The 144,179-nt window shown below is 33.5% G+C and overlaps 6 protein-coding genes, 1 long non-coding RNA gene and 1 other non-coding gene across 22 annotated transcripts; 3 read left to right on the forward strand and 5 right to left on the reverse strand.

Moving 5' to 3' along the window:
* Positions 1 to 343: 343 nt before the first annotated feature.
* On the reverse strand, positions 344 to 2,970 carry LOC7490983 (palmitoyl-acyl carrier protein thioesterase, chloroplastic). Its single transcript, XM_024583088.2, has 6 exons — positions 2,436 to 2,970; positions 1,867 to 2,000; positions 1,588 to 1,701; positions 1,289 to 1,463; positions 1,138 to 1,206; positions 344 to 823 (listed from the first exon to the last, which is right to left on the reverse strand). The coding sequence occupies exons 1-6, from the start codon at positions 2,904 to 2,906 to the stop codon at positions 566 to 568; spliced, it is 1,221 nt and encodes a 406-aa protein (XP_024438856.1). The 5' UTR covers positions 2,907 to 2,970; the 3' UTR covers positions 344 to 565.
* An 11,092-nt stretch (positions 2,971 to 14,062) lies between these two features.
* Positions 14,063 to 95,756, reverse strand: LOC7490986 (N-terminal acetyltransferase A complex auxiliary subunit NAA15). 11 transcript variants are annotated; one of them, XM_052450105.1, is made up of 26 exons: positions 95,473 to 95,756; positions 94,519 to 94,597; positions 93,589 to 93,671; positions 93,331 to 93,480; positions 91,985 to 92,100; positions 91,614 to 91,719; positions 90,209 to 90,280; positions 90,007 to 90,122; positions 88,746 to 88,875; positions 88,028 to 88,105; positions 87,884 to 87,937; positions 87,704 to 87,774; positions 86,967 to 87,021; positions 86,787 to 86,882; positions 86,179 to 86,307; positions 30,726 to 30,808; positions 30,407 to 30,637; positions 17,253 to 17,385; positions 17,062 to 17,169; positions 16,789 to 16,920; positions 16,337 to 16,393; positions 16,069 to 16,166; positions 15,906 to 15,964; positions 15,713 to 15,824; positions 15,469 to 15,569; positions 14,063 to 14,826 (listed from the first exon to the last, which is right to left on the reverse strand). In XM_052450105.1, the coding sequence occupies exons 1-26, from the start codon at positions 95,521 to 95,523 to the stop codon at positions 14,618 to 14,620; spliced, it is 2,709 nt and encodes a 902-aa protein (XP_052306065.1). In that variant the 5' UTR covers positions 95,524 to 95,756; the 3' UTR covers positions 14,063 to 14,617. The 11 variants fall into 11 exon arrangements, with proteins under 11 accessions (XP_052306065.1, XP_052306066.1, XP_052306064.1 ...); XM_052450106.1 differs by lacking the exon at positions 30,726 to 30,808 and adding an exon at positions 85,984 to 86,066; XM_052450104.1 differs by lacking the exons at positions 30,407 to 30,637; positions 30,726 to 30,808 and adding exons at positions 85,665 to 85,895; positions 85,984 to 86,066 and having other exon boundaries at positions 95,473 to 95,754.
* Positions 17,653 to 85,277, forward strand: LOC127904924 (uncharacterized). Its single transcript, XR_008058355.1, has 2 exons — positions 17,653 to 17,799; positions 85,174 to 85,277. It is a non-coding gene; the product is annotated as an uncharacterized LOC127904924 (long non-coding RNA).
* On the reverse strand, positions 54,671 to 57,441 carry LOC7490985 (palmitoyl-acyl carrier protein thioesterase, chloroplastic). Of its 2 annotated transcripts, XM_024592154.2 has the most exons (7): positions 56,893 to 57,441; positions 56,326 to 56,459; positions 56,013 to 56,126; positions 55,714 to 55,888; positions 55,563 to 55,631; positions 54,997 to 55,248; positions 54,671 to 54,740 (listed from the first exon to the last, which is right to left on the reverse strand). In XM_024592154.2, exons 1-6 carry the CDS (start codon positions 57,358 to 57,360, stop codon positions 55,009 to 55,011), a joined length of 1,200 nt encoding a protein of 399 aa, XP_024447922.1. In that variant the 5' UTR covers positions 57,361 to 57,441; the 3' UTR covers positions 54,671 to 54,740; positions 54,997 to 55,008. The 2 variants fall into 2 exon arrangements, with proteins under 2 accessions (XP_024447922.1, XP_052306067.1); XM_052450107.1 differs by having other exon boundaries at positions 54,671 to 55,248.
* A 21,579-nt stretch (positions 95,757 to 117,335) lies between the features above and the next one.
* LOC7490987 (DNA-repair protein XRCC1) lies at positions 117,336 to 120,775 on the reverse strand. Of its 3 annotated transcripts, none has more exons than XM_024607207.2 (8): positions 120,675 to 120,775; positions 120,232 to 120,420; positions 119,940 to 120,128; positions 119,689 to 119,800; positions 119,236 to 119,321; positions 118,951 to 119,061; positions 118,610 to 118,696; positions 117,336 to 117,939 (listed from the first exon to the last, which is right to left on the reverse strand). In XM_024607207.2, exons 2-8 carry the CDS (start codon positions 120,376 to 120,378, stop codon positions 117,598 to 117,600), a joined length of 1,074 nt encoding a protein of 357 aa, XP_024462975.1. In that variant the 5' UTR covers positions 120,379 to 120,420; positions 120,675 to 120,775; the 3' UTR covers positions 117,336 to 117,597. The 3 variants fall into 3 exon arrangements, with proteins under 3 accessions (XP_024462975.1, XP_024462965.1, XP_024462980.1); XM_024607197.2 differs by having other exon boundaries at positions 120,655 to 120,769; XM_024607212.2 differs by lacking the exon at positions 120,675 to 120,775 and adding an exon at positions 120,543 to 120,567.
* Positions 120,776 to 120,850: 75 nt separating this feature from the next.
* TRNAS-AGA (transfer RNA serine (anticodon AGA)) lies at positions 120,851 to 120,932 on the forward strand. Its single transcript has one exon. It is a non-coding gene; the product is annotated as a tRNA-Ser (tRNA).
* A 97-nt stretch (positions 120,933 to 121,029) lies between these two features.
* LOC7490988 (centromere protein C) lies at positions 121,030 to 126,465 on the forward strand. 2 transcript variants are annotated; one of them, XM_024602410.2, is made up of 12 exons: positions 121,035 to 121,269; positions 121,743 to 121,948; positions 122,317 to 122,405; positions 122,495 to 122,597; positions 122,721 to 122,899; positions 123,042 to 123,685; positions 123,777 to 123,989; positions 124,085 to 124,130; positions 125,042 to 125,151; positions 125,312 to 125,420; positions 125,526 to 125,633; positions 126,233 to 126,465. In XM_024602410.2, the coding sequence occupies exons 1-12, from the start codon at positions 121,126 to 121,128 to the stop codon at positions 126,358 to 126,360; spliced, it is 2,079 nt and encodes a 692-aa protein (XP_024458178.1). In that variant the 5' UTR covers positions 121,035 to 121,125; the 3' UTR covers positions 126,361 to 126,465. The 2 variants fall into 2 exon arrangements, 1 of the variants encoding a protein (XP_024458178.1); XR_002982084.2 differs by lacking the exons at positions 125,526 to 125,633; positions 126,233 to 126,465 and having other exon boundaries at positions 121,030 to 121,269; positions 124,085 to 124,207; positions 125,312 to 125,348.
* Positions 126,466 to 134,266: 7,801 nt separating this feature from the next.
* LOC7486637 (F-box/kelch-repeat protein At1g80440) lies at positions 134,267 to 135,334 on the reverse strand. The gene has a single exon (XM_002299596.3). The coding sequence runs from the start codon at positions 135,332 to 135,334 to the stop codon at positions 134,267 to 134,269; it is 1,068 nt and encodes a 355-aa protein (XP_002299632.1).
* Between the last annotated feature and the right edge of the window lie 8,845 nt (positions 135,335 to 144,179).

The following is a 144,179-nucleotide window of genomic DNA, read 5'->3' on the forward strand; positions in this document are numbered from 1 at the left end:
TAAAATTTTTAATAGAGGTGATTAAATATATTAATATTTCAATATTAAAATAAAAAAATATGTTGTACTCTAATGTTTTTCAAAAGCCAACCCACATTTTTATATAATTATTGTCATGCCTAGTGACAAGTGACGTACAAAACCAATATCTAGCTTTCGAAGTTAGAAGAGTTTTTAGGAAGTGCATATCTGATATATTTTCATTCAGAAAAACTTGGTGTTGTGCTCAATTATTTTCCAGCAATCGAACAAATCATCAGCAGCAAGTTCTGAACAATCTGTCAATCAAGAGACACCAACTATTTAATGAAATGTGTACATCCCCATGAAAGAAAGAAGAAAATTCTTTAACAGTCTTGAATCCATTACTAAAATAAAATTATTAAGATTATAAGAGAATCAAAATAAATAATAATAATAATAATAATAGGAGTACTCTCATTGTGTGTGTGTGTGTATTGTAACATAGGAGAGCTACAGTAGCATCAATTGAACTGGAGCTTGCGCATATATGTATTAATTCGCACGTACTGTGCAGTATTTTCAGCTGGAATTAATCTGCACTTCAATATATATAATTATTGACGCAGCTGTTCGTGTCTTTAAGCTTCCACACGGTCCTTCCTCTCAGGATCTCGCGTCCATTCTCGAGACGAAGCATGTGATCATACTCCATCACCTTATTCGCGTTGAAGGAATCGCTATTGCCTCCACCAACCATTTTGGAGAGAGACTGCAACACACTGTCCATGTCACACTCCTTCTTGTATTCCAGAGTCATTGCGTTGAGGTAGTAACGCTCCATAAATGAACGGGGAACGCTCTGGGAAATGACAAGCCACATTTCTCATTTAGATGTGCATGAGTAATTTTCATGCATTAATTAAGCAGCACTCCAAATAAGAGATTTTCTACAACACATTTGCCAGATTGGTCATTGATTTGATGATGGCATTTTAGATTGGTACTCTACGTGATTGATTTTAACATGATTCCAAATGGCTGATAATTGGAGTTTCATAGAATTAATGATGATGCGTTTTAAGATTGGTTTACATAATTTTGTAAAATATTTTTGATGATTCGAGTTTCTGTAGCACTTTTTGAGCAATCGATTACACAAAAAATGTTGCCCACCTCAAGAATCCAGTCAATATACTTTACATTGCTCACATGCTGATTGATATCCATGTCGTTCCATCCAGGCTGTGTTCAGGAAAATTGTTTGATGATCAAGAACAGCAAATTAATTCTGAGTGGAAACTCGTAATTCATTAAAGAGACTTACTGATAAACCTGTGCATATTTTATCTGCTGTGCTAACATCAAGTTTCAGTATTTTTCTGCTATCCTTATTGATGATGGGACACTCACAATCCATTAAATAAGGCTCAATTTCATCCCTCATTTCCTTGGCAAACTTGGACAATCTCCTCGTTTTCTTATTCATCATCACGTATACGCTGCATTCATGTACAATAAACCTCTTAAAAATGTAATCTCAGACAAGACACCAGACTTTTTGGAGAAAAAACGAAATGACTAGTTGCTGGTAATTAATTTACAGGACAATGATATAAAAAGAACCTGGTTGCGGTAGCAAGAGTTTCACCAGTCTTGCTGTCACGAAATATCCAGTCACGACCCAGACCATTCTTTCCCGACGCATACATCCAAGTGTCTACTTCAACAACATCAGTCCTTTGATTGTTATTGACAGAAGAGCATCACAATATATCATTACTTTGAAACCTCAAGCTTTGTACGATTGTTAATGTTAAAGCATCATGCATTTAAATCCAAACAGAATCCCAAAACTCTTGAAGATAAGAAAACAGATGTGTATGTGTGTGTGTGTTGCCTTACCAGGTAGGATAGCGATCCACTACTATATGCAGAGTTGAAACTACCCATATAAGGTTATTTCTACTCATCTCTCGTGTTGAACCAAAACCATCCGCTATTAGCCCTGTAATTCTACTTTGGTTAAGTGCAGTATCCTGCACAAATATATATATGCGGGGAGACAATTAATATGAGTAGTCAAATTAAGGTTTATAAATTAATTATCGAGGATGACATATATATATGCGGGTGCTTTTTCTTGATAAGCCAGCAAATATATACATATAACAGGCAGAGGCTAACGCCAGAACAGTACAACAAAATCCCAACTCGATCGCAAAGGCTAAATTTATGAAACAAAAAAAAAAAAAAAAACAGGGAGGCGAATACAGACCTTCTCCCGTTGCCAAAAAACATGCAAATCAAGACAATTTACCCTAAGAGCAATCAGAAGAACAATAAAACGCGTCTGAAGGCACTAGCAAACTACTTGGCTTTGTAACAATCAACCTAAGATAAAACCTCACACATGCTAGGGAAATGGAAGGAATGCTAGTGCTAGGTGTTCGGAAATGAAATAGAAACAAAACCTGTAAGTGATTCAGCAAGGCACCAAAGGACATTTTTCTGTCACCGCCTATTTCAAAAGATCTAACCGAAATGTTTTGCCTGTAAACAAGGCCATCTTGAAGCAACCTTCCACCGGTTATCAAATCAAGCTTCTTTGATTCCCAATCTTCAGTGAGTTTCTGATATTTCCCATTGACTGCAGGAGTACTGTCCGCAACAAAAGAATGCGTGTTTGAAGCACGCATGAATTGTTTTACCAGCTTTCTCTCTGGTGCGGAAGTTATATCCATCTCATGCTTCATGCTATTTGCGGGTGATTGTAGACTGCTAGATGTTTTCCTGAGAAGGGTTTGGACGTGTACCTTCACTGGAAAGCCACTAGCAATTGTGCTAAAATCGGCCCTTCTTCCGCCAACAGTCGAGCTATAATTAGGCGTCCCCGACAAACTCATTGTTTTGCTGGAGGAAGGCAATATCAGTGAAAACATCATCCTGAAAGGAGGTAGAAGAAGAAGTTGATGATCTTTATGAATGAAATTCCGAAATACTCTACATATATATATTATATAAGTGGCTTTTGATACGATCGAATACAGACAGATGTAAATTAATAGGTGGGTGGATCACTATCAGCCAAACATCGAAGCAGTTATTAAGTTGGTTGGTGTATTTTCCACAACAGGTGCACAAATAGCTAGCTAGCTAGGATGAGATAGAACTGGTTTGGTACTGTAGTTTGGCTGACTCATTAGACCTCCTCGTGGAATTTGTACGAAAGAAAGAGTAACAAAGTTGTAGTAATATTAAGAAATTTGTGAAAAACTTGAAAATTTACGACAAATATATACGAGACTTTTCACCAGCTGGTTTTGAACTTGCGGTAGAAATGCAATATCAGCAACCAAGAATAGTAGTACGTTCGTGCTTGATACTTGTGTTTGGGTCGCGAATTTTTCCTCTTCTAATGTTATTTCTTCCTCTGAACTATTTGACCAAGCTTCGGAAGCATTTAGTGCATGGTTTGTGTGCGTGTGCTTGTATATAAATTGTCCCAGATGAAGAATTTGCAATTTGTGACTGCCATGTATTCCGTATTTAGCTGTCACAGGTTTTCTTTCATTTTCTTAACTGTCTTTGAAGCTCCTTCTTAACTAAATTTATAGTCGTGACTTTCATAGGTTTAGTAAATAACAATTAGGGAAAATTTTCTTGTATATATATATATATTAGTCCTGAAGTCCTCAATAGAAAATGATTCATATTTAAGACTTACTTAATTAATAGAATATATCAAGTAATATTAGAATTTCTAAATAGTAAAATATTAAGTAAATTAAAAGTTCTAAACTATATAAAAGATTAATACTTAAAATTCAAAATTATCTAGAAAAATAATAAAAACAGAAAAGAGTAATTTCAAGCTTCATGCAAGATGCTTTCGGGTTATTTGTGAATTTCTCTTTAGGCTTGATCTTATCAATTTAATTTATAAACTCTTGGAATAATTATTAAATGTAACAACAGTTAAATCCAATTCCTTGTTAGAATCAAGTAATATCAAAGAAAATATTATTTATTGATCAATAATTTCCTTCCAGTCTGGGATGAATTTAAATAATTTAGTAAAGCAGGAAGTGGGGGGGGGGGTGATTTTGGGAGGCTTCAAACTTTGAAGGGCCACCCCCGAGCTCCTCAATTCATCCCTCAACGTGCCATTTTTCTACAGAGACTGATTGATTGCTTTTACGAAATAATGTTAAAATTGCCCACTAACATGAAAAAAAATATGGGATTTGGGTCATAGACCGACTAAATTGAATAAGTTAATTTTAATTTAATTAGATGAAAAAAGAAAAAAATTGACAGTAGATCAATAAAAGTGATTAGGATATCATGAGAAAACAATTTTGAAAAGGGAATAAATAATGTATCTCAATACACGGCCCATTAAATATGAAAAAATAAAAAAGGTAAAAAAAGACATAAAAAAATTAATTCTGGTTAACCCGAGTTAGTATGACAAATCTATAACCTCGGTAATTAGGGTTGAGCCAACCAGAAATATCCTGCCAAACCTGAGATTATTTTTCAAAATAAAACAAATGATGTATCTAAATCGCATCCCATTAAATATGGGAGAATGAAACAAGGTAAAAAAAGAACATAAAAATAATTGGTCCTAGTTAACCCGAGTTAGTATGATAGATCTGTAACCATGGTAATCAGGATCAAGCCAACCAAGGATATATTGCTAAACGCGTGGCCTAAATCATGAAATTAGAATAATCCAATAAAAAAAGTGAAGAGACTTATATATAAAGATCTTTTTTAAAAAATCGTGTTAACTTTTTAAATCCATGACCCTTTTCATTAAACCCAGAGACCCCTATTTAGAAAAACCATAAATACAATTTTCAATCAATCAAATATTGAAGGATGAAATAGAAAAAATAATTTTAATTATACAAAATGATTTAAAAAATAGCAATTAAAACAATAAGGATCAAAATTCAAATACCAAATAGATTTTATATTTGATTGAAGGGTGAAATTAAAAGAAAAATCAATTTAGCAAAAGGACAAAAAAAAAAGAATGAGAAACAAAATTAACATAAAAAAACTTATGATTGAAGGGTGAATGGTGAAATTGAAAAGAATAATAGCTTTTCTAAAAAGGCCAAGAAAAAAAATTAGAAATCAAAACAATGTGGACCAAATTGAAAAATATAATATCATCAATTTAGATTGAATAATGAAATTAAAAACAAATAAAACTTTTACAAAAGAGTCAAGAAAAAAATTAGAAATCAAAACAATAATGATCAAATTGAAAAATATTATATTTGTAAATTGGAATTGAATGAGGAAATTGAAAACAAATAAAACTTATATAAAATGACCAAGAACAAAAATTAGAAATTAAAAGAAGAAGCACTGAAGTTGAAATATAAACAACAAAGAGGGTCAAGCAGTAATTTTCAAATGAGTAGAGAGAAAAGAAAGGGGGGAAAGAAAGGTCCACCGGTAACAAACCGAACAAGCAATGCCAACATGCGCTGCTCCATAGGAAAAAGAACATGGTGGCACTTTCAATGACACGATGGAAGGGCATTTTGGATGCCAGAAAGTGCCCCACACACTGTCCGAAGTGCGTGCACACCTCTCACGCACCTGTAATTTTTTTTGGTCAAATACCAAATTTCCCCTTAACTAAATTAATAATAATGAAAAAAAACATTGTGAAAAGATGAAAAATCCCCTTGACTCTGGTTTTAAAATCTTTTCCTTTGAGGGTATTTTAGTCGTTTCACTATGCTTTTTAATTGTTTATTATTTTCTTATATTTAATCAAATACCAAATTGCCCCTCAGCTAACATTATAATGAAGAAAACAAATCATTATGAAAATAACAAAAATGCCCATTGATGCTAGTTTTAATTATTATTATTTTTGCTTCCAAATGTATTTTAATCGTTTCACTGTGCAATTAAAATGAAAAAAATACTTATTTGTCCCTAGTCAATTTGGTAATGACTACTATGTTTTGTGAAAATATTTCAATGCCCTTATAGCTGAAGTTAAGTTTTTTGGGTGGAGGAGCAAAACCATCATTATTCTATTCAAGTGAACAATTTTTTTTTGGTGTGGAGCTACAATGTTTTTTCAAAGGTTTTAGTGTTTGGTATTGTGGTAGTTTTTGTGGTTGTTGTTTGAAAAAAGTTGTTTTATAAAAAATACTTTTGGTTGAGGTTGGTTTGGTATTTATATATGTTTGGTTAAAACTGTTATTGAAATTGAGGTTGAATAAAAAGTAGTTTAATGTGTTTGGTTAAACATACTTTTCAAATTGAGGTTATAAAATAATTAAAAAAGATATATATTAATATTGATGGTTTTTAATTTAAATATTGTAGATTTAACTACCATTATTACATCATTAAATAAATAATACTTTATATCAAATATTTTTTATTATTCTATTAACTTATCTATAATTTCATCACGTATGAAATTCATCTGATAAGGACTATAGTTTTCAAGGTTTTTTGAGCGTGCAACAAAATCAAGTAAAATATCATCAGAAACAAAATTGAAATTGCGATTAAATTCCACAAATGCAACATCATCATGCGATGTTCTTCTATTTTATGTAGTGTTAATAAATAATATTAAACACTAGTTTTTCGAGTAAAATACAATTTAAAAAAAAATAATTTTTTTTACCGGGTCAGACGCGGTCCAGTGGAGACACTGTTCACGTGAACAGTGCCCAGATAATTCACCTAGGCACTGTTCACGTGAACAGTGCCCAGGTGAAAGTGAACAGTGCCCAGGTGAATTATTCACCTGGCACGCGAGAAGAAGCAGGTGAATTATTCACCTGGCAGACGCAAGAAGAAGCAGCTCTCAGTTGCTTTGGGGAACCGGCAGTTTCAACTCAAAAAACATGGGTCCCACACAAATAGTTGAGTGTTTTTTTTTTTACCAAACATGATGTTTACGCAGTTGGCTTTAAAAGCTAAAGCTACTGCATAAACAAACACCTTCTAATAACTAGATAGGTGGTCATCACTTTGCTATGAGCCGGGTCAAATTTTTGTTAATATAAAAAAAAGGATGCCTAAATGATTATAGTGTTTTTAAAGGAGCAAGAAAAATGGGAGACCTGGATCATTGATTCCAATTGACTTAATAAATTTGGTTAATTTAATAATATGATTATAAAAAAAAAATCCAACAAAACAAAATGACAATGACTAATAAAAAAATGGATACTTGTCAATATTATAAGAAGATACTTTCTAAATATTTTTAAAATACATAAGCAATCTTATTCAATAACAAAGCAAAAAATCAAATCAGAACAGGATAACATCATCAAGAGGAAAGTAAAAACAAATTGAAGCTCAATTACTAGCAAATCAAATATAGGATGAACTGCAAAAAAAAAGATAAAAAAAACTCAATTTGAGTTAGCTTGCCAAATTTATGACACAGTCATGAGACTAGGATAACCTCGTACAATATAAATTTAATAAAAAAATAGAGGTTATCTCTCAAGCAAACTAAATAATGAAAGGTGAAACTAAAAAAGCAATCATTAAAACAACATAAAAAAAACCCGACTTAACTCGGGTAACTCTACTAACCCACGACTCAAGACATGAGATTGGGATAAGTTCGTAGAAAAAAAAACAGAAAAACTCAAGAAGCTCAAAACCCAATAACCTAATGTCGAAGGATAAAATTGAAACAAAAATAAACTTAAAAAAATAACCTAAAAAAAATCAAAGTCAAATCGAGCTAATCTTCAAAACTCGTGACCTAGGTCATGAAACTAGGATTACCCCTTAGAAGGCAAACACGAAAATGTTAAGAAGCAAAATTCTCAATCATCCAAATAATGAGGGATAAAATTGAAAAAAAATAATCAATCAAGAAAAGAATTTTTAAAAAAATATAGAAATTAAAAGAATAAGGATCAAATTTGGTATAAAAATCAAATAAAATAAAATAATGAGGGATGAAATTGAAAAAAAAATCAAAAACAAATTGCAATAAAAACATGAGGACCAAATTGGATATAAAAATTAAATGAAATCAAATGTTCAAGGACGAAAATTGAAAAACAAAATCTACTACAAAAATCATTTAAAGCAAAACAAATAATAATCAAAATAATAATGATCAAAATCGATACAAACTGACATAACACATTTAATTTTTGGAATGGTAGGCGCAAAACACGAGGTGAGAAGAGAGAAAATAGGGAGAAGAAGAAAAATAGTATGTCGAAGCCACCTCATCGATTGTGTTGTTCTCAACACCACAGTTGAAGTCAAAGTTTAGCCTCCGAGAGAAGTCTCACGCATTGCTCGAAGGGCATGGGCATATCCCTTGCGATGGCGCATGCGTTGGACGCGCCAGCCATTTTTGGTTTGTAAATAATGTTTTATACTTGTAAAATGCTAAATATCCCTTTAGTCAACTTAATTATAACTAAAAGACCAGCGTGAAAATACAAAAAAGCCCCTAGATGCATGTTCAAAAAATCTTGTTTTAAAGGTAATTTAGTCATTTTATTATGCTTTAAAAAGCAAAAATCTAAAGATCTCCTAAATAATAATTTATCTTTAAAGGGTAATTTAGTCATATTTTTTAATTTGAATTTATTTGAAAAAATATCAACTAGTGCATTATTTAAAAAAATCAAAATAAAAAAAAAGAATGAGGCCAAACGTTGCAGAAGATTTTTTAATGATATTGGGTGTGTTTAGCTTTTAAAGAGATAGGTATGATTTATTTATGATTTTTTTTAATTTTATATAGATTAAATTTGTTTTTTTTTTAATATTGATTTTTTTATAAGATTTTTTATATGTGTAGCCTTGTATTTTGTTTTTGTTTTTATTCAATAAATCTTATGTATATGTTGGTTTCTATTATAAATTTTATGTGTTTTTCTATTATAAATTTATTTTGATAGAGAAATTCATTAAAAACAACAAGGTTAATTACTCGTATTGCGAAGTTTAATATTTTGAACTTCATTTGTTGCTTATTTTCTTACAGCATCTTTGTATTACGTTGGTGTTTTATTTCGCAATCGTATATGTTTTTATCATGTAGTTAAATAAAATATAGTTTTGGAAAAAAAATTATAATCCTACTAGAGTTCATAACTCGGTTCACAGGTTTGGCGTGCTAGCCCAGGTTACCCGGTTCATAGGTTTGACGAGTTTACCTACTGACCGGATATGCTTTATGGTTTTTGGTTCGTTAATTATATATAATAGTTTTTTTTAATTTTATCCTTTAATATTGAGTTGGTTGGGAAGTAAACTGCATGGTTTATTTGTTTTTGCTTTCTTTAGGGTTATTACTATCTCAAATAAGTTTTTATTTTTAGGTTAGCGTTTAACTTTGTAACCATATATTTTTATCATATAATTAAAAAAATATTTTATAAAAAACAAATTATTAAACTCATTGGAGTCCATGACATGGTTTGCTTGGGGACTAAGATGGATCTAATCTGTCATTGTCTCAATAGTTTTTTGTGAAAAAAGTTATCATCTTGAAATTTTGTTAAAAGTCAATCCATGTTTTTACCAGTTATCAAGATTGTATTTTGAACCATGAAATCAATCAATTTAATTTGGTCCAACTCCTACGCGATAGCTTGAAACTCGAATTAGGTTGCAAAATTTCAAAATTGATCCATTAAGCAAAGTGTAATAATATAGTAAAAAACATTCATCACACTCTTAATATTTTTTTCTATTTTAAAAAAATGTATCCAGCCTTGCCACATAAACATTGTAACATATACTGATGATTTAGTTTTTTTTTTTTGCTGAGCTTTTTTTTTATTGTTAATGTCTTTCGGGTTTTTATTTTTGCTTTTTTCTTTGTTTTTTTTCTTTTAGTGAATTTTTTTTGTTTAATTTAGTTTGTTAATGTTAATTTTGTTTTTATTTAGTTATTAGACTTTCATGACACGGATCCCGAGTTTAACGGGTTAATCTGATTTGACAAGTTAACCTGAATTGTTTTTTTACTTTTTTTCGTTTTAATTAATTTTTTTCGTTTAGTTTAGTTTGTTAATGTTGAATTTCTTTCTATTTAACTATCGACTTTCATGACAAGTATCCCGGATTTAATGGGTTGACCTGGACTGCACAGTGCAGGCTGCAGTCCAAAAGCCTGAGCTATCTTTTTTTTTTCCTGTTTTTATTTTTTTTCATTTTTTATGGCTTTTGAGTTTTTTTTTTGTTTTTGCTTTTTTCTTTGTTTTTTTTCTTTTAATGAATTTTTTTTTGTTTAATTTTGTTTGTTAATGTTAATTTTTTTATTTAGTTATCAGACTTTCATGACACAGATCCCGGGTTTGACGGGTTAACATGGTTTGACGAGTTAACCCAAAATTTTTTTTTTTGCTTTTTTTCATTTTAATTAATTTTTTTCGTTTAGTTTAGTTTGTTAATGTTAAATTTCTTTTTATTTAATTATCAGACTTTCATGACACGTATCCCGGGTTTGACGGGTTAACCCGAATTTTTTTTTCTTTTTTTTCATTTTAATTAATTTTTTTCATTTATTATAGTTTGTTAATGTTAAATTTCTTTTTATTTAATTATCAGACCTTCATGACACGTATCACTGGTTTGACGGGTTAACCCAGTTAATTATGGGTTAACCCATCAATTATTTTTTTATTTAGTTATCAAACTTTTATGACTCGAATCCCAGGTTTGACAGGTTAACCTGATTTGAAGGGTTAACCCAGTTAATTCAGATTTTTTTTCTTTTTGTTCACAGTGCAGTCCACAGTGGAAAGGCTAATGCCTTTTTTTTTTCCTTTTTAATTAATTTTTTTCATTTAATTAAGTTTGTTAATGTTAATTTTTTTTTCTATTTAGTTATCAAACATTCATTACACGGATCCCGAGTTTGACGGGTTAACCTGGTTTGACGGGTTAGCCCAGTTAATTCTAGGTTAACCCCTCAATTTTTTTTTTCCTATTTAGTTATCAAACTTTCACGACACGAATCTAAGGTTTGACGGGTTAACCTGATTTAAAAGGTTAACCCAGTTAATTCAGATTTTTTTTCTTTTTCTTCATTAGTTTTTTTCTTCCTATTGGTTTTTTTCTTTGTTTTTTTTAATTAATCTATTTAATTATCATACTTTTATGACATGACCTTGCAGCCAGACTCACATCCAAGGCTATTGAGTTTGGTATTGCAGCCAAACCCACTTAAACTTGGGTTATGCAAGTTTAATGTTATTATTAATATTATAAATATTACTCTTGGGTCAGGCGTTGCAGCCAAACTCAAGATTCTTGGGTATAACTTTGTATAAAGACCTGACACTTTTAGATCTTAACATTTTTTGATATTTTTTATGCAAAAAAAATTGACCAGCGGCCGGCATCGCGCGGGTCATGCAACTAGTATTTAAGGAGAGTAGATCATACAATAAAAGCTGATTACATTTATATCCTATAATCTCGTTCAATCAATAAGAGAGATTTGTTTTTGTCCTGTAAAAGATTTGCTTTCATTTAACAAGAAGCATATGTATTGATTGATGTAGTTAGGCCGGTATATATCAATAGTTATATAGCATCAGCCTGCAGGATGGTCGCTAAAGACTTTAATTAATCATAGAGTTAGTTAAAGATAATACTACAAGGACGTAGTCTATAGACTATTAATTAAACTATTAAAGTGCTTCTAATTGGGCTCCGTTGCTCCAAGCTGCCATGAAAACACGATACCTCCTCTCTACCTGCCACGCGGTCTGCAAAAGTCAAGCTTCTGAAAGTCAGTTTTATAAATACCAAATTAATAAATTCCAAATTATTATTTGTCCCATTTTATTTGATTATTTTGAAAGCCAGCTTTATAAAAACCAAATTTACTACTATGTCCTATAATAACCTTTAAATTTACAACTCAAGAATGCACAGAAGTTTAGATCACTCGGGATAGAAAATGAATATAACCTTCTAAAGTCAACACACTAATTAATATATTAAAAAGGAAATAGAGAAAGAATAGTTAAGTTAAGAAAATGTTTTTTAAAAAATGAATAAAATTAAATAGTGAAATTAATATTGTTCATGCACTAAAAACAATCATGTCAAAATGTGGAAGAAATATTTTAAAAAGGAATAGAGAAAGAATATTGAGAAGAAAATTCAAAAAATGAATGAAATTAAACAGTGAAATCAATATTGTTCATGCACTAAAAAAATCATGCACCATTTTTTTTTATTTCTCTAATTCTCTTAGGATCTTAATTTAACTATCTTTTTTTAATAGTAATTAATGGCATTTGGGGGTATAAAAGGAGGTTTTTGTGATATTTTGTAAGACTTGGAGGAGTTCTTGTTAAATCTTTAAACTTTTGGCTGGTTTTTGTAATTTCATGATGCCTCAAAGGATCTATATATATATAGTTAAATATAGTTAAATTTGGGTAAAAGATTGATGATTGGATTGATTAAGCAATTCGATAATTATTTGTTTCTTGAGAGAGAAGCTCAATTCAATACCAAGAAAGAAGCTCAATTAAAACCTGTAGCTACGTGTAAAAAAAGGAGAGAGAAGTAGAGGAGCACAAGGATAAATTCTCAGCATCATTCTCTTTGTGACTTTTTGGTATGTAGCCTTGTTCTTCTTCTTCTTTAGACAACACAATATTGTATAAATATTATTAACTTATATGGAAATAATTCATATGATATGATAGAAGGGAACATTTACATGAAAGAATATTACTTTTAACAATATTTTATTTATCTTTTTTTTTTTAGATTTATCGTGGGTGTCCGGGCCAGTTTGCACGCACCTCGACTAATCTCACGGATTTTGAAGTTAACAACCATGTAAATCTCTAGTGGTCCTGAGATTTATAGAACTCGAATTGGTGATATCTATAAAGTAAATTTAAAATCTAACCAGTTGAGATATACCCCCAAAGTTATGATTTTATTTATAGCCATGTTTTTAAATGTGGATTGGTACCACACCTCTGAGATCCTTCCAATGACAAGAATAACAGAAGGGATGGCCATAGCAGCTACAGTTGATGATAAGTTAGGTTAGTATGGTGATGTCTATTGTCTTTTTGTGACTCTACAAAAGTCTCTGCTCTAGTTGCCTTTCTCTCTGAGTCCAGTTTGCGACTCTACGAAAGGCCACAAGGATTTTTTTAGAGGAGTTTAAATTTTTAATAAGATAATATCAGCTATAAGCATATAGTCCTAAATCTAAAAGTAAGGAATAAGCGTGAATTATATATCAGACGTTAGATTTGTGGTCATTATAGGCATCAATTCACTTTTAAAATCATCAGGGTCTTCTTTTTTCCTTTTTTAAAGAGGTTTGCTCGTCAATGGTGGTATGGTAGCATGCTAGGATACTTGTCTAGTTATGAATTCTTAAATGTTATTCTCCCGTTATGTCGTGCTCCGTTTTGTAATTTATTCTTACAAATCTCTAGTTATTCATGAAAGAACAATTCTTGAAAATAAAAAATCTTGATTTGGGTCTTTTATTTCTTTCATAAATCCTCACAAACACAAAGACTGCATACACTTTCAATGTATTTTTACTCTACACCTATTAAAGTTGTAAGGGATTTCAACATGCATTATGAGTATGGAAATTAGAGTCTCCTAAAACGCTTATTTTGAAGATTGAAGTGATTAATTATATGGCGTCTAACGATAGAATTAACATGTTTGAAATGATTAATTATGTTTTTTAACGTAGAAAGTACTAATATTATGTAGAATTAACATGTTTGAAATGATTATATTATGTTTTTATAGTAAAACTCAAACCCATAAAACCCACAATAGCCAGCTATATTGATAGTCTGCTACACCATGACAACCACGATTGCATCAGTACTTTCCTTCCACACAAAAGATACCATAATATGCCGAAAGGGAACGCCTTGATTTCCCTTCCGCTCGTTTCCTCCTTAAGTGAGAATTTGTTTGTGCTTCGCCAGAAACCACGGCGAAGATCAGTAATTTGGGCATGCATTCTCAACTTAAAGGGTCCGGTTAAACTTTAAAAAAAAAGAAAAAAAAAGAAGGTAATATCAATTTTGAACGCCCAGTATCAGCCAAATTGATAAAAACTATGGTTATTGATGAATCTTGTAGCAAAATTTTTAACAATATGTAGCATTTACAAATCAAATAACGGTTGACAGAAAGGGTACAGCATGCTCTAGAGATCAGCTCTATGAGAAATTGTTCCATGCTAATCAGATGTAAAACCAGTGCTCTGAAACTCCCTGACCTAGAGATAAAAATAACTTCAAATGCTGTCAGGCCCACAGAGCCACCACCCTTGTCTAATATCTCACCAAGTGGTGAGTTGAATTAAAAGAAATCAACCCTAAAAAAAAAACACAATAGAAGTATGTTATACACATTTGCAAAGAAATGCATCTCAGAATAAGGCGAGGTAGAACCGGTGAAAATCAAAAAATTTGATCTCAAAGCAACAATCGAGGAATGACATGACTAGCACAAAACCTCACAAGAATGCTCCCCAATGAGCAGCAAACTAAAAATCCTCCGGAGTATAATTTTCTGCTGCCACCTGGTGATCTGATCTACCCACTAACACAAACTGCAGTTGCATGTTAGCTGATACGTTCATTTGGCCTCATGTTCTGATGGTAAGATCCTTGAAAGTTTCCAGCTTTCCATTTGATTCAACAAAATCTGCAATTTCACCACCATCAGAATGGTTTGAGCCTCCATTCTCAGGGCTCTTGGCAATCTGACCGTACACTGAATTGGATGCAGCTGAGCTGCACTTGCCTTCAAAGTATGTTGAGCAAGGGAAGTATTGGGCACAACGCAATTTCCACCCTGCAAAGGAACAAATTCAACATCGAGCAGGAAAATAAATTTTAGCATCTATATTGCTATTTGCATGTTTCAAACATCTCCCTGGTTCTAAAGCTTATTACATTCTTAGCAATAAAGTTTCAGGAGGTAAAATCAATCTTGAGCTGGTCTGACAGCCAAATACAAATGTCACAAAACAGAGAATTTGAAAAGACACTCATGCATATTTGGATTCCCAAAGATTCAAAAGTGCATTTTTCCTTTTAATCAAGGACACAGCTCACAACATGGCAAAAGAAACTGATAAATTAGAAGGGAGCGAGACATGTAGATAGAGAATCTAAGTCGAACAAGTTATCCATGAGAAAAGTAGACAAGCACATAGCAACTTAGCAGACAGAAGGGAGAAGCAAGAAAGATGACCTAGAGACCGAACCTCTCTCGATAGTTAAAATTAAAGAGGAAATGGAAAAAAAGTTTTCATAAAATATTAACACCACCGCCAAAGATACACCATGTGTCTAAGACTTTTGTACTGCCAATAAGAAAAACATTAACGAAAATAAAATGAAAAGAATGACTAATTCTGTCACTGTTTGCACAGCTTATAGACTAGATAATAAGCATATTCAAATTCTGGCCTGACTGGAAAATTTTACTTACTCAATGCAGCATCTGGGTCATTAAGAACTTCTACTAGGAGCTTGTGGACTGCAATACAGTCTTTGAGTTTCCATTCATTGACTGGTCCAAGTGCTCCATTTCTGTTGGTAAGAAAAAAAACAGGGAAATATAGATACAGATTCAGTTTTGCGTCAGCAACAAAGATGTGCAAGTCCAGGTCCAAACAAGAAAGTAGTACAAACAAATTAATGGAAAGAAAAGAACTCAGATTACTGAGGATTACGTTGGTGCAGGGTCGTTGGTTGAATCTTCAATTAATTTAACAGCCTCTAGTTTCTTGTTAGGTTCCAAGACAGATAGCATTTCAGCCACTGCAGCTCTATGCATTAAAGAATCTGCAGGAACAAAAAAAAATCAACATGTCAATTCTATACAGATATAGTTGCACAAATGTGCCACATGAGGTGAAAGATTACCTTCATGTTTTTCAAAGAAAATCATATTTGCTTCAGTGAGAGATTTCTCATGCAATTGACTACAAGAATAAACAGAGCAAACCTTAGTATGTAATTTAAAACTAATAGAAGGGAGCAGAAAACATTATATTATGAAAAAGAAAAAGGAAAGTTGCAAGAGAACCTAATCAATGGACGCTCTGCTTCCAAGACACTCCAAACAAGTTTCTCAGTATCTGTCACGGGAGCAGTCATTGTGCCCACTGTATGGAAGAATCTAACCTGCAGCACATTACGTTCACAATCAGTACAGACAAAAACAAAGGGCGTCCTCTAACCAGCAGTACATGCATATTACTAACAGGTAATACCAGTTCTGGACACATAAAATACAGTATTTCAAAAACACAGTCAAGGTTAATAGGACTATTGCATGATAGAGGGTCCTATACCAAGCAGCGATGGGAATCAGCACTTTCAGCATCCAACCTTAGCAATTGCTTTACAGCCTACAGGGAAGAAAGAAAAAATAAAATAAAATTAACACACCAAATTACCAGTGGTAAATGCAATTGTACGAAAGTGCCATCCAATAGAAAGCATCATTAAATTCATACTGAAAACCTCACTAAATGACTTAACCAACCTAACTATAGGAGTTGAGTCTCACATATAACTTGTTCTCTTCAGAAAGTTAAAAATCACCATAGCTTTAAGTAGTATTATTAACTTGGTTATTTATTATTGATGGATAATTTGCTCTATGCCATTTGGACTCAATAACATCAGTATTTTCTGCCAATATTACCTCCACAGTCCCACTTAAGTAGACATTAAGTGGTCAACACAGGAAAATGGAAAGGGTTGAAAATAGTGACCAAGTAAAGTTTCAGAAGAGAAATACCTGAAGAGCGAGTAGAATTTTTTTCTTTCTCATATTTACATTGAAAGAAAGCAAGTGTGTCTCCAAAGAGTCAGGTGAATGTTTCTGAAGCAGCTTCAAGTACTTTGTAGCTTCCAACAATGGATCTTCAACCTGAAAAAAAAAATGTCCCCATCAAACTGTTATTCATCCAGGATGAATGATGTGTACTTTGTACTTTGAAGCCTAAGAAGCCTTGAAGCATTAAAAAATAAAAACCTATGAGAAAACAAACTACTAGGAAATAGAAGCAACCTGCAATAATTTTTCCCCATTTGGATCTTGATCTACAGGTTTAACGTGCCGCTTACCCAACTTAGAAACACCACTGGCACTTGATTCTTCATTTCTCACCTCAGCCTCCTAGAATGGAATATAAGACCATAGAATGAAAATTATAATAACAGAAAGGAGCCCAGACTCACAGAGGCTGATTATTAACATACTTTCTTAGCTCGGGCTTCTGCCTTTTTCTGTTTTTGCCTCATCTTCTTTCTCTGAGAAGGAGGCAACTTTGACATTTCATCATCTTCTTCAGCTGTTGACTTTGAAGTAGAGTCAAACAATTTTATGTAACATCTGCATTTGAAAACCCATAATCCACACCAGTGAATATAACAACAAAAAATAATAATTCAAAGAGGTTTACAAGTATGAGATGGCATTCAATCAACTAAAGAAAATACAACTGACATAGACACATCCACAAGACAAATGCATGAGGCACAGCTCCTGTGAAATGACATGCAAGCCACACTGAAAACCATATGAGCGTGGTGTTCCAATAATTTAACTGCAAAACCAAGGCCACACTGAAGAATACCCCGCACAAAGGCAGTGAACGGGATTTGATTGTTCCATATTCAGTTAACTTAGCCCATGTTTCCAAAGCCCAAAAGCAAGACATGAAGGATATGACTTAAAGAGGCCAACTGACACAATCAAGTTGTCATCGCAACAGTTCTGACCATTGCATCCAGCAGCCTAGGCAAGGTATTCATGATTGTATTATTTATGCTAGCACTCCAAGTTTTCAAGGGTAAACACACTATTAAAAACATGGGCTATTAGCATCAGAATTTAACAACGGATAATTCCGTTGCTAAATTCAGTAACAGATTTGCAACGGATTACACATATATTATTTTTTTAATATTAGCAACAGACTTTAGCAATGGAAAATTTATTGCTAAAGGCAACGTAAAGTTTGCAATGGATTATCTGTTGCTAATTGAAAAAATAATTATTTAAATATTAATATAAAACCAAAATTATATAGATCGTTGATTACTTTTGATATGATAAAATCTCAACCGTTTAATTTTGCTGCCGTTACTAATTCAACACCTGCAGTACTCTCCCCTGCACCCTTAGAAACCTAAACAGAGAAAACAAAACCAACAGCTGAAAATTTATTAACTTCCAGTCTTCTTCGCCCTAATAACATCCATAACTGTAGAAAAATCACCCTCTCTTCATCGATTTGATTTTCCTTTGTCCCAAACTTTTCATCTTCTTCTTATTCATCTTTAGCATCGCTAATTTGTTTTTCTTCATCTTCTTCTCCTTCATCTTAACAGTTTCAATCTTTCTCTGTAAACCACCAAAAACACAGACCCATGGCAACATCGCACCAGACCCATCATTATCACCATCAAACATCCTGATTTACCCCTTCTCTTTGTAAATGGGTCGGGTTTTGCACTCTCTTCTTCAATAAATCAGGTAATTAATTTAGGATTTATGTTTTTCTCCGTTGTAATTTAACTTACACTAACAAGTTTTAACGTAACTTTTCCAATCTCAGGTGTTGTTTCTGTTGTGTAGATTCATCTCGCTCACCTATAACTCAAGAACACAGGTAACAATTTTTTTTTTATCGATACTTTGAATAATGGTTTTAGGCTATTAATTCGATAATATAAGGTTTATGAAATGTTTTTACCATGATCTATAACCTAATTATGCATGTTTAATTAAAAATTTATCAAAACTCCCAATTTAATTTTTAGGGTTACGGTTCATAAATTGAATGATTTTAGGCAACTGGACCAATGTTGGTAATTCATGTGCTTGGAAGAGAGTGATTGATGGAAATTATGCATGTTTAATTGAAAATTTATCAAAACCCCCAATTTAATTTTTAACAAGTAGTCTTATTGATGATGAGAGTTCTTTAGGAGCAAGGTGGCTGGTTGAATTGAGTGTTGTTAATGTACTTTAGAAACCATGATCTTCAAGCTTCAAGTGTTCTCAGACGACCTGTTTTTAACAATGAATTATTTGAATACGTTTTATCTATCACAGCTAACAACATCTTTCTGTCTAAGAACTGATGTTTTTCTTACTCATTGATTTCTTGATCCAGTCATTGTTAAATTTGTCTCTGTGCTTGATGTTTCAAGGTAAAAATCATTTAGAATCCACAGTTTATAAACATGGAATCTTATAGCAGCTGCTGTTTTGATTGGCTTTTTTACAGAGGGTCTTATATTCACGAGAACCATTTGGGTTATGTTTTCATATTGCTTCATGGATCACATGTCAGCCAAGGTTTTACATGGTATGAACTGTGTATCACTTCACGTAAAAATTAACTTCTTCAATCAGGTGTCAGCTCTGCAGTTTTTTTGTGTAATTTATTTTTCATGCCTTGAGAGATCCTTCGCCAGTTTGGGCTTGTATGTATTCCTTTGAGTATTTAATGTTAGAAAATTATTTTATTTTTATGCATTTTTTGCAAGTAGGATAGACTCTGATTACTTTTTGAGAATTGCATTAATCAAGTTTAGAATTCTTTATGGTGGTGGATGGTCGATTTAGGAGCTACCAGTGCTGATATTATTTCAGTTTTTCATAGTTTAACTTGGATTTGTTTTAAAGACTAGCAATGGTTATAGCTGGATGGGTTTAACATGATGTTTATGTTTTTTTATTTTTCCAGCAATATGAATAGCTTATTGGATCACAATATAAACCATAGAGTTGGCTAAGTCTGATTGGGTTGCAATAAGAAAACCTCCACCTTGGGCCATTGATTCTTGGGGCTTAGGTAAGTCTATTTTGCTCCATTTTTAAATGGTTGCTTCATTATATCATGCTTAATTTGTCTGTTGGTCATGCCTATCCTAATCTTTTGAATTAATTGGAACTCTGCCTTTCATTGGGACAAGATAATGCATATTTAAATTTATTTTCCTTATAGATCCTAGTTTTGGAGGTTCATGTGAACACGATGCTAGTTATATTCAATTAAATTTTTCGGGCATAGGACTGTCTTTTTTCTTTCCTTATTCAATGACAGTTTGTATAAAAAAATTAATTGAATGATTTTCTTTCATTAAATCTGATATTGAGTTTCTTTTTGGATGAAAATTATAAGACCAAAATGAAACCTGGAGGTGACTGAATAATATATCAATTAACTGAAAATTTATTCTGATTGTTGTTGGGAAGTCAATAGTTCCTTGCTGTGAATTCTTGGTCCTGTATTGCCTTTCTATTGATCTAACTTTTGGTTAGCTAGGTTTATTTACAACTAAGTTATTTCTGCTATGCTTTTTGTACCTTGTTGTTTTGCTCTTTGAACTAAAAGCATCTCCTCCATTATCTGCATTTTTTTGGGTAAAATAATTGGTTTAACACACAACATGTGAACAAAAAATAAGGGGAAACAACACTATTTTATAGTAAGTAGATGGGTAAAATATAGTTTTAGAAGACACACTACAGAACAACTGTCAGGATTTCATGAAAATAGAAAAAAGCACCTGTAAGCATCATCAATTATTTTCACTACGGAGCAAACTGCACAAAGTTTTCACCCATGCATAGCAACATTTATCAAGTTGAGTTAAACTCTGTCAAGGCATGCAAACAAAGAGTTATGACTTTGATTCTAAACAAGAGAGAACCCATTCTTGACAATAGAAGGGAATATTCAATTTCCTACAAGGGCACAAAAAACACATCTGGAGAAAAAAAAAAGACAAAACCTACAGGTTGATTCCCCTGTTGATGGACACCAGTCTTGACTAACAGTACCAAAGGTGAACAATAACATTCTATTGAAGACAACAAAATTCTATGGTAACTCACTTTCATTGTCCGAGAGCAAACCTATAACTCTGTCCATTAGATCCTGCACAAAAAGAAAAATAAATACTAGAGAAAACAATCGTGATTAAAAATGCAGGAAAAAAAAAGACCATGCATAATTATTGAGCCAACAAGTTAGAGATAAAATTAAATTTTCATAGAATAAAAAACCTGCAAATCTTTGCACAAACAGTTACAGAATAAAGGAAAAAAAAAAAGGACCAGAGAAAGGCAGAATACCTGCTTCTTCCCTTGCTTTGAAAAACCCAACAGAGATAAAATATCCTTAAGCTCTTATAATTCTAAAATATGCCAACTTTTCCTACAAGTTAAGCATATAAACATCATTAGCACACTTACATACATGCATGCATACATTCACACATACACATACACACACGCATGTATAAAATAACAAAATAAAATTCATTTCCATCACAAATATTTGTCAGCTCAGAATTAACATTCAAACAAACCACACTTAATCCAAGCTAAAAACAAAAGCAAACACAGTGATGATCCTAGTAAATTACCAATTACCTTGCAGCTAGCCATCGAATCCATCTCTATTAGCACAAAAAACTCTTAAATTATTAAATCATGTAATTGAATTCAATTTTAATGCTTAAAATATATGTGAAAATGAATTCAATTAGAAAGCTTTACAAGATTTATGTGCTGAAGCTTGTTAATTAGTATCACCTCATTTTTTAACTCATGTAATCCTTGTCTAGAACTCCTTGACAGCCTCTTCACAACAATTTCTTGTCCATCTTCTAGCTTACCATAAAAGAAAATGTTTATAAAATACCAATTACATATAGCACAAAAAGTTTCCCTCCCGTACATGAAGCATAACTCTATTGTTTCAGTAGACTGCCAACAAAATCTGTCAAGATCTAATGTCTCATGTTAGAATTGTTGTAGAGTTTTAAGGTTATTAAATAAATTTGCCAACTGAAACAGCAGTGGCCTTAAATAGCAGCCCAGTAAATCTTAAGAACATGACCCATGAACTCTAAAAATACTAATTTCTTAGCTATATATATGTGTGAGCTGGACAAATAATTAAAGTTTGTTTATGTGGTACATATTTTATTTTAAAGGATTGTTAAAGTACTAGTAGTTAAAGAAGTATGCTTATTTCTAAAAATGCTTATTGGTGTTATCATGTTAATTAGATTAACATGGATGATCGATCGTGGATGTATCGTCGTCTTATGGATGGTCACCTTCATCCTGAATACATTACAGGTGTTAGAAGATTTATCAATTTTGCATTTTCAATTGATAAAAATATATATGGGGGAAAAATTAGATGTCCTTGTGTGAGGTGCAAAAATCAAAAGTTTTTGAAGGAAGATGATGTTTGTAAACATCTATTGACAAAAGGTTTTTTACCTTGTTATGAAAATTAAACTGTACATGGGGAGCCTTATGTCGCAGAACCAATATTGGCTGGAGATCGTGGATGTATCGTCGTCTTATGGATGGTCACCTTCATCCTGAATACATTACAGGTGTTAGAAGATTTATCAATTTTGCATTTTCAATTGATAAAAATATATATGGGGGAAAAATTAGATGTCCTTGTGTGAGGTGCAAAAATCAAAAGTTTTTGAAGGAAGATGATGTTTGTAAACATCTATTGACAAAAGGTTTTTTACCTTGTTATGAAAATTAAACTGTACATGGGGAGCCTTATGTCGCAGAACCAATATTGGCTGGACCTTCATCAGTTGGAATTAGTCATGTTGTGAATGATGTTTGTCTAGAAAATCCATATAGGAATCTGGTTATGGATGCAATGGGGGTTGGTGATGCATACTATAATGATAATGTGTCTAGTCCTGTGGTAGCAGAGGAACTTCCAAATCCAGAGGCAACTAATTTTTTTAAGCTTTTGAAAGCTGCGGAGGAGCCTTTGTGGGATGGGTGTACCAAGGAATCCAAATTATCTGCTTGTGTACAATTGCTTAATATGAAGTCAACTTTAAATTTGACTCAGACTGCCTTCAACAAGTTTATTGATTTTACAAAAAGTTGTATGCCTAATGATGAAAATTTGGTTTCAAATTTTTATGATGCCAAGAAATTTATGCGGCCACTTGGACTTGGTTATGAGAAATATGATGTGTGTCCTAATTACTGTATGTTGTACTATGGGGCAGATGCAATGAAAATAAATTGTGATTTTTATGGAAGTTCATGATACAAACCTAGAAATCCAACTAGTAAAGGTTTCAATAAGGCGGAGAAGCAACTCCGATACTTTCCCTTGACACCAAGGCTTCAGAGACTATTCATGTCTCCATATCATGCCAAAGATATGACGTGACATCATTTTCATAAGTCAGATAATGGGGTTATGGTGCACCCATCTGATGGGGAGGCATGGAAGGAGTTTAATCATGTCCACTTAAGCTTTGCATCAGATCCAAGAAATATTCGGTTAGGGTTATGCACTGATGGGTTCTGTCCATTTGACATGTCTTCAAATACATACTCTTATTGGCCAGTAATTGTGATTGTTTATAATTTGCCTCCATGGAAGTGCATGACTAGACCATTCATGTTTTTGACAATGATGATTCTTGGGCCAAAGAATCCGGGGAAAAAGCTTGATGTTTTTCTAAGACCTTTGATTGATGAGTTAAAGAATTTGTGGTCTGTTGGTGTTGAAATATATGATGTATACAAAAAGGAAAATTTTCAATTAAGGGCAGCTTTGATGTGAACCATTAGTGACTTTCCAGCATATGGCATGTTATCAGGGTGGAGTACTCATGGAAATTTGTCTTGTCCTTATTGTATGGAGCATAACAAGGCTTTTAGATTAAAAAATGGAGGGAAAACTACATTTTTTGATTGTCATCGACGATTCCTACCCATGAACCACCCATATAGATGTCAATCTGATAAGTTTTTAAAAGGAGTAATTGAAAGGCTCCCTCCTTTACCTCGTCCATCTGGTTTGGAAATGTTAAACGAAGTGTCCAAGTATACTGAGGGACATAATGGAAGTTCATCATATAATGATAAAATTCCTGGCTTTGGTGTTAAACATAATTGGGTGAAAAAGAGCATTTTCTGGGAGCTTCCATATTGGCATACAAATTTGATTCGTCATAATCTTGATGTCATGCATATTGAGAAAAATATCTTTGACAATATTTTTTATACAGTAATGGATTGTCCTAATAAAAGCAAGGACAATTTAAAGGCTAGGTTGGATATTCAATTGTATTGTAAGAAGCTAAATTTATATTTCCAACAAGATACGAGTGGTCGGGTTTACAAACCTAAATGCACTTATTGTCTACACAAGAAACAACAACAAGAAGTTTTTTCATGGATGAAGGAATTATCATTTCCTGATGGTTATGCTTCAAGCATTTCCCGATGTGTGAAAGAGGCACAATATAAGGTTTCGGGGATGAAGAGTCATAATTGTCATATCTTCATTCAAAGACTTCTTCTAACCGCTTTCTGACCTTACTTACCTAGGTCATTGTAGGAGGCATTAACTGAACTGTCTGTATTTTTTTGAGATATTTGTACAACAAATTTAAATGCCCAACACATGGAGTTAATGTAGATGAATATAATTGAAATAATTTGCAAACTTGAAAGGATTTTTCCTCCATCCTTCTTTGACTCCATGGAAGACTTGAAGATACATCTACCTTACGAGGCAAAAGTTGGTGGACCTGTTCAATATCGATGGATGTATCCATTTGAACGGTATGTTTTCATACTATGTTAATTTTATTCCCTTTTTATTTTAAAAAATAAACTAATTGACATAAATGATATAGGTATATGTTTTATTTGAACAAAAAAGTGACCAATACAGCTAAAGTTGAGGGTTCCATATGTGAAGCATACTTTATTGATGAAATTACCAATTTTGCATCTCATTATTTTGGTGATGACGTGCAAACAATTTGGAATCGAGTTCCACGGAATGATGATGGTGGCCTTAAAAGTCTAGATGGATGTCTCTCTATTTTTTCCTATCCAGGGAAAAAATTATCCAAAAGATTTTATAGAAGACAATTGTCACATACTGAAATGCAAATTGCGCATAATTATGTCATATTCAATTGTCAAGAACTGAAGCCTTATTTAGAGTAAGTATGAAATATTATTTTGTACTTAATTTATAATAATTTATTATTAACTTTAACATTTTAAAATTTTAGGCAATGTCATCAAGAGCTAAAGTCACAACAACCACATGCGAGTGATGTTGAAATTGAAAAATTATGCGAAGAGATCTTTCCAAATTGGTTAAAAAATAATGTAAGTATTTTAATAAATTAATTTATATTTTATGTCAATTAGTTACTTTAAAAAAATTACTAATCTCTTTTAAATCACTATTTCTTATGGAGTTAACTATTATGCTAGGTGGAGTACCAATCTAACGGAATTGAAAATCAACTCTTTGGACTTGTTATGGGCCCTTCAACTTCAGTGAAATGTTATAATGGGTATTATATGAATGGTTTTAAATGTCATACTCGAAATTATGGTCGTTTTAAAAAGACAATGAATAATGGAGTTTGTGTGAAAGGAAGTTGTTATGATGATAATGAACGTGATTATTATGGAATGCTTAAAGAAGTTGTTTGGCTAAAATACTTGGGGAGTAAGTGCAAGTTATTTATGTTTAAATGTAATTGGTATGATACAAAACGAGGGATTAGAGTGCATCATTCTAATGGTTTGGTTGAAATCAAGCATACATCTCGACTACATGGAAATGAAGATTTTGTGTTAGCACAACAATGTCAACAAGTCTACTATACATATCCACCTGGTAATAAATCCTCTGAATGATGGACGGTTATTAAGACAACTGCTAGAAGTCGTTATAATGTTGACATAGGTGAATTTATTGAAGATGCCAATAATGTGAGATCATTTGATGTTGATCAATCAGATGAGATTTCTCAACCATGTCGTGTCCTTCCTACTCAAACACTTGATGATCCAAATATACTTGTTGAATCATCTTATTATGAAGAAATCGGTCAACATAAATTGCTTCAACTTGACATAAATTAGGGAAACGAAGATGAAAAAGGTTGCGGAAGAAGAAGAAGAAGATGATGGTGATGGTGATGGTGATGGTGATGGTGATGAGGATTACGAGGATGATTGTTGTGGTGGTGGTGGTGGTGGCGGCAACGACAACATGGTTTTGTGTGATGATGATGACATTGTTAGGAGTGATGATAATAATGAGTAGCACAAGTTAATTATATTTTGTAGCATATATAATGAATTATCTTTATTATATGTATGGATGTTTTCATATTATTTCCTCATATTACTTGACAAGTTTAGGATTTCAATGCTATTTTTTTATTATTTTATTCAAGTGTGTGTTATGGATCACATTACATATATCATTTTCATTGACCTTTGAAACCATTTCTAACCTTTCAAGTATCAATCTTTAAATTGTGATTCAAATGTTATAATTTATTTTGTGATTCGTTTTCTTGCTGATAGATGCTGAGGCATGCATGAAAGGGTTCTTCCTACTCAATGTTTTTATTTATAGGAACAAACATTAAGGTAAACATACTCATAATTTTGATTTCTGCTTAATTAATTATTTAGATTTTTATTATTATTGTTGTTTGTGATAATTGGCTATTGACAATTTAAACTTCATGGCTGATTTTTATTATTGCAAGGACTACTTTGAGTTCCAATTTAATCTTTTGTTAACATCTTGTGAAAATACCATTGCTATTATGTATAATTTCCTCCACACTATGTAAGTTTTTATTTCAACCTGGTGAATCAAATAAACTGTTTAAGGTCTTGATGTTATTTATATATTTGTTTTTGTTACAGTAATAACTTTATTAGAAGTATAATATTTTTGGAAGTGATGGCTATTAAGTGGACAATCCATACTGATTTTAAACATCATAAACTGGATATTGTTTGTAATGAAGCTGCACTTACAAAAATACATCTCAGAATTAGACTTGGGGATGTTTTTGATAAAGTTAGTTTAAAAAAATTGATCACCAGTAATTGAAAGACATGTATTTGAATTGGAAAAAAAATGAGATTTAACAGTTTGTTTTTATTCTAGTTATGACACTCTTGGGAAAATATCTGTGAATTTTTTGTTCCTGATACTTTAACTATGAGCTAATTTATTGTTATGTTGTATATATTCATATGATAATGTATATATTTTTTCTGGTTTTTAGCATGCCTCAACGAGGGTCCATATTAGATTCTAGGAGTGACAGGTCCACTTCATCAAAATCATTTCAAACTCCATCAAGGCATAATAACAAAGGATCCACATTTCATTAACCTGTGTATCAGAACGCAAATGAGTATTATATACCTACTTTGGGGAGTACACATCCTCCTCAACATGATTATGGGAGGGTTGAAGCATATCAATATTGTGAGGGCTTTCGCTTCCAAGATTTGCTTCAAACTCAAGGAGGTTTCTCTCGAGATAACCAACTTGTTTATGGAGGACATAATTCATATAGGAGTTATGAGAGAGTTGATGGTGATGATGTGAACATTAGAGATAAAGATGAGGGAGACGGTAGTAATGAGAGAGGTGTATGTGATGAAAGAGCTGGTAGTAATGAGAGAGGTGTATGTGATGAGGATCAAGATGGCGTTCCATCAAACCACGGTTCAACATCTTCTCCATACAATTATGATCAAAGTGTTAAAAGGAAGGGTTTTGACACACCAATAGATCCAATTACAAGAAAAAAAGAGCTTTGTTTGTATGGAACAACAGAGTAAGTTGAAACTTTTAAAAACTAACTTATTAAGGTTATATTTTCAGGTATGAAAAAAATTACTTATTATTGTGTAATTATTTGTTTAATAAAAGTTTGTTATTATATATTTTCAGGTTCAATAACGCATCGTGTGGACGTGCAATCAGAGATATTTTGAGGTCTAATTTTAAGGGAGCATGACACTCTTGGGAAAAAGTAGATTCAATGTGCAGGGATGAACTCTTTAAAAATTTTAAGGTAAGAACCAACACTAATTGCCATATTCTTTTCAATTTGATCACTTTAATGTAGCATTATGAAAATTATCAATTGAATAGCTATAGAAGTGTGCTGGTAATTGCCTTGTTATTTGTAACCATAAATTATCAACTGAATAGCAGGGATTGATTTGTGTTATAATTTGTTCTTATTTCTTGTTTACTCTTTAATATCATTTAATTTCTTTAGTTATTACATCATCTTGCAAATTCTGAACAAGATAACACAATATGATTAATCATTTCTATACTTTGAAATTTTGTGCACTCTTTTTACTTGGTATATATATTATTTGGTAGAAAAAATATTCCTTTCCTGAGGAAGATGAGTCGATTGTTCATAATATTTAGGAAGATAAGGCTAGGATAGCTTTGAATCAACAATTGACATGAGCTCGCAAGAAAGCCATGTCAAAAGAAAACACTACACATATTATAGATTGTCTTGATAAAGGTCCTACTTGGATAAACAATGACGACTGAAATCAAATGATCAAAGATGTTTGGTCCACCCCTGAATTTCAAAGGAGGTCTGAATCTGCTAGGAGGAATCGATTAACCAAAACGGATGGCAAAATAAGCACTCATTCTGGAGGAACAGTGTTATCTGCATCATACCAAGCTAACATGGTAGGGATTATTTTTTTTATGCTTAAGATAATGAATTAAGATTTTTATATTTATCTTTTATAATATTTATTAATCTTGAAAGCAAGAGGAAGCTGGTGGAAAAGAACCTCCATGGGATGATGTCTTTTCAGCTTTGCATCAAGGTACTAAGCAGTCTGGTAGCTTGGTTGACAACAAGTCTAAAAAAGTGGTTGTATGTATTTATTTGATTATTTATTTATATAACTTAAGTATTATTTAACATTCAAATGAATTTATTATTGCATGTATTTTATTTGTAGGAAAATTATAAAATGGAGATGATTTCAAAGTATGGAACTAATCGGGAAAATCATCTTTCATTTGATGGAGCAGCTTCGTGTGTGGCTTCAGGAGGAGTTACAAAGGGTAGGGTATATGGCGCACCTCGTACGTATGCCAAAATCTATAGTTAGTACAAGCTCTTCATCACATTCCTACTCGGTGGAGTCATCATATCCCAATTCATCGTATCGAGCATTGCAAAAGGAGATAAAGAATAAAGAAGAGGAGATAAAGAAAAAAGATGATTTTATTCTTGAAATGAAACGGCAAATGGATTCCATGAAAGAATATCTTATGAACAATCTTGGATACCATGGTGGGACGTCAAATATTGGCCAAGGTATGCCACCACCTTTGACCCCATCAATGCCGCCACCTATGGCTCCCTAGATAATGACACCTATGGGTCCCACTTCTCAACCAATTTATCGACCTACACCTCGATCATTATATCCTGATTCATTTTGTGTCGATCCACAATATCATGGTTTGTCTCCGCAACCAGCACCATGATTGTATCTTTTGTTGTTTCTTTTTATTGTATTTCGACTTATTTGTATTAATGCAAGTTTAACTAAATTTTTATAATATGAATATTATTTTTATTCTATTTTTTCTTAGTGATACAGTTATTTTTAATATTAATTCATGTTGGTTATATATATTCCACAATTTTTAAAATATCCATAAATAATTAATTAAACAAATTAAAAGTCATTTTAATAAATAAATAAAAAATTTAATTTAATAAAAATAATATAGTCAGCAACGGATTATCCGTTGCTGATTGTAAATAATTCATCAATCAGCAACGGACAATCCGTTGCTAAAATTAGCAACGGAAAATCCGTTGCTAATCTATGCAACGGAAAATCCGTTGCTGATTGTAAGCAACGGAATTTCCGTTGCTGCGAAATCAATAATGGACAAATCCGTTGCTAAAAAATCAGCAACGGCAAATCTGCATCCGATATTTGCCGTTGCTGATTCCATTGCTAAATTGTTTTAGCAACGGATTTTAATGTTATTTGCAACGGAGTAGTTAGTTGCTACATTTTTTTGGTAGTGACAATGAACAACCGAATGCAAACACCTTCATTTAATTCTCTAAAGGAACAACTTGGAGAAAAACAAAAGTCAGTAGAAAAGGCATACGTTGTCTAGTTTGATATCCAGTAAAAGCCATACCATCCCAAAGACAAAAATCTAAACCAATACAAATCTAGAGTGACAACTCAATTTGGAGAATTGGATAAATGGTTAATCATTATTCATAACCTACAGTTTATCCTTCCCAGAGAACCCTTCCCCCCTCCATAATTCTCAAGGAAACCAACACAAACCATTTCAGACAATGGAAAAAGTCTGTGCAGCACGTGCATAAGAGAAGGAAAGCATGTAAAGCTGCATTCTGACTCAAGCTGAAGCAAGAGGGAAAAAATAAGGACAAGTAGGCTAATTAAAAAATCAAAAATCTCTATCTAGGTTCCAGCAAAAATATTTCACCTGATAGCTCCAGCTGCTGCTTTGTGGAAATATGCATGTGAATGCAAACGATCTTGAAATTTGAGCATTGCCACATAGGCTCGTAGAGTCATTTTCCTTAAACAATAGGAATGGAAGTCAAATTGATCTTCAGTTATATCTGCATAGTGCTTCTCCACTGCTAAAAACTTCTTCAAAGCCCGCCCAAGATCACCTTGACGGAAGTAACTCTCACCAGATGCAAGTTCATACCTTACCAATTATTATACAACACTCAGAATGGAACCAAAACATCCTACTTATAGAAAAATTTTGTGACAAAAATTAAACATAGACTGACCACATGCACTGCATGTCATGAAGGTTATTGTGCTGATCCCCATCTTTTGTAAACAAAACAGCAGTTTTTTCTGCCAAAGCCACCTTCAAGAAAAGATTTCCATATAAAGCACAGCATGCACAAACAAGCTGAAAAAGCACCATAAACCAACAATAACAGGAAGATCCAGAATTAAGACAAATGCAGCTTCCACACCTGATCAGCCTGCAGCATACGTTTAACACATTCACTGTTTATATATCGATCTGCAAGATCCATATTAGATCTAGCAATGGTTATGCTCTATCACCACAAGCACATTATAGCAGCTCCAAAAGACTTGGAGAAAGAAAAACACATTCTCATTTAGAAAACTTCACAAAAATGCAAATGCAGAAAAAAGAGCATTCAAAGATTATGAACGTAGGAATCCACAAGAGCTCCTCAAAACCCTAACTTGAGTGATTGAAATTAACTTCAACTCAATGATTTGGCTCAAATATTCAAGTTTATATCATAAATGGTTGGTTTTACTTCCGCTAACTTCTTCGGCATTACAAGTAACTGAATTTAAGAAGGAAAGGCCACAAGGCTTCATGGACAGCAATTAAGGAAGCATAGGCATGCATTGCATTTTATGTGAAAAGGCATAAAGAAAAAGAAATATATTAATAATTAGCCACAATCAGTCTTACACTTGATTGAGAAACAATAGATGTTAAATTTCAGCTTCAAAGAAAAGCTTCCAACAGATACTGATTTAGTTGCACTGGTCTGATAAATCTTGAAGCACAACAACCCAAAGTCCAAAGTCACTGTAAATACTATTCAAGCCAACATAAACTAGTAACTGTGTTATTGCATATTCAGTTTTGCATATACAAGGGAGAGGATACACATGGAAAGAAGCAAAACATTAAGGAGTTAGCAACTGAAAAGATCTAAAAGACAGAATAGATATGTATGAAGTCAATAGTGTTACCTTATACAAAAGCATTTCCCCAAGCTCACATCGTTCATTATCTGGAGGATAATCATCTTCCAGTGTCCCTTCATATGCTTCAAGAATTTCAACTGCTTTTGAACCACTGGTAAAGAACAAAATAAAACACAAGGGGAAGACTTAAATTAGAAAGGCAGATCATACAAGATTACTTTAACTTACTACTTTCAATTCAGGAGAGGAAGGGCCAAGCAGAAATTCAAAGACAATTTTATGTGATTTAAAAATTGGACTGTGAAAATTTTATTTGTAATATTCCACATTCATAAAGATCCCTAATAATCTCTTATAATGAAAAAACAGTACTTGAGTTCAAAACAAACTTCGAGTGTCACGATCAAGTCCATACTTTGAGTTCAAATGATGGGAGTTGAGAATAATTGGGAGGCTTGACCTAATGGTTAGCCAAGCCTTTCTATATATATATGTAAGGCAATATACAATAGTAATGGTGGAGGTTACCACACAAGAGTATGTCTATAATATTTCCTATATACAATATTTCCTATATAAGTACATTCTATAATATGCCCCCTCAAGCTGAGGGTGGAGGATCAACCCGAAGCTTGAAACAAAAAGCAATAAACGAAGAAGTAGGAAGTGGCTTAGTGAAGACATCGACAAGTTGATTCTGGGAGGAAATAAAACGAATCTGAATCTCCTTCTTTACAACTCTATCTCAGACAAAATGATAATCGACCTCAACATGTTTTGTGCGAGCATGAAAAACAGGATTCGCAGACAAATAAGTGGCACCAAGGTTGTCACACCAGATAATAGGAGCAGAAGCAGACGAAATCTGGAGATCTGGTAATAAGTACTAAAGCCAGATAACCTCAGCAGTGCCATCAACTAAGGCTTTGTACTTAGCTTCAGTAGAAGAGCGAGCAATTGTGCGTTGCTTACCGGATTTCCACGAAATCGGCGTCTGACCAAAAAACACAAGGTAACCACCCGTAGATTTTCTGTCCTCAACACTGCCTGTCCAATCTGCATCTGTAAAACCATGTAAGGCAAAAGAAGAACTGCGAGTAATATGTAAGTCATGTGATGTCGTACCCCGAAGATAACGCAAGATGCGTTTCACGGTAGCCCAATGAGAATCTGTAGGAGCATGCATAAACTGACAGACTCTGTTAACAGCAAAGCAAATATTTGGGCGCGTAAAAGTGAGATACTGAAGAGCACCCATAATTTGACGAAAGCAGGTAGCATTAGAAAACAACAGATCGGGCAGAATGGTAGCTTTGGATGTAGAGATAGGAGTATCAACAGGTTTGCAAGATAACATACCAGCCCGAGTGAGGATGTCAAGTATATATTTATGCTGGCGGAGCATAAGACCCATACTAGTAGACTAAACCTCAATACCCAAAAAATAATGAACAAAACCCAAGTCGTGAAGCTTAAATTCTGAGCTCAGTAGTTGAATAAGGCGTTGGAGCAAAAGAGAGTTACTACCCGTAAGCAGAATATCATCAACGTAGACCAGAAGATAACAAATATCAACACCAACAGAGAAGATAAACAAAGAGGTATCCACCTTAGAGGCACGAAAACCAATAGATAACAGGAAATCATTCAGACGAGTGTACCAAGCCCGCGAAGCCTGTTTTAAACCATATAGAGATTTATGCAATCGGCACACATGAGAAGGGAGAGTAGAATCAACAAAACCTGGAGGTTGTTTCATGTAGACCTCCTTGTCAAGAACACCATTGAGGAAGGCATTATGGATGTCAAGCTGATGAATTTTCCAACCACACGAAACTGCAATGGAGAAGACTAATCTGACGGTCACCTGTTTGATGACTGGACTAAAGGTTTCAGAGTAATCAATACCTTCTTGCTGAGTGAAACCTCTAGCAACCAGACGCGCCTTATACCTCTCGATGCTTCCATCAGATCTGCATTTAATCTTGTATACCCACCGACTACCAAAAACATTCATGGAGGGGTGAAACGGCACTAAGGTCCAAGTTCTGTTTGCGTGTAAGGCCTGAATTTCCTCACGCATAGCACTATGCCACGCCTCATATCTGTTAGCATCATTAAAAACAAGTGGCTCATGAGAGGGAGGAGAAACTACCCGGCTGAAGGAGACAACAGAGGTTGCGGCAGTGGCTGTGGACAGCGCTGTCTTGGGCTGCCTTGGACGAAGAACCATGGGATGTTGACGAGCAGTTGGGCATGGAGAAGTGTGACCTGTACCTAGAAGATGCTGAAGAGGATATGAGGAGAGGTCTACGCAGAGCTGCAGACCAGCTGGAGAAGCAGTGGAGGGACTGGTCTGCACTGCAGACACTGGTGAGGCTGCTGCAGAACTGGGATGATCTACTGCAGAACTGAGCTACTCTGTTGCAGCAGACCTGAGAACATACGCATCCGGTGAAGGAGAACCTGTTCCTGCACAATGATCATTGGAAAGACAAGCATATGGTGATAGTATGGCAGTGTGGGATGGTGATGAAGGGGTGGCAGAATCTATGGGCAAAAGGGTAGGCTGGTGGGGTGCGACAGAGGGCAGAATTGGGTTGTGGTTGGGGCCGGTTTGGTAAGTAGTAGGCTGAAAGGATGGAGGAGGGTTCAGGGATGGAAGATAGGTTGGTGAGGTGGGAGGTACCCGGGAGGATGTTACCTGTTCAGACTTCACAAAAGGAAAGACATTTTCATGAAAACGAACATGACGGGAGACATAAATACGATCAGACTCTAAGTCAAGACAACAATAACCAAGATGGGATGAGCTATAACCTAAAAACACATAAGGAGAAGACCGGAAATCTAATTTATGAGCATGATATGGACGCAAAAAGGGAAAACAAAGACACCCAAAAGTACGTAGGAAGTTATAATCACGAGTGCGTCGAAACAGACACTCAAATGGAGATGTATTTTGGAGGACAAGAGTAGGCATGCGATTAATAAGGTAGACCGATGATTCAAAAGCATAGTTCCAAAATCGCAATGGGGCACTACACTGGCCTAAAAGGGTTAGGCCAATTTCAACAATATGTCGATGACGACGTTCAACAGTGCCATTTTGTTCATGAGTATAAGGACAAATTAACCGATGATGATTACCAATGGTCTGAAAAAATTAATTTAATTTACGATATTCACCGCCCGAATCAGTTTGAACAGATTTAATTTTAAGAGAAAACTGACGCTCAACAAGTGTTTGAAAACGTTGAAAAGTGGAAAAAACATCAGATTTCGCAACAAGCGGATAAATACCATATATGTTTGGTATGCGCATCGAAAAAAATAACAAAATAGCGGAAGCCATCAGAAGAAAACATAGGGGCAGAAGTTTTGTGTAGGTCGTAATGACAAACGGGACAGCTTTCCTAAAGGACAAGCTTGACACTGAGTAAGAGAACGTCTAGAAGTACATACAATTTTATTGCCGGAAACTAACAAATTGAAAATGCGAGGGGTTGGATGACCCAAACGACGATGCCACAGGTCGGCAGTCGCGGAGATGCAAGGAGACCAAAAAGCTTGAGGAACTGACGTGGCAGAAGACTCGGAGAGGACATAAAGGCCATCATGACTCTGACCGGAAAGGAGAACTTCCTTGGTGACGAGATCCTTCACATAAAACATAGAAGCGTGAAATTCAAAATAAACATGATTATCACGACAAAATTTTTTAACAAATAACAACGGTTTGGTAATGTGAGGCACATGGAGAACATTAGACAATGTAAACATGCGTTTTGGGGAATGTAATTTAGTATGTCCAATATGGGTTATGTCAAGGCCCTTACCGTCACCAACATGCAAATAATCATTACCAAGATAAGGTGCAGAATCGGTCAGAGTTTCAAGATCAGGTGTGACGGGTTGATTTGCGCCGGTGTCGGGGAACCAAGTTGCAGCAAAGATATTCCCAACAGCAAGATGAGCAGAGGGCTACGGAGAGCTGCTACGAAATTGGGAACAATGGGGAGCTGTGTGCCCAACTCCAGAGCACAATTGGCAGCGTACATGCTGCTGTCCAGACCACTGCCCAGCACTGGAATGGCGTTTGGTTTGCTGCCAGTGGTTTGGCCGCCAATCTGCAGCAGAGTGGCCCCTGTTCTAGGGAGTAGAACGGTTGCTGTGGGGATGCCAATTACCTCTAGAGCGACCCCTGTTGCGGCTGAAGTTGGGGCTGTGATGAGACATAGCATGGTGTGCAGAAAACTGGGGTGTTGGCAGCAGAGGTAGCTGCTGCGGCAGAGAAGAAAAAGACAGCAGAGAGGGAGCAGCAGCCATGGAATGGAAAGAGTTCTTGTGTAGAAATTCATGGGTAAGAAGGTAGCTGTGAAGATCAGCATAGGATAACGGTTATGCCTTGGTTATGAGACTCGTTACCAAGTCTTTGAACTCACCACGAAGGCCACGAAACACATAAAGGTTGAAATCTTCAAGAGACATGGGGCGACCAGCAGCAGCCAATTCGTCAAATAACGATTTGGCTTGCTGCATGTATAGACTAACCGATGAGTCACCTTGCCAAAGGTCTTGAAAGGAGCCATGGAGTTGCATGATGTGAGAATTAGACGGAGAGGCAAGCGCTTTCTCAAGAGTGCGCCAAACACAATGCAAAGTAGAACAATCTACCACGAGATGCAACACATCCACAGAGAAAGAGGAGAGCAAAGCACTCAAAATAAGTTGATCCTGTTGCTTCCAACAAACAAAAGAAGGGCTAATGATAGAGGAAGAACCAGCAGAGTTGTCAAAAATATGAGATGGAGGACACGGCACCGAGCCGTCAATAAAGTGAAAAACACTTTGACCAAGGAGATATGGCTTCATCTGCATTCTCCAATAGAGATAATTTGTGTTTGTAAGTTTTAGCGAAACAACTTGGTGAGTGTTCGCTAAAGGAACAATAGTTGTAATGTGGGTTCCCATGAGAGGTAAAGGAACGGCAGGGACTTGGGAGGAAGAATTAGAGACAAGCTCTGCAAGTGAAGGCTGCTGTGGGGAAGAAAAAGCACCGGCAACAGCAGCTTGGGGATGGTTGGCCGGCTGTGCTGCACCACCTGTGGAGAGGGAGAAGTCAGCGGCAGCAGTAGAATCCATGTAGAGAAAATAAAGAGAGGGTCGGCTGCAAAGGGAGGAAGGGAGAAAAGAGTTCTGACGGCAGAAGGCTCTGATACCAAGTTGAGAATAATTGGGAGGCTTGACCTAATGGTTAGCCAACCCTTTCTATATATATATGTAGGGAAATATACAATAGTAATGGTGGAGGTTACCACACAAGAGTATGTCTACAATATTTTCTATATACAATATTTCCTATATAAGTACATTTTATAATAATCGGCAACAGCAAAGCCAATCCAATTCATGCGATGATTTGGTTTCAGGGATAGAAGTTGTTGTCTTGTCTCAACGAAACCAAATTAATTCTTGAAAGTGAAGTTGTAAATCTATAATATCTCACTTATACAGTTTGTTTAGACATTAGATTAATTATACTACTATATTTATAATATTTTTGAATTTTTTTTCATTGAATGAGTTCGTGCATGCATCTGACTCGGTATATAAAGTGTTATCAATTACATAAATAGTAGGGGTGTTTAAAAAACCGAACAACCGAGAAAACCAAAGAAAATTTAACCGAGAAAACCGAACCGAGATGAAAAACCGATTAAACCGATTTTTAAAACCATAAAATCTTGCTGGTTCGGTTCGGTTTTGGTTTTAAAACTAAAACCAATGAACCAAACCGACCCAACCAAAAAATCAAAAGGGATATAAATACTGCAATTAACCTAACCCTAACAAATCGCCCCGCCCTCCACTCTCCATCTCAAAACTGATAACACAAAAAGTCGTCGCCCTCCACTTTCCATCTCAAAACTCAAAAGCTAAGTCATCCACCCACATCTCCATCTCCTTGGCTTCTCGTTTTATTTCTGTGCAACATCTCCATCTCTTTTGTGCAAGCCGAACAAAAACCCACATCTCTATCTCCTTGGCTTCTCTTTTTATTTCTGTGCATCATCTCCATCTCTTCTTCACAACCCATATCTCCATCTCTTCTGCGCAAGCCAAACAAAAATCAACATCTCCATCTCTTTGGCTTCTCTCTTTATTTCAACGCAAGCTGTTGGGAAGATCTGGTTCGTCTTCTCGTTAAATGGGTAAAGGAGAATAGAGACAGTCAAAGTGCTTTTGGTTTTTAGTGTTGTTTGCATTGGCCTGTTGAGCATGCTAAAAAAAAACTTCCATAGCAAAAACTAATGATAATTTTAAATGTGCAACTTTAGATTGGTGGGTGAAAAGTGTGATTACAACCAGTGCCCATGGGAGAAGGCTAGCCTCCTCAATCTAGTTTGTCCTTTTCTTTTGTTTCGTAAATTTCTTTATCAACAAATATTGTTATTAATCGAGATGCTAAAACTTTTGGGGCTTTGCCATATTTGCAAAATTTGAACAACAAGATTCTGGCTAAACCGAAAAAAAACCCATATATGATAGGATTGGATTTCTTGGTTTTATGGCCAAAAAAACTGAATTTCACAGAACCAAACCGGTTCGGTTTGAACCGGTTTTCGATCCGGTTCGGTTTAAATTTTTCAAAATTTAAGTTACTCGGTTCGGTTGGTTTTTATAGTCTAAACCGAACCAAACTGAACCGTGAACAGCCCTAATAAATAGTAGGATGTAAAATGTTATTTTTAAAAATATAAAGATAAATATCATGCTTAAATGTTAGGAGAGTTAGAGTAGTTTTCCCTTAAATTAATAACTTTGAATTTCAATATTTTTTTCGAAGTACCATTTTTCTTTATGAGCAATAAATTTCATTACAAATTCAAAAAGAGAGGCGAGAAAGTGACAATAACAAATCTATAAATCTATATAGGTAAGTAGTTATTCTGAACCAATGGAAAATGCATAATAAAAAACACAATAACAAAGGATGCAGTTGCTATAAATTTTTCTATACTAATAGTTATTATCAAGGAAACCAACAACCTAAACAACATCAATCAGAACAACTCAAAATGAGAAGAGAGGAATTGATTATGGAGGAAATAAACTTGAAAAATCTATCTCACACATTCATAACTTCTAGTCACATCTTATTTTTCAAAACGATCAGCCATATGGTTTGCATCGTGCAAAACATGAGAGAAAGACACAACCTAAATGTGAAGAAAATCTAAATGCAATGATGAAAAGTTTGTGAAATATTCATGGCCTATTAGATGGCTAATCTATCCAGTTAACCATAATATTCGAGTCAAATTCAAAGATGAACATGACTCTAATAAAATCATCTCATGGAGAAGATAGTTCAAAAACTTTAATCACATCTACAAGCTCAGCTTCATTTTAATCTTTAATCCCAATAAGAGATATGCATTAGATTCAATGTGTTTTTAATACATTACAAGTCTATATATATTTGCTACCTCTAGTACAGACAATAAAAATACAAAACATAAAAAATATATTTCAAATTAGAACTATAAAAATAAAAAATAAGAAAAGCATATCTCTTTGTATGATTAGGAAGTCTACTAGGCCTCCTCATCAGTATTGGGCTCTATGATAAAGGAGTTGGTAGGCATGGTTTTGATCCATCAATAAAGTCATACAAGCCTTGTCCAATAAGTACACACTTGATTTGAGCCTTTTAGAACAAATAGATTTCATCCATTAGTTTTAGAGAAATATAATGGTTAGCATTTTGAAGTGACAACAATGAGAATGTTATTGTAGTTTGCTGGTAGGTTGATAGGGAGAGGTAGGGTTTTGTTCTTGATTACTAAAAGGTGCAAGAGAGATCATATGAGGAAGTCATGAATGTTGTTAAGAAAAGGCTCTAAGACCATATAAGATCAAGGAAATTGAAAGAAGAATAAGAGGAAAAAAAAGAAGGATAATTCGATAGAAAATATTTTGTCTATTTGCTATGAGTATTTAAATTAGAATTGATGTGTTTTTGATACATTACAAGTGTATGTGTGCATGCTTGCTAACTGATTAGTACTTAAAAGTGCATTATTATCAAGGTTTTATATCATCATTTTGCACTTGAAGTATCAAATAACTCCTTAACTAAAGCATGTTTTATAATAACAAGTCTAATACTATAAGATACCTTTAATTTATGGTAAATGTTTATCTTAAATGCAGGCCTATCACATAAATCAAAAGATTGATTGATGAGTTTAACTATTGAAATTGAGAAGACAAAGAGAGGGGCAAGCTTAGAAAAGAGATGTTGGTTCAGTCCAAACTGAAACATCATTCAGTTATTGGATCATAACTAGAGCTATAGAACTTGGATTTAGGTCTGGTGTATATGTATGGAAAGCTAACACATAGGCCTAAAACTTTCATGAAGAGTCCAAGATTTAAAAGTGTCATTTTCGAGTTCAAATGGTAGCAACAACGGAGAAGTCGGAATCTGTCCTACAGCCCAGACATTGTTCAGTGTTCAGCCCATATCTTGAGTTCTAGAGGTCCAAATGCACCGATTCTTATTTTGTTGGAAAGACGAGACAATTTCCCAGAACTTTGATGGAACTATCTGCTCAAATTCGGATGTTAGCAATGATAATTTCTACAGACAAGAAGATAAGGATTGTTACCAAATCAAGAGGTGGCCACCCACTTAACAATTAGTCATCAAATCAATAGTTCTGAATTTTGGCCTATAAAAGAAGGCATTTGCCATTCATTTAGGCAGCTTGGTTTTCAAATCAAGATCATGTTCTTACTCTCTTTCTTTATATTTTTTTTAATGCTTAAGTTTTGCTTTCATTAATCTCTTATTTATGCCTTTCATTTCCTTTACTATACTTATATAATCATGTTATCCTCTTGTTTATTTATGTTTCTCTCTTTCATTATGTTTATGTTTAGTTAAGTTTATTATGTTTAGTTAAGTTTATTATGTCAAGGTGAAAAGGTTACACTAATGGTGTAAGAATAAGTATAGTGTAAACTCAACATGGACTTTAATGTTTGATACTAACATGTTTTGTATTTGTTATCTTATTCACTCTTAATACTTTGCTTGTTAAATGGTTAATCTAGATTTATGTTGTATAACCCTTGGTACAATAAATACTTGATCCTTTCATAACTAACTATATGGTATAACCGACACATGTGTTATGAAAGGAACTTGATTTGTAGTTAACATAAATTAACATCATGAATACCTGACAACATTTACAAGTATTAACATTATTCGAATAAGATAATTAATGTAATCATGTTAACAATTTATAATCTGATTGGAACCTTCTTTATGTGTAGTTTCCAGTTGAGTAATAAAAAGAGTTTACACTATACTTGACAATTATTTTATCCTTGTTTAATCCTTATATCAATATTACATCTCAAAGCTCTCTTCAACTCCTTTTCTGTTATTATCTATTTTTTTATTTGTAGTTTATACAGTTAACCACCATGTGATTCGACCCCGGTCTTGCCGGGTTATTTATTACTTCGACACTCCTACACTTGGGAGAAGACATCAACTCTTTGGTCGTGTCAAGTTTTTGACGCCATTGCCGGAAAGGTAAATTCCTGTATAAATTATAATATTTATTTTATTTTGTCGTTTCACTTTTCTTGTATCTAACTTTTGTTTCTTTTGTTTTGTTTCGTTTTCTTTTGTTTTCTTCTTCCTTTTATTCTCTTCCTACACGTGCATGAAAGTTTGGTCACGTACATTAAGTGGTAGACTTTGTAGGGTATCCTCATCATTTTCAGAAAATATGACCGAAGAAGATAACCAGTCGCTTCATAATGAGAATAACCGTGTTAGAACACTTAGAGACCACATGAATCCCATAAGAACAAGTGCACCCTCATGCATAGTTTTCTCCCCTGATGCATCTCATTTTAATTTTAAGTCAGGCATTATTCAACTTTACCTTCTTTTCATGGCTTAGATCTAGAAAATCCACACTTGCATTTGAGAGAATTTGAGGAGGTCTGTACCACCTATAATGACTTAATTGTAGCATGAACACCATCAGATTAAAGCTTTTTCCTTTTTCATTAAAAGATAAAGCTAAAACATTGCTACAAAATCTTAGGTCAGGATTCATTCGTGTTTGGGATGAAATGCAACAACAATTTTTAAAGAAGTTTTTTCCGTATCACATAACAAACTCTTTTAAAAGACAAGTCACCACTTTCACTCAAAAACCAGGATAAACATTCTACCAATGTTGGGATAGGTATCGAGACTTGCTTAATACTTGCCCTCATCATGATTTTGAAACATGAAGATTGGTTTCATATTTTTATGAAGGGTTAACACCTAAAGATAGACAAATGGTGGAATTGATGTGCAATGGAACTTTTGAAGATAAAGACCCTAATGAAGCAATGGAGTACCTACACTTGCTAGTTGAAAATGCTGAAAATTGGGACACTACAGGCACTTATGAGGCACCAAGTAAAACTCAACCTTAAACATCTAGTGGAGGAATGTACAACCTTAGAGAAGATCATGACCTTCTAGCCAAATTTGCATCTTTAGCTAGAAAAGTCGAGGCACTAGAATTGAAAATGAGTGGTCAATTAAAATTTTTTCAAGAAATTGTATATCAAATCTGTGAAACCAATGAACACTCAACAAATGATTGTCCAACTTTGCCTTCTTTTAGGGAATGCCTCCATGAACAAGCTCATGCTTTAAACAGTTTTCAAAGGTCCAATCATAACCCATACTCACAAACGTATAACCCTGGTTGGAGAAATCGCCCAAATTTTAGTTGGAAGAGTGATAACAATAATGCACAAACTTCACAGCCACCGTTTCAAGCACACCATAATTTCCAAAATTCTCATGGATATGCACCTCCTTATGCTCCACCTCTTAGAAGAAATCTTGAGGAAACATTGCATGCATTCATTGAAAAGCAAGAGACAATCAACACTCAACTTGCTCAAAGCATGACAGATTTTAAAGATACTCTTGCAAAATTCACATCTGCTCTCAGTTTTCAAGAGAAAGGTAAGTTTCCATCTCAACCACAGCAAAATCCAAAAGGGTAATACAATGCAAATGCAAGTAGTTCCGGAAGCCAACACATGGATCAAGTCCAATCAGTCATTACTCTCCACAGTTGTAAGGTTATTGAAAAACCCATTTTTAAACCTTGTGAGAAAGATGATGAGTCCATCTCTGAGGGTAAGGAAGGGGTTGAATTTGAACATTGCAAAGAAAAGACTGATTCCCCGCCAGCACTTCCATTTTCTCATGCCATGACCAAACAGGAAAGTCAATCACAACTCTGAAATCTTTGAAACTTTCAAGCAGGTAAGGATCAATATACCTTTGTTGGATGCTATTAAACAGGTACCTTGTTATGCTAAATTTTTGAAAGATCTGCGCGCTGTGAAGAGAAAACTGAATGTGAAAAAGAAAGCCTTTTTAGCCGAACAAGTAAGTGTCATTCTTCAAAACAATGATACTTTGAAATATAAAGACCCTGGTTGTCCTACAATTTCATGCTTTATTGGAGAACATAAAATTGAAAAAGCTTTACTTTATTTTAGAGCTAGTGTGAATTTCCTTCCATATTCGGTTTTTCAAAGTCTCAATCTAGGTGAGTTAAAACCAACTTCTGTAACTCTTTTACTTGTTGATAGATCTGTAAAAGTTCCTAGAGGAATAGTTGAAGATGTGTTAGTACAAGTTGATAAATTCATTTATCCTATGGATTTTATTGTCTTGGATACACAACCTACTGAAGCATGTAATTTAATTCATGTTATTTTAGGACGTCCATTTCTTGCAACTTCTAATGCATTTATTAATTGTAGGAATGGAGTGATGAAGTTATCTTTTGGAAACATGACATTGGAGATGAATATTTTCAACATTTGCAAGCAACTTGGAGATGATGATGATTTACAGGAAGTGGACTTTATTGAAAAATTAGTTCATGATCAATTTCAAACCACTTCCAGTGAAACTGAGATTGATGAATCTGACGATTTGCAAATGGTCAATTTTCAGGAAGAATCAAAGGCAAGTAATTGGAGACCAAAAATTGAGGAATTGCCACCACGATCAATTGAGTCCGTACCTTCAAGTGTTCAACCACCAAAACCTGATTTGAAGTCGTTACCATTCAATCTCAAATACTTATTTTTAGGAGAAAATGAAACTTTTCTGGTAATAATCTCTTCCAAACATAATGCACGTCAAGAAGGTAAGTTATTACAGACTCTGAATGTAAGATCCCACATCGGAAGCGAGCGTCCAGAGCCAGGGCCTTATAAGTGCATTCTCACCTTGACTAGTAAGACGTGTTTTGGGGTCATGCTTGGCTACCAAGAACAAAACCGTGAGGGGGACCTGGGTGGAAGCCCTGGATTTGGGTGGACTAGGAGGCCCAAAGCGGACAATATCTTGCTAGTGAGGTGGGGTGTTACACTGAAAATGAATTAGGATTTGCACACACAGAATTTACTTGGAGGAAAATGTTAAACCCTCTAGAGAAATCTAACGAAGGCTTAATCCTAATATGAAAGAAGTAGTGAAAAATAAAGTCATTAAGCTTCTAGATAATGGAATCATTTATCCTATTTCTGACAGCAAATGGGTAAGTCTTACCCAAGTTGTACCCAAGAAGTTTGGAGTCACTATGATAACAAATGAGAAAAATGAGTTAATTCCAACTAGGACGATTACTGGTTGGCACATGTGCATTGACTATAGGAAACTTAATTCAATTCAATGACTAGAAAGATCATTTTCCTTTACCTTTCATGGATCAAATCCTAGAAAGAGTTGCAGGTCATGAATTTTATTGTTTCCTAGATGGCTATTCAGGTTACAACCAAATTGAAATTGCATTGGAAGATCAAGAGAAGACTACTTTCACATGTCCATTTGGTACTTTTGCATATCGAAGGATGCCTTTTGGATTATGTAATGCACCAGCCACGTTTCAAAGATGCATGCTTAGCATATTCAGTGATATGGTTGAACGTTTTCTTGAGATTTTTATGAATGATTTTTCTGTTTTTTGGTGATTCATTTGATGATTGTTTAACTAACTTGGAAAAAGTTTTGAACAGGTGTGAAGAGAAGAATCTTGTGTTGAATTGGGAAAAATGTCATTCTATGGTAACAAACAGCATTGTACTTGGTCACATTGTTTCATAGAAAGGAATTGAGGTTGACAAATCTAAAATTGAGTTAATTGCTAACTTGCCAACACCAAAATCTATTAAAGATGTTAGATAATTCTTAGGACATGCTGGTTTTTATAGAAGGTTCATCAAAGATTTTAGTGTAATATCTAAGCCCTTGAGTAATCTTCTAACAAAGGATAATATTTTTGAATGGATTGAACATTGTGAAGAAGCCTTTGTTAAACTTAAAAACTTGCTTACTTCTGCCTCTGTCATTCAACCTCCTGATTGGTCATTACCTTTTGAAATAATGTGTGACGCTAGTGATTATGTCGTGGGTGCTGTCTTGGGACAAAGAAAAGATAAGAAACCTTATCTGATTTACTATGCAAGTAAAACATTAAATAGTGCTCAAATGAATTACACTACCACTGAAAAAGAATTACTTGCAGTAGTATTTGCATGTGAAAAATCCAGGTCTTATCTTGTTGGCTCACCTGTTTTTGTTTTTAGTGATCATACAGCATTGAAATATCTTCTTTCTAAGAAAGATTCTAATGCTAGATTGGTAAAATGGATTTTGTTACTTCAAGAATTTGATATCACAATCAAAGACAAGAAAGGCACCGAAAATGTTGTCGCAGATCATTTGTCAAGATTGACAACAGATTCGAGATCTAACATCACACCAATCAATGACTACTTTCCTGATGAATCTTTATTTTCCATCTCTACAATGCCTTGGTTTGCTAATATTGTTAATTTTCTTGTTTCAGGACATTTGCCAGCTCATTGGAGTACCCAAGACAAAAGAAAGTTCTTGAACGAAGTGAAGAACTTTTATTGGGATGACCCTTATTTATTCAAATATTGTCCTGATCAAATATTTCAAAGATGCATTCCTGATAATGAGATAAGCAGTGTCATTAAATTTTTTCATTCTAAAGCATGTGGGGGTCATTTCTCATCAAGAAAGACAACTGCAAAAATCTTACAAAGTGGATTTTACTGGCCCACAATGTTCAAGGACTCACATGCATTCTGCAAGACATGTGAAAATTGTCAAAAGTTGGGATCTATTTCAAAACGTCACATGATGCCTTCAAATCCTATTCTTGTCATTGAGATCTTTGACTGTTGGGGTATAGATTTCATGGGTCCATTTCCTCCATCATTTGGTTTCTTGTACATATTAGTCGCAGTAGATTATGTTTTAAAATGGATAGAGGCAATTCCAAGTCAAAACAATGATCACAAAATAGTGATAAAGTTTTTGAAAGAAAATATTTTTAGTCGATTTGGAACCCCTCGAGCCATGATAAGTGATGGTGGAACACATTTCTGCAACAAGTCATTTAAGTCTTTAATGAAGAAATATGGAATCACACAAAAAGTTGCCACCCCTTATCACCCTCAGACAAATGGACAAGTAGAACTTGCTAATAGGGAGATCAAACAGATCTTGGAGAAAACAGTGAACCCTAATAGGAAAGACTGGTCTTTAAGACTTAATGATGCACTTTGGGCTTATCGAACTGCTTATAAAACATCATTAGGTATGTCACCTTATAGACTAGTCTATGGAAAACCTTGTCACTTGCCTGTGGAACTTGAACATAAAGCTTATTGGGCTATTAAAGCTTTCAATTCAAACCTTGATGATACTAGTCACCTGCAAAAATTACAAATAAATGAGCTTGAGGAAATAAGAAATGATGCATATGAAAATTCAAGAATTCATAAAGCAAGAATCAAAGAGTTTCATGACAAGAAAATACTAAGAAAAACATTCAATGTTGGTAAAAAAAGTCTTGCTTTATAATTCTCGACTCCATTTATTTCCTGGAAAACTAAGATCAAGATGGAGCGATTCTTTTATTGTGAAACATGTGTATTCATATGGGGCCTGTGATATTGAGAATCCAAAGAATGGCAATTTTTTCAAGGTAAATGGACATCGTTTGAAAGTTTACTTTAACAATTTTTTAGTTGAAAATGTCTCTATGGAATTGGGTGATCCTGTATATAAAGATTGATTCTTTTTTTCACATTGTTTCTTTTTTGTGTGACTTTTTTTTTGCTAGTCTTTCTCACCCGGGTCAAATGGCGGATAACGGTACTCCATGACTCTTAAGTCGGTTCTTTCAGTTTCCCATAATAACTTATATTTATGTATATATTTGTGCAATTATTTGCTCTTTCTCCTTTCTTTGCATCTCTTCTCCAATTCTCATTTGAAAATGGACACCACTCTTGAAAAATTAAAAAAGTATTTTCCTGCTTTGCCTTCAATGCGATTGCAAAAATTTACCGTGCTCGGTGTGCAAGATTGAGGTTGTTAATGAATCATGGAATTCCTGAAGATATTCGCTGGTAATTGAAGCAAAGGTTCAATTATCAGGTGAGTCCTCCAATTCTTTCATTTCATACATGTTGGGAACAGGTAAAAGCACTTATGCAAAGAAACATCGAGCAAAACGACTGAAAGTCTGTCACCGATGTGCCAGATGGACTTGTAATGCACAATGTCGTTCTTTAGGAATGGTATCTATAAACCGTGAAGATAAAATACAATTCATTAAGGATGGCCTGAGTAAGGAGTCTTTAGATAATCTTCTATTGACTCTTGAGACGCACCCTAGTGGAGATGTGCATCATGCAATTCATGATTTATGACCACAATTCCATAAAGAACATGCTCGATATAGTCTTAGGAATCTGACTAAAAAAGACCATGTTTGCCAGTTTTTAAGAAAACTGGATGGGAAGCCTATCCTCGACCTATAGAGGGTGTTTAAGTCGTTCTTAGACGTAAAACAAGGGAAGATGTGAACCACAATCACAACTACCTGTACATACACATGCTTTTTTTTCAAAAAAATAAAATAAATTAGAGAGAGAGAGAGACAGAGTGAGACTCCAGCTGGCCTACATATAGTGGTATGATTGCATTCTCAATTTCTCATCTATAAAATCTTCTCTTCTTTCCTTTTATTTCTACTCAACCCATACATTCAACAGATATAGAAGTGTGTAGAAATGGCAGGTTCCTTAAGTCATCACATAAGAAATATTTGTGTTTTCGGTGGATCCAATCCTGGGAAAGAAAAGGAGTTTTTAGAATCAGCAAATCATCTTGGTTAGGTACTAGCTGAGAGAAAGATTCATTTAGTGTATGGGGGAGGCAACCTTGGGTTAATGGGGGGTGTCAATAGCTGCATTTTTAGGAGGCAGTCAAGTTTTGGGGGTCGTCCCCAAAGCTTTAGCAAAAGGGGATATCATTGGAAAAACAATTGGAGAGGAACTACAGGTCTCCACAATGTCTGATCGAATGAATGCAATGTTTAACCATGTTGATGCCTTCATTGCCTTACCAGGTGGTCTGGGCACATTGGAAGAGATCTTTCATATTTCCTCTTGGGCCCAACTGCACATTCACCATAAACCTAAAGGTTTGTTAAATGTTAATGGTTTTTATGATAATTTGCTGTCTTTTCTTGATCAAGCTGTGGAACAGAAATTTCTAACATCTTCGGCACTGATGCAACCATATTATTCGATAGTTTCACCCACATTTAACTAGTATTTTGCCTATTTTTTATATGAAAAATGCCTTGATATTCTTTGTTTTATGTTTTGAAGGCACTTTTGGATGAAAGATGCAAAAATGAGTAAATTGGAGATAATTGACAGATTTGACCTTTAGTCGATGTTTTGTGCAAAGCGTGAGCTCTAGAGGTTGAAATGAAATGATTCCAGTGGAATTAAAAAGCTAACATCCATACCTTTCTGGACATCTAAGGCAAGAAAATAAAATAAGGAAGAGCATGAAAATCGCAGCCTTCAAAGTCAAATCTCGCAATCTGCCAGTATTGACCTTCGACCATTCCAACTTGAATATCTGGAGCTACAGAAGTCCAATTGATGCAAAATCAATTTTGTTGGATTCATGCTCAAAGGTCTATAAACGCTCTAAATTTAAGCCAAAACCGATGTCATATGAGGGAGATATGATTTTTCAAAGATGACATCTGAATTCTGCCAGCAAACAGGTTTCGTGAAGAAACGAGTCCAAATTATGTTTCGAAGCATCTAAACCAATATCCAAGTTTTTATTTCAGCAATTTAGCTCCTCTAACTTAAAGCTTGAAGATTTCATTCAAGGCTATTTCTCCTTTTTTAGAAAAATAGTTATTGAAGTACATAAATGTAAACAGTCTACTTAATGGAGGACTATTTTGTAAAATAGAGACCTAGGGTTTCCTAAGATATAAAAAGAATGAGAGAAGAGAAGGGGGGCAGCCAGCCAAGAAGAGAAAAACGCTCCCTTCCTCTAAGAAACATGAAATTATGTATTCTTCCTTCTTTTTGATTAGTTGTTCAACAAACATGCAAGGCTTAACACTTTTTCTTGGTTGCAAGGACACGGAAACCTTCGGATTTCAAGAACTGTGAGATGTATTTTACCTTTTCTTTTCAGTTTATATGATGAATATGTTTGTTCTCATATGCTTATTTTCCTATGATTGTTTATTTTAATTGCTAGAGCGGAATCTAAGTTATTATTGTAGACAATCTATTGCTAAGTTTGATATCAAAACCGGAGTTGTGGTATATGAACTTGTGAAGCAACTGAGTTTAATAATTGTGGCGGATCTACGTTATTAATCTTAGGGAGAACATTCAATCAAATCAAACATAGACTGCGGACAGTTATGTTTTCTTGATTAATCAACTTATCTAGTTCTTAAGGCTGCCATTGAATTAAATTATTAGTGCGGACACTGTGGTTGTTTGATGGTTAGGGTTAGTTATACGGCGGATCCGTTAACTAACCAATGTTAAGAAGAGATAAATATTCAGAATATAAATTGATGTTTCGTTTCCATGATCAGTTCTGATTTCTGTAGGTGGATGTGTGCTTGTGACGAAGGTTTGTTCTCTTGATAATTTTCTGATTTTATTAAATTTCGTTTGATAGTTTTCTGTTTTCTTTTGCTTTAGCCTAGATAACATCCAAAACCCCCCCAAAATTGCATATCATCTAGCATAAAAATCTGACTTGAATCTTCCCCGTGGGATCGACCCCTTGCTTGCTCTATACTATTTTGTGTGTTGTGTTTGAAGCTAGGGTAATTAATTTGTGCGACCGCGACATCGCAACAGGCACGACAAATCATAATCTCTACTGCTACTGGTGAACAATTGATTGACCAACTACAATCTTTCATCCCTGTAATTGATCCCTCCATGAGTCGCATAAATTGGTCAACTAAGGAAAGTCGTAAAAAGCTTAGATTGGATTTAAGCCTCCGTTTGTGAAACCTTATGTCTTTTGGTTTTATTAATAGCATATTATTTTGTTTTGTTATTTTTTATATTTTTTTAAGTGTGTTTCAGGTTTGTCAGTGTTCGCTGTTTCAAGTGATGTCTTCTATACTCTATCTTTCTACCTTATGATATTGAGGACAATGTCTCGTTTTGGTTGGGGGGTGGGTAGTAGTTGACACAAAAAAAAAAGCTAACTAACAAACTAACTGCTTTTGCTTTTAATAAAACCATTTGACAAAACTATTATTACTAGGATGGCAGAGTAAGGGAGAATTTTATTGACTCTTGAAACACATCTTAGTAAACATTTTCCAATGGTTATTTGCAATATTCATAACAAGGTCTATCACATACTTCTCTTGAAATATTCAGGTTTACAAACTCTCGCATTGTTTATCACTTGATTTTGCTCTTATACTCATTTAACAAGTATTCTTAAACCTTCATTTTCACACACACACTTTAACATATGATTGTGGGTTGCACATTGAATTATTACTTTATTTATGTTCTTTTGTTAAAGGTAACAACTAAGGGAAATGGACAGTATATAATTTGCAAAAAAAAAATTGATAATATTGATGATAATAAAAACATAGATAAGTTTGGTTTCGTAGCCTCCTTAACATAAGCAATTCAGCCCGAAGGGGTGTTTTAACACCTAACACCCTAAACTCAACTGACTTGGGAGTTATTGGCCTAGTGCTTGTTACATGGGTTAAGGAGAAAAGCTTAAGGGGATCAAACATTGCACTATCTACTTATCAGTATCTGCAACCCGAGTTACTAAACTCGAAGGGGTGTCTCAACACCTAATGCCCTAAGACCAACTGGTTTGGGAGTCATTAGCTTAAAGCTCGTTACATGGGTTAAAGATGCATTGTGTTTTAAGTTATATGTATATATATTAAAAAAAAAAACAAAGATAATAATCCCAACCCAAGGAAGTTAACCTTAAACATTAGAACAAAATTTTGTTTTCTTCCAAGTAAAGCCCTATAACTATATGTTGATATATTGAGCACAAAATGAAGTATCAATAACTCCTTAACTAAAACATGTTTTATAATAACAAGTCTAATACTATAAGATACCTTTAATTTATGGTAAATGTTCATCTTAAATGCAGGCTATCACATAAATCAAAAGATTGATTGATGAGTTTAACTACTGAAATTGAGAAGACAAAGAGAGGGGCAAGCTTAGAAAAGAGATGTTGGTTCAGTCCAAACTGGAACATCATTCAATTATTGGATCATAACTGGAGCTGTAGAACTTGAATTTAGGTCTGGTGTATATGTATGGAAAGCTAAGACATAAGCCTAAAACTTTCATGAAGAGTCTAAGATTTAAAAGTGCCATTTTCGAGTTTAAATGGTAGCAACAATGGAGAAGTCGAAATCTGTCCTACAGCCCAGACATTGTTCAGTGTTCAGCCCATATCTTGAGTTCTAGAGGTCCAAATGCACCGATTCTTATTTTGTTAGAAAGATGAGACAATTTCCCAGAACTTTGATGGAACTATCTGCTCAAATTCGGATGTTACCAATGACAATTTCTACAGACAAGAAGATAAGGATTGTTACCAAGTCAAGAGTGGCCACCCACTTAACAATTAGTCATCAAATCAATAGTTCCGAATTTTGGCCTATAAAAGAAGGCATTTGCCATGCATTTAGGCATCTTGGTTTTCATATCAAGATCATGTTCTTGCTCTTTTTCTTTATATTTTTTTAATGCTTAAGTTTTTCTTTCATTAATCTCTTGTTTATGCCTTTCATTTCCTTTACTATACTTATATAATCATGTTATCCTCTTGTTTATTTATGTTTCTCTCTTTCATTATGTTTAGTTAAGTTTATTATGTCAAGGTGAAAAGGTTACACTAATGGTGTAAGAATAAGTATAGTGTAAACTCAACATGAACTTTAATGTTTGATACTAACATGTTTTGTATTTGTTATCTTATTCACTCTTAATACTTTGCTTGTTAAATGGTTAATCTAGATTTATGTTGTATAACCCTTGGTACAACAAATACTTGATCCTTTCATAACCAACTGTATGGTATAACTGACACAAGTGTTATGAAAGGAACTTGATTTGTAGTTAACATAAATTAACATCATGAATACCTGACAACATTTACAAGTATTAGCATTATTCGAATAAGATAATTAATGTAATCATGTTAACAATTTATAATCCGATTGGAACCTCCTTTGTGTGTGGTTTCTAGTTGAGTAATAAAAAGAGTTTACACTGTACTTATTTGAAATATCATTAGTGGATCCTCTAACCTTGACAATTATTTTATCCTTGTTTAATCCTTATATCAATATCACATCTCAAAGCTCTCTTCAACTTCTTTTCTTTTATTATCTATTTCTTTATTTGTAGTTTATACAGTTAACCTCACTGTGGTTCGACCCCGGTCTTGCCGGGTTATTTATTACTTCGACACTCTTACACTTGGGAGAAGACATCAACTATTTGATTGTGTCACTAACCCTAGTAAAACAAAAAAATACAAAACATGAAAAAAAAAAGTCTTAAACTAAACATGAAATGTCTTCCTGTATGGTAAGGAAGTCTGATAGGCCTCTTAATTAGTATCGGGCTCTAATATTCAAATATTATAAAGATATTCACATACAACTTAGAATGGTTAGTACACTTTTGTAGATATCCTTATACAACAACCTAGAACTTTGTAATGTATTAACTTGACACTAAAAGCTTGTATAATCTTTAATAATTTTTGATGAGTAAGTATGTCATTTGAAAAACCCTATACAAAAAACATAAATAAAACTCTCCACAACTTACTTGACCGTAAAAGCTTATATAAACTTTAAGAATTTTAGACGAATAAATATGTCATTTGAAAAACCCTACACAAAAAACATAAATAAACTCTCCACAACTAAGAAAATTATTGTTAGAGATAGAATGTTATGAGTACTTTCACTTACAATTTCACTAACTTTATAACTATCAATTAATTTAGAAAACTTTAATTTATTGAAATGTAAATTCAACTACAAATTTGAAAACATAATGTCTAGAATTGAAATGAGACTTAGCTTATGCGGCACACATGCTCTGAAGCGTGCTTTTACAGTCGATAATTCCCTCTTCAAGGTGTGTTCAGTTAGAACGTTAAAAAGAAAGAGAGCGTTTAGGTTTAAATTTTATAAATGAACAATCTTGATTATTTGGCCTCCTTGTCATAAAAAACTACCATATTACTATTTCCGGTCCATGATCCATATACTTTAAATTTTATTTATTATTTCAAACTAAACATTACAAAATAAAAAGGTTTATATATCTTTGGTCCTTATACTTTTTCAATATTTTTTATTGGAACCTCCTATTCTTTTTCACATCAATTAAGTCCTTTTACACTTTATTTCTTTAATAAAAGTATTTTTATTGCAGTTGCAGCGTCGTGAGTTCGTACACCTACATGACATCTTTCTTTCTATTAGAGTACTAAGTAGAATGATTAAGAAACCACAATCCAATAACTCTTTCATTTTTAAATTTTTTATTTGAGGTGAGAATGAATTAATGATAAAAATAAAGTTCAGGTCTCTAGGTGAACAACAAAATAATACATATGAACTAAAATGGAATAGAAGGTGTGTGTTCTACTCATCTCTTCTGTTGAACCAAAACCATCCGCCAATATTCTACATAAATAAAATGCAAGAACATCCATCACCTGTAAAGGCAACCAATTAAATTAATAAGCAATATTTTCTCTATAAATAATGCCATCCTGCACAAATCTTCCACCAATGACCTCAACCATTGAACACAGATGTTTCGAGCTCCTCCTGTACATGTTGGGTTTTCTGTTTTTTTCTCATTTGCTGCAGTGGTCCTAATGCAAGCGAAGGGCTTGTTTGATCCTAACACAATATTGTATGACTGTCCTCCTTCCAAGCATAGTAATTTGAGCCTCATTTTGGTTGGTGTCATTAAACTGCATGCTCATCGCTGAGCTAGTCTCTTTGTGATCTCTAGAACGTTGATGGAAACATGATCATGAAAAGTGTGGGTGAACGCCCTCTTCATTCAAACTAGTCTCTAATTCTATATTAACTCGATACTATCCAAGCCCAAGACTTCTTTTAATATAATTTTTCATTTTTTAATAACTTTTCAATTTTAATTCAAATTAAAATTAAAAAAAAAACTAATCAAAGAGATAAAAAAAAAAAAAAGATAAAGAAAGAGACATTTGACTATCAGATCATGAAATTTAACTATTAAACTAGAGGTGATTAAATATATTAATATTAAATATATTAATATCTCAATATTAAAATAAAAAAACATGTTGTACTCTACTGTTTTTCAAAAGTCAACCCACATTTTTATATAATTATTGTCATGCCTAGTGACAAGTGACGTAGAAAACCAATATTTAGCTTTCGAAGTTAAATAAAGCTAAATATTAAAAGAGAAAAGGGAAAAAGGAAAAAGGAAAAGAAAGGAAAGGAAGATTTCAATTATTTTCCAGCAATCGAACAAATCATCAGCAGCAAGTTCTGACCAATCTGTCAATCAAAGAGACACCAACTATTTTATGAAATGTGTACATCCCCATGAAAGAAAGAAGAAAATTCTTTAACAGTCTTGAATCCATTAATAAAAATAAAATTATTAAGATTATAAGAGAATCAAAATAAATAATAATAATAATAATAGGAGTACTCTCATTGTGTGTGTGTGTGTGTGTAGTGTAACATAGGAGAGCTACAGTAGCATCAATTGAACTGGAGCTTGCGCATATATATATTAATTCGCACGTACTGTGCAGTATTTTCAGCTGTTTGTTGTGTCTTTAAGCTTCCACACGGTCCTTCCTCTCAAGATCTCGCATCCATTCTCGAGACGAAGCATGTGATCATACTCTATCACCTTATTCGCGCTGAAGGAATCACTGTTGCCTCCACCAACCATTTTGGAGAGAGACTGCAACACACTGTCCATGTCACACTCCTTCTTGTATTCCAGAGTCATTGCGTTGAGGTAGTAACGCTCCATAAATGAACGGGGAACGCTCTGGGAAATGACAAGCCATATTTCTCATTTAGATGTGCATGAGTAATTTTCATGCATTAATTAAGCAGCACTCCAAATAAGAGATTTTCTACAACACATTTGCCAGATTGATCATTGATTTGATGATGGCATTTTAGATTGGTACTCTACGTGATTGATTTTAACATGATTCCAAATGGCTGATAATTCGAGTTTCATAGAATTAATGATGATGCGTTTTAAGACTGGTTTACATAATTTTGTAAAATATTTTTCATGACTCGAGTTTCTGTAGCACATTTTGAGCAATCGATTACACAAAAAATGTTGCCCACCTCAAGAATCCAGTCAATATACTTTACATTGCTCACATGCTGATTGATATCCATGTCGTTCCATCCAGGCTGTGTTCAGGAAAATTGTTTGATGATCAAGAACAGCAAATTAATTCTGAGTGGAAACTCGTAATTCATTAAAGAGACTTACTGATAAACCTGTGCATATTTGATCTGCTGTGCTAACATCAAGTTTCAGTATTTTTCTGCTATCCTTATTGATGATGGGACACTCACAATCCATTAAATAAGGCTCAATTTCATCCCTCATTTCCTTGGCAAACTTGGACAATCTCCTCGTTTTCTTATTCATCATCACGCATACGCTGCATTCATGTACAATAAACCTCTTAAAAATGTAATCTCAGACAAGACACCAGACTTGTTGGAGAAAAAACGAAATGACTAGTTGCTGGTAATTAATTTACAGGACAATGATATAAAAAGAACCTGGTTGCGGTAGCCAGAGTTTCACCAGTCTTGCTGTCACGAAATATCCAGTCACGACCCAGACCATTCTTTCCCGACGCATACATCCAAGTGTCTACTTCAACAACATCAGTCCTTCGATTGTTATTGACAGAAGAGCATCACAATATATCATTACTTTGAAACCTCAAGCTTTGTACGATTGTTAATTAATGTTAAAGCATCATGCATTTAAATCCAAACAGAATCCCAAAACTCTTGAAGATAAGAAAACAGATGTGTGTGTGTGTGTGTGTGTGTGTGTGTGTGTGTGTGTGTGTGTGTGTTGCCTTACCAGGTAGGATGGCGATCCACTACTATATGCAGAGTTGAAACTACCCATATAAGGTTATTTCTACTCATCTCTCGTGTTGAACCAAAACCATCCGCTGTTAGCCCTGTAATTCTACTTTGGTTAAGTGCAGTATCCTGCACAAATATATATATATGCGGGGAGACAATTAATATGAGTAGTCAAATTAAGGTTTATAAATTAATTATCAAGGATGACATATATATATGCGGGTGCTTTTTCTTGATAAGCCAGCAAATATATATATATAACAGGCAGAGGCTAACGCCAGAACAGTACAACAAAATCCCAACTCGATCGCAAAGGCCAAATTTAAGAAACAAAAAAAAAAAACAGGGAGGCGAATACAGACCTTCTCCCGTTGCCAAAAAAACATGCAAATCAAGACAATTTACCCTAAGAGCAATCAGAAGAACAATAAAATGCTTCTGAAGGCACTGGCAAACTACTTGGGTTTGTAACAATCAACCTAAGATAAAACCTCACACATGCTAGGGAAATGGAAGGAATGCTAGTGCTAGGTGTTCGGAAATGAAATAGAAACAAAACCTGTAAGTGATTCAGCAAGGCACCAAAGGACATTTTTCTGTCACCGCCTATTTCAAAAGATCTAACCGAAATGTTTTGCCTGTAAACAAGGCCATCTTGAAGCAACCTTCCACCGGTTATCAAATCAAGCTTCTTTGATTCCCAATCGTCAGTGAGTTTCTGATATTTCCCATTGACTGCAGGAGTACTGTCCGCAACAAAAGAATGCGTGTTTGAAGCACGCAATTGTTTCACCAGCTTTCTCTCTGGTGCGGAAGTTATATCCATCTCATGCTTCAGGCTTTTTGCGGGTGATTGTAGACTGCTAGGTGTTTTCCTGAGAAGGGTTTGGACGTGTACCTTTACTGGAAAGCCACTAGCAATTGTGCTAAAATCGGCCCTTCTTCCGCCATCATTCGAGCTATAATTAGGCGTCCCCGACAAACTCATTCTTTTGCTGGAGGAAGGCAATATCAGTGAAAACATCATCCTGAAAGGAGGTAGAAGAAGAAGTTGATGATCTTTATGAATGAAATTCCGAAATACTCTACATATATATATTATATAAGTGGCTTTTGATACGATCGGATACAGACAGATGTAAATTAATAGGTGGGTGGATCACTATCAGCCAAACATCGAAGCAGTTATTAAGTGTTGGTTGGTGTATTTTCCACAACAGGTGCATAAATAGCTAGCTAGCTAGGATGGGATAGAACTGGTTTGGTACTGTAGTTTGGCTGACTCATTAGACCTCCTTGTGGAATTTGTACGAAAGAAAGAGTAACAAAGTTGTAGTAATATTAAGAAATTTGTTAAAAACTTGAAAATTTACGACAAATATATACGAGACTTTTCACCAGCTGGTTTTGGACTTGCGGTAGAAATGCATCAGCAACCAAGAATATATAGTAGTACGTTCGTGCTTGATACTTGTGTTTGGGTCGCGAATTTTTCCTCTTCTAACGTTATTTCTTCCTCTGAACTATTTGATCAAGCTTCGGAAGCATTTAGTGCATGGTTTGTGTGCGTGTGCTTGTATATAAATTGTCCCAGATGAAGAATTTGCAATTTGTGACTGCCATGTATTCCGTATTTAGCTGTCACAGGTTTTATTTCATTTTCTTAAGAGTCTTTGAAGCTCCTTCTTAACTAAATTTATAGTGGTGACTTTCATAGGTTTAGTAAAAAACAATTAGAGTTGGAAGACATGCATCCACCACGTATAAATTATACACAAAGACGAACTCTAAATTGCAAATCATCAAACGGTAAAGAAATCTAGGGAAAATTTTCTTGTATTTTTTATTCAATTTAAATAATAATCTTTTTTCTTCATAAACCAAACTAGACTTCTCTCTCTCTCTCTAGAAAATGATATATATATATATATATATATATATATATATATATATATATATATATATATATATATATTAGTCCTCAAGTCGTCTTTAGAAAATGATTCATATTTAAAACTTACTTAATTAATAAAATATATCAAGCATTAGGATTTTTAAATAGTAAAATATTAATTAAATTAAAAATTCTAAACAATGTAAAAATTAAATACTTAAAATTCAAAATTATCTAGAAAAATAATGAAAATGAAAAAGAGTAATTTCAGGCTTCATATAAGATGTTTTCGGGTTTATTTGTGAATTTTTTTTTAGACTTGACCTTATCAATTTAATTCATAAACTCTTGAAATAATTATTCTTCAATAATAAATTTCCTTCCAGACAATTTTCCCAGTTTTGATTTTTGGAGGCCATTTCGTAAAAGCATCTTTAGATTCTCGACAAGTATAGGGAGATTTTTCTACAGAGACTGATTGATTGCTTTTACGAAATAATGTTAACCTGCCACTAACATGAAAACACTACAAGATTTAACAGTTTTATCGACGGAATTTTTTCGTCGGAGTAAGACATATATTTCATTGGTAATTAATTTACCGACGGAATCACCAACGGAAATGATCCGTCGGTGAATCTTTCATCGGTAATTTTTTGTCCGTTGGTAATAAAAAAAATAAATTTATCCGCTTCATTTCGTCGATATATCCCCCGGTAATAATATTTTTTATTACCAACGGATTTACCGACGGAATTTCCGTCGGTAATTATTTAAAAACATTTAAAAAAAATTCATTTTATAAAATTATAAAATAATTAAATTAACATAAATTAACACTGTATAATATATACTCAAAATGCTTGGAAAAAAGAATAAGAAAATCAACTCAAATAAATTTGCAACAAATAAATAAAACAAAAAAATAAATTCAACTAAAAAAATTCATATGAAAAAAATGAAGTTGCAATTGCGAAAAATTTAAAAATCCTATAAATAAATCTACTAAAAATTGATCTCATATGAAAAAAAAATCTTACAACAACATTTATACAATTATTAAGAACAAAAACAATTAAAAATAAAATAAAAAACAAATATAGTGAAAAAAATCATGAAAAAAGAAGAAAAAAGAAAAATCTTACCTTAATGTAGTTGCAAGTGAAGCTAAGGAGAGAGAGAAAATTCCGTTAAGCATATTAATTAAAAAAAAACTAAGAGGATAAAAGAAGAAAGAATAAGAAGACATACCCAAGCATGGAGGAAAAGAGAAGGAGATGAGGAGAGAAAAGAAGAGAAAGAAATAGATAAGAAATGATGTTTTTTACATATAGTGAAGAAGAACAAGAAGAAGTAGAAGAAGAAGAAGAAGAAGAAGAAGAAGAAGAAATGGGTATGTCTCTTGTGAAATAAGGGGATTCAAGCTTTTTATTGGGGAGCGTTACTGATGGATTTACCGACGGATAATTGAATATTAATATTTTTTAATTATTCCGTCGGTAATTCCATCGGTAATATTTAATTTAAATTTTCAATTTCGTAAAAAGTTTACAGAAACCGCCAAAAAATTACAGATGATTTTTCAATCCGTCTGTAATATTTAAATGAAAATTTTAAATTAATTGAATTTTTTCAAAAAACCGCCAAATAACACCGACGACTTTTCAATCCGTCGGTGATTTTCTCCGTAAAGAACAACAATTAACAGTGCAATTGGAAAGTGAACAGTTCTGGAGCTCTCTGGAAAATGCCGACGGACAATTCCGTCGGTGATTCCCTTTGTAATTGACATGATGAACAGTGTTCATATTTTTACCGACGGATTGAAAAATGACACGTCATCATTTTTTTTTGCTTTGTTTTAATTTTTTTTCCCACGGTAATTCCCTCGGTATATACTGAGATAATATTTCCGTCGGTAAAATCCCTTGAAAATTTACCGACGGAAATATTCCCTCGGTATTTCCGTTTGTATTTATCAATTTTCTAGTAGTGAAAAAAATATGGGATTTGGGTCATATAACCTGCCACTAAATTGAATAAGTTAATTTTAATTTAATTAGATGAAAAAAAATAAGAATTGACAGTAGATCAATAAAAGTGATTAGGATATCATGAGAGAAAAAAAATTCAAAAGGGAATAAATGATGTATCTCAATACACATCCCATTAAATATGAAAAAATAAACAGAGTAAAAAAAGACATAAAAAATCAGTTTTGGTTAACCCGAGTTAGTATGACAAACCTATAACCCCGGTAATTAGGGTTGAGCCAACCAGGAATATCTTGTCAAACCTAGGATTATTTTTCAAAATAGAACAAATGATGTATCTCAAATCACATCCCATTAAATATGGGAGAATGAAACAAGGTAAAAAAAGAACATAAAAATAATTGGTCCTAGTTAACCCGAGTTAGTATGATAGATCTGTAACCATGGTAATCAGGGTCAAGCTAACCAAGGATATATTGCTAAACGCGTGGCCTAAATCATGAAATTAGAATAACCTAATAAAAAAATAAAGAGAATTATAAAGATCTTTTTAAAAAATCGTGTTAACTTTTCAAATCCATGACCCACTTCATTAGACCCATAGACCCTATTTAGAAAAACCATAAATCAAATTCTCAATCAATCAAATATTGAAGGATGAAATAGAAAAAATAATTTTAATTATATAAAATGATTTAAAAAATAGTAATTAAAACAATAAGGATCAAAATTCAAATACCAAATAGATTTTATATTTGATTGAAGTGTGAAATTAAAAGAACAATCAATTTAGCAAAAAGATAAAAAAAAAATGAGGAACAAAATTAACATAAAAAAAACTTATGATTGAAGGGTGAATGGTGAAATTGAAAAAAATAATAACTTTTCTAAAAGGGCCAAGAAAAAAATTATAAATCAAAACAATGTTGACCAAATTGGAAAATATAATACCATCAATTTGGATTGAATAATGAAATTAAAAACAAATAAAACTTTTATAAAATAGTCAAGAAAAAAAAATTAGAAATCAAAACAATAATGATCAAATTCAAAAATATAATATTTGTAAATTGGAATTGAATAAGGAAATTGAAAACAAATAAAACTTCTATAAAAAGACCAAGAACAAAAATTAGAAATTAAAAGAAGAAGCACTGAAGTTGAAATACAAACAACAAAGAGGATCAAGCAGTAATTTTCTGAGAAGGAGAGAAAAAAGAAAGGGGGAAAGAAAGGTCAACTGGCAACAAACCGAACAACCAATGCTAACACGCGCTGCTCCATAGGAAAAAGAACATGGTGGCACTTCCAATGACACGATAGAAGGGAATTTTGGATGCCAGAAAGTGCCCCACACACTACCCGAAGTGCGTGCACACCTCTCATGCACCTGTAATGTTTTTAGTTAAATACCAAATTTCCCCTTAACTAAATTAATAATAATGAAAAAAAATATTGTGAAAAGACGAATAATCCTCTTGACTCTAGTTCTAAAATCTTTTCCTTTAAGGGTATTTTAGTCGTTTCACTATGCTTTTTAATTGTTTATTATTTTCTTATATTTAATCAAATACCAAATTGCCTCTCAGCTAACATTATAATGATGAAAAAAAACATTATGAAAATAACAAAAATGCCCATTGAGGCTAGTTTTAATTATTATTATTTTTGCTTCCAAATGTATTTTAATCGTTTTACTGTGCAATTAAAATGAAAAAAAAATACTTATTTTTTCCTGGTCAATTTGTTAATGACTAATGGGTTTTGTGAAAATATTTTCATGCCCTTGATAGCTGAAGTTAAGTTTTTTGGGTGGAGTAGCAAAATCATCATTATTCTATTCAAGTGAACAATGTTTTTTTAGTGTGGAGCTGCAATGTTTTTTCAAGGGGTTTTAGCTTCTTTTAATAACTAGATAGGTGGTCATCACTTTGCTATGAGCCGGGTCAAATTTTTGTAAATATAAAAAAAAAAAGATGCCTAAATGATTATAGTGTTTTTAAAGGAGCAAGAAAAATGGGAGACCTGGATCATTGATTCCAATGGACTTAATAAATTTGGTTAATTTAATAACATGATTATAAAAAAAATCCAACAAAAAAAATGACAATGACTAATAAAAAAAAATGGATATTTGTCAATATTATAAAAAGATACTTTCTAAATATTTTTAAAATATCGAAGCAATCTTATTCAATAACAAAGCAAAAAAATCGAATTAAAATAGGATAACATCATCAAGAGGAAAGTAAAAAAAAAAAAAAATTGAAGTTCAATTACAAGCAAATCAAATATAGGATGAACTGGAAAAAAAAAGATTAAAAAAAAACTCAATTTGAGTTAGCTTGCCAAATTTATGACACGGTCGTGAAACCAGGATAACCTCGTACAAAATAAATTTAATAAAATAATGGAGGTTATCTCTCAAGCAAACTAAATAATGAAAGGTGAAACTAAAAAAGCAATCATTAAAACAACATCAAAAAAACTCGAGTTAACTCGGGTAACTCTATTAACCCACGACTCAAGACATGAGATTGGGATAAGTCCATAAAAAGAAAAGCAGAAAAAATCAAGAAGCTCAAAACCCAATAACCTAATGTTGAAGGATAAAATTGAAAAAAAATAAACTTAAAAAAATAACCTAAAAAAATCAAAGTCAAATCGAGCTAATCTTCAAAACTCATGACCTAGGTCATGAAACGAAGATTACCCCATAGAAGGCAAACACGAAAATGTTAAGAAGCAAAATTCTCAATCATCCAAACAATGAGGGATGAAATTGAAAAAAAAAATCAATCAAGAAAAGAATTTTTTTAAAAAAATATAGAAATTAAAAGAATAAGAACCAAATTTGACATAAAAATCAAATAAAATAAAATAATAAGGGATGAAATTCAAAAACAAATTTGCAATAAAAAAATGATGATCAAATTGGATATAAAAATTAAATGAAATCAAATGTTTAAGGACAAAATTGAAAAACAAAATCTACTTCAAAAATCATTAAAAGCAAAACAAATAACAATCAAAAGAATAATGATCAAAATCGATACAAAATGACACAACACATTTAATTTTTGGAAAGGTAGGCGCAAAACACGAGGTGAGAAGAGAGAAAATAAGGAGAAGAAGAAAAATAGTTTGTCGAAGCCACCTCATCAATTGTGTTGTTCTCAACACCATAGCAGAAGTCAATGTTTAGCCTCCGAGAGAAGTCTCACGCATTGCTCGAAGGGCATAGGCATATCCCTTGCGATGGCGCGTGCGTTAGACGCGCCAGCCATTTTCGGTTTATAAATAATGTTTTATACTTAGTAAAATGCTAAATCTCCCTTTAGTCAACTTAATTATAACTAAAAGACCAGCGTGAAAATATGAAAAAGTCCCTAGATCAGTGTTTTAAGACCCGGACCGGCCTGGCGGGTCGACCCGGGACCCGGCCGACCCGGGCCTGGGACCGGTCCGGGTGGAGGCAAAAACCCGCTCGGGAGTTGGCCCGGTGAAACCCGGTCGACCCGGGACCTGGACCACCCGGTCAAACCCGGCTGAGACCCGGTCTTTTTTTTTTTAGACTGATTGATGTTAAACGACGAAGAACAATGAAGCAGAATTGGGCATTTTGATTACAGACTACAGAGCAAACCTAATTAACAAACACATCAATTTCAATCGATGAGCTGAGGAGCAGAGGAGAGCATAAGACCGAAGACGTCTTGATCATTGTTGTTTCACTGCGAAAAAGGTTAGTTTCTTGTTTCTGTTCACAAATCTTCTTCTTTCACTCTCTCTTTTCTTTATTCTTGGCCGTGTTTTGAACTTGCAGTTCTGGGCATCATTTTGTTGTTCGTTGATTCAGTCTCGTTGATTCAGTTGCAGCCCAGTCATCTCAACCTCAGGTATGTTTCTCTGTTCTTTCTTTTCTGCAGCGTAATAACTTCCTCTGCTATTAGGAAGTGTTGAAAATGGATGAGGAAACTAGGATAGGGGTTCGGTGCATTTGCTTTTGGAACTGTTATAGCCATAGTTTGAAACTATTTTGTTCTAAGAACTGTTATAGCCAGAGATTGAAATTGTTGTAAGAATTATTGATTATGGTTAAAATATTTCGGCTAGTAATTGTTGGTGTGTTTGTTCGTTCTGCCTTTGCTTCTGCTAAATTTCATGCATCTACCAGCCAGTGCATGGATAGGGGTTGGTGATTGAATTGCTGTTTTGATTAATCTGTCTTTGTTCATGAACGAAAGCAAACGTGTGATGGATAACTAGATAATTAACCATAAATGATGAATTGCTAAATCTGTCTTCTGCTAAATCATGAATTGCTATGATTTTGTTTTTTGTTTTTCCTTTTGGGCAACAACGTGTGATTTAAATATAGATGGTGCCCTCCCTCCTCTTGAATTTGCCTTTTCTTGTCCAAACGGGAGAGAATATTAGTTGTGTACTAATAGCATGAAAGAATTGGGAGATTTTATCGGCATCATTGCCTCTCCTTTCCCAGTATATTTATATACTAAATTCTCTCAATTCTATAATTTAATTAATGGATTGCAAAGTGATTTGGCTTGAAATTATATTCCCTCTTGTAAATTATGTTAGGTTCTGAAAATGTCTTCACATGATGGTAGTACTCCAAGTAGTGATCCTTCAACGGCCCAATCATCTCAACCTTCAATTTCCATGTCAAGTGGTAGTAGAGGAAGAACAGATTTGGCATGGGGTCATTGTAGAGAAGCTCCTGAACTTAGTGTTGGGTGTAAAAAAACAAAATTAGTTTGTTTATATTGTGCTAAAGTATTTGCGGGTGGTGGCATTAATCGATTTAAGCAACATTTAGCTGGAGCTAAAGGAGAAGTTGAACAATGTCGTAAATGTCCTCCTGATGTTCGACATCAAATGCTTTTGAATCTTAAAGGAAATGCTGAAACAAAAAAAAGAGTTAGAGAAATGCAAGCAGAATTCAATCCATTTAATGCATGACAAAGGGAGCATGAAGAGATGATGATTAGGCAATTAGAAGATGATGATGATGGTGATGATGATGGTGATGATGAGGATGATGAGGATGTCAGTACTAAAAAACATATGTTACAACCGAAGGTTGCAAAAAAGAAAAAGATTCAAAGCACCAGCACTGTAAAACAATCGACTACAAGTTGTGGAAAGCAGAAGAAATCTGCAACATTAGGGACATATTTCATGCTGAGAACAACTCCTAGTGCTCAAAAGTCTATTCAGAATTGTTGGCAAAGGAAAGAAGCAGTTGAACGGTGTGATCTTGCTTTAGCGAAGTGGATGATTGATGCATGTGTGCCATTTAATGTTGTTAATTCTGTGTATTATCAGCATGCCATAGATGTTGTAACAGCCATGGGTCCTGGTTATAAAGGACCAAACTTGCATGCTATTCGTGGTTATTGTCGCACGTCATAAAATCCGCGCGGCATCGGCTGGCGATTTTTCATTGTTGTTATTGCGTTTTGCTTGAATTTGATTGGTTCGTTGGAGTCGCCACCTAGTAATTTATTAAAGGCTACTAGGAAACCGGATGTACTGGTCTTATCAGAGATTCGCGGGTAAGGGACTGGTTGTGGTTAGGGAAGGTATTAGCACCCCTAACGCACCCTACCTGAGGTAAGCTGCTTCGCGACTTTGATGTGTTAAAGAAGTTTTAATAATTATCTTTTCATCAGATATTAGAAATACAACTTACGTATAAGTTAATAATTCTTGACCGTGATCCAATCAAAATATTAAATTCTTCTTTAATCTTTGCAATCTCATCTTCTTCCCATTTCAAGGTCACAACCATGATTCTCTGTTATTATCAACTCAATGATTCTTTCTTTGTCCACAATCTTGCTGGACTTCATTGAGGATCTTTCTGTAACAAATCACAAATATGTGCAATGCTTTGAGGTTAGATGACATGCATGCATCCTTACCTGATGTGAAATATAGGTCCCCCCCTTTGATGATCCATCGTCATAGGGTGCCTTTGTTTGCATTCCAAAGCTTTATTGGTTCTTTCGATGCATTGGCTCATTCATGTGCTAGCCATCCACTCAGTTGTAAGTGCAGTGCCCATCCTGGGCTGTCTTCGACGGTTACTGCTCTTGTTGTTTATCAAGCTTGACTCTGTCCCCAAGTGCGGTGTTGCTTGATTCATCATGAAGGATTTTCTCTCCTGGATTCTTCTGAAAATTATCTTTCGATTGGTTGTGTGCATCATGCCAACACCCATCAAGATTGTTAATCAGTCATGAACTTGCCTCAAGCTGAAACAATACTCTTCAAGTAATGTTATCACCAGTCTTCATGGAAATCATCCAGTCGTCCAGACATGCATCTCATAGCTTGCAGTGAAAAGTTCTTTGTTGTAAGCTCAATGTTCTTTCTCATGGATTTCTCTCAGCTTGTCAAATCAGATAGTGGAAAGAAAAGTCTTGACATCATCAATGATGTTCATGTTATCACCCATATTCATACGGTGAAGTGCATCTTTGAGCTCCAAAACATATGGTCCCACAGTCAGTCTTGGTGGTGTGCATCTTTCTGACATTCATTCTAATGCAACTATGAGATAACATCTGTCATAGCCATGTTTCAAAGGGTAACCCTAAGATGAAGATAATAAAATGCCCTTCAAGTGCAGCGTTGCTCATCAATTGCTGCTGAAGTTCACTAAATCACTGACTGTCTTTGAACAACATTGCCCCCAGTAATGATCTGAATGCTTGTTCATCTGTTTATACTCAACAAGTTTTTTTTTCTTTGTCATTGTCAGATGCTAAACATAACTTTGATGGACTTTGACGACTCATCATCTGATTTTTCTTTGCCCTCAGCTAATCTGAATACTGCTTATTTTCCTTTTCAGGGTCCACTGTATTGCCCCCAGGTGGTCAACTTTTCAAAGAGTTTCGAGAAGTGTTGATGTCATTTCTGTCAGGGATTTTGCAAATTCAATCGATGTTCTTCCTGTTTGACAATCTCCCTTGTTCTGGAATCAAATCTCATATTTCAACGCTCATGTCTATTCAAATCTAATTGTTGAAATGAAATCAGAGAGATGTCAGTTTTGGAAAAGATCTTTTGAAAATCAAGCTTTTTGGTCAAAGACCCAACACACATCATTCAATGTAATCCTTTGATTGTCTTGTATTTTGAAAACAGAAATCAACCCGTTGCGAGATTAAAATAGCTTTTCTCGGTTTTTTTTTTTTGTGTCTATTTTAATCTTTGGTCTTGGGTATATCTTTTGATGGTCTATGATGAGGTGACCTTCTGTGAATTTCAAGAAACAAAAGACTCAAGTCAAAAACTTGAGGATTCATCAAGAAAGATTGTTTTTTTGTTTTTTACACCAATTTTATCAGCATGCATAATAACCAATAGCTTAATCCATGAAGCTATGACTCTTATGGAAAGGCTCTTCAAGTTTTGAGAGCGCCATTTATCAGTTCAGATTGCTTACTTGATCGAAAAGGGCTTTTTAAAAGCACGTAATACAAGCTATGGTTCATGGCTATGAAAGAAAGGAATTTCAAAAGCTCAAAAGGTGTTTGAGGGTTTCAAAGACCTAGGATCAATATCAACTATTCATCAACTCTCTTTCTCTTGTTGTCATAGTAGAGAAAGTGATATATAACCTTGTTAATCTCAAATATCAGAATTCTCTTAGCATAAGTCATAATGCAAATCCAACTTTTCTTTGATGAATAACCAATCTAATCTTTTTGAAGACATCAGAGGATTTATCCTAGACACACCAAAAGATATGAAACTTGAATTTTTTTTTTTTTTTTTTTTTTTTTTACTTTTAGCATTTACTGTGTCTTTCTTTAATTGAAACCTCTTTTGCCCCTCTTAGAATTGATAGGCATTCTCCTTCCATTCCACTCTTTCTTTTTTTTCTTTTTTCTTAAAATAGCCTTCCTCAAAGATTTCTTGGAGGGCCCTCAATCTATGGCTTTTTCCTTCTAGCCCTTTCCTAATCATTGGACTTTTGTTCTAAGCCTTTCTTTTATCCATTAATCCTATCACTGTCTTCAAAATATCTCTCATTTGCCCGCAGTGTGGGGTGTGATCCTAGTCAGGGTTTTTTATGAAAAGAATATTCTATCCAGCTCAAAATGGGATTCAAGGAATATAATCTTTAGAAAGTGAAGGGATATCAAAGATGGCCTTTTCTCGTTTCAAGCAAGGGCGGTTAGAATCGATAAATTTTGACCTCATCCAGTGTAATGATTGGGACTTGTAAGAATCATGATTCACGAGTCCATAACTATTGAATCCACTACATGTCATTATGCATACTGCTAAAACTAGCTATATGATGTGTGGTTCAGTTTCAGGAGGTATGAGTTCAAAATTGTTTGGTCACCTCATGTCATTTTCAAGCATCAAGTCATTTCTGCAATCAAAATACTTTTAATCTTCAGGATTGATTAATCTTAACCGCATGTTGGAGTTTGATCAAACATATTTTGTCAAAATACCCTTTGAAAGAAGCATCTCTTGATTTCAAAACAACAAGAAGACAAAGGAAAGACATGTTTTGTTCAAGGATGAGATGTGACCCCAAAACAAAATGCAAGATGGCAAAATCCATAACAAAAATGATTGACAGTTTAACCCCTTCTTAGATCAGCCTCTTTGGCAATATTCTCTGTTTTGCCAAGCAATTCCGATCACTCGTCATTCTGAGGATGTTCTGGCGATAAAATGATCGATGACAAGCTCCTTCCCAGATTCCTCTCGTCTTTTGCTCACCAACTTCCGGACTCGATTCTTGCAATTGTTCAATTGAAATGGCTGAGGACCCCACCATGACATCACATCTCTTGTCTGGATTATACCACCTAGAAAATGGTGGTTGCATGGGTTTTGTCGGAGTCAGGCATTAAGTCTGGAATCTGGCAGATGCTAGTAAATAAACCCACATGGCAAAGGAATGTCTATCTTTGGCAAAGACATTGGAGTAGTTGGTGCTTTGTGAGACTTGACTAAACCACATAACTATGGTTTCTCGTCTTCAGAGTCATCTCCTGATTCATCTCTTCACAGTTCTGGAATCCATGGTAGATCCTTCAATCTTTCCCATCTTGACAGCTAGCTCAATTCTTTTGGCAATCTTCACAACATCATGTCAATCTTCCCATGTTGTTGTGGTCGTTTGTGGATTGTTGGAAACCTTCCAACAACTAGGTAATCTTGCCAGCGCATAGAATCATGCAGCGCTATCACTGTCAATGTGTGAAATGATGCATTGTTTTTATTGGAGGAGAAACTGATGAATCTGAAACTTCTTTGTCTCCTCTTCGATTGCTCACAGACAGTGCAATAAACAGACACCTCTAGAGGGAGTTCTCCTCTATTGAAGTTTCAGTCTTCTTCATGTTGTTTAGTCCAGGCTTGTCTTTTCTCCCTACTTTTGTATTTCAATGCTGACACTGGTAGGAGAAAATTATAGACGATCTGAAACTATTCCTTCTTGGATTTCCCACTTGCGGATCCACAAACAGATTCCTGCCGAGAGAGCTCTGCCACGGTGAAGTTCTATATTTGCTCCTGTTTTCTAGCTCAAATCTGGCTTTTCTGCCTACTACAGTGTTTCGATGCTGAAACTGGTGGGGGAAAGTTTTAAAGCATATGAAACTACTACACCCCCTCTTGCATTTCCATTTTGCAGAGCCATAAACGGATTTTTGTAGAGAGAGCTCTGCCACATTGAAGTTTGACGACTGCTAATATTTTCAGACCAAGTCTGACTCTTCTGCCTACTACAATGTTTTGCTGGTGCCACTGATGAGAGAAAGTTTCAAAGCATATGAAACTACTACATCCCCTCTTGCATTCCCCACTGACAGATCCACAAACAAATCTCAACAGAGAGAGATCTGCCACATAGAAGTTCAGTGTATAATCATGGTTAGATCAGCATCTTGTGCCGCTGAACTGGAATTGAGCTCAAAGTGGGGTAACTTCAAAGAAGGCTAATGCACCATGCACAGAAGGCTAGCAGTTATTTGGTGCCATTTAAAAGATATGGAGGTGATGAACAATTAACAGGGCAACTGACCAAGAACAAAAGTTGTCATTGGTTATGACTGAAGGCATTGTTGTCGTTGTTCATGACTGAAAAGGAGAGGTGCGGCTTTAATGGGACGTGGACGAGCGGTGTTCCCACAAAAGATTGTGCAGACATTCCCTTTCCATTTGATGCTCAACACTTGTTCAGGGAGATCTGAGTCTAGCTACTTCACCTTTGATGCTCTCAACTTCCCTTTGATAATGAGCTTCTCTTTGACCCCTTTCTTCATTTCCCATCATCTTTGTTCAATCAGGTGTAGCAAAGCTCAGATGGGGGAACCTATTTTTCCTCCCGGTACATGCATGATAAATGTATGAACATGCAAACTATATGATGAACTTGCCCTTCGAGAGGTGACATATGGTCGTAACTCTTGCATGATGAAACAAGAATCTTGATTCTTGCCCAAACTCTACAATGAAAATTTTCTGAGTGACGGCCATTGGGTCACCCACAAGTCTTGAGTTCAAGATGCTTCAAGAAGGGTTTGCCCTTATGCAAAACAACGTATACGGAGCACACATCCTAAAGGCAGGTTCTATTCATTATGTGAACATGGGTAGGTTTTCTACCTGGTCTCAAAAGGGTCTCATATCTGCCCAGTGACGTTCTTCGTAAAGACAGTGTGGGGGCGTTGCAAGGAATAGTTAAGGTACGTCTACCCACCATTACCAAGCAGGCACTCAGATATGAGTTCGGTTTTTCACGCATCTGAACCCTGACCAATAGTCATAGGGCAGATCGCTAATTCACCACCTAACTTAGAAGCTTGTGTGTGCTTTAAAAAATAAATACAGGTGATGCATGAAACAATTCTAAAAATACATGGATAAAACAAAAATAAAACAATACAAAAATGCAAAAACTTAAACACATCAAATACACAAAGCTTAGTCCAATATTGTCAGAAACAGTACCTTCCCCAGTGGAGTCGTCATTCTGTCGCACGTCATAAAATCCGCGCGGCATCGGCTGGCGATTTTTCATTGTTGTTATTGCGTTTTGCTTGAATTTGATTGGTTCGTTGGAGTCGCCACCTAGTAATTTATTAAAGGCTACTAGGAAACCGGATGTACTGGTCTTATCAGAGATTCGCGGGTAAGGGACTGGTTGTGGTTAGGGAAGGTATTAGCACCCCTAACGCACCCTACCTGAGGTAAGCTGCTTCGCGACTTTGATGTGTTAAAGAAGTTTTAATAATTGTCTTTTCATCAGATATTAGAAATACAACTTACGTATAAGTTAATAATTCTTGACCGTGATCCAATCAAAATATTAAATTCTTCTTTAATCTTTGCAATTTCATCATAAAAAATATATATATAAAAATAAAACAAATACAAAGACAAACATTCACTCTTACTATGTTTTTGTTTCTTTTCTTTTCTTTTTCCCTTTTTTTTTACATCCCCAATGCAAATAATTTAAAATTTACAAAACTTCAGAAATTGCAAAGGAACCACTTCTGGAATCGCAGCAACAGTGCTGGAACAGTGACGGCGCGTGTTCCAACGCGCCACCGTCACTGGCGGCGCGTGGGGCCACGCGCCGCCGCTGATGCCGGAAACGGGCGGATCTGCCCTGCTTTCTCCTTCTCTTCCCTTCCCTGCCGGCTGTGAGGAACACCACTACCTGCAAAACACAAAAAAAAACGCAAGCAACAATCTGTTTTTGTTTTTATTTTAGATCTGTTCTTCTCGGGTCGTTCCTTCCGATTCTGGACCTGTAATCGGCTCCCTCTTTATGGTGGCTGCCCCTTCTGCCGATGGCGGATCTGGTGGTTGAGCTGAGGAACCGCTGGGTCGACCGCGAGATGGAAGGAGGACGGCGCTGCTGGAGGCGGTTGGGTTCGCTGGCCTGTGGGGAAGGAGATCGGCTGCTGCTGCTGGTGGCCGGTCTGTGGGCTCTGTTGAAAACCGGCTGGAGAAGGAGGATCTGCCGTGGCTGGGGTTGCTGCACGGGTTGGTAGAGCAACCGGGTCTGTTGGAGGGAGGCGGCGCTGCTACACGAGGAAGCGCCGTCGCCGCTGGAAGGAGAAGAGAAAGACAGCGGGGCTGCCGCTGCTGTTGTGGTGAAGCTGTCGAGGCTGGTGGCGCGCCGGTGGTGTTTGCTCCTGTTGTTGGCAGCGGTGGTTGGCCTTGTTGCTGAGTGCTGCTGCCGCTGCTCTTGGTGTAGGAGATGGAGCAGCTGCTGGGTCAGTTGAGAGAGACCCGGCTATGGGAGAAGGAAGGGAAAGGAGCGCCGGCTGGAATGGGACAGCGGCTGTGCAAGGGGGAAGAAAATTGATGAAGAAGGAGATGAAGTTGTGGGTCTCTTCGGGTTGGTCTTTTGGCCGAAGGAGATGATGAAGAAGATGGGCTAAAATGGATGAAGGGTGAAGACGATCGGGAGGAAAAGTTGTGGTCGAGAGGGAGAAGGAAAGGCTGAAATCAATGAATCGGGTGTTGTATGCGGGCGGCTGAAGAGGAAAAATCTGCAAAAACCAAAGGAGGGAGGGGGGCGGCGGCTCTCCTTGAAAAAAAAGATGGGTTTAGGGTTAGGTTTTTTTTGTATTTTTGAAAGCGAGCAAATATCAACATCGACTCAATGCGGGAAATCAATGATTTTAAAAATAACGCGTGAAAAGTTGAACGCGTTCCAAATATCTTTGAAAATTTAAATTTTTTTGAGACGATGCTAAAAATGCTAAAAAACGATGCAAATGTATTAAAAACGTATTTTTTTGGATTTTCAATGTTTTTCGCTATTTTTGAATTTTTCTGAAAATTTATCAAAACATGGGTCAAAAATTGGGTAGCAACAGTTATTACTTGGCAAAAACGGTTGATAAAGTCAAGATTTATGTTGAGACTTATCGAGAGATTTGGAAGAAGACTGGTTGCACATTAATGGCTGATGGATGGACAGATCAGAAGAGGAGGACTTTAATTAACTTCTTAGTATATTGTCCTAAAGGAACAGTTTTTTTAAAAACCGTGGATGTATCAGATGTCTCAAAGACTGCTAGATTGTTGTATCAGTTGTTTAGAGAGGTTGTTTTGTATGTTGGGGTAGAAAACATTGTGCATATGGTGACTGATAATGCTGCAAATTATGTTGCTGCTGGCAAGTTATTGATGGAAGAATTTCCTTCAATATTTTGGTCTCCTTGTGCTGCTCATTGTATCAACCTCATACTCCAGGACATTGGTAAATTGCAGTCGGTTTGTTGTGTTGTTGAGCATGCTTCTGGTATCACAAAGTACATATATAATCATTATTATCCATTGTATTTGATGAGGAAGTTCACTGGAGGAAAATAAATACTTCGTCCTGCTCCTACTCGTTTTGCTACCAATTTCATTGCATTGCAAAGCATTTTAGCTCATAAAGATGAGTTGAGAGCTATGGTGACATCTAGGGAATGGGTCTCATCTGCTTATGCTAAAGATCGCAAAGGAAAAAAGTTTGTTGAGAGTGTGCTAGACTCTCTGTTTTGGGAAGAATGTGCAATAATTGTGCGAATGAGTGAGCCTTTAATTCGAGTTCTACGAATGGTTGATGGTGATGATAGACCTTCGATGGGATATTTGTATGATGTTATTCATCATGCAAAAGAAGAAATGATGAGGAGATTTCAAAAGAGAAAGGCTAGAGTGAAACCTTTCATAGACATTATCAGTAATCGGTGGGATGGATAATTTTATAGACATCTTTATGCAGCGGCATTTTGGTTGAATCCTCGATTTCAATATGATGCAAATATAATGGATAAACATATGAGCACCATTTCTGGACTTCTAGATGTTCTTGAGAAGTATGCACATGGAAATCTACCATTGCAAAGTAAGATTACAAGTGAGATGAAGTTGTTTAGGAATGCTGAACATGACTTTGGTCGAGTGTCCGCAATAAATAATCGCACCCTTATGCCTCCAGGTATATAATTTTTATATTTAAAAATATTATTTGACATAGTCTCCTTTTACTTATTATTTTTTTATATAGATGAATGGTGGATGACATATGGAACCAGCGCTCCAAATCTACAACAGTTGGCTATACGAGTGTTAAATCAAACTTGTAGTTCTTCGGGATGTGAGAGAAATTGGAGTATGTTTGAACATATTCATTCCAAGAAGAGAAATAGATTGGAGCACCAAAGGCTTAATGACCTTGTTTACGTCCACTGCAATCTAAGATTGAAACAAAAGTATTTTTCTTTTCTCTAATTCCTTAAATATTATTTTATCTTGTTTAGTAATATTATTAATACTTATATTGTGTTTATCTTCACTTTTAATATATAGGAATTATTGGAAAGGACGAAATTATGATCCTATTAATGTTGAAACAATTTGTGACATTGAAAATTGGGTAGTTGAAGATGACCCGTCAATCTTGACAGCTGAAGAAGCAGAGAGTTTTCACCAAGCTCTATCAACTATGACCATGCAAGATATTTTAGATGATGGTAATTAATGATTGATTATTTAATAAATATTATTTAAAATAAAGTTTTGTTTAACACATAATATTTATTTATTAATTGTGTTTGAAATGTAGATGTCATAAATGTTAATGATATTGAAGATGATTGTGACGATGAAGTTTCAAAGGAGCATGCAGATGATTTATTAGGTGTTGACGAGATTGGCTCAATTCCATCGACATTTGATCCAAATTTTGCTTCTATGGACACAGAAGAACTTAATGTGTTCATTCAACAAAAGTGAATGTGTTGATGATTTAGAATTTATGTGGTTGGATGTTTTGTTTTAAATATTTTAGAATTTATGTGGTTGGATGTTTTGTTTTAAATATTTTAGAATTTATATTTTGTTTGTGTTTTGGATATTGAATTAAATTTATGTTGTTGGTTTATAATTTAAATTTGGTTTATGTAAGTGTTGCATTGTAACTAGTTATGTGTTTTTTTTTATAGGTTTTTTTTTTTTTTGGGTTGACCCGGGTCAACCCATCTGACCCGTGACCCGATCACTTGACCGGGTCGGGTTTCAAAACCATGCCATAGATACATGTTCAAAAAATCTTGTTTTAAGGGTAATTTAGTCATTTTATTATGCTTTAAAAAGAAAAAATCTAAAGATCTCCTAAATACTAATTTAAAAACTCTCTTTAAAGGGTAATTTAGTCATATTTTTTTAATTTGAATTTATTTGAAAAAATATCAACTAGTGCATTATTTAAAAAAATCAAAAAAAAAAGAATCAGGCCAGGCGTTGCTGAAGATTTTTTAATGATATTGGGTGTGTTTAGTTTTTAAAGAGATATGTATGATTCATTTGTGATTTTTTTTAATTTTATATAGATTAAATTTGTTTTTTTTTTATATCGATTTTTTTATAAGATTTTTTATATGTGTAACCTTGTATTTTTTTTGTTTTTATTCAATAAATCTTATGTATGTGTCGGTTTCTATTATAAATTTTATGTGTTTTTCTATTACAAATTTATTTTGATAGAGAAATTCATTAAAAACAACAAGGTTAATTACTCGTGTTGCGATGTTTAATATTTTGATCTTTATTTGTTGCTTATTTTCTTACAGCATCTTTGTATTAGGTTGGTGTTTTACTTCACGATCGTATATTTTTTTATCATGTAGTTAAATAAAAAATAGTTTTGGAAAAAAAATTATAATCCTAGTAGAGTTCATAACTCGGTTCACAGGTTTGGCGTGCTAGCCCGGGTTACCCGATTCATAGGTTTGACGAGTTTACCTACTGACCGGATATGCTTTTATGGTTTTTGGTTTGTTAATTGTTTATAATAGTTTTTCTTGTTTTTATCCTTTAATATTGAGTTTGTTGGAAAATAAACTGCATGGTTTATTTGTTTTTGCTTTCTTTAGAGTTATTACTATCTCAAATAAGTTTTTATTTTTAGGTTGGCGTTGACCATATATTTTTATCATATAATAAAACAAATATTTTATAAAAAACAAATTATTAAACTCATTGGAGTCCATGACACGGTTTACTTGGAGACTAAGATGGATCTAATCTGTCATTGTCTCAATAGTTTTTGTGAAAAAAGTTATTATCTTGAAGTTTTGTTAAAAGTCAATCCATGTTTTTACCAGTTATCAAGATTGTATTTTGAACCATGAAATCAATCAATTTAATTTGGTCCAACTCCCACGTGATTTAGCTTGAAACTCGAATTAGGTGGCAAAATTTCAAGATTGACACGTTAAGCAAGTTTAATAATGAGAGAAACACGTGCTGATGAACTAGTGTGGCTATAAAATGAGAGAAGCATATGTATTGATTTATGTAGGTAGGTCGGTACATATTATAACAATATCTAAATGGTGTGGGGGAATCACTGTTTCCCTACACACAAAGCACTGTGGATTACAACCGTAATCCACAATGCTTTCCTCCTCTCTCTTTTTTTTTTCTAACTTTTCCCTTTTTCCTTTTTTCTTTTTTCTTTTTTTTTCATTTATTTTTTCTTTTTTTTTTCCAAAATTATTTTTGTTGATTTTACTTTTTAAATATTGACCTGGTTAAAATTTTTGCTTTGTAATTTTTTTCTTTAAAATATTGTGGATTGTTGCGATGTTTTTCCACATAGTTTTTCTATTTTATTTCTTTATTTTTTAAAATTATATTTGTCGATTTTTTTTTAATATGGAGCTGATTGAGAATTTAGTTTTGTAATTTTTTTTCTTTAAAACATTGTTGATTGCTACAGTGTTTCTCCGCATGGTTTTTTTATGATTTTCTCTGAAATTATCTTTTTTTTTATTTTTTAATATTGAGCTGGTTAAAAATTACAATTACAATATGTGAGGAAAGCACTGTAACTTTCCTCAAAAATTACTGTTGATTGCTACAGTATTTTTCCCACATGGTTTTTTTCTGTTTTTGTTATGTTTTTCCCTAAAATTATCTTTGTCAATTTTATTTTTTAAATATTAAGCTGGTTAAGAATTGCAATTACAAGTAAATACAAATTTTTCCTCACAAAACACTATGGATTGATACAATTTTTCCTCACATGGTTGTTTTCCAGTTTCTTTTGTGTTTTCTTTTTTTGTAATATTTTTTTCCAAAATTATCTTCGTCGATTTTATTTTTTTTAATATTGAGTTGGTTAAAATTTAACTTTGTAATAAAGCTTAATCATGTGGGGAAAGCATTGTAGCTTTGCTCATAAAACATTGTGGATTGCTACAGTGTCTCTCCACATGGTTTTTTTTTTGTTATAATTTTTTTCAAATTATCTTTTTCAATTTTATTTTTTTAATATTGAGTTGTTTGTGAATTACAATTACAAGTCATTACAAATAAGGCTAAATCATGTGGGGAAGCATTGTAGCTTTCATCACAAAACACTGTGAATTGCTACAGTGTTTCCAACATGATTTTTTTTTCTTTTTTTTGTGTTTGTTTTTTTTTTTTTCTAAAATTGTCTCTGTCGCTTTTTTTTTTAATATTGAGCCGATTAAGAATTTAGTTTTATAATTTTTTTTACTTTAAAACACTGTGAATTGTTGCAGTGTTTTCCCATGTGATTTTTTTCAAAATTATCTTTGTCGATTTTTTTTTTAATATTGAGTTGGTTAAGAATTATAATTACAATAAAGCTAAATCATATGAGAAAAGCGTTGTAGTTTTTCTCACAAAACACTGTGGATTGCTACAATATTTCTCTAAATGGTTTTTTATTTTATTTTATTGGGAAAAGCGCTATAGTTTTCCTCACAAAACATTGTCAATTGCTGCAACGTTTTTTCTCATGGGTTTTTTTCCTTTCAAAATTATGTTTGTTGGTTTTTTTTTTTAATATTAAGTTGGTAGAGAATTTAGCTTTGTAATTTTTTTTGCTTTTTATTAACTGAAAAACTAAATCATGTGGTAAAAGTACTGTATCTTTCCTCACAAAACACTATAGATTGCTACAAATCATTTTGTTCAGTCTCTAAGTTTTTTATCACCAACACAACTTTTTTTTTCGTCATGAAATATTTGTTTCATCATACTTTTAATTTTTATTACTTATCTAGCACTGGTTCACAATTATAACACTATCAAGTATATTTATTTTATAAACTCGTGACAGCACGCGGGCATGTCATCTCGTATAGTTATATATAGCATCAGCCTGCAGGATGGTCCCTAATTACTTTAATTAACAATAGAGTTAGTTAAAGATAATACTAGAAGGACGTAGTCTATAGACTATTAATTAAACTATTAAAGTGCTTCTAATTGGGCTCCGTTGCTCCAAGCTGCCATGAAAACACGATACCTACACTCTACCTGCCACACGGTCTGCAAAAGTCAAGCTTCTGAAAGTCAGTTTTATAAATTCCAAATTAATAAATTCCAAATTATTATTTGTCCCATTTTATTTGATTATTTTGAAAGCCAGCTTTATAAAAACCAAATTTACTACTATGTCTTATAATTAACAATACTCTAAAAGACATGGGAAAGTAATATAGCTTTCCCATGCCTTTTATTTTCATGATACTAATATTTTTAGTTTTTTTTTTGTTTTTTTTTTTACATGTTTGTTTCTTTTTTTCTTTTCTCAAGATTTTTTGGATCCAAAAAAATCCCAAAATTAAATTTCCAACCACCTATCCAATATTTTTTTTCTTTCTTTTTATGATTTTGTTTTCTAAAATGATCATTTTCAGTTTTTTTTTCATACTGAGCTGAATGAGAATTTATCTTTGTAGTTTTTTAATAAAAAAAACAATGTAGATTACTACAGTATTTTCCTCACATGGTTTTTATTTTGGTACAATATTTCTCCACATATTTGTTTTTTTCAAAATTATTTTTGTTGAATTGTTTTTTTAATATTGAGTTGGTTGAGAATTTAGCTTTAACTTTCCCCACATGTTTTTTTCTTTATTTTTTTATTTTTATTTTTTATTTTTTGCTTTTTCCCAAAATTTTATATTTTTTTGTGTTTTTTTCATAATTATTTTTGTCGATTTTATTTTTTTAATATTGAGCTGGTTGAGAATTTAACTTTGTAATTTTTTCTTTAAAACACTGTTGATTGCTACAGTGTTTTTCCATATGGTTTTTTTTCTTTTTTCTTTGTTTTTTTTTCCAGAATTATCTTTGTCAATTTTAGTTTTTTTTATATTGAGCTGGTTGATAATTTAGCTTTGTTGTTTTTTTCTTGAAAAAAAAATATTGTGGATTACTACAGTGTTTCCCCACGTGATTTTTTCTTGCTACAGTGTTTCCCCACATGTTTTTTTATCGATTTTTTTTTCAAAATTATCTTTGTCGAATTTATTTTTTTCATACTGAGCTGGTTGAAAATTTAGCTTTGTAGTGTTTTTCTTTAAAACACCATTGATTGTTAAAGTGTAACTCCACGTTATTTTTTTTGTTATAATTTTTTATTAAAAAAATATAATTTTGTTTTATAAATCCATAACAACGCAAAAGTATGTTATAAGCTCGCGGCAACGCGCGGGCATAGCAACTAATAACCTTTAAAGGACGTAGTCTAGGATGGAGGAGGGAGTAAACAAGATGTGGTTGTAATATTTTAAAAAGGAAATAAAGAAAGAATAGTTAAGTTAAGAAAAAAAATTAAAAAAATGAATAAAATTAAATAGTGAAATTAATATTGTTCATGCACTAAAAACAATCATGTCAAAATGTGGCAGAAATATTTTAAAAAGGAATAGAGAAAGAATATTGAGAACAAAATTCAAAAGAATGAATGAAATTAAACAGTGAAATCAATATTGTTCATGCACTAAAAAAATCATGCACCATTTTTTTATTATTATTATTTCTCTAATTCTCTTGAGATCTTAATTTAACTATCTTTTTTGAATAGTAATTAATGGCATTTTGGGGTATAAAAGGAGGTTTTTGTGATATTTTGTAAGACTTGGAGGAGTTTTTGTTAAATCTTTAAACTTTTGGCTGGTTTTTGTAATTTCATAATGCCTCAAAGGGTCTATATATAGTACATAACGAATTATGAATTGTTGAATATAGTTAAATTTGGTTAAAAGATTGATGATTGGATTGATTAAGCAATTCGATAATTATTTGTTTCTTGAGAAAATATTCAATGCCAAGAAAGAAGCTCAATTAAAACCTGTAGCTAGGTGTAGAAAAAGAGAGAGAAGTTGAGGAGCGCAAGGATAAATTCTCAGCATCATTCTCTTTGTGACTTTTTGGTATGTAGACTTCTTCTTCTTCTTCTTCTTTAGACAACACAATATTGTACAAATATTATTAACTTATATGGAAATAATTCATATGATATGATAGAATGGAACATTTACCTGAAAGAATATTAATTTTAACAAGATTTTATTTAACTTTTCGTCTGCGGGTCTGTTTAGAAGTGTGGTTACGGTTATTTTTTAAAGTGTTTTTCATGCTGAAATGTATCAAAATGATATTATTTTTATTTTTAAATAATTATTTTTAAAAACAGCGCATCAAAATAATATAAAATATATATAAAAAATTATTTCAACAAAAAAAAAAAAAAAATTTTAAAACACGGATATCATCGTTTTACCGCACCTATAAGATCCTTCCACTGACCTATTAAAGTTGTAAGAGATTCCAACATGCATTATGAGTACGGAAATGAGAGTCTACTAAAACGCTTATTTTGAAGATTTAAGTGATTAATTCTATGGTGTCTAATGATAGAATTAACATGTTTGAAATGATTATTTATGATTTTTAACGTAGAAAGTACTAATATTATATAGAATTAACATGTTTGAAATGATTATTTATGTTTTTTTAACGTAGAAAGTACTAATATTATGTTTTTATAGTAAAACTCAAACCCATAAAACCCGCAATAGCCAACTATGTTGCTAGTCTGCTACACCATGACAACCACGATTGCATCACTTCTTTCCTTCCACACAAAAGATACCATAATATGCCAAAAGGGAACGCCTTGATTTCCCTTCCGCTCGTTTCCTCCTTGAGTAGAGTTTGTTGTCCTGAGAATTTGTTGGTGCTTCGCCAGAAACCACGGCGAAGATCAGTAATTTGGGAATGCATTCTCAACTTAAAGGGTCCGGTTAAACTTTAAAAAAAAAGAAAAAAAAAGAAGGTAATATCAATTTTGAACGCCCAGTATCAGCCAAATTGATAAAAACTATGGTTATTGATGAATCTTGTAGCAAAATTTTTAACAATATGTAGCATTTACAAATCAAATAACGGTTGACAGAAAGGGTACAGCATGCTCTAGAGATCAGCTCTATGAGAAATTGTTCCATGCTAATCAGATGTAAAACCAGTGCTCTGAAACTCCCTGACCTAGAGATAAAAATAACTTCAAATGCTGTCAGGCCCACAGAGCCACCACCCTTGTCTAATATCTCACCAAGTGGTGAGTTGAATTAAAAGAAATCAACCCTAAAAAAAAAAACACAATAGAAGTATGTTATACACATTTGCAAAGAAATGCATCTCAGAATAAGGCGAGGTAGAACCGGTGAAAATCAAAAAATTTGATCTCAAAGCAACAATCGAGGAATGACATGACTAGCACAAAACCTCACAAGAATGCTCCCCAATGAGCAGCAAACTAAAAATCCTCCGGAGTATAATTTTCTGCTGCCACCTGGTGATCTGATCTACCCACTAACACAAACTGCAGTTGCATGTTAGCTGATACGTTCATTTGGCCTCATGTTCAGATGGTAAGATCCTTGAAAGTTTCCAGCCTTCCATTTGATTCAACAAAATCTGCAATTTCACCACCATCAGAATGGTTTGAGCCTCCATTCTCAGGGTTCTTGGCAATCTGACCGTACACTGAATTCGATGCAGCTGAGCTGCACTTGCCTTCAAAGTATGTTGAGCAAGGGAAGTATTGGGCACAACGCAATTTCCACCCTGCAAAGGAACAAATTCAACATCGAGCAGCAAAATAAATTTTAGCATCTCTATTATGGAATGCTATTTGCATGTTTCAAACATCTCCCTGGTTCTAAAGTTTATTACATTCTTAGCAATAAAGTTTCAGGAGGTAAAATCAATCTTGAGCTGGTCTGACAGCCAAAAACAAATGTCACAAAACAGAGAATTTGAAAAGACAGGCATGCATATTTGGATTCCCAAAGATTCAAAAGTGCATTTTTCCTTTTAATCAAGGACACAGCTCACAACATGGCAAAAGAAACTGATAAATTAGAAGGGAGCGAGACATGTAGATAGAGAATCTAAGTCGAACAAGTTATCCATGAGAAAAGTAGACAAGCACATAGCAACTTAGCAGACAGAAGGGAGAAGCAAGAAGATGACCTAGAGACCAAACCTCTCTCGATAGTTAAAATTAAAAAGGAAATGGAAAAAAAGTTTTCATAAAATATTAACACCACCGCCAACGATACACCATGTGTCTAAGACTTTTGTACTGCCAGTAAGAAAAACATTAACAAAAATAAAACGAAAAGAATGACTAATTCTGTCACTGTTTGCACGGCTTATAGACTAGATAATAAGCATATTCAAATTCTGGCCTGACTGGAAAATTTTACTTACTCAATGCAGCATCTGGGTCATTAAGAACTTCTACTAGGAGCTTGTGGACTCCAATACAGTCTTTGAGTTTCCATTCATTGACTGGTCCAAGTGCTCCATTTCTGTTGGTAAGAAAAAAAAACAGGGAAATATAGATACAGATTCAGTTTTGCATCAGCAACAAAGATGTGCAAGTCCAGGTCCAAACAAGAAAGTAGTACAAACAAATTAATGGAAAGAAAAGAACTCAGATTACTGAGGATTACGTTGGTGCAGGGTTGTTGGTTGAATCTTCAATTAATTTAACAGCCTCTAGTTTCTTGTTAGGTTCCAAGACAGATAGCATTTCAGCCACTGCAGCTCTATGCATTAAAGAATCTACAGGAACAAAAAAAAATCAACATGTCAATTCTATACAGATATAGTTGCACAAATGTGCCACATGAGGTGAAAGATTACCTTCATGTTTTTCAAAGAAAATCATATTTGCTTCAGTGAGAGGTTTCTCATGCAATTGACTACAAGAATAAACAGAGCAAACCTTAATATGTAATTTAAAACTAATAGAAGGGAGCAGAAAACATTATATTATGAAAAAGAAAAAGGAAAGTTGCAAGAGAACCTAATCAATGGACGCTCTGCTTCCAAGACACTCCAAACAAGTTTCTCAGTATCTGTCACGGGAGCAGTCATTGTGCCCACCGTATGGAAGAATCTAACCTGCAGCACATTAAGTTCACAATCAGTACAGACAAAAACAAAGGGCGTCCTCTAACCAGCAGTACATGCATATTACTAACAGGTAATACCAGTATCTGGACACATAAAATACAGTATTTCAAAAACACAGTCAAGGTTAATAGGACTATTGCATGATAGAGGGTCCTATACCAAGCAGCGATGGGAATCAGCACTTTCAGCATCCAACCTTAGCAATTGCTTTACAGCCTACAGGGAAGAAAGAAAAAATAAAATAAAATTAACACACCAAATTACCAGTAGTAAATGCAATTGTACGAAAGTGCCATCCAATAGAAAGCATCATTAAATTCATACTGAAAACCTCACTAAATGACTTAACCAACCTAACTATAGGAGTTGAGTTTCACATATAACTTGTTCTCTTCAGAAAGTTAAAAATCACCATAGCTTTAAGTAGTATTATTAACTTGGTTATTTATTATTGATGGATGATTTGCTCTATGCCATTTGGACTCAATAACATCAGTGTTTTCTGCCAATATTACCTCCACAGTCCCACTTAAGGAGACATTAAGTGGTCAACACAGGAAAATGGAAAGGGTTGAAAATAGTGACCAAGTAAAGTTTCAGAAGAGATATACCTGAAGAGCGAGTAAAATTTTTTTCTTTCTCATATTTACATTGAAAGAAAGCAAGTGTGTCTCCAAAGAGTCAGGTGAATGTTTCTGAAGCAGCTTCAAGTACTTTGTAGCTTCCAACAATGGATCTTCAACCTGAAAAAAAAAATGTCCACATCAAACTGTTATTCATCCAGGATGAATGATGTGTACTTTGTACTTTGAAGCCTAAGAAGCCTTGAAGCATTAAAAAATAAAAACCTATGAGAAAACAAACAACTAGGAAATAGAAGCAACCTGCAATAATTTTTCCCCATTTGGATCTGGATCTACAGGTTTAACGTGCCGCTTACCCAACTTAGAAACACCACTGGCACTTGATTCTTCATTTCTCACCTCAGCCTCCTAGAATGGAATATAAGACCATAGAATGAAAATTATAATAACAGAAAGGAGCCCAGACTCACAGAGGCTGATTATTAACATACTTTCTTAGCTCGGGCTTCTGCCTTTTTCTGTTTTTGCTTCATCTTCTTTCTCTGAGAAGGAGGCAACTTTGACATTTCATCATCTTCTTCAGCTGTTGACTTTGAAGGAGAGTCAAACAATTTTATGTAACATCTGCATTTGAAAACCCATATTCCACACCAGTGAATATAACAACAAAAAATAATAATTCAAAGAGGTTTACAAGTATGAGATGGCATTCAATCAACTAAAGAAAATACAACTAACATAGACACATCCACAAGACAAATGCATGAGGCACAGCTCCAGTGAAATGACATGCAATCCACACTGAAAACCATATGAGCGTGGTGTTCCAATAATTTAACTGCAAAACCAAGGCCATACTGAAGAATACCCCGCACAAAGGCAGTGAACGGGATTTGATTGTTCCATATTCAGTTAACTTAGCCGATGTTTCCAAACCCCAAAAGCAAGACATGAAGGATATGACTTAAAGAGGCAACTGACACAATCAAGTTGTCATCGCAACAGTTCTGACCATTGCATCCAGCAGCCTAGGCAAGGTATTCATGATTGTATTATTTATGCTAGCACTCCAAGTTTTCAAGGAGGGTAAACAATGAACAACCGAATGCAAACACCTTCATTTAATTCTCTAAAGGAACAACTTGGAGAAAAACAAAAGTCAGTAGAAAAGGCATACCTTGTCTAGTTTCATATCCAGTAAAAGCCATACCATCCAAAAGACAAAATTTTAAACCAATACAAATCTAGAGTGACAACTCAATTTGGAGAATTGGATAAATGGTTAATCATTATTCATAACCTACAGTTTATCCTTCCCAGAGAACCCTTCCCCCCTCCATAATGCTCAAGGAAACCAACACAAACCATTTCAGACAATGGAAAAAGTCTGTGCAGCACGTGCATAAGAAAAGGAAAGCATGTAAAGCTGCATTCTGACTCAAGCTGAAGCAAGAGGGAAAAATTAAGGACAAGTAGGCTAATTAAAAAATCAAAAATCTCTATCTAGGTTCCAGCAAAAGTATTTCACCTGATAGCTCCAGCTGCTGCTTTGTGGAAATATGCATGTGAATGCAAACGATCTTGAAATTTGAGCATTGCCACATAGGCTCGTAGAGTCATTTTCCTTAAACAATAGGAATGGAAGTCAAATTGATCTTCAGTTATATCTGCATAGTGCTTCTCCACTGCTAAAAACTTCTTCAAAGCCCGCCCAAGATCACCTTGACGGAAGTAACTCTCACCAGATGCAAGTTCATACCTTACCAATTATTATACAATACTCAGAATGGAACCAAAATATCCTACTTATAGAAAAATTTTGTGACAAAAATTAAACATAGACTGACCACATGCACTGCATGTCATGAAGGTTATTGTGCTGATCCCCATCTTTTGTAAACAAAACAGCAGTTTTTTCTGCCAAAGCCACCTTCAAGAAAAGATTTCCTTATAAAGCACAGCATGCACAAACAAGCTGACAAAGCACCATAAACCAACAATAACAGGAAGATCCAGAATTAAGACAAATGCAGCTTCCACACCTGATCAGCCTGCAGCATACGTTTAACACATTCACTGTTTATATATCGATCTGCAAGATCCATACATCTAGCTTCATCTGCCAAAGTGGCAGCAGCTGGCAAATCACCGGCATGCTTCAGAATGCGGCTCTGTGATTGAGAGATGCCAAAACAGAGTGATGACAACAAAACCCAACAGTTTGTAGTTTCTAAATAAAAAACAGAATTTTATGCATTCATGCCTTTCTCTAAGTGCTATTACACACTAAAGACAGCATTATATGGTGAAAGTCATATCAATCCAATAAAGGAAAAGACGCTTCTAGGTGCTGACCCCACACCCATAAAAAAATGAGGGTAAATCATAAACCTCGACTAACACACACAAATGGTAAACAACAAAGAGGCAAGCATATGCTACCTGTTCAGGCTATATTGGATGCAAAATTTCAAGACTTACCCGGAAGCAAAGAATATCCAAAATGTTAACTATCAAAGAATTAATAATTCCTTTCCAAATAGGAAACCAAGAGGAGAGCTTTCAAAAATTAAAATATAGAGGTGGCAAAATGAGACTGATCAATGGAACCTTGGACATAAAAGTTTACAGATGGTAGGTGTAAATCAACCTTGACAGAATATAAATCAATCACAGTTGGAGTGTGCCCTATAGCCTCGTCAATTTTACTAAGAGCAACATCATACTGTCCCCGTCTGTCGTAATGCTGCAGTAAAGAAAAACTGAATAAATTATTAGAAAGCATCAAAGGGACATAACAATAACAGCAAGCTATTTGATGGTACTCGACCTGAGCCAAGAAAAACAAGGTCCACATAAGTGTTGAAGGAGGCTCTTTTTCTGGCCTGCATATGTGAAAGAAATACAAAAGGATGTTAAAAAAGGCAAACAACAAAAACAAAATGAAACTTGCTATAGAAAAATAAGAAAGTAAGGACACTAAATTATCGGTAACAATCGCACATGTTCTTTAATGAGATACAAATCTGTAATTTTGATCACGTTAATAGATAGGTCCATGTTCCCCTAAATGTACCAAAGGTACTAGGCAACAAAACAAGCAAGGGGAAATTCTAAATGTATTTTTCCATTATGGTCTTCACTCATCGTATTAAAATGCAGCAGATTAAGTTAGCACAATGAATTACTAGTCCAAGAGCTGTGATATTACAAAACTTGATTACAGTTGCTTGATGCAGAAAACAGCTTTTGTAAGCCAGAAAAGACAAAAACAAGGCCTGAGCATCAAATTGATGTTAGTGCCTTTATGTCTTCTCAATTTCCATCAATGAAAAAACAAATCAAATTATATTTTTATTTTTTCTTTGAACAACAAATCAAGTTATTATAAACAAATTGTTCTGAAATTTTATTATAAGCATGTAGCATAGATAAAAACAAGAGAGCTAGAAGAAACTGAAAGATATCCTGAGGAAATTCCCCTTCCATCCTTTATATTTCAAGTTTGTGCATCAGATTTATTAACAAAACTTGCATTCTGATACAAAGGTACAAAGCATAAATTACCTCCCAGGGTATCCCCCACTTATCCTAAGTGAATTCTCCAGTTCAAGAATGAGTTTCTCCAGTATGTCTGCCTGCATAAGAGTAACCACAGAAAATTGCTTTTAACCAAACAACAAAATAACAGTTCGAGTAAACAACCTCCAAAAGGTACACAAATAACATACAAGAAATAAAACTCACCTTTCCAGGGTGATTGTATAGTGGTGAAAGATCTGAGAATAATGAAGGAACTCCCTAAGAACAACAAGAAGATCGTACATAATCCTAGCCAAAAAAAAATAAGAAAAAATCAATAAGAATTGCTTGAACTGCAACTATGAATACCTTCGTCAGGAGGGGCCTAATATAGTTATCTGCAGCTTCATGAAACTTGTCACCTTGTAGAAAATCAAGCGGTATTCTCTGAAATAAAAGAAGAAAAGTGGCAGCCACAATGTAACCCAGCAAAATATATCACATTGCATACATACGTGTACATATTCAGGGAAAAAAAAACAATGATGACCACAACAAAATAAAAAAGACAATGATTATAGAAGATGATGCTAAAAGAGTGTACTATCACCAAGGTCCCACCAACAGCAACCCATGATTAAGAATTTCTCAGATATACCATACAACAGATTGGTTTCTCTTATATTTTTGTTTAGGCAGTTCAGTGGTTGGATGAGGTCAGGGTCTTAATTCTCATGGTTTTAATTTGAAGCATACCACACAAAGCAGAAGACGTTTGAGAAAATGGGGCAATGCTTTAACAGTTGTAGAGACTAGCATAAACAATATCATTTCAGCTCGCAGGCATTGACCACCTCAGAATACACTCCACGAAATTTTCCTAATAGTAGATAGCCTTTACAGAATTCCTCTGGCCTTTAGCTCAAGTAATAAAGGGCAGGGTGGGTTAAGGGATAGAAACAATGATTCAAACTAGGGAAGAAAGGGGGAGTTTTTTAACATAACAAGCTAGACATAAAATTTCTACTTCAGATAAAAGCAGAGCAGTAAATATCTCCGGACACAAAAACTAAGGACATGCCCCCACCTTAACAGCAGATGACCAAGTGTATTGCTGCCCAAGTGATTTGTACAAGGCATCTAATTGATCAATATCAGAAGAGGAAAGACCATTTTCCGAATACAACCCAACACATTTTTGTAGGCCTTCACAATACCTGAACAGCCAGAAAAGATAGTGACAACATTAGGTCCCATACTAAAGCTATAAATGCAAAAGCCAAGATTCACAGACAGCAGAGAGAGACTGAGAAACAGGCAACATGTTTGCATTAAGCTAATCATATGGTCACCATTCCAACGTGTATAGATTATATTTTCTACAGCAGCATTCTGTCCATTCAAAATTTTATGTTCATCACAATAACAACTATCAGAAAGACAGGAACAAGGAAAACAAAACCATAGACAATCAACAATTTAAGGATCATATGTCAAATATGCGCAGGATGGGTAGACTCTCCAGAATCAGGTGAGAAATCAAGCAGAATCACAAAGAACATAGTTTGTAGAGCAGCTTGATCAGTTTGTACAAGATGGGTTTTGCAAGAGCAGTTGCAGATGATCAATAGAAAGAAAGATGGTGTCTTTAAAGAAATGCATATTAAAGAAAATAGTGAGTTCTGGTAAGCTACAGCAATGTGGAAAAGAAATGGAAATGTTGTCTACAACAATGACAAACAAACTAAATAGAAAGAAGCAAAATTTGGTTATTTGCCTCTAGATAAAGGTGTCCTGAGGTTAATTTCAAAGCTAAATGGCCAAAATAAACAAGTAGACAACGTTAAATAGTACCTTATTTTTATGGCAATTTCTCCTAATTTGTAATAAAAAACTGTTCAAATAAAAGGCCATCTTGAATCACAAAAACGAAAAATCTGGTTAATCACAGATGCAAAGATTGCATACAATGACACAACAGAGCTATAGTTACTTATGTTTGCAATAGAGCTTAATCAATAATGATGTTGACAATATGAAGGCAGCTGATTAATGGATAAAACATCAAAAACAGATTTCTATCCTCATCCACTCTGGTGGATATAAGAATATTGACAATTTCTCAAATAACGAAACACTCTTGATTCGTCATTAAAATGAAGGTTATCAATGTCAAATCACCAAATTTGTTTTAGAAAAAATTGATAAATGCAATAGACACCAGTGGCTGAGTTCATAGATGGAATCACAAAACCACGAACTGCTATGTTTACTAGCAATCCTGCCATTTTCTATTAGATTATATTCTCTTAACTTTCTTCTCAGAAATGTAAAGCATATTAAGTCACCTGTAGTTGTCAGGATTAATGGAAAGTAATGCCCTGTACACTTCAGCACCTTCTTCAAGATGGCCAAGCTTCACTAATAGAGAAACCTCTTGTTCTTTAAGAGTCAGTTTATCAACCTGAAGATCAACTTTCTCTAAGTACATATTTAAGTGAGACTCAAGAAGACGCAGTTACCCTAACAACAAATGAAGTGTACACTTACAATTTTCGACTCTTTCTTATGCAACTCCTCTAGAGCTCTCTCAAGAGAACCGCATTCCTCTAATAAAGAGATCTGGAAGGACAATCAAAAACCGTTATATAACCATCAAAACTGCAGAGAGATCTACCAATATTACTATTCAGAAAGGAAGTTCTAAACAAATTTCAAGAAGATCACATGAAACAATAGCCCATGCGGTCACTTCTAGCAAAAAAGAAGGCATCAGAAGAAAAAACAAATCTAAACCACTACGCCATCCGAGATGAATAGCAATAGGTCATGAAGCTTGCATGAGTATCTATTTAAGGAATAGCAGTTCAGAAGTAACATGAGATGCATAATCTCTAAACAACAAGAATTTCATGTTTCAATCTGTAAAGAACTAAAGCAAGTTGCAAATATGCAGGCTTTTTCCAACCGAAACCCCAATTTCCATCAAAGAAATTTCTTGCAATGTTTTCCCTTCAAGTACAGACACAACCTCAACAACTTGCTTTGTAATCTTTTAAAAGTCAAAAGCATACTAGGAAAGTTGATTTCTGCATCCATTTCAAACTTGAAATCATCAACACCCCACGCCCAAAATATCATGTGAAATGAAACCTTTTTAAAGTCAATTGTGTTCAAAGTTACTGTTTTCCTAAATGTAAACTAGGGAGGAAACAATAAAGAAAAGACGATGACAGTTCAAAACACTCGCATATTAGATCTAGCAATGGTTATGCTCTATCACCACAAGCACATTATAGCAGCTCCAAAAGACTTGGAGAAAGAAAAGCACATTCTCATTTAGAAAACTTCACAAAAATGCAAATGCAGAAAATAGAGCATTCAAAGATTATGAACGTAGGAATCCACAAGAGCTCCTCAAAACCCTAACTTGAGTGATAGAAATTAACCTCAACTCAATGATTTGGCTCAAATATTCAAGTTTATATCATAAATGGTTGGTTTTACTTCCGCTAACTTCTTCGGCATTACAAGCAACTGAATTTAAGAAGGAAATGCCACAAGGCTTCATGGACAGCAATTAAGGAAGTATAGGCATGCATTGCATTTTATGTGAAAAAGCATAAAGAAAAAGAAATATATTAATAATTAGCCACAATCAGTCTTACACTTGATTGAGAAACAATAGATGTTAAATTTCAGCTTCAAAGAAAAGCTTCCAACAGATACTGATTTAGTTGCACTGGTCTGATAAATCTTGAAGCACAACAACCCAAAGTCCAAAGTCATTGTAAATACTATTCAAGCCAACATAAACTAGTAACTGTGTTATTGCATATTCAGTTTTGCATATACAAGGGAGAGGATACACATGGAAAGAAGCAAAACATTAAGGAGTTAGCAACTGAAAAGATCTAAAAGACAGAATAGATATGTATGAAGTCAATAGTGTTACCTTATACAAAAGCATTTCCCCATGCTCACATCGTTCATTATCTGGAGGATAATCATCTTCCAGTGTCCCTTCATATGCTTCAAGAATTTCAACTGCTTTTGAACCACTGGTAAAGAACAAAATAAAACACAAGGGGAAGAATTAAATTAGAAAGGCAGATCATACAAGATTACTTTAACTTACTACTTTCAAATCAGGGAGAGGAAGGGCCAAGCAGAAATTCAAAGACAATTTGATGTGATTTAAAAATTGGACTGTGAAAATTTTATTTGTAATATTCCACATTCATAAAGATCCCTAATAATCTCTTATAATGAAAAAACAATATTTGAGTTCAAAACAAACTTCGAGTGTCACGATCAAGTCCATACTTTGAGTTCAAATGATGGGCAACAGCAAAGCCAATCCAGTTCATGCGATGATTTGGTTTCAGGGATAGAAGTTGTTGTCTTGTCTCAACGAAACCTGTTAGGTCCCGCATTTGAGCCTGCAACATGAAAGGAAAGTCTCAACTTATTATCAAACAGCTTTTACATTAGCAAACAATCAACAGCATGTTGAAAAGAGCAAGGAAAGGGCATGACTTATAAGTTAAGCATACAGGACTGAACTGTGGCAAAACCATGACAGCTGGTTAGCTCCTTGGAACTCCTTATCAGGATATTTGGTTGGTAGGAGTACCTCCATCTGCTTTTTTGGATAAAAAAGTGTTGTGAAACATGTTCTATGTGAAGGTATAGAGACAGCAGAATGGGCCGTCTTTTACCATTCCTACACCTGTGCTCCCTAAATCATCCTCTCAACATGCTACACATTCGTGCACATTGAGCAGACTTTTGATAGTGATAAACTTTTGATGCATGAGCTGAACTTTGAGTTTCTCTTGGATCCTCTTTAAACTTTATCAATGTTTTGCTTTTTATAACCATATTTTAATTTTAATTCTCCTTTTATTTCACTCGCCAGCTTAAGAATTTCTATCTACTTCCGGGACCTTGGATAGTGCACTCTTGCTCTTCCAAGAAAAATAGCACATTACAAAGTAAAAACAATTTGCTAAAACATTCCCTAGTTCTTTCTAGACTTGGTTGTGATGGTAAGTGAAAGAACTTATGACCACAAAGAACTCATGTCCACCATATTAAACAATTAAAGTCCCATCGACCACCTACATGTATTTTTCCACTTGGAGCTACAGAGGTGCAACTATCACTTAAAGTGGCAGGAGACCACAAGATTAATTATCTTGTCTTTTACAAATTATAGAAAACAAGTTGCATGGGTAAAACAAGTTACGGTTTTCTGTGGCATACTATCACGTCGTGAAGGTAGAACAGTTTTCCAAAGACTTGAAATAGGCTGTAAGTAAATTAATAAGCACAAGAACACCATCTCGACCTCAGAAAATCAACTTCAGTAACAAGCCATAGTTTATTAAACACCAGCAGCCATTATAAGAAATGAAAGCATGGCAACATTTGGATATCATAACCAAACCAGGGAACAAAAGAAGTGTGTACGAAGGGAAACACCACATCTATAGAACCACTAGAATTATTGCTTGTCGGCAAAGGGAGTCCATCAATATAATAGAGGCAGTAAAATCTGAGCAAGTATCAATAGCTCTTGATTATACAATCCCAAAAATTCTAGTCAAGGAAAAACCACATAAAGAGAAAAAAGTTGTCTAGAAGGGATGAACAAGGCCAAGTTATACCTGCAAGAGTGACAAGTCCCTCAGTATTTCAATATTGTCTGGATCTATTCTCAATGCATTTCGATAGCATTTGATGGCCTCCCTATACTCTCGGTCAGAACGGTAAAGAAGGCCATAAACATGCCAGCAAACATGACTTTTAAGGTCATTCTGCATTAAAGAAACAAACAGAAACACAAAATTGCATTACAAAGATGAGATGAAAAAAGGAAAGAAATGTAAATTTAAATGTTATACTAATAGGGAGAGCATATCAACCTTTAGGCCAAGTCGAACAAGATCATATGCTTCAGATTTTCGATCCATGCAATTTAATGTCAAACCCTTCATTGATAAAGTTTCTGAAAACCAAGAGATACAAAATTCAAAAAAAAAAAGTTAGAATGAAAGAATGCACTGAAATCTGATAAGTGATTAAAAAGTCAGAGTAGAAAAATCAAAAGGGCTAATTTTCTGATGGAATAAAAATTGTGTGCGTCATTAAAAGAGATAAACAACCATATTTTCAGTTCCTATATAGGCAATACCTACATCTTTACCACTTCAATATCCTTTTTTTCTATTATGATGTCTTATATTATGAATTCAACGGTGAACAAGTCCCAAATGTGTCTTGAAGCATTTCATAATGAGAGGTTTAACAGCAACCCAACCATAAACAGTACAATCTAATAAAAAAAAAATGAGAACCAATTTTTTGCTGGTTGCAAAGCCAGCAGATCCCACGTTTGTGGTCAGGACCAAAAAAAAAGGATTTATTCTTAGAAACTACATGATGAAATGAATCTTTACTGAGATTCCTAGGAACCAGAAACCTAAAAGTAGGATCCTAATAGCCTCTATTTTCTATTGCACTTGTTTCTCTTAACAATTAGTCTGAATTTCAGAACCCTAGAATCTCATCTTTGTTGTTCCAGTCATTTTAACTCAAAAAAAGGCCCCTAAGCAGCCAGCACTGGACTTCCAACACGACTACAGCTAAGGAATTCATTCATCACGCAAATTAAAATAAAAAATCTTTGCACCTATAAAAAAAAATCTATTTGACCCACAACATCTTCAGCATTTTTTCTCCAACAGTGATCATCACATTCTTTTTCAAACTCATGAGATTCATTCATCAAAGGTATGCTAGAGAAATCTGACCTTCAAAACCATAACATTTTTAACATTACAAGAGAACAATACCTCCATGGTCTGGAAACTTCTTCAAGATAGCATCTGCTGCCTTCAGTCCCTTCTTGTACTGTTTACTTTCATATGATTTCTGCACCAATTGAAAGAAATGCATTACTTTTTCAAATAAATGAATCCATCACATGGACCTCATGGTAATTATATAGATAATTTTGTTCATCTAAATAATCTAGCTATAATAAGAAGTCAATGAAGGCCATTGCAATTTACTGCACCTTGACTCCACAGATGCACGATTGTGGTTCAGCCAAAAGCTTAATATAGTCAGAGCAACAGACAAGACACCTTATAGGCAAATATATACCACATGGTGAAAAGAAAATTGTTGAATTTTAGCCTCGAATAAATAACACTTTCTCACAAAACAGATTTAGAAGGCGAGCACCATCAAAATAACAATACCAACAAAGTTTAATCTTCAACTCAGAATATGAATTGCCATCGAGTTTATAGTTTCAATTTATTGAAGTGTTGCATCAACACTTAATGGGTGTGTTACATCCGCATGCAGTCACTTCTTTCATGGATAGAAAAAAATAGCATTAACAAACTGAAGCACAGCAGGAATTTTTTTTTGAAAAAGAAAAATCAACATTTCAACCATTGACATACGGAACAAGCCATCAATAATCATGAAACAAGAAAATTGAAATATTCCCACTCACAACAAATACCCTAACTTGAAATTCAACTTCAAGTGGCACAAATTGGTTAAACGGCACTGTTTCCGAATTTACTTATAAAACACAAAAAAAGCCCTAAACTCCTCTATCTCCCTGATTCCAAAATAATCCATAAGAAGTCGACAGTAAGAAACAAATGCATCATTATTGTAATTCGATTATGATCGTACAGTTATTATCTGTGGAACTGAAAGGACAAAGTAAACTTATAGATACACAAACGGATACAGTAAGAGAAAGAGATAGAGAATCGGTGGCATACGACGATGAGCTTGAAGAGGTTAGCCTCTTTGGGAGGCAGAGAAGCTCCCATTTTTTTTGTCAATGATTGAGGAAAAGGTAGGGTTTTACAGAAAGAAGAAGATAGAGTTAAGAGAGAGATTGGTGATTAGGGTTTGGTGTCGTTTTGTTAATGTTTTTTTCTTATTATTATTGAAGTAGAGAGAGCTGCGAAGTGGAGATGGAGAGGAGAGAGATGAGTGGTGGCGTTTATCTGGTGCAATGCAAGGGAATACGGGCAAATGCAACCCTACTGTCAGAAAGAAACTTAGAATTAAAAAATGAGTCGTTCCTGATTTTACCACTAGTAAAAGGGTAGGGAAAGGACTCGATTACTGTGTAGAAATGAGGGTTTTTTTTGGTAATCTAACTATTAACATTGATCGATCACGATTGATTTGCCATGAAATTGAATTTTGTGTGTGTGGATGGAACTACATACTAAAAAAAAAAAAAAAATAAATAAATAAATAAATAAATAAAATAATAATATTTATTAAACCCGGTCCAGAATTAATCCGGTCAAGGAGCCGGGTTCCGAATTTCATGGATCAATCCGGAAAAATAAAAAAAATTAAAATTTTAATATTTTATATGAAAAAATCTATGTAAATATAGGCTATACATATTGTAAATAATGAAGTTTAAAAAAATATTTTAAAAGGTTTTTTGTCCCACATTAAAAAGATATTACGTTAAGCTATTAAGTTGAAGTATTTAAACCAAAAAAGTTTTTATCCCATATTGAAAAAACATAATTTTTTTCTTAGGAACATAGAGTATATATACCAATGGGTTTCAAATCCCACATTAAAAAGATATTATGTTATCCTTTTAAGTTGAAGTATTTAAACCAAAAGATTTTTTTATCCCACACTGAAAAAACAAAATTTTTTTCTTGGGAACATATAGTATATATACTAATGGGTTTCAAATCTCACATTTAAAAAAAAATCGGGTCTCACCCGGGTCGCCTAGGTCACGGGTTGACCGTCGGGTCGATCGGGTCATTTCATTAGCCGGTCTTTTGACAAACCCGGACCTGTACAGCCCCCAGATCGACCCACCGGACCAGGCCAGGTTTAATAATTATAGGTTGCACGAGCCTTTATTAGGTAGAGGTTTTTTTTTTGTAATTTAAAAAAATAATGTTAAATCATTGTAAGATTGTTTTAAAATAATTCTTCTAGAATATTTCACATTATAAGATAATAACCCTTGTTTTTTAATCAATTAATTTAAATTGTGTATGTTGAGTAGTTAAGTATAATTGTTTCATGGAGAGAATTAGGGATTGGGATTTGAGAAATCCTTACTTGAATTGTTTAATTTATATTGAAATCATGTTGATAAGCATGATTAAATGGTGAGACAAGTTAGAATTAAAGCAATTAAGAAAAATAAGTGCCCTTGTTTTATAGTATTGGTGTCGGCTTAGAGGTATCAAGGAGAGGAAGAGATATTTTATTCAAATTAGTTATTTATAGGATATGTAAGATTGTGTTAATCAGTACAATTATGAATTTATATAAAATTTAAAGGAAAAACAATAAGATATTAAATCTATGATATCTTTTATTCAAAATATATGGTCTAATAGTCAATATAAAATGTGATAATGTAATATTTGGTTTATGATAGGAGATATTGCTCCGGTCAGATCTTAAGACACAGGAGGTTCAGGATCAGCACGCCAAACATGTAGGATTTCTCTTCGACTTATTTTCATTAATAAAAAATGAGAAAAAGAAATAAGTTGGGTATGTTCTACGGAAAGCGAGAATATATATATGTGTGTGTGTGTGTGTGTGAATTATTATTATTTTCATTTATGTTAGGAAAGAAAGGAATATCAAGAAAACTTATAAAAAGACTTAATTAGCTTTCCCAAAAAATTTTGAGGCTAATGATGTTAATAGGATTTTATTGACATCGACACTTAACCTTGTAAAAAGGAAGGAAGATATGTTGAGCAAGAACTTGATTAGCCTACCGAAACTTGAAAGCTAATGATATCAACATGGATTATGTTGATGTCAACATTACTTGATGTTTGTGTTTTCTTTGGATCATGGAAGTTAATGATATAAACAAGGTTATGCTGATATTGATGTTAATAAGAACTTGATTAGCCTACCAAAACTTAAAGGCTAATTATATCAACATGGATTATGTTGATATCAACATTACTTGGTGCTTGTGTTTTCTTCCAGATTATGGAAGTTAATGATATCAACAAGGTTATGTTGATATCGGTATTAATGAGAACATGACTAGCCTACCAGAACTTGGAGGCTAATGTTATCAATATGGATTATGTTGATTTCAACATTACATGATGTTATGTTTTCTTTTGGATTATGGAAGCTAAAAATATCAATAAGGTTATGTTGATATTAGTATTTTCAACTATATTTTTAGAAAATTAAGTGTATGTTAGGGAGATCCAACTAAAGGAGATAAAATAATGAAATGAAAAGGTAAAGCATTGTATTTTAATTACTAAGATTAAGAATTATCATTTAAGATGTAATTTAAATTTATATGTTTAATTTACAGGTATATCTCAATCATGATAAGAATATAAATTTTTAGTTGAAGATATGTCCATCTTGTTATAGATAGCTAGACATTAGTTAATGTAAATTTTGATGTAACTATTAACTAAAGTTTCTATGTTAAACTTTTGGAATGCTATGTAAGAATTAGATCTCTTGAACTTAGCTTGGTAATTATTCTATATCTTGTGGTTAGGTATATTAGTTCATTTTTCTTATTATGAATTCTTCCTTCTTGCTCATTTAGTCAATATTAGATAATGTATTTGTTTTTTATGAATTGAAATTTACTTCAAAAAATTCTAACATCATTGAGAAAGTCTCTGGCCTAAACTTGATTTTCCTTAACTTAAGGAATGACCCCTGAAAGATGCCCAACCCAAAAGTGGTGGGTCATAGCTTGATCAAAGATTTCCAATGTTATAATCTTGAATGATCATTTTATTTACTTTATGTTTAATGAATGAATACTTATTTGGTCATGTTATTGTTTCTTTTAACATATAAACATAAGAAAGGGAAAAAAAAGTTGGGGAAAAAAACATGACTTGTGTTATGGATGTGATGATTATGATCCGAGGTGATCGAATTGAGTTTGAGAAATAATTTTTTGAAATGTACACAGGTTTAGTCGATAACTTGGGATGTTATAAATGTTGAGAAAACTCTGTCAAAATTCTAGTACAATAAGAAAATATATTGTTTCACCGATGTGATTAATGAATGTTTTTCTGATATATAATATTATTTCTCAAATCAGGGCTATTACAACAAACATTTCACGTCTCCTCAAAATGACATCTCTTATTATATAGGATAAGGCTCCAATGAATAATAATTATTTTTAGGTATTATACTTTTATTGCATGATGTTCTTGGAAAGCATAAAGATGTTAATGAAACACAACCATCTTGGAGAAAATTAATGTTACTGGGTGGATATTTTATATTAATCTTACATGTTGTTCCTGAAAAAATACGAGTGGAGATTGTTTATGCTTCTTTTACTAGCTCATCACTATTACCTAAATTTAATATTCTTACTCTTAAATAAAACATGTGAATCTCATTTAATGTTTTAAACGATGAGCAAAGAAAATAATTGTGATAGTTTGATGAGTGGATTCTTTTAATTGGCAATAGAGACATATCTAACTTGCTTTTTTTCAAGTGATAGTGATGCGTACATAGTTAAGATTCCATTAGGTCTTCTGCTTAACCATGATTTGACCTAATCATAGAAATTGTCTCATCTATATATCATTGCTTTGACAATGCCAATATTGACCCAAACTATTTTAAAGAAAAAGTGATCATCACTCTAAAAAATGTCACAGTGACTAAGATAAACGATTTTATCCTTGATTGTTCACCTAGAGATAAATGTTTGTACTTAAGCAATGATATTGTCTACAAATCATCTAGAGATAGTGAAAATGCTAATCTACTATTCCTTATTGCATTTATTAATCAACTTGAATTCAATGGCGTTCCTTTACATACATTATCTTAAAAAATAGGAACACCAAACATGTTGTTACATGATGTAAATCCATTGGTTGGTCTATGTAATAGGACAAAACTTATTATTATCTAGCTTACTGAGAGGTTCATTGAAGCACAAATAATAACAGGTTCTAATATTAAAAATCGTGTTTTCATTCCAAAGATTGTTTTTCCTATTAATATTGTAGGTGTCCGTTCACAATCAAACGAATACAGTTTCCTATTAAATCATGTTATTATACTACAATTAATAAGAGATAGGGACACTTGTTAGATATCGTTGGAGTTTTATTTCAAAGAACAAGTTTTCACACATGACCAACTATATGTCATTGTTTCAAGAGGCACGTTAAATAAATGACTTAAAACTCATGTGGTCTTTAAGTCTTAAGACATTTAAAGACAATATGAATCCAACAAGAACAAGTGCACTGTCATGTATAGTTTTCTCTTCAGATGAATCTCACTTTAATTTTAAGTCAAATATCATTCAACTTTTATCAAATTTCCATGACTTAGACTTAGAAAATCCATACCTGTATTCGAGAGAACTCAAGGAGATTTGTAACATTTGTAATAACTTAAATTGTAGCATGAACACTATTAAACTAAAGCTTTTTCCTTTTTTTCTTAAAAGATAAAGCTAAAACGTGGTTACAAAATCTTAGGTCAAGATCTATTTGTACTTGGGATGAAATGCAACAACAATTTTTAAAGAAGTTTTTTTTTTCTCACCGAACAAACTCTTTCAAATAACAAATCACCACCATCACTTAAAAACCAAGAGAAATATTTTATCAATATTGTGATAGGTATAAAGATTTACTTAATATTTGTCCTCACCATGGTTTTGAAACATAGAGATTAGTTTCACACTTTTATGAAGGTTTAACTCCTAAAGATAGGCAAATGATGAAACTAATATGCAATAAAACTTTTAAAGATAAAAAACTTGATGAAGCAATAAAGTACCTAGACTTGTTAGCTGAAAATACCTAAAATTGGAACATTATAGGCACTTGTAAGGCACCGAGAAAAACTCGACCCAATACATCAAATGGAGGCAAGTACAACTTTAGGGAAGATTATGACCTTTGGATATCATTGGAGTTTTTTTCTTCAAAGAATAAGTTTTACACATGGCCAGCTATATGTCGCTCTCTCAAGAGTCATGTTAAATAAATGACTTAAAATTCATATGGTCTTTAAAACTTAAAACATTTAGAGGCCACATGAATCCAATAAGAACAAGTGCACCATCGTGTACAGTTTTCCCTTCTGATGCATCCCACTTCAATTTTAAGTCAGGTATCATTCAACTTTTACTAAATTTCCATGGCTTGATTTAAAAAATCCATACCTGCATTCGAGAGAACTCAAAAAGGTTTGTAATATTTATAATGACTTAAATTATAGCATGAACACCATTAAACAAAAGCTTTTTCTTTTTTTCTTAAAAGATAAAGCTAAAACATAGCTACAAAATCTTATGTTAGGATATATTTGTGCTTAGGATGAAATGCAACAACAATTTTTAAAGAAGTTTTTTTCTTCTCACTGAACAAACTCTTTCAAATGACAAATCACCACCTTAACTTAAAAACCAATAGAAAGATTTTATCAGTGTTGGGATAGGTATAAAGACTTACTTAATACTTGTCATCACCATAGTTTTGAAAAATAGAGATTAGTTTCACACTTCTATGAAGGTTTAACTCCTAAAGATAAGCAAATGATGAAATTATTGTGCAATGAAACTTTTAAAGAAAAAGAACTTGATGAAGCAATGGAGTACCTAAACTTGTTAACTGAAAATGCCTGAAATTGGAACATTATAGGCACTTATGAGGCACCGAGAAAAACTTAACCTCGTACATCAAATGAAGGCAAGTACAACTTTAGGAAAGATTATGACCTTCAAGCTAAATTTACATCTTTAGCTAGAAAAGTCAAGGTACTAAAATTGAAAAACGGTGATAGTTTAAAATTTGTTCAAGAAAGTATATGTCAAATCTGTGAAACTAATGAACACTCAACCAATGATTATCTAACTTTTCCATCTTTCAATGAATATCTTCATGAACAAACCAATGATTTAAATAATTTTCAAAGGCCAAACCCTAATCTATAGTCGCAAACATACAATCCTGGTTCAAAAAATCATCCAAATTTGACTTGAAAGAGTAACAATAATAATGCATAAACTTCATAGCCACCCTTTCAAGCACACCATAATTTTAAAAAATCTCAAGGATATGCACCTATTTATGTTCCCCTCCTAAAAAAAATCCTGAGGAAACACTGCATGCATTCATTGAAAAACAAAAGTTAATCAATACTCAAAATGCTTAAACTATGGTAAATTTGAAAGACACTCTTGTAAAATTCACATATGCTTTCAGTTTTCAAGAGAAACATAGTTTTCTTCTCAACCGTAACAAAACCCCTAATGACAATAAAACTCAAGTGCGGGTAGCTTAGGGAGCTAACACATGGATCAAGTCAAATAAGTCATGACTTTTTGTAATGATAAGACTATTAAAAAACTTATTCTTAAACTTCATGAGAAATATGATGAATCAATCTCTAAAGGTAAGGAAGAGGTTGAACTTGAACATTGTAAGGAAAAGACTAATTCCCCATCAGTACTTCCATTTTCTCGTGCCATGACTAATCTAAGGAAAGTGAATCATAATAGGTACCCTCTTATCCAAATTTTTGAAGACTTGTACATTGTGAAAAGAAAACTAAATGTGAAAAAGAAATCCCTTTAGTTGAACAAGTAAGTGTCATTCTTCAAAACAATATTGCTTTGAAATATAAAGACCCTAATTGTCCTACAATTTCATGTTTTATTAGAGAACATAAAATTGAAAAAACTTCACTTGATCTTAGAGCTAGTATGAATTTAGTATGATATTTAGTTTTTTTAAGTCTCAATCTAAGTGAATTAAAACCAAATTTTGTAACCCTTTTACTTTCTAACATATCAATAAAGATGCCTAGAGGAGTGGTTAAATATGTGTTAGTATAAGTTGATCAAATCTTATTATTTTAGGACGTCCATTTCTTGTTACTTCTAATGTATTAATTAATTGTAGGAATGGAGTGATGAAGTTATCATTTGAAAACATGACATTGGAAATGAATGTTTTTAACATTTTCAAGCAACCTAGAGATGATTATGATTTATAATAAGTGGATTTTGTTGAAAAATTAGTTTGTGATTAATTTGAAACTACTCATAGTGAAATTAAAGAATTACCTTTAAGTGTTCAACCACCAAAACAATTACCATCTAATCTCAAGTACTCATTTTTTGGGAGAAAATAAAACTTTTTTGATAATAATTTCTTCCAAACTTAATACACACTAGAAAGGTGTAAGTTATTACAAACACTTAAAATACACAAAAATGCATTAGGATGGACCATAACAAACATAAAAGGAATTAGTCATTCGATTTGCACACACGAAATTTATTTGAAGGAAAATGCTCAACTCTCTAGAGAAATGCAACGAAGGCTTAATCCTAATATGAAAGAAGTAATGAGAAATGAAGTTATTAAGCTTTTAGATAATGAAAATCATTTACCCTATTTTTGATAGTAAATAGTTAAGTCCTACCCAAGTTACACCTAAAAAGTTTGGAGTGACTGTGATAACAAATAAGAAAAATGAGTTAATTTCAACTATGACTATTACTAGTTAGCGCATGTGCATTGATTATAAGAAACTTAACTCAATGACTAAAAAATTTCATTTTCCTTTACTTTTCACGGATCAAATCCTAGAAAGAGTTGCAGGTCATGAATTTTATTATTTCCTAGATGACTATTCAGGTTATAACTAAATTTAAATTTCACTTGACCATCAAGAGAAAACTATTTTCACATGTCTATTTGGTACTTTTGCATATCAAAAGATGCATTTTAGGTTATGTAATGCACTAACTACATTATAAAGATGCATGTTTAACATATTTAGTGACATGGTTGAATGTTTTCTTGAAATTTTCATGGATGATTTTTCTATTTTTAGTGATTTATTTGATATTTGTTTAACTAACTTGGAAAAGGTTTTGAGCAGGTGTGAAGAGAAAAATCTTGTGCTAAAATGGGAAAATGCCATATCATGGTAACAAACACTATTATACTTGATCACATCGTTTCATCAACATGAATTGAGGTTGAGAAGTCTAAAATTGAGTTAGTTGCTAACTTACCAATACCAAAATCTGTTAATGATATTAGATCATTCTTAAGACATGCTGGTTTTTATAAGAGGTTTATCAAAGACTTTAGTGTAATATTTAAGCCATTGTGTAACCCTTCTAACAAAGGATAATATTTTTGAATGGACTGAATATTGTGAAGAAGCCTTTGTTAAATTTAAAAACTTACTTACTTCTACTCATGTCATTCAACCTTTTGATTGGTCATTACTTTTGAAATAATATGTGGTACTAGTGATTATATCGTGAGTGCTGGTTTAGGACAAATAAAAGATAAGAAATCTTATGTGATTTAATATTTAAGTAAAACTTTAAATAATGCTCAAATAAATTATTCCACCATTAAAAAGGAATCACTTGTGGTAGTATTTGCATGTGAAAAATTTAGATCTTATTTTATTGGCTCACCTATTGTTTTTTATAGTGATTATGCAACATTAAAATATCTTATGTCTAAGAAGGATTCTAAGCCTAGATTTGTACGGTGGATCTTGTCACTCCAAGAATTTGACATCATAATTAAAGACAAGAAATGCACTAAAAATATTATCGTTGATCATTTGTTAAGATTGACAATAAAGTCAACATTTGATATCACACCAATCAAATATACTTTCTTAACAAATCTTTAATTTTTGTTGCTACAATGCCTTGGTTTTCTAACATTATCAATTTTCTTGTAACATGAGATTTTCCAGCTCATTGGAGTACCCAAGACAAAAAAAAATTGAATGAAGTGAAGAACTTTTATTAGGATGACCCTTACTTACTCAAGTATTTTTCTGATCAAATATTTTGAAGATGTATTCCCAATAATGAGATAATTAATGTCATTAAATCTTATCATTTTAAGCCAAGTGATTGTCGTTTCTCGTAAAAAAAAACGACTGCAAAAATCTCACAATATGGATTTTATTGGCCCACCATTTTCAAAGACTAACATGCAATCTACAAAAATAGTGAAAATTATCAAAATATAGGATCTATTTCAAAACATAACATGATGCCTTTAAATCTTATTCTTGTCATTGAAATCTTTGACTGTTAGGGTATAGATTTCATGGGACCATTTCCTCCATCATTTGATTTTTTGTACATATTAGTCACAATAGATTATGTTTCAAAATGAATAGAGGCAATCTTAAGTCAAAACAATGATCACAAAACAATGATCAAATTTTTGAAAGACAATATTTGTAGTCAATTTGAAATCCCTTGAGCAATGATAAGTGATGGTGGAACATATTTTTGCAACAAGTCATTTGAATCTTTAATGAAAAAATATGGAACCACACACAAAGTTGTCACCCCTTATCGCCCTCAAATAAGTGGACAAGTAGAACTTGCTAATAGAAAGATCAAATAAATCTTGTAAAAAATAGTGAACCCTAATATGAAAGAATGATCTTTAAGAATTAATGATGCAATTTAGGCTTATCAAACTACTTTTTAAACATCATTAGGTATGTAACCTTATAGGCTAGTTTATAGGGAACCTTGTCACTTGCATGTGGAACTTGAACATAAAGTTTATTGGGCTATTTAAACTTTCAATTCAAAACTTGATGATGCTAGCCAATTGTATAAGTTACAAATAAATGAATTTGAGGAAATAACAAATGATGTATGTCGCGGCGTGCATGGCTGCCTCCTAAGTGTGTTGGAAAGGGGTTTTGAGTTTAATCATAAAATTATGATTTTGAAGTTTAAGAGTCGTCACCTAGTATTATGGTTACTGGAAAACCTAATGGTTTGCGAGAGTCTGGGTAAGAGATTGGTTGTGCAAGGAAAAAAACACATCACCTTCAGTGCACCCTACCTAAGATAAGTTGCATTGTTGTTTGATTGTTATTCTATGTCGTGTTCCTATCCGTTGATCTTGTCTAAGGTTCAAGGAAGATATCTCTTTGTGAGGAAGTCTCTACCTTATTTGGTTAAATACTAATCATTCTACTTATTTATTTATCGGATATAACTAAGTCCTCGCATTTCGAACGACAAACTAATTATAATGAGATTTTTTATATTTTGGTCAAACTTGTCGCGGGGTTGCACAACGATGTCATTTGGTGACGCGGAGGCTCTTGTCGTGCCTCCTGAGAAGGTGTTGTGTTGTGTTGGGAAAAGAAAAGGTTTTGGGTTTAATCATAAAATTATGATTAATGTTCAAGAGTCGCCACCTAGTATTATAGTTACTAGGAACCTATGGTCTACGAGAGTATGGGTAAGGGACTGGTTGTGCAAGGGAAATACGTTTCACCCCCAGTGCACAAACCTAAGGTAAGTTGCATTGTTGTTTGATTGTTATTCTGTGTCGGGTATCTATTCATTGGTCTTTTCTAAGGTTTAAGGTAGATCTCCCTTCATGAGAGAGTTTCTATCTTATCGGGTTAAATCCTAATGACTCTAAAGTTAAAACTCATATTTATTTTGCACTATGTATCTTTAATACCCGAGGATGTACTTTATCGTGTAATTTTACACCCCAAAGATATTAAAGTCTATATCTGAACCTTAAAAAAGAGATTGAAAAGAGGTTTTTGACATTTTGGTCAAACCCTAATAAATGATCATAAACTGGTTATGATATTCATTTTTTGAATTTTCAAAAACATAAGAAAATATGCTTGAAAAATCTTAGGATTTTGGCCGTATGCATGAAAACAAAATAATTTTTTTAAAAAAAAATTTTGGAATTTTTTAGAAAACGTTTCGGAGAAAACCGGGTATTTTAATACAATGTCCATATCTTACAATGTAAGTATACAAACCTGATATTAAACAAAACTGGTAGAAAAACATGCAAGAAAATCATAATTTTTTTGAAAGGATTTTTGGATTTTTTTTGTTTTTTAATATATAATATTAATTAAATATTATTAAAACTTGTGGGCTAAGCTTAAAGGGTGGGCCGATATCGGCCCAACAGATTGTCTCTTCTTTTTTTAATTTTTAGGGCCGGCCGGACCCGACCCAGAATGTTGGGTTGGGCCAGAAATGACCCGACCCAACGTCCACTGCATGAACAGTGGGTACGAATTATAATTCATGTCTACTGTTGACGCAGTGAACAGCGTGAAGAAGAAGATGAAGGCTACCTGGCATGCAGGTGGTCTGACCAAGGAGGATGACGTGGTGCAAACGGTGGCTACGGTGGAGAGTTGAGCCGCCGGAGTTGTTGCTGCTCGTGTTGCAGGTGCTGCTGCTATTGTGGTCGGTGCTAGGGGTTGCTTACGGTTTGAGTGGTTGAGGAAAGAGTCGTCGCCTCTGCTGCTACTAGTAAGGATGCAAGCCACTGGAAAAAGGGTGGTTGATGCTACTGTTGTTATTAAGGTTGCGGTGATAGAGAAGGAAGAAAGATGAAACAGGTCTGCAGGAGAGAGAGAGAGAGAGAGGGAGCAGCGGTGGTTCCTGGTGGCCGAACGGTGGTTGGGGTAGCTACCTGTGGTGGAGCTAGTGGCAGACGAGCTGGTGGTAGTGTTGCTTGGAGGCTGGAACGGTGGAGAGAGAGAGAGAGAGAGAGAGAAAGAGACAGTAAAAAAAGAGAAAAACAGGGGAGGGAGGCCGGTTTTTTGGCCGAATTCGAACCCAATTTGCTTCCTATCTTCACAGAGAAAAAATTTCAGCCCTTGATTCTGTTGGTGAGGATCCCAACCATTGATTCAAAGTAGACACCATGAACTGTCAGATCTGACAGATCAAGGTTGCCTGAGATGGCTACTTTAGGCCGGTGTCGGGGCTGTTTTGATGATAATATGCCTGAACGGACCATACTCGGGGATAGAGAGATGTCAGGTGACTATTTTGGTTCATGTGTTGTCAATTTTGGTGGACATATGAGGCATTAAATGCTCCTGAAAAGTAGCCACCCGAGCAACATTCTCGGGCAAAATAGATATAATTTTTCATCCATTAAATCCTTTAGTTTGACCCAAATTTATTCTTAAATATAATTAAACTTTTAATTTTGGCCCATGATTAAATTAAATTGGCCTATTAAAAATTTAATTATGTTCTTGTGTTTAATATTTATGCAGATTCGTCTAATAATAATTTAATTTGACCTTGAATTTGCATTATCTCTTCATGGGGTACAATTAGGCTCCCAATTTATTCAAAATTACAACTTTATCTTCCTCTATATTTGAAATCCTCTTAACTTACTTTTGCCAAAATACGAGTCTTCTTGCTATTATTATTTATTTATTTTAAAAAAGGGTAAAATTTAGGAAATAACCCAAAAAAGGTTATGACAATGTATATAAAAGTTTAAAAATTCATAAAGCAAGAATAAGAGTGTTTCATGACAAGAAAATCTTAATAAAGACATTTGATGTTGGTTAGAAGGTTTTGCTTTATTATTTTTGACTCCAGTTATTTCCTGGAAAACTAAGATCAAAATGGAGCGGTCCAGTTATTGTGAAATATGTGTATCCTTGTAGGGCCATTGATATTGAGAATTCAAAGAATGACATGTTCTTAAGATGATATAATATACTTTGATAATTTTCCTAGTAAAAATGAATCCATTGCTTTGAATGATCCTATTTATAAAGATTGATTTATTTTTTCTCATATTGTTTTTATGTTTATTTTTGGTGTGATTTTTACTTTGCTGCTCTCTTTCAAATCCCGGTTAAATGGCAGATAACGGTATTTATGACTCTCAAGTTGGTTCTTTCAAATTCTCATGATAATTGAAAATAGACACATCTAAAAAATAGACACCACTCTTGAGAAATTGAAAAAGTATTTTCTCATTTTGCCTAAAAATACGATAACATAAATTTACCGTGCCAGGTATGAGAGATTGAGGTTTTTAATGTACCATGAAATTTCTAAAGATATTCACTAGATAATTGAAGCAAAGGTTTGATTATTAGGTGAGTCTTCCAATTTTTTTATTTCACACATGTATGGGATAGGTAAAAATACTTTTGTAAAGAAACATCATACGAAACGATTGAAAGTTTATCATAGATGTGTCAGATGCACTTGTAATGCATGATGTTGTTCTTTAGGTATGATATCTATAAACCATAAAGATAAATGCAGTTCATTAAAGATTGGCTGAGTAAGGAGTCTTTATATAATTTTATATTGACTCCTGAGATGCATCTTAATAAAGATGTGTATCGTGTAATTAATGATTTATGGCCCTATTTTCATAAGGAATATGCTAGACATAAACTTAGGAATTTGACTGAAAAAAACATTGTTTGTCAGTTTTTAAGAAAACTAAATGAGAAGTTTATCTTTGATTCATAGAGGGCGTTTAAATTGTTCTTGTACATAAAACCAAAAGAAGATGTAAGTCACAATCATAACCACTTATACATATACATGTTCTGACACAAATAATTTTTTTTTAAAAAAAAGACTCTAGTTAGACTATCCATATAAGTGATATGATTGAATTTCCTTTTCCATATCTATAAGATCTTCTCACCTTTTCAAATAGAATGGGAAATAAAAAGGATTTTTAGAATCAACAAATGATTTTGGTTGGGTATTGGCTTAAAGAAAGATTCATTTAATGTATGGGGAGACAACATTGGATTAATATGGAGTGTGTCAACATTTGCATTCTTAAGAGGCAGTCAAGTTTTAGGTATAATCCCAAAAGCTTTAGGCAAAGAGAACATTATTAGAAAAACAATTAGAGAAGGACTAAAGGTCTTGATAATGTCTGAACGAATAACTACAATGGTTAAATATCTTGACGCCTTTATTTCCTTACTAGGTGGTTTGGGCACATTATAATAGATATTTCAGATTTCTTCCTAGGCCCAACTAAACATTTATCAGAAACATTTATGTTTGTTAAATGTTAATGGTTTTTATAATAATTTATAGTCTTTTTTTTTATCATGCTGTGTAATAGAGGTTTATAGTATCTTCGGCACAACAAATCATAATATCTGCTGCAACTGTTGAATAATTAATTGATCAAGTATAAACTTTCATCCTTAAAATTAATCCATCCATGAATCAAATAGACTAGTCAACCATGGAAAGCTGTAAAAAGAATATATTGAATATGAGTTTTAATGTGTAAGTATTTATCCCTCTTTTTTTTACCCATATCATATTATTTTCTATTTTGTTATTTATTTTGGTTATATTTATTTAAGTGTGTTTCATGTTTTTCAGTAATTGCTATTTCATGTGATGTTTTCGATACTCTACCTTTCTAACTTTAAACATTGAGGATAATATCTCATTTTGGTTGGGGGAGAGGATAGTTGACATGGTTGAAAAAAAAAACCTTTCTTCTTGATGTTATTAAAACCATTTGATAGAACTGTTATTGTTAAAATGATAGAGTAAGCAGGAACTCTACTCTTGAGATGACTTTTGAGATGCATCATAATAAATATTTTAAAATGGTCATTTGCAAAATTAATAACAAGGTTTTATCATACGCTTCTTTTTGAATTATTGAATTTATAAACTCTCATACTATTATCACTTAATTATACTCATATACAAGGTTGTTAAAATCGCGATTTTAACACGGCACGAAAAATGCAAAACAAACTTGGATCGTAAAAACGGATCGTAAAATCATAAAATCATAAGGAATTTTAAAATACATTAAAAAAAATTCAAACAGAAAAAATTCAATGTTAAAAAAGAAATACCATAATACATAACAGCCCATCTTCTATATTACTATCCAATCAGAAAACCTAAGATAATTGATTTTAGTACACACTACAATAAAATAACAGGCAACAACCCATTTTCTATTCAAACTGAATTTGAGAGATAAGTCAGCAAAGGCAGCTATAAACACGCACACACGGTAAACTTTGAATGCAAAATCAACAATATTAGAGTTACAAAGATAAACACACACATACACGGTAAACCATCATCGCAAGTTACAACCCAGTTAACAATATTAGAGTTACAAAGATAAACACACACACAAGCATAAAAACAGTCACGCTCATGACAGGTTACAACTTACAACCCAAATCCATTCATCACAAGTTACAACCCAGTTAACTTGCAGCACTCTAAATTACAATAAATCCAAATCCATTCATCACACTCATGACTCATTTATATAAACACACACACGGGGTTAAATTTGAATCTAAAATTCGCAGGCAAAATCTCAAAGATAGATAGAGTCACAGAAACTTTGAATCAAAATCTCAATCTTTAACATCATTAGAGTAAACTGTAAAGATTAAAACACCTAAAGGTCCTAAACAACAGTCACGCAAAGATTAAAATCAGTGTAAGAAACTAAGAATCTTACCTCTGTTCTGAGCAATGAGCACTGAGCATATCAAAATTGCAGTTAAACTTGGAGCCTGCGAATCCAATCAAACTAATATTAGCAAAAGAGTAAGAAACGGACAGGGAAAAAAAAGCACCCCTAGCACTGGTAGGCTGGTAGTTACCAACAGAGAATAGAGAACCAGTGAATTTTTGCAGGAGGTGAAAAAAGATAAACAGAGTAACTTACCTGGTGGAGACTAGAGAAACGCCGTTGTTGTTGTGTGGGCTCTGGTTCTCATGGTGGCTGGTGAAAAGGACGTCGTCGATGATGGAAAAATAAAAAAGATAAGGGCTGTTGTGGAGTACCGATGGTTGATTGTTGGACCATGGAGTTGTGGACGGCTGAGAGAAAGAGATTAAGAGACTGAGGAATCCTCGGTGAGGATTTAGAATTTTAGGATTTCAATTTAGGGATTTTTTCTGTTCTGAACATGAATGGTGAAATGTGAAGAGAAGACTGCATACGTGATTCGGTGATTTTGCAATTGTCTTTTTTGCTCTGTTAAAGCCAATAGGTGGTCAACACCTGTCATCAACATTGCATTTTTATCTTCTGCGGGTAAACTCGTTCAATCGGTGGTGAAATCATGATTTTACGCGATTTCACCCGATTTTACCCATTTCCAAGTTTTATGAACGATTTAGCACGTCAAGCCTATGTTGACTCTTAAAATCGTATGATTTTACGAGTTGAATCACGATTTTAACAACCTTGCTCATATATATTAAGTATTCATAAACTATCTTTTCACACACACATACTTTAACATATGATTGTGGGTTACAAATTGGATGGTTACATTATTTATGCTTTTTTGTCAAAGGTAGCAACTAAATCAATGAGAGATTATATAATTATAATAATAATAATAAAATAAAAATAAATGCATAGATAAGTTTGATTTCATAGCCTTTTTAACCTAAACAATTAAGCCCAAAGAGGTGTGTCTTAACACCCAATACCCTAAAGTCAACTGACTTAGAAGTTATTGGCTCATAACTTGTTACATGTGTTGAGAAGAAAGCTTAAGAGAATTAAACATTGCATTATCTACATTAAGTATTTGCAACCCGATTTATTAAACTCGTATGGGTGTGTCAACACCTAATGCCCCAAGATCAACTATTTTAGGAGTCATTAGCCTAAAGCACTGTGTTATTCTCCTTTATGGCATGCTTATTGTTTTTTTTATTGATAAACACATAATATTCTAGCTTATACTTATGCTTGTTGTTAAGAGGTTGTTTGACATTACATTTCAACATGTATTTGTGTGTGTTTTAAAGGGCATTTGGCATGAAAAATCGTTAAATTGATGTGTTTTAGAGATTTTCAATGATTTTGATGTGCTCATATCAAAAATAAAAAAAATATAAATAAAAAAAATTATTTTAATACATTTTCAAGCGAAAAGCACCTTACACCACAATACTAAATACACACTAAGATGTTCTTGGACGGCTTAAAACAATTCAACCACTTGAGCATATCTTAATTTGTGGTCAAAATCTTGAAAACAAGAGAGAGAACATACTCGAGAACATATCGATAGTTTTTGTGGTCCATTCATTTTATTTTATAAAACTTTCATTGCACACTTTCTAATTTCTTATAGAGGTGATGAACTCGGCCTTACTCTATAGGGCGATAATGTTAGAAGTTTTGACGAGAGTGCTGCTCACAAGCTTTAATCTCTAACCATTGTTGTTTTTGTTGGCTTTTATCTTTTCGAGTTTCATGGTAAATCCCTTCACCTTTGAATTGAACTTTATTAAATAAATTTCCCATCATTGCTTGCAATCTTTGCTCTCTTGTGTGTTTGCTATTCTTTTCTCATGTATTAATCTTTTTGTTTCATACTTTGCTTACCTTAATCAGGCCAGCCAAACTTGAATAACACAATTGCTTCTCTTTAATACTTCAATCCTGATATACTAGAGCTTTTAGCATACATGCATTAGTACGTCTACTTTATTATATTAGTTGCTCTTTTAACATATGTAAATATTCTTCTTTTTCATATCAACTAATTGCTTCTTTCATATTACATCATTAATTTCAGTTAGTTCCCTGTTGAGATTCATTAACTCCCTTCATCATCCTTATGATCTCTTTGTGGCTTAAATGTTAAATTTAGTGGGTATAACAGAAATGCTTTGAGGGATGAATATCACTATCTTTAAGGTATTAATTGCCCCCACAATATTTGTTGTAGAGTTAAAGCAATTTACCTTTAGGATACAACAAAACCTTAAAACTTATAGACAACAACTTCTATAACTTTCTTAAGAATTTCTGTTTTGTTTTTTATAAATATAAACAAAGAGAGTGTAAAGAAAAAATAGGGAGAGAAGAAGATTGTTTTCTAATTGATTTATACCAATATCAAACTGATATTTATAAGAAAAATAACATCATTTCATATTGATGTGTCTATAGTGTCGCGGGGCGACGTCGGGTGGCTGACACGCTTAAATGATGAGCCTTCTGAGAGGTGGTGTTAGGAAGGAAAACGTTTTGAGTTTAATCATAAAATTATGATAAAGGTTCAGGAATCGCCACCTAGTATTAAGGTTCCTAGAAGACTTATAGTATGCGAGAGTCTAAGTAAATGATTGATTGTGCAAGGAGAAAACACATCACCCTTAGTGCACCATACCTAAGATAAGCTACATTGTTGTTTAATTGTTTTTCTATATCAAGTTGCTATTTATTGGTCTCGTTTAAGGTTCAAGGTAGATCTCCCTTCGTGAGAAAATCTTTACTTTATTGGGTTGAAGTCCTAACCATTCTAAAGTCTAAATTTTAGCATCGCATTTATTTTGCGTTTTATATCTTTAATACTTGAGGGTGTACTCTATTATGTAGTGTTACACTCCTAAATATTAAAGTATACATCTAAACTCTAACATAAAATGAACAAAATGATTGGTGAAGAGTTTTTGATATTTTGACAAAATCCTAATGAATAATAATAAATTGGTTATGATATCCATTTTTTTTGCTTTTTAAAACATGAGAAAGATGCAATTTTTATATATAAAAATATGCTTAGAAAACTTTTTAGGATCTGGTCGTATGCATTAAAAAAAGAACATATTTTGTTTTTTTGAAAGGGAAAATTAATTTAAAAGTTTTGAGATTTTTTTTTTGAATTTTTCAGTTTTTTAAATAAATGTTTTGGAGAAAATCAAGTATTTTAATATCGGATATGTATCTTACTGTGTTAAAATACAACCCAATATTATGAAAAAATGGTAGAAAAACACATTAGAAAATCAGAAACATTTTGAAAGGACTTTTGAAATTTTTTGGAATTTTTTCATTTCTTTTTTTATAATATATAATAATATAATATATTGTATTATATTATATTATAAAATATATGGGCTAGGCCGCCATCGGGCTAATAATTCTAGGCTCCTCACATTTTTTTTCTTTTTTTTTAGAATGGGTCCAGCCCAAAATGGAAATTAATTAAGCAATCATTGCATGCAAATTTTGCATGCAGTGGTTGGCGAGGGGAGGGGGCAAAAGAAAAAAAAACAACAATGGGGAAGGCTTACCTTGCCGAAAACGTGGCAGGCAACGTTCATAGTGTTGCAAGGAAGAGCGATGAGTGGTTATTGGTGGAAGCATCGGCTGAGGCGCGGCGAATGAAGTGGCCAAAGTGGTGGCTGAGAAGGGGGGAAAGAAAAAAAACTGGGTAGAGATGATTTTTTCTCAACTTTGGCTTCTCATTTTTCCTCCTTCAGGTTATGAAATCCATCTCTATTTATAGGGGGTGGAAGAGGGACATTTGTCTCATATGGTGCCAAATCTTGGCCTTTGATTCGACTTGAAAGGATCCTAACCGTCAGTTCAAATTGGCTATCATGAGCTGTTAGTTTTGTTGCAAAAGAGGGGCTGGTCAGGTTGGTCACTTTAGGGCGGTGCCAATGCCGTTGTGGTGTCAATCGACCATAACTGATCATACTGGGGTGTAGTTAGATGTCAGGTGATCATTTGCGTATATGTTTTGTCCAATTTGGTGGAGAGATGAAGCATAAAATGCCTTGGAAAGGTGGCCACTTGAACAGCCTTTTCGACTAAAGTCTGAGAAGAAGATGAACAGTCACCTAGAAACGACGCCATTTTGGAAAATTGCATTTTAGTCCTTTGATTTGTGATTTATTGGCTTCAAACTTTTAATTTTGTGTAATTTTACCCCTGATGAACTTCAATTTAAGCCCCAAATTTTAGTGTCCTTTTCATTTTGGTCCTTGGTCTCAGATTTCTTTAATATAACCCTTAATTGATTATTAAACTTTCAAATTTCTTCAATTTCACCCCTGATTTCAGTTGATTGGGTCCTAGAGTTCGACACCTTTTGCAATATGATCATAGGCTGTGAATTTCTTTAATTTAGCCCTTAATTGACCCCAAAACTTTGATTTTCTTACAATTTTACCCATGATTTCAATTAATTAACTTGGTAAAAATTAAATTTGGTCTCCTAAAATTTCAATTTTCTTAATTAAGCCCAAATTGAACTCTCAAACTTAATGTCTCACCAATTAAGCCCCTAATAAAATTAATTTGACCCATTTAAAGTATAATTAAGTCCTTCCACCTAATTAAATCCTTCAATTAGACTCAAATTAATTCTTAAACATAATTAAACTTCAATTTGGCATGTGATTAAATCAAATTGGCATATTAAAAATCTAATTATGTCTATAGGCTTAATTTTTATGCAGATTCGTCCAATAATGACTTAATTTGACCTTAAATCTACATTGTCTCTCTAGTTTTGGGTAAAATGGGGTATAATTAGGTTCCCGATTTCGTCCAAAATTGCAGCTTGATTTTTCTATATATTTGGAATCCTTTTTAGCCTGCTTTTGCTAAAATGTCAGTCTTCTTGTTATTTTTTTATTTTTTACTTTTATTTTGAAATGAAGAAAAATGTGAATTTAGGGAATAACATAGAAATGGGTTATGACATATAGAATTTAAAAACACACCTCTTCAGATCAATATGTCTGTAGAATTAAAAAAGATAACCCTTCAGATAAATTAATTGAATAACTTGGCAAAAGGTGTCATGCATAATTAATTAATTAATTAATTAATTCTAAAAATAAAAAAATATTTATTTTACATAATATCAAATGTTAAGTGCCCAAATGTCAAGTGTTGTGTGTGTGTGTGTGTGTGTGTGTGTGTGTGTGTGTGTGTGTGTGTGTGTGTGTATTTGGCTTTCACTCCAACATCCAAATCTATTGATTTAGTGTCCCTCACATTATAAGGTACAACAAAATCACTTAACTTTCCAATGTGATATAAATTAAAATAATGAGAGTGAAAATCAAAATAAAAAATAAATTAGAGGGCAACCTAAATTTTTTTATTGTAAGGCTAAATTGAAAAGAAAAATAACTTTAACAAAAAAAAATAAGGATCAAATTGAAAAAATAATACACCATAAACTTGAATTGAATGATTAAATTGAAAACCAATAAAATTTTTACAAAATAATCAAGGAAAAAAAATTGGAAACAAAATGAATAAGGACTGAGTTGGAAAAAATAAAACATGACAAATTGGAATTGAAGGACTAAATCGGATACAAATAAAATTTGTATTAAATGATCAAGAAATAAAATTAAGAAATCAAAAGAATAAGGATTAAAATCAAAATATAAAAAATAAAAAGGGCTAAGTTCTATTTTTTAAGGAAGAAGAGAGAAAAAAAAAGAAGAAAAAAAGCTTGTTAGTGACAAACAATCATACCTCTACCAACACAATCACTTCAGGAGAAAGAGAACATGGTAACCCTTCCAATGACACAGCAGAAGCACAGGTTTGGCCACCGTGAGACGCCGCAGGAACCTCTCACGCGCTAAAACTTTTTCCTTTTTAAAATTAATTGATTAACTTGAAAAAGACCAAACTATCCTTGATGGATATAGAATCAACAAAAAAAAAACCATACTAAAAGACCAAAAGACCCTTGCACTCATGTTTTATTTTTATAGGTTATGAAGGCAAATTTTTCTTTTCAATGTATTTTAAAAGTTGAAATAATTTAAATACCCTTACTTTAATACTCCTACCCATAGCCTATTTTTTAAAAAAAAGTTTTTTCTTTAAGGGTTATAATAGTCACTATACTGTAGCATAAAATAAAGGTGTATCCAGTGTTTGCTACATGGTTTCTTCCACAACTTTTCAGAGTTTTTGTTAATAATTCAACACCCAGCAGGCTATACAGAAGACGCTTTTGGCCTGTTTATCATACACATTTCTCAAAATTTTCTTTTAACGTTTATGAAGGATCATCGAAACATCTATTGTGCAAGATAACAAAACTCTTCAAATATAATTAAATTCACTAATCATAACCCTGTGGTTGCTCATATGATGACCACTGGAGGCTTATATGGTCGTTAACTTCAGGGTCCGTCAGATTAGTCGAGGTGCACGCAAGCTGACCCGGACACCCACGTTAAACTAAAAAAAAATTATTCACTAATCATTTAAAAATTTAGAAGCAACAGTATTGTACGCCATGTCAACTTCCTCCTTTGTCATTTCAATTGTTTCATCGCTGTCATACTCTGCTGCATCACCAGTGACGGTGTTTGTCCTTTTACTACTCCCACTTTCATCACTTTTCAACCTTTGTTTCTTACTCTTTGAACCATCTAAACTGCTCAGTTCTGCTTCATAGATTTCTTTACATGCCTTCGCCTTCCTGCAAAGATCTTCCTTTGAAAGAGAAGATGAAGCATTTCCACCATCTACAAGCTTTACCATCTCCTCAACTGCGTGAGGGACAACATTCCACTGATCTGTTATTTTCCGGACATCCTAAGCAGACAATAGTGACAAATTTTAGAGCGGTATTCATAAATGTTAGCCAAACTAGAACTGGTAACACTAAACAAGTTTCACTCAGAACTAGTACAAGGATTGAACTGATGATGAATTTCTGAAGGGAAATCCACTATCAGTTCTGGAGAGAACAGTTGTATTGAAGTAAGAGTGATGAAATCACGATCCTGGTGTGCAAAGCAGAACAAATGGCCTGACCCCTTCCCTTGGGTCTAGAATGGAAGTTCAATATAACCAAAAATCTACGAAGGGTAACAGTGCTAGCAATGCAATGCCAGCATTCAACATAACTGAAAAAATATTAAGAATTCTAAAACATTTCTATGTAAATCATCCAAAAAAGTATAGAAAGGGTAAATGATCTGCAAAAGCAAGGTGGTTTAAGCAAACTGTCTACGGAAAAAATTACAACTATTTAGAGGACCGCATTTAAAAATCACAATGAACTGAAAAGCCAAGTGCATTTTTCTATGAGCAAAAGCAAAAACATCAGCATTACTAATTAATCAATTTATAGGATTTGCCTTAAAATATCTCCACTCACCACGAAAGCAGCTAGTATTTTCAATGGAAGGAGATGTGAATTAAATCAGAATAAAATTTCCTGTGGATTTGAAGAGTGTCATTATCTATGAGAAGATTATACCTGATTTTGTTCAAGGAAATCTATGGCATCTTGTAAGCAAATTAAGATGCCTTCTGCAGCTATTTGTTTAATCTCGCTTGGCTCTGGCTGTTGAAAAGGAAAACTAAAATCAGGTTCCTAGAATATATTCTGCACAACTTGCACACAAATAAGCTAGAAACGCAGCAGGGTTAGGCATGTTTTGACCAGCTTAAAATAATGATGAGCAAAACACAAAGCTACCTTCATATTCATATGTGACACGTCTGCTCTAAACAGATTTCATTTTTTCCCACATTCAAGAAAACTACTGGTGAACCAAGAAAAGCTTTTGCCAGATCAAGTTGTTAGATGTCACTTACCTTTTCCTCTTGACTCTCCAGCCATGAGATGGTTCTATTCAAATCGTCAATAACCCACTCCTTCACTTTAGAAGGAGAGAAGCACTCTTTAGAGGGATTAGATGCTCTAACCTGAGAAACATGTGTCACAACAAACAACTAAATATTGGTGGCAGATGTAAGAATTGTTGAAAAAGAATTAAACTGTCACGTATATACAAAATTTCTCTATCATACTGGAATGGTTGTAATGCAAGGAAGGCTTGTTGCAATTCCCTCATCAGAACACTAGTATACTACACTAACCTTGTAGGATGTAGAGGCAGTTGGCTTCGAATGCAACCCGCTTTTGACCTGTTTGTCAGATTTTCTAGGTGGGGATGCCTTTTGATCTGAATTGCAAGCAATCTTTGTGTTCAGACTAAATGACGGGAAAGGGGGGTGACTCCCAAAACATAATGTGGAGAAAATATCAAATACACAGAGAGTGTTTGTTAAAGCTGAAGCAAAACACAGAAATAAAACGTTGTTTGCTGTGTGTGGGACCTACTATAATTTACGTTTCAAACGCAGGTTACCCGAAAGCAGCATCAATCTGCTTAGTATTATCCTTTGTCAGAATCATGACAAGAATGCATAAACAAGTTATTTGTTCAATATGCTAAAAGCATTCAAGATGTGTGATACTGAGAAATAAGACTTAGAAGAAAGTTTATCCCTTGACAAAAATATTTGGAAAAAGGATAGAGATTACATTACCACTGCCTCTTTCGTGAGAAATATTGGATTTCCGCCAAGGTTTCCCAGCATGCATAAGATAACTATCAATTTCAACTAGCTTCTTTTGGCTGTAACACTCTAGTATCCATTCCTGTGGCAAACATACGACAAACAAAGCATCGCATCAAATTATTGCTAAGAACGAATAAACAAAGTATGAAATGGAATATAAAAAAGAAAAGGCTGCTGATTCAGACACCGCAAACGCATATACTAGATGCAGCAACAACCTTCTTAACAATGGTTCCACAATCCGCCTCAACTTGTCGAAACTTTGGAGTATTTGAATAAGCACAAACCAAGAGAGTGCAATCTGAGGTCCAGTCTGGTCGATACTCCGCTCCCATTTCTAAAGCCTGGGACCGCAATGTAGCACGCTCAGGATTAACAAAGCCGGACAATACAAACACCACACCGTCCTGCCAAATCAAAGCATACATCATAATCATTATTAATAAAAAGACGTCATATGAAACACAAAAGTCACATCATTAAACCCATCAATGGAGCCATAAGCAATACCAGAAGTTTAGATTGTTCGTCTTCGGCAGAAGTTGCTGCTGCCTTCTTCCCATGAGATTTATTCTCATTGTCTTTGGAACTCATCCATGAAGGAAGATTTCGCTTTTTACTACTACCCCCTCCACCACTTCTCTTTGAATCCGACATGATTCAAATTAATATAATAACGATCTCTCCCGTCTCCTTCCACTGCACAAAAATCTTCAATTTCTCAGAAGCATGTATATATTTTTTTTGCTATCAAAATCAGAATCTAACTGGCATTGTAAACATGTACTTTCATGCTCAATTTGGACAAAAATAAGCACAACCAAATCACAAACTCCAGTAATTAAAGCTCCTTGGCAACTGATGGACAGATAAAGAAAACAAAACTAGTGATTTTGGAGAGTTAAAGACAAAAAAAGGAATAATCAAACTTACAGGGCAAGAGAGGAAACTACCTTTTCTTCCTCCTTACTCTTTCCTGTGTCAGTCAGGCCCCGTACAGAATTTGGGGGTTTTAAGTTTTAACTTTTAGGTGGCTTTTATTTTTTTTATCCCGACAAGTTTGGGATGTCTCATCGAAAAACAATCTTTTTAAGTGAAATATAAAGTAGCAAGGAATGTGAACAGCGAAGTGGACGTGCCGGAGTGGTTATCGGGCATGACTAGAAATCATGTGGGCTTTGCCCGCGCAGGTTCGAATCCTGCCGTCCACGCTTTATTTATTTTTTAATTTAACTTTGAAAAAATGGTCTCAAACAAAGGGGCTACACGCTACAGTCTCCAGTGGCGTAAAGTACACACGCAATCCATCCCGCTCGCTCTGTCTTTTCGAATCCAACGACTAAAACTAGCCCACCCACATTCCACTTCTTTTCTTCTACTCTGCCATTTTTTTAAAAAAAAACGATGAACTTGGAGGATCCTCTGCAGAGATACAGCGGATTGTCTCTCTTACACAGATCATTAGGTTCTCTTTCGAAGCCTCCTTGTGACCCCGATCCTCATCACGATGATGATCTTCTCTCCGCCCACAATTTCCTCAAATCCCTGGTACTTCCCCCACTCTTTCCTTTTGTTTTAGGGATTATTCTTCACTTCCTCTGAATATTCACTTCAATTTTTCATTTTCTTATACAGAATTTCCTCTATTTTTATAATTTGTTCTTCTTTGTCTACTCGTCTAAGTTTGAAGTGAAAGCGCCTGGCTAACATTTTTCTTCAATTTTAGCCTAACGAGATGCGGCGTTTTTCCTTACTATCAGCTTTTGTTTTTCAGAAAGGATTTCTAGGCTCAGATTATAGGGTTTTATTTGTGGAATTTGAGTGTGTTTACTGCTGATTTCCTTTTATTTTTGCCTGAGAAATTGTAGCATTTGTTCCCATCTGTTGTAATTTTGTGAACTTTGTGCTCAGTTTAGGCTTCTAAGAAATTTTAAGTTTTTATTTTCTTTATTTAATGTTTGTTTATTATAAGCTTGGATTTTCGAATTCACTAACTTATTGATAATGTGTTTAATTTACAGCCTGTCAAAAATTCTGATAAACTTGTAGAGCAGGCGAAAAGTATTTTAGATGCTACTTCAGGACTTGTCAATGCGGACTTGCCAAATGATGCAATGCCTGAAGATAAAATTGAAGTTGTTGTTCAAAAGGCCGCGGAAAGTCCCCGGGCACGAAGACCGGGTTTAGGGCGTAAGCGTGCTCGGTTTTCTTTGATTCATAATTCAAGGTAAAGCCAGTTTACATCTCTAAGAAAATAGAGTGAAAGAAGTAAAAGGAGGTTATAGTTTTATAAAGAATAATATAAATAATACATTGGATCTCAAAGCCTGTCCTTTTGACACAGTACTTCCATTTTATTTTCTAAGTATAATTAAAATTAATTAATAACAAGTGTGCTTCTACAAATTTCAAACCCAAAACTTAAACTTGAGAGAGTGTATTAGAGAATAATAATATAAATTGTATTTCGGGGTCTCACCTAAAAACTTTTAGATTGGAATGGTTCTTTGACATAGTTGGTGTTTAATTTACATTGAAGGTGGTTTTATTGAGTACTAAATATAATTATTATAATTATCATGTCTTGATTTGCAGTCAACCTAGTGTGATTTTGGAACCAACTTTGGATATGGATAACCTGAAAGACCCAGAGCAATTCTTCTTGGCTTTTGAAAGACTTGAAGGTCACTTGCACATTGATTGTTGTTGTTGTTGTTGTTGTTAAGTTTTTTGTATTGAAAGAGTAGCTTATTATGTGATGATTGCTGTTCAGATGCTAAAAAAGAAATGGCAAAACAGACAGGTCGTGTTTCAATTGGTTCCAATCAATCCAGTATGGCAATGGCTCCACGGCCTCGTCGACCTGGAATGCCTGGGTAAGTTTAATGTTTATTTCTTGGTTATATAAATGGCATTATATTAGCTAGCCATTTCTGCGTGTGATTCATCCCTTTTGTTTTTAGCTTGGCCATATCACACAGCATTTTTCTACATTTCAGGAGATCTAGGACAGTTAAATATCAACATCTCTATCCAACCATGTCCTTCCAGGAAACTTCTATAGAAGACATTCTTAGTCCATCTAATCCTGGCTCACAACAAGAAACAGTCAGTCAAGCTGTTGCATTACAACTAATGGAATCGACAAATGTTGCCTTAGAAGAATCAGAACTAGCTGGTGAGTGGCTTCTTGTTCAGGAACAAGGTTGATCAACTCTAAATTGATTTTCTCTCTTTGAAGCTATGATGTACAATAGAAAATCCTGCATTCTTTTTCCTGGATAAAATGCCTGGTGACATTTGTAATTATTTCCATTTAGCGTCAATGGCCAAGGCTGAGAAAAGGGTAGATAAACTTCTAGATGAGTTGCTTGCCTGTGATTGTGAAGAGCTGGATGGGGATGGGGCAGTCACTTTGTTACAGGACCGCTTGCAGGTCAAGTCACTTGACATAGAGAAGTTGAACCTCCCTGAACTGCTTTATGTACAAAGGACCAATTTGAACGCATTGGGAGGGAATTTGCCAAAGCCTAGGAATGTGTTATCACATATACATAATTTACCGAGAAGGACTTTAACTCCTATGAAGCAGCAAATTGCAGGAAATTCTACTTCCAGTTTTGGCTCGCCTGCTCCACCAAAAAGTCAACTGGCCTCGCTAGCATTATTGAGGAAACACATACTACAGTCAAATCCACCAACAAATCCAGTGCTGAAGTCTCTAATAATTGAAGAAGATGACACAACAGCTGGTAATAGTAGTCCAACTGAGGTGGCTGTTAAAGCTCTGAATGACAATTTGACAAGTCTTGGTTCAGGTAGTGATGTTCGTCCTAGTAAATCTAGTGCTGAGGTGGAGAATAGCAATGTTGGTGTGGATAATGGAATCACGTATGAATATTTAAGTCAGCTTGGTGGTGATGCGGATGTTCAAACAAATGGGCCAAATGAACTGGAGGACATGGTGAGTTTCCTCTTCACTAGCTTATGCATTGGCATTTGCATTTTCTGAAACTCCTGATCAGGATCTTACCTCGCGAGGCTCTGCAATGCAGGTAGAAGATATTCAGCAGAAAGCTGTAGATAAATCTCTGAACGGCAATTTGAGTAGTCTTGGTTCTGGTAGTATTGTTTGTCCTAGCAAAACCAGTGCTGAGGTGGAGAATAGCAACATTGGTGTGGATGATGGGGTCATAGATGAGAATTCAAGTCTGCGTGGTGGTGATGTGGATATTCAAACAAACAGGCGAAATGAACTGGAGGATATGGTGAGTTTCCTCTTCACTGGCTTATGCTTTGCCATTTGCTTTGTCTTGAAACTCTTGATCAGGATCTTACCTCATGAAGTTCTGCATCTGCACAGCCTGAAGACACAGCCATGGAGTATTTGAACCCACGGGATCAGTTTGGTATGGCAATCTCTCTCTGTTTTCTACAAGAAACACACTGGTCAGATGCAACTTGCAAAATGATAATTGCCTAAAGTGTAAGTTGGTGTTAGTTTATGGCTGAGGCCATAAGATTATTACCTGTTATGGGGCCTTTACAGTGGGCGTTGAAGGGGATTTGGAGATAGCCTTTCCTTCAGCATTTTGCATGAAGCTTCTGTTCTCAAAAGTAAACCTGCACCTTAGTGGTTACAGAAAAGCAAAAACATTTAGACGTTGAAACACACTCCACACAAATTAGTGATTTTTATAACTCCATCCTTGGTATACCCCATAAAAAAGGCACTATAATACAATTTGAGGGCATATTTCGCAATTTTGTATTCTTCCACAAGGCCCCCAAGCAACTCCTTTAAGGTTATATTAGGTCTTATTCTCAGTCGCTAGTTTATTCAATGGCAATCATGCGTGAATTCTTTACCATACCTGATACTCCCACCTTTGCCTTTTCTTTTTCTTTTTTTGCTTTTCTTTTGTGTGTGTGGGTTTCATATACTTGAAGTGAGTGAAGACTAAATTCACCATAGCTTTGAACAATCAAAGAGTTCATTATGTTCTAGACTATGGACGTGCAAAGCCATTTTAATTAATGCAAGGCAGATGATTTGCATGTCTGGGTACCAGGAACAGAGGGAAGTTTAGATGATGAATGTATTTTGTACTGTGAAGAAAAATGAGAAGTTTGCCGAAGGAATCATGTTGACTTCAGTTCTCAATTGATTACATAACTATAACTTAAGGAGTTTAAAATTGTAGATATTTATTAAGATTCTGCATGCATTAGGAGTCTCTGATTTCTCTCTCCTTTTCATTTACATGATTGATTGTTGTGACATTACTATGTCCATTCCTTTTTTCTATTTCTGTGGCAGAACAATTAAGTGCTGCATTTGTTGAAGACCATGCAATGGATAGTTGTCCCGAAACCCAAGACAGGGACCTAGAACAAACCAAAGCCAACACCCCGAAACATAATAATGAGGTTTATATTTCTTTTTGTTCATTCTTTCATTGAATTTGCTGCTTTTGCTCACTTGTTATGATTTTGGTGAGTACCAGTGGTATTTTAATGATCAGGGAAGGGATCATGTTCTTCTGTTGGAAGTTTGTCTTGAAATTTGTTTTTATATCCTGTGGAACAGAGGGTGGAGAAACCTCCTGTGGTATCAACAAATAAACAAACCAAAGAAAAATCATGTACAGCCAAAGGACGCAAGTATAGATCACTCTCTAGGAGGCAAAGCCTTGCAGGTGCTCACTGTTGTGTCAAACTTTCCATCATCTGGCTCTTTTTTTCTCTCCTTTTCCTCTCTCAAAGTTATTGTGTTGACAACTTGATATATGTTGTTTCCATAGCTTCTGGTACATCATGGGAAACAGGAGTGAGGCGAAGCACCAGGATTAGATCAAGACCTTTGGAGTATTGGAAAGGGGAAAGATTTTTATATGGTCGCATTCACGGGAGTAAGTCTCATCATACCTTGTCCTGTGCATTTCAATAAACAAGGAATCTGTTTTGTCATGATACCGTGTTGCATTTAGTCGGACTGTATTGAAATCTTTAATTGCTAATATGTTTAACAAATTGGTTCTCAAGTTTTTCCTATGTTTCTTTGATGGAATGCTTTTTGTGTTGCCTCTCCATTTTTATGAATCTCTAATGTTTGAAGAAACACCACTTGTCTTTGATATTTAAATTCAAGGGAAGCACTTCAGCCAAGCTCACTATCCAAAAATAAATTGATAATTCAATAATTTTATTTAATTTTACATTCTGCTGAGTGAGACATTTTTTTCAAAGGGATAATAAACATATTGTTTATGATTATGCATTTTTCTTTTAGCATGGCAGAATAACTGATTTATGGAGTTGTAATTATCTTTAAAGACTCTTTGCTTTTTGAAATAGAAAGTTGCAGCTACAAGGGGTGTTAAATAAAAAATGGACAGCAAAACTTTCATTTGATTTCTTCAGAATCCTTTTCATACAAAGCCATGGTGTCACTTCATTTTATGATTAAAATCATGATTTGTTGATCAATTAAGTTATATCTGTATTGCAGGTTTGGCTACTGTAATTGGGATAAAGTACGAGTCACCCCAAAATGATAAAGGAAAACCTGCTCTCAAGGTGAAGTCTTTTGTCTCTGATGAATACAAGAATTTGGTTGAACTAGCTGCTCTGCATTGAGATAGTTTAATCTGGTATTACGGACTGTAAGGTAACTTTTTTTTAGGGAAAATCCTAGTCAAGGCCATGTTTCTATGCAATTTTGTCTGTGCAGTTATTGTGTAATTTGTCTTTCGCTTTGAACTAGCTGCTTTCTGGGGGAGTGGGGATTCCCGGCTTTTTTGGATGTTCATGATGTGGGTGTTGAAGGATATCACACACCCACATTCGCTAGTTAAAGTTGCACTGCATTACGCATGGACTATTATGGTATAGTCCCACATGTATCAGTGTAGTTTTGCGATTGTTTTGGTTTTGAAAATATTTTTCACTCATAAATATATAAAAATAATATTTTTTTATTTTTAAAAAATTATTTTTGATATTAATGCATCAAAATAATTTAAAAATACTAAAAAAATATTAATTTAAAACAAAGAAAAAATTAGGCAAAAACACTTTTAAAAATATTTTTAAAAAATATTTTTGAAATACAAAAAGCAGATTTTATATAAACAGCCTTTGCGGGAGGTGTGATGGGCCTTAGGCCTCTTCATGCACCACATTCATGATAGGTGTGAGATAGGTGTGAGTGAGACGGGTGCTTCTCATTTTTTACCATGTTTGCATGAACCAGTGGCCTGCATGCTAGAGTCGATACCATTTGTATTAGATAGTTCAAGGAGACATTGATAGCTGGATCAGTACAGCCCAAGAAGCCGATAGTATAATTACTGAATAAATAAATCAAGGCTTTCCCCTCTAATGTTGGAAGGTGAAACGATTTCCTTTAGGTCTAACGTCCCACAAAATTGTAGCAGTCCCTTCTTTTTCTTGACTCAGATGACAAGTTTTGTATTATTATGTACTGCCTTCGCTTCTGCAGTCATCAATATTTCTTGACTTTGATTTTGATTTTGATTTGTATGACTTGGTTTTCTTCTTCCGCTTTAATTGTAGCTGTGACTCGACCTTGATCACGTCAAGATTCAAGGGTCCACGATAGAAATCTTATACAACGTTAAGAATATATATATAAGCTTCCATTGATTTGAAATGTTCAAGAGTTACTGTATTTGCACTTCTTTGCTTCTTCATTCTGAAGAGATCTTGACATTACTTGTCAAGAAAATTGTTAAAATTAATTTCTGCGTGGAATCTCTCTCATTGAACCCTAGTTCAAGAAACTAAAGGACTTGGAGGGTGTTTACGATCGTAAACAATATGTTTTTTACTCGAAAATGTATTAAAATAATAATTTTTAAATTATTTTTTATATTAAAACAATTAAAATATATAAAAATAAATTAATTTTAAATAAAAATAAAAATATTTAAAAAACACGATTTTAATTGCATTTCTAAACACTATCTCGACAGTGATTAATTAACTAGAATTCTAAAATTTGAAAGCTGCGGTTTTCTTGCCACTTATAATTTTGACGATACCCGAGTAGTCCCTGCCTTGACCACTGACCAGGGTTGCAATCAAGATTTTTGGCGGTTCCACAAGTTTCCACATTGGCAACTTGCATTCATTATTTTGAAGCATTACTGAGATAAACAAAAAAAGAGAAGAAGAAGAAGAAGAAGGAGGAGGAGGAGGAGACACTGTTGTTATCGCGAGAAGTCATGTTGGTTGAATATACGGTGGATTAATTATTCATCTCATGCTCTGTTATCTCATCACTGATTTCTTGAGTAGCAAGTTCCTTCCTCAAAATTGTTTTTTTTTAATAAAAAATTAAAGGTTCAATCAACGAAGGAATGTTCCACCACAACATTCTAACCATCTTCGAGTAGGGTAAAATTATATGAATTATAATCTTGACAGGTGTTAACTGGTCAGATTCTAAATTTATTTACTAGAAATCACTAGTTCAAGTCCCATAAATTTTAGGATCACTTGAGACTTACATGGTCGTTAACTTTAGAGCCTGTGAAATTAGTCGAGTGCGTGCAAGTTAACCCGGACACTCACGTTAATAAAAAAAAATTCATGACTTATTCAACTATGAGGAATATTTTTATTATTGATCTCTTGTTAATGAAAGTGATTTTATTGATGCTTTTTTTTCTTGTAAAATGTATAATTTGCTTTGTCATTGAAATAAGAATTTAATTATTAGTAGTTTCTTTGTATTTAATTTATTAATTTAACCATTATAAATAATTACTTGGTTCAGTCACATGAGATGTCAAACAATTCGAGAGATGTTTAATGAGATATCAAACAATTTATTAATTTAACCATTATATCTCTTTTTGTATTATACAATATGTTTAATGAGTAAAAAAAAAAGAAGTAAAGCATGGAAAATTAATTAGAATAGCTATTTTAGACCGTGTTCTGTATTGTTATAGTGATTGCATTTTAAAATATTTTTTATTTAAAAATACATCTAAATAATATCTTTTTGTTTTTAAAATTTATTATTGGTATTAGTATAACAAACCAATCTAAAAGTATATTAAAAAAATAAAAATCATGAAAATACGTGGCAAACCGCTTTCTCAGGCATGCTCTTGGACTTGGAAAAAAATCAAAATAGAGGACCAGTTGTTGATTTGATTATGTTTGGGCCGGTGATTACTTCCGGACAACATTCCATTCATTTTTAGTCATGTAAAATTGTCAATGCCCGATGGATGTGGGAATTGAACGTGGAAAATCTGGTTCTCTAAAAATCAATTAGGAACTCTCACATGACTATACGTGCAAGGCTTGAAAGTTGTATCTTTGCAATTTTTATGAATTAAGCTTTTACTAAATTAATATTAGCGGAAGAAGAAGAAGAAGAAGAAGAAAGTAGAAACCACGCGCATATAATAAATTCGGTCTCTCCTCTTTATTTAAGGTTTGCGGGCTTCGTAGGATGTGTGACAACTGACAAATAAATGTGTAACTGAAATGGTCAAACATTTACATATTATATTATTAATTTATTATTAATAAAAACCTAAGGATGGAAGGGAAGTCATTCTGCACCAAGACACAAAATACTAGTTCATTGTGTTGTAATAATATAAGTGATGGTTTAGTGGTAAGAATTTGAAATTAAAAGGTTTGTTTTCTCTGTGATTTTAGGTTTGAGTTCTTGATTGCTTATATAATGGCCACTGGAAACTTACATGGTCGTTAACTTTAGCGCCCGTGGGATTACTCGTGGTGCTCGCAAGCTGGTCCGAATACCCATGTTAATCTAAAAAAAATAATGTAATGACAGAATTGTCGTTGAGACATAAAATCTTTGAATTACACATTCGAGACAGATTGTTTATTCACCATGTTACAATTGTCATTTTCAGATTATACGGTGATATATTGATCTTTTTTTTTACACAATAAAATTACTTAGCTACCCTTAAAATAAAAAATAAATAAACTTATATGCAGTACTTTATAATCTCTTTATTTTTTTAGCATAGTAAAATGATTTAATGATACTTAAATACAAAATTTACTCAATTGTCTTTCAAGAGCTTTTCCATCCTCTTATCATGGCTTTGTGGTTAATATAAAAATTACCCAAGCACAGTTTTGTGTTTTAATAAATGTTAAATATTCTTAAAAATAATATTTATTGGTACACCAAATCCACTTCGGCAAAAAAATAATTTTGAGCTAATCCTCCCCTTTTGTTGCTTTGATGTCTTATTGAAAAATATAAATAGAATTTTTTTATATGAGCTTTAAATTAGTTTAAGTAAAATAATTTATAATAAATCTATATTAAGAAATTGTAATTCTAAATTTTAAGTTAGAAGTTTTTCTCATATTTTTTCAACTTGATATCAATGTTTTTTTAATTTTTTTTTCATTTTTTATCACATGTGCAAGGACTCAATTTATGTGTTAATTTTTTAATAAATGGTAAAATATTATTGGTTATAGTTTAAAAATATTGATACATAAACAACTCATGTATCTTACTAATATAACACATTTAGAATTAAATCATTATATATCTATTGATTGACTTGTATCATTGGCTAATTACCCAGCAGTGTTTCACAAGAAATTAATGGAAAATAATTTCTACTTTGTTTCCAATGGGAAGTGAAATTATTTATTTTCCTTCAGAAATAGTAAAATTAGGCTAATAAAACATATATAGTTGAAGTCAAGAGTCAAGGCAGATGCAACTACGTTTGTCATCATGTCCCAATTTTCCCGATGATTTTAATGCATGCGGGATGACTAGCAAAACACATGGTGGAAAATCGGACGCAAAGTCTACTTCCCTTAATTTCATGCAATAATTGAGCAACTTGTAGCCTGAGAATGTTTGATTTTGTATTTTAAAAATGTTTTTGAAAAAGTCTGGAAATTATTTATTTATTTATTATTTTAATTTTTTTATGTTTTTTTTAATATTCTCAAATAAAATCTATTTTTAAAAATAATTAATATTATAATTTCCAACCAGGTTAAATTAGACTATCAGATATAGTCAAGGACGTCACAGTCTCCTGAATTCTTTGGCACGACAAAAAAGCAATAGCACATGATCTGCTTACTTTTCGTTGTTCATTGAGTAGAAAATTATTGATTACTTCATATATTAATTAACAACATTTTAAATTGGATGTGGTCTGGCCAGCCCGTTTATCTCACTAGTTTATTTGAAAGCTTAGTTAATTAATGTGTATCAAGTATTGAGATGGCTATTAATTAATTTTTTTTCTATCTTAATCACCTGCAAATCACATGCATTCTGAAGTTGACTTCATTAATAAAAGGCCTAATCTTTCTTTTAGTCAAGAAAATGGAAGTCTAGGAAAACATTTCCAAAATCCAGCCATGGGCAGCAGAATATATTCTACGGTGCCGCATTCTGAATTTTACACCATTCTGATTCAAAATGAAAAGAAAAATCCCCTAAATTAAGTTTTATGGTGATTAAGCACAACTAATAACATATTGTTAGTTATTTTTTTAGTTTATTTTAAATAAAAAGACAGATACGAAAGAGGAAAATCCTAGATAGAAGTGTTTCTATTATTTCTTATGAATCATAAATTTTATTTTCTATTTTTTTATATATGTTTTATTTAAAGTGACCCCCGTAGAATAAATAATTAGATATTACTATTGAATACTATAAAAATTTTCAGAAACCATCCTCATTTAGATCCTAGTTTTTCTTAATCTAGGGATATTTTGCCAGTTTTTCTAAATACATTAACAAAAACTAAGCTATATAGAAAAAATAATATAGCAATGAACAATGCTATCCCCACTTTAGCCTTTTAAAAAATATATATTAACCTAGCAAATGAGTGGTAATTTGATCCTTTTATAGAGATATATTAGTTATTGACAAATGATTAAGGACAAACCTGACTTTTAACTTTTATTATGAATAGTTAAATGACATGATTGTCTTTGTACAACAAAAACTTGTATTCAAGGGTATTTTAAACTTTTGTTTTTCTAAGCACGTTTAAATTACTCATATGCCTAGGAAGAGACAAAAATAGAGCTCCCTCCGAGGGGGTATTTTTTGTCATTTTCTTTTGTTATAATTAAGCTAGTTTAAGAGCAATTTGATTTTTCACGTATATAAAATATTAATAAAAAGAGAAAGTGGTTGGCCAAACTATGAGAGTGTTCTATCATTTATATTTCATATCTACTTTAGTTATTATTTTTTTTACTGTTATTTATTTTATTTTTTTATCTTCTTTTAATTAGTTTTTTTCTTCAATTTCATCATTGATCATTAGGCTTTATTTGATTTATATATCAAATTTAGTCCTCATTCTTTTGATATTTTTAAATCCTTCCACTAACTAATTTTTTTCTCAATTTCATCTCTCATCATTTTATTTTATTTTATTTTTCATGTCGAGTTTGACCCCTATTTTTTTTACTGATGTTTATTTTGCTTTGGATATTTTTTTATTGCATTTGTTTTTAGATTTTATCCCTTGATATTTTTTTTTATTGAGCCATGGGTTTCAAAGGTTAACATGGTTGAATTTAGTCTTTTTAGATCCTTTATATAAATTATTTTTTTAATTTAATCTTGTAATATTTGATTTTTATGGAATTGGTCTTCATGCTTTATTTTTCCGCTTTCCTTTCTATAAAATTATCCAAATCCTATGTTTATGGTCACGGGGTTGGCGGGCTTATCTGGGTTAACTTTGATTTTTTTTGTTGCTTTTTTTTTCCAGTTTCATGCCCAACATTTTTTTATTAAGAATTTTTCTTCATTGTTTTTTGGGGTTTGTCTTCTACATAGTCATCATCGGCTTATCACGAGTTTTAAAGGTTAACATTTGTTAACTTTAGTTGTTTCTTATTTTTTTATAATAAAAAAAATCAATTTCATCCTCCAATATTTTTTTAGAGTTGGCCTTTGTGCTTTTTTTTTTCTTCTTACTTTCTTTTCTGTGAGGTTATCTCAATCATGTTTTCATGGTGGCGATGTTAGTGAATTAATCTTGATTGACTCAAATTTTTTTATTATAATAATTTTTAAAAAAAGCTTCATGCCTCAGTGTCTTTTTTATTTAGAATTTTTCTTCGTTGTTTTTAGGTTTTTCTTTCTGTGTGTTAAGTCTTGATCTCATCATCACAATCATGAGTTATAAAGGTTAGAATAAATTGATTTTGATATTTTTTAGGTCTTTATATATATATATATTTCATCCTTCAACATTTAATTTTTCATAGAATTGATCTTCATGTTTTTTTTTTACTTTTTTTATAGGATTATCTCAATCATATGCTCATGGTCATGAGATTAGCGGGTTAACACATGTTGATCCAGATATTTTTTTTGTTTTTTTTAATTTTTTTCAGTTTCATCATTCAATATTGAGTTATTTTATAGTTGAGCTTCATGGTTTAGTTTAGTTTGTTTTCGTTTGTGATTTTGTTTTCACCTTTTATTTGCATAAATAATCATTTGATTGAATATCCTAATATTTTTTTCAATCTTATTCTTCAACATTAAATTTTTTTTTGAATTGATTTTCTTGTTTTTTTCCCCTCACTTTCCTTTCTAGGTCATCCAAATCATATGTAAATGGTTGCAAGGTTAATACGTCTATACAGGTTGATTCAAGTCTTTATTTTTTTTTGTTCTTTTCAATTATAATTCTTTCATCGTTCAACATTTGATTATGATATTTTTTTTGTCTTTTATCAGTACAGATAATTATTTCACAAAATAAAAATAATATTAAAAAAAACATAGTTGGTAAACACAACTAATTAATACATGACTCGTGTAGCGAGATCAAATATCTTAATTTTAATTTTTTTATATTAATTTGATTAATTAAATACGTATATAAATATTTTAATTTATGATTAATAATTTTTTTATAATCAAAAACATATTAGAAAAGGTCGTATATTCAAAAAAGGTTTTTATCAAAACCCTCGACGAAACAATCGCGGACACATAAGTACAAGCTGGTAGGGGAAAAAGCTTAGGGGGTCTATAAATAAACAACTGTTTATTCTTCGTTAAAAACTATGTTCTTCTCGACAGAGAGAACTAATGCAGACACCATCCATGTTAGGAGGAAGTGTTTTCTGTTTTCTTTTTTTGTTTTTGTTTTTTGTCTTCGAGCTGTGTGAATTTTCCATGCGTGGATTTGTTTGGGATAGAAATCTAAGTGAGGTATGGATTTTTTTTTTTTTTTTTTGTGTGGGACTCCCATAAATAAATCAAGAAAAAGCAAGATTGGCAGTAGCTTTTTGTACATTAAATGAACTGTGCATTATAAAAAAAAGAAAAAAAAAAAAAACAATCACACCTTATCAGATCTGTGTTCCAAACATCCTTACTGAACTAGAAAAAGAAGGGTTTGTGTCTGAAACAATGTTTTGAGAGCTGAAAACGTAATACTGCACTCTGTTGTTAATGAATTTACATGTACCAAAAAGAAAAAGAAAATAAAAAAAATTAAATCTCCAAGTAACATCCCGATTGAACATGACCAGAGTATTGTTGAGGTGTCTCCATTTTTTTCCACTTGTAATTCTTCAAGTCGAGCACATAAGCCATATAGGGCTCACGGAATCCCGCCGTACCAATCACCACCAGTTTATCCTGCCACGCCGTTACATTAGCGATGTTGGACACGTCAGCCGGCAGATCGGCAACAGGTTTCCACGTGGATCCTTTAAGTGCCACCACATAACCGCCACGACACATGTAGAGCTCCCCGTCACTCCCACACACGCAGGTCTTCGGACACATGGCATCTTCCAACAAGTCATCTAGCACATTTTTCCATTGCCAAGAGGCAATCTCGAACACCTCAGCAGTTCTCTCAAACCGGCCTTGCATCTCGGTGCTGTAGCCTCCTATGACATGGAGATTGCCATGTCGGAAAATCGCCTTGCATTCGTCACGCTCTCTCGCCATGTCAGGTAACGAGAGCCACTCATCTTTTGCCGTGTCATATGCCATCGTGGATCTCAATGCATTCTTGTCGCCATCATGTCCACCCACAACATACACCATCCGATCAAAATCAGATGCGAATCCAAAAAATGATCTGCGCACACCTGGCATGTCAGCTCCGCGCCGCCACGTGGCCGAGACAAAATTGAAGATGAAAACGGAAACGGAAACCTCCCAGGTCACCGGATCCAACCCACCCAGCACCACAAGATCTGACCCAACACTGGCCACCTGGCAAAACAGTGGCAACCCATTTGAGAACCCAGGAATCGGGGGTAACTCACACCAGTCACCTGTATCCGGTTCAAGAAGAGTGAACCGGTAGACCGGGCTGACCCCATTCTTCATGATATTAGAAGCTTGATTGGGGTTAACTCTCGCCTGTGCCATCACAACAAGCTTTTGACCAGTGCAAGTGGCTCTTCTAAGCCGGCGAAACTCCGGTGACTCGGTCTCGCTTTTCCAAGACTTGCAGATGGATACAACTGTTGCCAATTGCTTGTACTTCACCCGGATCAAACAATCACGAGCTATATCATAAGGAAGGCCTGGAATTAGCTCCATGACCACTAAAAGAAGGGGAAAAAAACGATATCAACAAGCACGAAAGTGTCACTAGCTGAAGGTTTGACGAGCCCAAATAAAAGCAGGGAGATAACAGAGCAAGTTTTGTTGTGATCACTCAAGAGACATGGCGCTTCTAATATATAGGGAGATAAGCCTTGTTAAAGGCGGTTATTATTATTATTGTGTTCTAGAAAGGTGGGAGCAATTGGAATTGGAAGAGACCGAGGGGTCGAAGATGACCATTGGAAGCAGCCTGTTGTTACTTCTTTTTTTCTTTTCTTTTTTATCTTATAATAACTGCCTTGTCCCTTAGCATGAATTTTATACTAGTGTTGATGTTTAACAACATAGTTCAAGGTGTAACCGTGTAAGTATCAAATAATGCCATTGCTTAATTATTTTTTTTTGAGGTTTTTTAAAGTGTGATAGATGTTGTTTTTTAAGGTGTTTTTTACTTAAAAATATATTAAAATAATATATTTTTTATTTTTAAAAATTATTATTCACATCAACATATCAAAACAATTTAAAAATACAAAAAAATTAATTAAAAAAACATTTTTAAAACGTTAAAATAAACAAAATTTAATACTAGAATCGGGTAGCTCAACTGATCAGCTCTTGGGTTTGCTTTCCAATAATTATAAGTTTGAAATTCTCAAAATTATTAAAAATTTATATAATTATTAATCTTAAAATTTACAGGATTAGCTGGTAAGATACTCTAATTAATAATAATAAAAAAAATTAGTGTTGGATTACGGTGTCAGAAAGACAGAAACAATGTATCTCGGACGTTGTTTTGCTACTTCAATAATAGAATTCATGTCAGACTATCGTAATGGCAACTTGCAGTGCTGGATTGGCATGTGGCGAGATGCTATAGAAGCAAGCTGTATCACATTTTTTGTATTGCTCTGATTGGGGCATTTACTGCCATCCGCCTGCCTGTCTGTTCAAATAGCAATAAAAAAATGACAACCATCAAACAATAACTTCTAACTTCTACCTCATAAAGCAGCAAGGTCATCTCCCTCACCTTGCGGACGGAGGAAGTTTGATCTAAAACATGCCTCTGTGTATTTATTTAAAATATATCTTATTTTAGGCACAAAAAAAGAGAGTGTCTCAAGTCTCCACTTGCAGGTATATATTATTTATTATATCTTGATGGATATGTGATTTCTATCCACATCCGACCACTTTACTATTTCTGGCTAGCCGACAAGCTCCGCAGACGGAGATGGAGATGGTTTTGTGGGCTGATGAAATCCATTGATGACTGGCGGGGACCGCTGTCCTTTCAATGTGCTTACAAAGGTAAAATTCGTAGCAAGGCATGGGCAAAATAGAGGTCAGGCGAGCCACCTGTTTGCAAATCGATTAACAAAGACGGAGACCATCGTCTTGGATGGTGGTAAAATATCAGATGCGTTCATCCGTGATGTCAATACGCACGAAGCTTATTCTTTCACTGAAAATAGTATTTTTGAATGCTGCTGTTACTGTCGGGTGCGGTCAACTTGGTGATATCTGTGAAATTAGTGTCTGGAAGATTGCTCAGAGATTTTAAAATAATTACAAAAATTCAACTAAATGAGGGAAGAATTTTATTGTTTGTCAAGAGACTCAAGACACACAGATTACTGTGTATTAAAATAATATATGAATAAAATTCTTCTTGCCAAAAAAACTAGTTAAGTATGCAAGTGGAGGTATGATTGTTATTTTCATGGAATACATTTATTATTAAAAAAATAATTAAAAATAAAATAATATGTTGTTTTTTCGCTACGGTATAAATATTGATTTGCTCTTAAGGGTACAAAGTGTTAACCTCTAGGTGTGGGATTCTTTGGTTATTTTTCATGATTTTTTTTTAAATTTCATCCATCTTGGTTGGAAATTTGTATTTTTTTTTGTTTTGGATTCATTTATTAATTTTATTTTATTTTAATTTTGCACTTCAATTCGAGATTTTTGTTTATCCTCTCAATTTGTTTTTCAAATAAGGTCCTTATTCTCTTAATTGCTATTTTTTTATCCTTTAGTTTTTGTTTTTTTTATCATTTGACATTTTAATGATTGAGATTTGGTCTCCTAAGTTTTTTCCATTGCTTATAAGCCCCACCCGGGAGTCAATTTAGGACAATGATCGGGTCATAGGTCAAGTGGGTTGACTTGAGTTAACCTCAACTAACCAAATTCCTTTAAAAAACAATTCAAAGTGATACCATTTTGAAAAAACAAAAAAAAGATAGGAAAATAGTCAACGGGTTTTGACTATATCTTCTTCGAACTAACCGAAACACAAATTAACATAGGTTTTTAATGGTCTTACACTTGATCAATTCTCCCTCAATTTCTTTTAAAACTTGGCCCATTCATTGGTCAAACTGTAGAGTCGAGCAAAGTTTTAAAATAGTTGCTTTTCAGATGCGATGCTTCCAGTTTAGTCAGTAACTAGGGTTATGGGTTTGAAAAGTTTACACAAGTTGATATCATTTTTTTTTTTCAATTACATCCTCTGAAGTTGTTCGTTTTTTTTTTAAAAGAAGCTTTCGTTTATCCGGGTGGCTTAGGTATCTTTTGAAGTCTCTTTTTTTTTTTAATTTTGTCCTTTAAAGTTCAATTATTTTTTAAATTAAACTTTGTTTTTTTTTTTTGCCTTTTATTTAATTATCTTATCCACATTATTCTACTCGCAGATTTTAACCTCACTTAGTTTTGTCAGTATTTTGTTTTTTATTATTTATTATTTATTAATTTCATCATTCTGTATTTTAATTTATGAGGATTGACGATAATTATTTTTCTTGGTTATCGGGTCATGAGTTGTTTTTTTGTTTTTTAAATACTTTTTTTCACCTTGCAAAACTGTTTTATCTAAACCAAAGCAGGAGTCATCTATCTAGTAATGAATTATTCATCTTTGAAGCCGTGGTGACTTTCCAGGGATCCATAGCAATCGGCAATCCTAACTGCATCCATGCTACAACGAATCAATAAAGCAACAGAAAAAGGGCCTGCCTCTTGGCAGTCTTGCTCTTAGCTACTTTGTTTTCTCCAGGCGGAGCCCTGTCTATCCAGCCCAAAACCCAGCGAATACTGGCAGTGACAGTGACAAAAGCCCACCGGCCGACGAGAAATTCAACCAATAGCGACTTGGCCCGGTCTGTTCAAGCATATATAATCTTGATTAGGTGATGAAATTTACCACATAAAAACAAGGGGAATTTGTTCACAACCACAACACAATGTTCCAAGTATTTGATAATAATTCCTGTTAGCTTTTTTAAGCCGGATTAGAAAACAAGTGTAACCAAGATTTTTTTTTAACACTAAATTAGCAACTAAAAATAATAATAAAAATAATTAGAATTAAAAGTAAATATGAAAAAAAAAAAAAAGGTTTGGAAGAAGTCTTGGATGGTAGTAGCGCTATTATTAGAGAGAAAACGCTCCTTCTATATAAGGATAATTTTACATATAATAAGATTTTCTTTCAAGATTGAGAGTAGGAATGTATATATTGTTCTTAAATTACGTGAAAAGATATATAAGAGACTAGGTAAAATTAGAAAATATTTTAAAGAATTTTTTTATGGTGAGAAAATTATGTTTTTTCCATCCTAAACACATGTCTTTTACACACACAGTCAATAAAGTATTGGTTCCTAGATGTATTTAAAATAATTAAATATAATAAATTAATTTACTCATAAGATCTAAGTCAATAAAATCTATTAATTACTAAAAACAACCATCATTAATTATAATTCCAAATCAATATCCTAACATTCTCCCATAGGATTTAAAACTACTCTTGTAATAAATAAAATAAAAGCAAGCAATTAATATTACATAATAGGTGTTAGGTATTTTCGGGGTTTAAACATATACTTAGTTTTAATAAATCTCAACTTGAATAAACATAGTAACTATGATGTTTTGAACTTTATTTTTTAGATGAAGTTTAAAATTATTACATGCACAACATATAGGTGATTTTAAATCTCTATCAATGTTGCTCTTTTTTCGGTCATACGCACATATTTTATCTTAAGAGTGTCTTTAAAAATAGCTCAAGTTCTTACAATAGTAACCTCACCACCATACACTCACTTAGATGAATCTTTTAAGGATGTTTTGTTACCAACATCCCGTAAAAAATTTCCTTGAAATTCATTTAGATATGAACTCTTTCTGATCATCATAATAAAGAGCATGTTATAATAAAAATAAAACTCGAGACCACCCTGTAAAATATATGTATTTTTGTGCTCTAGGCTCCAATCACCCAACAATTTTGGTTTTTACCTTATGAACTTCATTCATGGGATCACCATTTATTTGAAAACAGGTTTCCACTATTGGTGATTACTTCAAGAGCTTCAGTTTCATTGATTGAACAACTTGTCGACACACCAAACATTTATTAAGCGGATCTGCAATGTTGTTTTCAAAGTTGGAAAAATCCAAAAAAATAATAATAATAACATCATAGGATATCAAATATCTAATGGATTTATGTCTAAAAATCATATATCTTTTTTTCCCATTAAAATTGTTACTCTTAGCCTTGGCTATAGTAGCTTCATTATCATAATATACTGGTATATGCAGTATTGATTTAGAAATAAATGGTTTATCAATTAAAAAAAATTAAAGTTACTCAACTTTTAAACTAGTAGGATACAACCACTTTTGTTTTCATGGAAGAACAACTAATTATATTTTTTTTACAAATTTCTAATAAATTTTACCACCACATAAAATGAGGAATGACTATTTTAAGCAAATTAATTTACTATATGGTCAGAGTACAAATCAATTACATTTTTTTTTAGTTTAACGTGGGTGTCCGGGCCAGCTTGCGCGCACCTCGACTAATCTCACGGGCCCTGAAGTTAACGACCATGTAAGCCTCTAGTGACCATCATATAAGCAACCATAAATCAATTACATTTTTGTGAGCACTGCATGTTGGGTAAACAAAAATGAGTTAGCTTTGATGATGCAATTCACATGAATAAGGGTTATTTTAATCTTTGAGATTTTTAGTGTTTGCTAACTTTTATTGATGATTATTATATAAAAATCTGAATTAATTTTTTTTAAGTACAAGTATGAAGGGCTTAAGAATTTTAAGTAATGAAAGATCATTATTAAAAATAAAATAGAAAAAATAGTAAAGAGATTCATGATAAACAATGATCTAAAATTTTATTTATTAGAGTGTTATGGGTTCACAAGAAAGAATGTATTGTTGGACATAAGATGGTTAGATATATACCCTAGCAGAACAATGTAACCGGAGAGGTGAACAAAACTAGATAGCAATAACTATGTTATTGAATATTATATTATTTAGGGATATTTTAGTAGGAACTATTTGCTAGAAAGCAACATTCATATTATTGAATAATATATTATTATTATCATCATCACACTATCACTATCATTACCACTATTATTACCACCACCACCACAACCATTATTATTATTATTATTATTATTATATCATCATCACCACCACCACCATTATTATTATTATTATATCATCATCACCACCACCACTATTACTATCATAATAAAATGTTATTATTACCATTATTACTAACATTATCATCATCATTAGTAATATTATTAATAGTATTGTTAGTATCATTATCATTATTACTATTAATATTATTATCATTACAACCACTGCAGTTATCATTATTAGTATTACCACCATCACCATTATCATCATTGAAATAACAAAAATCATAAACTTGATTTGAAAGATAAAAGTAAAAATCATAAAAACTTTGACAAAAGATTAAAGAAAACAAATAAAAAATCAAAAGAAAAGGGACTAAACTGAAATAAATATTATTACTATTGAAAAAAAATCATAAATTTGATTTGAAGGATAAAATTAAAAACAATAAAAACTTTGACAAAAGAGTCAATGGAAAAAATAAGAAATCAAAAGTAGAAGGACCGAATCTAAAAATATCATATACACAAATTAGAATTGAAGGTCTAAATTGAAAAAAAAATACATCTATAAAAGGAATAAGAATGAAATAAGAAATTAAAAGAATGAGGACTGAAATGAAAAAAAAAATATATGAAAAATTGTAATTGAAAGACTAAATTGAAAAAAAAAAACTTTTATCAAAAGAATAAGAAATTAAAAGAATGACGATTGAAAATAAAAATCAAACAACAAAAAGGACAATGATGTATTTTAGCTGTTAGCAGAGAGAAAAAAACAAAAATAAATAACCACTGGTGACAATCCGACCACTACACACCTACACGCGCCACAAGATGTAAAAGAAAAGATGGTTGCGCATTTAGTAAGATGATGGATGATTAAATTTGACCACTAGATGGTGTCACACACTTTACATAAAAGGCAATTTTTTTTTTGTCTTTTGTACTTAAATTATGAAAAAACCGCTAATACCCTCGCTCAGTAACTCAATAAATTTTTGATATAAGGAGTAAAGAAATATTTTTACCGTTAAAAAACTTGTGAAAAATCAAGAAAATCAAGAAAATTCTTCATTAACAATTATAATTTTTGTTGATTCTAGAGTAAAATAATAATTTTAATAGTTTGTTGGTTTTTTTTATTAGCTTAAAAAATTGTGGAGGAGTGAGTATATATATATATATATGGTTTTTTTTATTTGCTTAAAAAATTGTTCAGAAGATTTTTTAAGCTAATAAAAAAGACCAACAAACCCCAACTTCAAGACTTAAGTTTTTCTCACTTAAGGACAGAATAATTTTTACTGTAATAATACACTGTAAACCGTATATAAAGTTACAATGAAACTCCCACCCTTTTTTACTTTTGTTTTAAAATCATTACTTTGGGTGATATTGTTGTGAAGAAGGTCGGCAACAGCTTTCGTTTTCCAAATTCAAACATTAAAGGGCTTGATGGAGAAGGTGACAAGTTTGGGATATTAAAAAAATTCGAGCTAAAGAAAGATTTGCTGTATCGTGGCATGAATTCTAATCCTAATTATATACCGACTTTACAGCATAATTCTTATCGGTTTAGGATTGGTTTGGCCTAACAGTGAAAACCTTGCGGGATTTAACAACGCTCGATCGAATTGCGATTAAGATATATTTCCTGGCATGGAATAATCTAATTAGCCGAACCGAGTATAAATAGTCAACGAACCCTAAACGGCAAACCGGCTGCCTCTCTCATCTCGTTCACTCTCCCGCGCAGCCGCCACCCAAGATTGGCCTTGGTCCTTCACCATCGCGAGAAGACCCAGTCACCCACGAACCACCTCTCTCTCAACCCCCTGCCTCTCTCTTCTCTCATCCAACCAGTTTCGGGTTCTGTGAGATCTCTTGGAAAATCACCAATTTTTGTTCTCTTTTGTTTATAAGTTTTTTCTCTCTCTTCCCAAGGAAGGGAGAGGAGTGGAAGGGAGAAGATGGAGGAGAGTAAGGGTCCGAAGAAGGTGCTGTCGGCGTGTGATGTGGAGGCGTTGAAGAAATGTTTGGAAGAAAATAAAGGGGATTACGTCAAGTGTCAGTCCCAGATTGAGGCCTTCAAGTCTTCCTGTTCTCTCAACAAGCATCCTCCTTCTACTACCTCTATGGAATCCCAAACAAAGACGGCTTAATGAACTTCGGTTATTTCTGGTTTCGGAGAGGTTTCTTCTTAGATTTTGACGGTGACCCACTTGCTCCGATTTATTTTAACGTATTGGGCATATATTCTTCAATTTTTTGTACTTGTTTGCCGAATGAAATTGGTTTTATTTTGTGATACTAATTAGATATGTTCTCATGTTGAATCCTTTATTTGTTCAAAAAAACACTATCTGAATTCCCATTTGGTAGGGCTCACGCAGTACAAGAACTCCTAAATCGTATAAACTGAATTCGGTTGATTTGTGAGGTAGTTCATTTTTACAGGGAGTTCTTTTTACTGCTGTTCATGGCGAGGCTTTCATCAATCAACTTTTGGTGGAACTTGATGGTTAATTTTCAGCGTTTCACCTGGTTTGAGAAAAATTCCGCAGCATAATTTGAACTAGTGTTTTCTTATGCCATAAGCAAGCTCTTCCCGTATAGCACTCGACAATAGATTTTAAATGTCTCTTCCTGACCTATTTTCTTTTCATGGAAGCAATGCGGTTGATGCAGAGATGTCTGTGATATTTCGGTGGTATTTAGATGGATTTTTTTTTAATATTAGTTTAATTAAAAATAAAGCTTTATATTTGGATTTGATTTGTTTAACCTGGATCATTCTTATACGTTTCTGTTTCAATAATTTTTAAAAACATGTTGTCTTAGTGAAATTATATTTTTAATGATTTTCAAGTTATTTTTAAATCTATTAAGTTAATCGTGTGTCACAAGATTTATATGACCTGTAATATAGCGCGACATTGATTTAGTCTAGTACAATACAATGCACGTGGAAGCCTTGTTTGTTTGCGTGATTGTTTTTTTTGTTTTTTTTTTATATTTTTTTAATTAATGTTTTTTATATTTTTTAATATTAAACTTGTTTTTCATTAACTTATCACACTCTCATAACATGGATCGCATGTTTAATGGGTTAACTCGGTTGGCTTGAGTTTTTTTTTAATTAACTTTTTTTTTCAATTTTTTTTTAATATTGGATTAATTAGGAATTAAGCTTAATGATTTATTTTGTTTACTTTCTATGTAATTATTCTAGTCTCATGACCCGGGAACAATGCTTAACAGGTTCACCTGAGTTGATTTGAGTTGTTTTTTACGTGATTTTTTTTAATTGAAACTTTTTTCAATATTATCATTTAATATTGTATCGGTTTGGAAT

Source organism: Populus trichocarpa, chromosome 1, assembly GCF_000002775.5.
Source record: "Populus trichocarpa isolate Nisqually-1 chromosome 1, P.trichocarpa_v4.1, whole genome shotgun sequence".
NCBI classification, from domain to species: Eukaryota; Viridiplantae; Streptophyta; class Magnoliopsida; order Malpighiales; family Salicaceae; genus Populus; species Populus trichocarpa.

What these genes read in the sequence shown, in the direction of transcription:
- LOC7490987 (XM_024607207.2), bottom strand. Translation starts at nt 120,378, where the DNA reads ATGTCGGATTCAAAGAGAAGTGGTGGAGGGGGTAGTAGTAAAAAGCGA. An exon ending in ACGAACAATCTAAACTTCTG is followed by an intron (nt 120,129 to 120,231) that starts GTATTGCTTATG and finishes TTGATTTGGCAG; the next exon opens with GACGGTGTGGTGTTTGTATT. An exon ending in TTCTCACGAAAGAGGCAGTG is followed by an intron (nt 119,322 to 119,688) that starts GTAATGTAATCT and finishes CTTGCAATTCAG; the next exon opens with ATCAAAAGGCATCCCCACCT.
- LOC7490983 (XM_024583088.2), bottom strand. Translation starts at nt 2,906, where the DNA reads ATGATGTTTTCACTGATATTGCCTTCCTCCAGCAAAACAATGAGTTTG. An exon ending in CCTTGCTGAATCACTTACAG is followed by an intron (nt 2,001 to 2,435) that starts GTTTTGTTTCTA and finishes ATATTTGTGCAG; the next exon opens with GATACTGCACTTAACCAAAG. An exon ending in ACTCTTGCTACCGCAACCAG is followed by an intron (nt 1,464 to 1,587) that starts GTTCTTTTTATA and finishes ACATGAATGCAG; the next exon opens with CGTATACGTGATGATGAATA.
- LOC7490985 (XM_024592154.2), bottom strand. Translation starts at nt 57,360, where the DNA reads ATGATGTTTTCACTGATATTGCCTTCCTCCAGCAAAAGAATGAGTTTG. An exon ending in CCTTGCTGAATCACTTACAG is followed by an intron (nt 56,460 to 56,892) that starts GTTTTGTTTCTA and finishes ATATTTGTGCAG; the next exon opens with GATACTGCACTTAACCAAAG. An exon ending in AAATATGCACAGGTTTATCA is followed by an intron (nt 55,632 to 55,713) that starts GTAAGTCTCTTT and finishes TCCTGAACACAG; the next exon opens with CCTGGATGGAACGACATGGA.
- LOC7486637 (XM_002299596.3), bottom strand. Translation starts at nt 135,334, where the DNA reads ATGGAGCTAATTCCAGGCCTTCCTTATGATATAGCTCGTGATTGTTTG.
- LOC7490988 (XM_024602410.2), top strand. Translation starts at nt 121,126, where the DNA reads ATGAACTTGGAGGATCCTCTGCAGAGATACAGCGGATTGTCTCTCTTA. An exon ending in ACAATTTCCTCAAATCCCTG is followed by an intron (nt 121,270 to 121,742) that starts GTACTTCCCCCA and finishes TTTAATTTACAG; the next exon opens with CCTGTCAAAAATTCTGATAA. An exon ending in ATATGGTCGCATTCACGGGA is followed by an intron (nt 125,634 to 126,232) that starts GTAAGTCTCATC and finishes TCTGTATTGCAG; the next exon opens with GTTTGGCTACTGTAATTGGG.
- LOC7490986 (XM_052450105.1), bottom strand. Translation starts at nt 95,523, where the DNA reads ATGGGAGCTTCTCTGCCTCCCAAAGAGGCTAACCTCTTCAAGCTCATC. An exon ending in GCAGCAGCTGGAGCTATCAG is followed by an intron (nt 17,386 to 30,406) that starts GTGAAATATTTT and finishes TTTCAAATGCAG; the next exon opens with ATGTTACATAAAATTGTTTG. An exon ending in TTTCTTTGAAAAACATGAAG is followed by an intron (nt 15,825 to 15,905) that starts GTAATCTTTCAC and finishes TTGTTCCTGCAG; the next exon opens with ATTCTTTAATGCATAGAGCT.